Source organism: Doryrhamphus excisus, linkage group LG1, assembly GCF_037039965.1.
Source record: "Doryrhamphus excisus strain RoL-2023G ecotype Guam linkage group LG1, RoL_Dexc_Guam_v1.1, whole genome shotgun sequence".
NCBI classification, from domain to species: Eukaryota; Metazoa; Chordata; class Actinopteri; order Syngnathiformes; family Syngnathidae; genus Doryrhamphus; species Doryrhamphus excisus.
Window position 1 is genome coordinate 2593153 of NC_136357.1, and position 144179 is coordinate 2737331.

At 40.2% G+C, this 144179-nt stretch overlaps 8 protein-coding genes across 9 annotated transcripts in view; 4 read left to right on the forward strand and 4 right to left on the reverse strand.

Moving 5' to 3' along the window:
- The window catches only part of tsg101a (tumor susceptibility 101a), a 5863-nt gene extending 4279 nt beyond the window's left edge, over window positions 1–1584 (reverse strand). The window contains exons 1-2 of the mRNA XM_058075854.2: window positions 1217–1584; window positions 33–120 (exon numbers count right to left, since the gene is read on the reverse strand). Coding sequence (XP_057931837.2) covers window positions 33–120; window positions 1217–1258 — 130 coding nt within the window. The 5' untranslated portion in view covers window positions 1259–1584. The remainder of the gene's footprint in view (window positions 1–32; window positions 121–1216) is intronic.
- A 1592-nt stretch (window positions 1585–3176) lies between these two features.
- Window positions 3177–6230, reverse strand: LOC131131462 (tumor susceptibility gene 101 protein). Its single transcript, XM_058076189.2, has 6 exons — window positions 6189–6230; window positions 6020–6104; window positions 5880–5945; window positions 4268–4431; window positions 4071–4173; window positions 3177–3295 (listed from the first exon to the last, which is right to left on the reverse strand). Exons 1-6 carry the CDS (start codon window positions 6228–6230, stop codon window positions 3177–3179), a joined length of 579 nt encoding a protein of 192 aa, XP_057932172.2.
- Window positions 6231–8361: 2131 nt separating this feature from the next.
- On the reverse strand, window positions 8362–28597 carry LOC131131279 (GTPase HRas). The gene is made up of 6 exons (XM_058075856.2): window positions 28282–28597; window positions 18618–18807; window positions 16062–16240; window positions 14082–14241; window positions 11934–12058; window positions 8362–10320 (listed from the first exon to the last, which is right to left on the reverse strand). The coding sequence occupies exons 2-5, from the start codon at window positions 18726–18728 to the stop codon at window positions 11939–11941; spliced, it is 570 nt and encodes a 189-aa protein (XP_057931839.1). The 5' UTR covers window positions 18729–18807; window positions 28282–28597; the 3' UTR covers window positions 8362–10320; window positions 11934–11938.
- Window positions 28598–29373: 776 nt separating this feature from the next.
- On the forward strand, window positions 29374–36820 carry lrrc56 (leucine rich repeat containing 56). Its single transcript, XM_078793093.1, has 12 exons — window positions 29374–29669; window positions 30895–30982; window positions 31056–31116; window positions 31225–31321; window positions 31437–31634; window positions 33293–33461; window positions 33532–33735; window positions 33877–33944; window positions 34068–34210; window positions 35004–35170; window positions 35280–35539; window positions 36651–36820. The coding sequence occupies exons 1-12, from the start codon at window positions 29511–29513 to the stop codon at window positions 36705–36707; spliced, it is 1671 nt and encodes a 556-aa protein (XP_078649219.1). The 5' UTR covers window positions 29374–29510; the 3' UTR covers window positions 36708–36820.
- A 6133-nt stretch (window positions 36821–42953) lies between these two features.
- Window positions 42954–95124, forward strand: rassf7a (Ras association domain family member 7a). Of its 2 annotated transcripts, XM_058075850.2 has the most exons (7): window positions 42954–43066; window positions 45416–45513; window positions 79539–79743; window positions 82093–83009; window positions 86827–87001; window positions 88193–88300; window positions 90758–95124. In XM_058075850.2, the coding sequence occupies exons 3-7, from the start codon at window positions 79641–79643 to the stop codon at window positions 90787–90789; spliced, it is 1335 nt and encodes a 444-aa protein (XP_057931833.2). In that variant the 5' UTR covers window positions 42954–43066; window positions 45416–45513; window positions 79539–79640; the 3' UTR covers window positions 90790–95124. The 2 variants fall into 2 exon arrangements, with proteins under 2 accessions (XP_057931833.2, XP_057931835.2); XM_058075852.2 differs by lacking the exons at window positions 42954–43066; window positions 45416–45513 and adding an exon at window positions 57842–58254.
- Window positions 95125–98018: 2894 nt separating this feature from the next.
- On the forward strand, window positions 98019–108749 carry phrf1 (PHD and ring finger domains 1). The gene is made up of 19 exons (XM_078793650.1): window positions 98019–98129; window positions 98635–98683; window positions 98780–98917; window positions 99470–99556; window positions 99866–100062; window positions 100540–100623; window positions 100722–100855; window positions 100970–101061; window positions 101205–101371; window positions 101584–101716; window positions 101799–101899; window positions 102079–102251; window positions 102322–102444; window positions 103007–103161; window positions 103327–105028; window positions 105121–106238; window positions 106451–106527; window positions 107397–107615; window positions 107692–108749. The coding sequence occupies exons 3-19, from the start codon at window positions 98836–98838 to the stop codon at window positions 107815–107817; spliced, it is 4770 nt and encodes a 1589-aa protein (XP_078649776.1). The 5' UTR covers window positions 98019–98129; window positions 98635–98683; window positions 98780–98835; the 3' UTR covers window positions 107818–108749.
- Window positions 108750–109180: 431 nt separating this feature from the next.
- Window positions 109181–112768, reverse strand: irf7 (interferon regulatory factor 7). The gene is made up of 10 exons (XM_058075853.2): window positions 112629–112768; window positions 112315–112468; window positions 111560–111725; window positions 111418–111479; window positions 111288–111330; window positions 111116–111196; window positions 110792–110976; window positions 109658–109859; window positions 109469–109584; window positions 109181–109403 (listed from the first exon to the last, which is right to left on the reverse strand). Exons 1-10 carry the CDS (start codon window positions 112634–112636, stop codon window positions 109245–109247), a joined length of 1176 nt encoding a protein of 391 aa, XP_057931836.2. The 5' UTR covers window positions 112637–112768; the 3' UTR covers window positions 109181–109244.
- Window positions 112769–115988: 3220 nt separating this feature from the next.
- LOC131131680 (uncharacterized) lies at window positions 115989–118406 on the forward strand. The gene has a single exon (XM_078793790.1). The coding sequence runs from the start codon at window positions 116639–116641 to the stop codon at window positions 117587–117589; it is 951 nt and encodes a 316-aa protein (XP_078649916.1). The 5' UTR covers window positions 115989–116638; the 3' UTR covers window positions 117590–118406.
- Window positions 118407–144179: the final 25773 nt, after the last annotated feature.

Below are 144179 nucleotides of genomic sequence, written 5' to 3' on the forward strand. Positions count from 1 at the left end.
CAAGATGAATAGTAAGAACACAAGACCCATACCATAACCATCCATAACTGGCTTCAAGTCTTTGTACTGAGAGATGACGTTGGTGATTTCACGAACTGTCAGGTCCCTATACTTGTATTGCTGGAATATGAAAACATAGGAGAACAATGATGGCGAAGTGTGATCATGTTTTGGCAGTAAGAGAGCCTCATCAAACAAGCAAGGAGTGCTTTAACAGTTCAGTCAACTTGTTTTTTAGGGTGCGATCCAACTTGTGCGTTCTGTAAGCCCGACCAAAAATGCCCCAAAAAATAGTTGGTGACTTTTTCTAGGTGCTGCAAGAAAATGCAGTTTCTGACAACTTCACCAAACTAATGAGCAATGTGATTCATGGATAACTTTATTTTTTGGATGATTGATTGGATGACACCTGCTTATTTATATTTTGGTCTTTTGGTGTGGTCAAGAGTTCACACCAGTGTTGCTAACTTGGCGACGCTCCAAACCCTCTAGAAAGCGCCTAGAAACAAATGTAGCTGTTTTTTGCGTCTTCGGTACAGCGTTTTCATGGTTTTCTACAGTTTTTGTGAAGCAGTCACTTACTGCACATTGACAGCAAGCATAGCCGAGCTGAACAATACTTCTAGGGACAGCCAATAGCTACACTTCTTACTAAGGTGTTGGGAACAGTGGTTCACACTTGCCTTACTCAGGACTAGTCTCTCAGACAAGGCCCGGTCTCCTTATTTGGTCCAGTTCTTCTGGTCTTGAACTGTGTTCACTCTTGACCTGACAAACCGTACTAGCAGAGTCAAAGAACTCTTGCCCGTTTGAACTGGACCAAACATGACAAGTGTGAACTCACCATTTTACAGATCCATTTGATTAGTTATATACCAATGTAGGTAGGTAGTACAAAGTTACAGGACATATGGCCTTGACAGTACACGTCCTAATATTCAGCCATGTTTAATAATTTTCAACAATCCCCGTTATACGGTTTAAAATATTACACTTAAGTATCCGCATTTAGTCCGTGTTACCATTACGCCATAACGAGAAAGATCATCTTAAAAGTATTTAGAGGGCGTTTGAAGACGTTTATTTCATTGAGTGTTTCACAACACGAGCGAATTTGACTTAATAAAATACCAGGAAATGTCATGATAGCGTTCGCTAACGTTAGCTAACATGCTACCAAGTCACAGTAGCTAGCAAAAGCCTCAACCGGACTTACCTTCAACATTTTCTTCAGGGCACTTTCGTTGACAACCGCCATTGTTTGTGGTGGTTAATGGAATCCTTTTAAAAAATAAGAGTAACTGTAGTATCTGGCGGAACAGCTAATACAAAGTAAAGCTTGCTAGCAGGAAATCGGCAAATGCTAGACTAATGTTAGCAAAGCCTCGAGCCGCACCAAACAAAACAGTCTGGTTACGCCCAGTTAAACGATATCAATGTATTTTCTCGTTATCTCAAATCAAAACATTAAAAAGAGGGTTTAAGGCGTAAGATGACGAAAGTGTGTCTCAGAACAAACAACAAATGGCCCTGAACACAAACATCAGACCGTCATCAAAAACTATTTCCGGCATTTCACCTGACATTTTCCGGGGTGATAAATGACGTCAGCAAAAAACTTTATTACCACTGCAAACATTTACAGTAAACGTTCTCTGCTCTCTTTGCTGGCGTTCTAATTAGATGTAGATAGTGTGGTGCACGTTTATAGTTATCATAGTTCAAAGTTCATTTCACACAGTATAAGTGTTAATACTTGACGTTCATTGTTCATTGTTCATTGTTTACATTTTGAATTAGTTCAAAGTTCAGTTCAGCTCGTTTTTTTTAGGTTCACTGTTTACAGTTAATGAAATTGCGTAACAATATTGAATGCAAAGTAGTTTTCATAACTGATGCGTTTGTGTGTTTATTTATTCCCACCAATAATTCAAACAAAAGCCACAACATGTGTTTTTTTCATGCAATGAAATGAATTATTTGAGAATTCTATCACATAAAATGGGTTAAATTATTGCATATGCAACAAATGTGTTGACAATGTATGCAGTCATTCATCTGTTTCCTCAAATGGACTTCAATTAAAGGGACTTATTTTGCTTTTTGCACTTTTCTGACCTCTAAATGTTGTTCTCTTGTGTTAAAACGATGCCAAACGGTTACAAAATATGTCAATGCAATGCAAACTTCCAAATATGGGCTGCGTGTACGGAAGTCCTCGGGAGCGCTTGTGAGCGTGACAAATGGGCGTACCTCATGGAGACGCAAAAGTGAAGTAAATTAAACAAATGTGCGGAAAACAGGAAGTCAATGGGAATACTGCAGAAATAGGTGCAGAAGCTGGAAGATCTCGAAAGCTATCTTGGCAGGTCATCAGGATAACAACGACATGTCTATGTGGAAATACATATTTTCTATAATGTACCGTGGGCCTGAAACAGCCCATAGGCCACACATTGGACACCTCTGCAATAAAAGTGTATCATTAAGTGTTTAGTGAAGGGTTTTAAAGCCTTAAAATGGGACTTAATATGCTTTTTGTACTTTTCTGACTTATAAATGGAGTTAAAAAATGTTGTATTATCGTGTTAAACCATGCCAAAGTTTCAGATAATGAAGTCTGCACATTTGGAAGTGAGCCCTGAAAGAAGTTTGGGATGGCTCAAAACGGTCGATTTTAAAAGAAAGTTGCAGAACTGTTCCTTTGTGATGTCACAGAGGGACTAGCTTCCTTATGGGCGGGGCTGGAAATGTCCACCAAAACGTTGCTGAAGCCAAAAGTAGGCTGCTATCGCCGGGAAAGGTGAATTAATGTCCACACGTTGCCCTTATGTCCGGGTTCTGAGCTCCACGGAACCAGTCATGCCTTTGGCAAAGTATGTGCGACAATGAGTGCTCCTCATTCTATGTGGAAATACACTATTTTTTTTGTTCAGATGTCATTGGCTTGGTTTTAGCATTTTTAAAGTACAAAAATCATCAAAGTGCCCCCCCCCATATTCTTATATTTTTCTGTATGCCCCCCCCCACCTGATTGATAGCATTTACTTGCTATATAAGACTCTTCTATGACATTGAAGATTTCATTGCGTCAACGTGACCTTTATAAACTGCTACGACTAACATTACAGGCATTACTAATCAATCACCAATACAACAATCAATATTGAAATCCATTAACAGTTGGTTTCATTTTCTTGCAGGACATGCTGACCGTCTTCTGTGGGTAAAGACAAATACAAGCGTCCATCCGGCTTGGAAAGCACTCGTGTCCGCCTGTGATACTGTAGCCAACCTGAAAGACATATTTAGGACAGGTTATTTACTTAAGTTGCAGGTCAGAGTCCTCATGAGCAGCGTGGACAATCTCGCTCTTGATCAGACCTGACCCAGTTCTAAATCAATCAGAACTGTTTTAGTTTTTTCAATTTCATTCATTCACCTATTCATTGGGATAGGTGCTGGAGCCTATCCCAACTGTCTTCGGGCGAGAGGCGGGGTACACCCTGGACTGGTGGCCAGCCAAAAACACAGGGCACATATAGACAAACAACCATTCACACTCACATTCATACCTATGGACAATTTGGAGTCGCTAATTAACTTAGCATGTTTTTTGGAATGTGGGAGGAAACCGTAGTACCCGAAGAAAACCCACGCATGCAACATGGAAACTCCACACAGAGATGGCCGAGGGCGGAATTGAACCCTGGTCTCCTAGCTGTGATGTCTGCGCGCTAACCACTAGTCCGCAATGCCGCCCACTTTTTCAATTTGTGTGTTTTAATTCGAAGAAAAAAGAAATAATTGTCGCACAACACTGCTATCTAGTGATCACTATAAGGTACTGCATGAGACATCTGTAGCTGTAAAACACCAAAACAATATATTTGTGTAGTGTGTATCAGCGAGGGTACCTCATTTTGCGGCATAATGCACGGCCCCATGTTGAAATCCATCTGAGGGGCCAATACAAAACAAACCGTGCGCCAAAAATGGCCCCCAGGCCGCACTTTTGACACCCCTGTATGTGTTTTTTTTTTTTTTTTTTTTTTATCAACGATACTTACATGAGGCTTGATCGGGCTGTGGAGGAGGTTGCATACAAACCGGAGGGAGGTCTCCAAACATGGCAACCATCACTTGCAGGAGGCTGACCAGGTCACACTCCCCCTGAGATACCAATAAAAGGGTCAGTTGGTCACATGGTGAACATCTCACCTGTGCTGCTGCTGGAGCTGCTGCTGGAGCTGCTGGAGCTGCTCACCTGCTTCCACTCCTGCAGGAAGGGAAGTAGAACTTCTCCATTGGTGGACACGTAGTTTCCTTGCAGGATCATCATGTCACGCATTGGTCTGACATAGCAGATGGGGGCCGACTGAGGGTAGCTTTCCTCAAGCCACACGCATACGGGGATGTTGTAGCGCTCTTCTACCATAGCAGCAGATATTACATTATGACATATTATTCGGGACATATTGAAAATAATAATAATAATATGAGATTTTGAGAATAAAGTTGTACATTCATGTGAATAAACTCACAAATTTATGAGGAAAAAACATGTGCGGTGTGAGAATAAAATTTTGAATTTATGGGGAAAAAGTTGTACATTTATGTAAATTATACAATAAATTTATGAGATAAAAGTCTTTATTCTTGTAAAAAAAATTCCTTGTAAATGTACAACTTTATTTTTATATCGCACATCTTTTTTTCCCCACATAAATATATGACTTTATTCATGCAAATTTATGAATAATGAGGTCGTAAAAATATTAATAATATTAATACTAGAAAAAAAATTCACAGCAATAAAGCAGGAAATATATCAATTTTTTCCTCGTAATTGTATAACTTTATTCTCATACTGCACGCACCATTTTTCTCATAAATTGACAACTTTTTTTCTCACAAATTTCCCATCTATATTCATGCAAATTTAGTGTCGCAAAGTCGTAAATTTACGAGAAAATATTTTTACGTGAATTAAGCAGGAAATTTATCACCTTATAAAATGAAACTTTTTTCTTGTATATTTTTTCTATAATAATGAAGTCTTCAAAACAAATTATGAGAATAAATTAGTAAATTTACAAGACAAAAAGTTGTAATATTATGATAGTAAAGCCGGAAAATTTATGACTTCATAAAATATTTTTTTTCTTGTAAACTTACGACTTTAATTCACATGAATTCATAATAATTGAAGTCATAAAAATAAACAATAATAAAGTCATAATATTATGACAGAGAAAGTCTTAATATTATGAGAATAAAGCCGCAAATTTAAGAGAATAAAGTTGAATTATGAAGTTTCATCAGGTCAAACATTTCTCCTAAATTTATGACTTTATTTATTTATGACTTTTCTTCATAAAATGACAACTTTTTTCTCACAAATTTCCAACTATATTCATGCAAATGTAGTGTCGCAAAGCCGTAAATTTACGAGAAAATATTTTTTACCTGAATTAAGCAGGAAATATCATAATTTACAACATTTTTCCCTGTAAATTTTCATCACAAATTTACAAATATATATGTAACTTTATGAATAATGAAGTCCTGAAAACAAATTCTGAGAATCAATTAGTAAATTTACAAGACAAAAAGCCGGAAAATTTACGAATTCATGAAATAAAACTTTTTTCTTGTAAAACTTTAATTCACATGAATTCATAATAATTGAAGTCGTAAAAATAAACAATAATATTATGACAGAGAAAATCATAATATTATAAGAATAAAGCTGCAAATTTAAGAGAATAAAGTTGTAATATGAAGTTTCATGAGGTCAAACATTTCTACAAAATTTATGACTTCATTTTTGTAATTTTATTTTATTTTTTCTCATAAATTGAATCAAATGTCAGTACCTTTAAAAGTGATGGGAAGAGTCCCTGTCAGACTCATCAACACTTTGGTGGTTCCATCATTGTAAACTGTACAAAACAACCACAACCAATTTATAAACATATAAAAGTACAATCAACAAATGAGTTGAGATATTTCTTACCATATTTATCCACAATTGGAGAAAGGCTTTTGAAGTGAAGCAATGCAACATATATTTCATGAGCTACATGCTTGCGGAGGTACGTCTATACGGAACATAAAAAAAAGATGTACTTTACTGTATTTATTGGTTAAGCAGAAAAGTTAAGAGAATTCAAGATGTTCCTTACCTTTGGCAGCATTTTCTTGAGGGAGTTCTTGCAGTAAGTCATTATTGCTGTGTTTCTACAAATAAAAGTGTGTCATTCCTTGTGTTTATATTCTATCACCAAATAACCTTTGTCTTTCCTCCCTTATGTTTGGAGACAAGCCTACGACTTTATGGCCTCCAAAAGCCAATAAGAGAGCAGTTTCATGCTAGGAATCACTTCACGTGACCAACAGGGCTCAAACAAACATTGTCTGCGACCTATTAAACAAGAGATATATAAGATATGTAAGGGAAATAAAAAATACTTTTATAGAAAACAGCAATAATAAAAAACAAACAAACTATCAAAGGCTAAAATGTCTTGAAATATATATGATCTAAACACTTCATTTCTTGTGACCAAACTTGTAAATTAATTGAAATTCAAACGAAATTTGAATTTTGAGTGTTTCAACAAGAGAGAGAAGTGAGAAAATGTTAATGCCTGTCTGATAAAAGTGTATCATTAAGTGTTTAGTGAAGGATTTTAAAGTCTTAAAATGGGACTTAATATGCTTTTTGTACTTTTCTGACTTATAAATGGAGTTCAAAAATGTTGTATTCTCGTGTTAAACCATGCCAAAGTTTCAGATAATGAGGTCTGCACATTTGGAAGTGAGCCCTGAAAGAAGTTTGGGATGGCTCAAAACGCTCGATTTTAAAAGAAAGTTGCAGAACTGTTCCTTTGTGATGTCACAGAGGGACTAGCTTCCTTATGGGCGGGGCTGGAAATATCCACCAAACTGTTGCTGAAACCAGAAGTAGCCTGCTCTCGCCGGGAAAGGTGGATTAATGTCCACACGTCGCCCTTATGCTCCACGGAACTAGTGGTGCCTCTGACAAAGTGTGTGCGACAATGAGTGCTCCTCATTGGAGGTTGGAGGAGCCTTCTCTCTTCACATTGTGCCTTTTTACTAAATGTGTTTGTTTTCTATAATGTGCCGTGGGCCTGAAACAGCCCATAGGCCACACATTGGACACCTCTGCAATAAAAGCGTATCATTAAGTGTTTAGTGGAGGGTTTTAAAGCCTTAAAATAGGACTTAATATGCTTTTTGTACTTTTCTAACTTATAAATGGAGTTCAAAAATGTTGTATTATCGTGTTAAACCATGCCAAAGTTTCAGATAATGAGGTCTGCACATTTGGAAGTGAGCCCTGAAAAAGTTTGGGATGGCTCAAAATGGTTGATTTTAAAAGAAAGTTGCAGAACTGTTCCTTTGTGATGTCACAGAGGGACTAGCTTCCTTATGGGCGGGGCTGGAAATATACACCAAACTGTTGCTGTAACCAAAAGCAGCCTGCTATCGCCGGGAAAGGTGAATTAATGTCCACATACCGCCCTTTTGTCCGGGTTCTGAGCTCCACAGAACCAGTGGTGCCTCTGACAAAGTGTGTGCGACAATGAGTGCTCCTCATTGGAGGTTGGAGGAGCCTTCTCTCTTCACATTGTGCCTTTTTACTAAATGTGTTTGTTTTCTATAATGTGCCGTGGGCCTGAAACAGCCCATAGGCCACACATTGGACACCTCTGCAATAAAAGCGTATCATTAAGTGTTTAGTGGAGGGTTTTAAAGCCTTAAAATGGAACTTAATATGCTTTTTGTACTTTTCTGACTTATAAATGGAGTTCAAAAATGTTGTATTATCGTGTTAAACCATGCCAAAGTTTCAGATAATGAGGTCTGCACATTTGGAAGTGAGCCCTGAAAAAGTTTGGGATGGCTCAAAACACTTGATTTTAAAAGAAAGTTGCAGAACTGTTCCTTTGTGATGTCACAGAGGGACTAGCTTCCTTATGGGCGTGGCTGGAAAAATCCATCAAACTGTTGCTGGTTCTCGCCAGGAAAGGTGGATTAATGTCCACATGTCGCCCTTATGTCCGGGTTCTGAGCTCCACGGAACCAGTGGTGCTTCTGACAAAGTGTGTGCGACAATGAGTGCTCCTCATTGGAGGTCTCTTAACATTGTGCCTTTTTACTAAATGTGTTTTATTTTAGCTCTACAATGTGCCGTGGGCCTCAAACAGCCCATAGGCCACACATTGGACACCACTGCAATAAGTGGTAATAAATGCTTTCCTGCTCTGTCCTGTAGATGGCAGCAGAAAAAGCAAATGATGGAACCAAAACGTTTCTTTTAAACATCTTTTTATTCCTGCCCTTTTTTTTAAAGACTACATACATCTTAAATAGCTAAAGATGCAACATTTTCACAAATTCCAACCACACTTTCATTCAAGGGAGAAAGGAGCCCTTGGAACCACTGGAACTGGAACAGGAGTCCAAAACCCCCCAAAGGCATGTACAGTCTTTTTGGACATGTATACTTGGGCTTTACTAGCTAAGTATCCATGCGGAAACATTACAAGACATTCAAAGACGATGAAAATGTATGCATAGATTTGTGGAATTGTTATGGAAGTGATATATAACCATCGGGAGCCAATAAGCATCAAATTATTAATAACTACATGTCACAAAGTTTCCATGTTTGAGTGGATAAAGTGGAACCAAGTACTCCAAAAATAAATTGTACATTTCAAAATTTGTTGAAATAATATCCAGAGACATTCACAGTTCACTTCCTTCAGGCAAAGAATGAAAAGTTAATTAAAAATTATTAATGAAATGTACAAATCCATGTGGGTTAGAGCTTTTAATATTCTTAAACCGGTCACCGCTCCAGAGAATTACTCGTACATAGAAGTGAGCGATGAGTGAAATTTAAAAAATAGTCACAAAATGCTGTCTAATTTGAGTATGAGTGACGCAATTGGGCTTTTATTGGTTATTTATGACGTTTAGATGTTGTAGTTTGCCCTTCAAGTTCTGTACAGCGCGTGGCTAAACTCAACATGCTTCCATTTTTGATGTAGTCGCACACATTAAGTAAACAAACGGGTTGCGCTCAATGCGTATATATGGCGCTATACACTGGTCAGAGCACGGGTTTCTAACAGTAGTGGAGAGCACGAGCCAGTCAACATTGAAAAACAAAAGCAATGCAGCCCCCCCGGAACCAGCACCGATCGTACATACATACATACAGTACGAACCCCACACGTACATGTACAGTATACACACTGTTTGACAGTCTGAGGGTAGTAAGGTGTGTGGGATTTTGAGTATTCTGAGGCGTGTTGTGTATGTGTGTGTTTTTTTTTTTTAAAAGACGCCGACACACGACATAACTGTCGCACATTTTGCAAATAAAGGTTAATTCTATGTAAAACCTGTCTGCATACCTGTACAAGCATAACACGTTGTTCCTATTATATAGGCGGACCTCGTGAGCTGGAATCGGTGCACGTGCAAATGCATCGCACCCTCCCTCGCTAAATTAGACACAGGAATCCTACAGCTCTGTACACAAGTCATGATCGTTATTATTATTATTATTATTTTTTTTTTTACATAAAGACAACGCCTAGCAAAGAATGTAAGGCAATTGCATTCAGAACCAAAATGTCAATCTATATTCCGTCATGATCGCATCAGGTTCAGTTACTTTCTAATCATCCACCCACAAAGTATGTTCCAGTTCCAAAGCAAAATACACATACTGCTAAGCTAACAGTTAAAGAATTAGAACAGATTTCTACAAATATCCCAGGTCAGCCTCTACCTTTAAAGGGAGGTAGTTATTTTATTTTTTTTAAGTGGCTTACACGAGTGGCATAAGGAAATAAATGTCCATTGCCAATCCGGGCTGAGTGAGAAAACAGGGCACAATTGGAATGTGCATTTCCAGGTGAGGCGGGAAATAGGTGGGTGGGGGGGGGGTGGTTATTGGGGATCCAATGCAGCCCCCTGTTGAACCAGTGTTGGGACCGAAAACAGTAAGTTAGCAACCCAACAAGACCATGCTGGGGTTCAACTTTTGTCTTTAGTGGTGTTGCTCGTTAGTCGAAGTGGCCCACAAAAAAAAAAAAAAAAAGACGGGGTTAGGCCAAGATGGTTCAGGTAGCCACGCACACGTGACAATCGATATCATCCTTTCCAGAAATAAAACTCTGGTTCAGTCGATTCCTCGTTCTTTTCTTCCTATTTTCAGTCCATGCGGTGACTCTTCTTGTGCTGTAGCATCTCTTTCCAGGCTATGAAGGTAAGCTGGGGGGGGGGGGGCATGACAGGGGTGTCATTGTTTTGTACAGCGGTTTCAGTATTTTGACTTTACTGAGGCCATGTCCACACGGGAATGCTCCTGAGATGTTTTTTGGGCGAGTTGAAAACAATTTGTATCTACACTGTTCTGGTTTAGTGAATAAAATCAACAGTAGCCACGTTTACATGAGGAGTTTTTCTCTTTCCGAATGACCTTTCCGAAAGCAATGGTATACATCAGGGGTCTCAAACACACGGCCTTTCGTGTGCATTAGCGCCATCTGTGGAACAGAATCTAAACCAGGGGTCTCAAACATGCGGCCCGAGGGCCAAATGTGGCCCGCATGACACTAGTTTGAGGCCCCCACCTTGATATGAAAGTTTAATGTTAGTGCGGCCCGCGCAAGTTTGATATGGATGCTGTATGGTATCATGTACCCAGAAAAAATTATCACATATGATTAATGTTCATGTTAAAGGTTAAATAACTGTTAATAGTTATCCTCCCTATCCGTGTGGAAGTGGTAAGTTTTTGGCTATTTTTGGCTATTCCACTGTTCTCAAATATCTTAATTTTTATTTTTCTGCACAAAATAAGATGAAAAATAAATAAACAAATCAAGAATAAAGAAAATCAATCAGTAATAAATAAATATAATAATAATAATAAAACGGCAAATAATAAAAACTTAAGAAACCACATATAGTTGGTGGGTAGACAAATGATTTTTTTCAGATTAAAATGAACAAAGCATTATTAGAGCCCTGTAGACATGACAAAACACGACTATAGTCACATTTATACTCTTTTTATTTACAACATATTGCGCAACTGCAGGGTCTTGAGACACATGCTAACTCGCAAACTAGAGAGCTAGCGACTTAAACAGTAGCCTTCAAGTTATTTCCCTTTTACTTAAATAGCCAAAAACTTACCACTTCCACACGGATAGGGAGGATTAATTATTAACAGTTATTTAACCTTTAACATGAACATTAATCAAACGTAATAATTGTTTCTGGGTACATGATACCATACAGCATCCATATCAAACTTGCGCGGGCCGCACTAACATTAAACTTTCATATCAAGGCGGGGGGCCTCAAACAAGTGTCCTGCGGGCCACATTTGGGCCACGGGCCGCATGTTTGAGACCCCTGGTTTAGATTCTGTTCCACAGATGACGCTAATGCACACGAAAGCTGCTTGCCAACCGCAAATAAACAACAGAAGAAGAAAAACACCACGAAGAAGAACGCAGTCTGACAACTTTCCGATTGAGCGGGTACAAGATACCTCAATCGGATTGGGGAAAGGAATATTCCAACCCTGGGAATCCGATTATATATTCATTCAGATTGGCACTTTTCTTTCAAAATGAGGTGTATACAAAGGTTAGATTCTTTCCGTTTGAGCAAATAACCCGAATGGAATTGGAATATTTGGGTCCATGTATACGTGGCTAGTGTCTGTTCCGTCATGTCACTATTAGGCATATGACACTGGAAATATTCAGATATTATGTTAGCTTGTCCTAAGAGCTCAATTCTGGTGATGAGGACAGGTCGCTGACGTCATCGTAAAAAAAAAAAAACAAAAACAGCGGAAGTAGTCTCACCTTCATCACGATACCACACAGCGACAGCTCATGCAGTCCTGACCGCTCTCATCAGGCGGGTTGAGCTTCCTCAGCTTATGCTGCCGAATTTCCCTGACCAGTGTGTAGAAGGCATCCTCAACTCCCTGGGTAGGTACAAAAACAAAAACAAACACACACACACTTTACATGATTGGTTCATGGATTCATTTACGGTGAAAGTGATCAATACATCTAACAGGCTGAGTACTCATGCAAGGACTACTGTGACATATACATCTGCTAACAATGACCAAATTAACATTTCATATTGCATTTTATTCCTGATGCACAGCATAAAAAGTCAGTAAATGTAGTGTATTCCCTTGTCTGAAAATATATATAGCTTATAGATAATTTTGCCAGGGAACGCTAGCGGATTAGTGTGCTCTAAAAAAAAAAAAAAAAATGGCCGCTCCTGTCGTAATATCCCGTCACAAATGATTCTTGCTTGCATGTCCAGCAGGTTGTCAATAAAACCGAATGAGTCACAGATCACTTTCTGTGAAGGAGGTTGCCGAACACCCGCAAAATGTAAGTGATGACAACTTGCAGGGCCTTTTCATTTGTTACACAATGAGCACGTCCTCTCGGGGGTGGGGACGGGGGAGGAAGCGAAGCCTTCAGAAGAGCTCGCCATGGAGAAGTGTGTCAATGTTACCATGGCAATCATCTCGAATATTGTTTATCCTACTAAGTGGGGGGGAAAAAAGGCCATGGCTTTATTCTTTGCATGCCCTTGCATGAATACGAGTTCTGTAATGTTCTGGAAAAGGCGAGGCTGCTGCGTGTAGCTGTACATAATGCGCTGCTGTGAGTCAGAGGTGCAGGCTGTGCAGCAATCGCTGCTGTTGAGACCTTTCAAATGTGTTTCTATTCTCCGGACCTGGTTTGGAGTCACTGCCTGCGGCGATACAGACCTGGACACATTGCTCGGATTTGAACGGTCTTTCTTAATGTCTTTGTGACACACTTGGTTCTAATATTTTACCGCAGAACAACCGATATACACAACTAATGCTAGCATAAAGACAAGTATCCATTAGATCTGGTTCCCTTGGTAGCCTGGAAAAGTTTTACAGTGGCGACTTGGTTAGCATCATTAATCCGGTCCAACTCAAACCAAAACAGACTCTAACCAAGGCAGGTTTTCCCATAGAAAACCATGCTAATCCAATTACACAATCACCCTCAATTATTTATATAACATTCATTCATTCATTTTCTACTGCTTATCCTCACGAAGGTATATTTTTACAACACAATTATGTTTTACATGCAGAAAATGGGTCAAACCATTCACACTCACATTCATACCGATGGACAATTTGGAGTCGCCAATTAACCTAGCATGTTTTTGGAATGTGGGAAGAAACCGAAGTACCCGGAGAAAAAAACCCACGCATGCACGGGGAGAACATGCAAACTCCACACCGAGGGTGGAATTGAACCCTGGTCTCCTAGCTGTGATGTCTGCGCGCTAACCACTCGACCGCCGTGCCGCCCCGGTGTAATTAATCTATCGGAGAATTCCATTACCAGCTGTGGCGCTATCCAATAAAGATTGACGATATTTGTATAGAATATTAGAAATGTTTTGCACATGGTTGAATATTTACTCCTTTTAAAATAATAATAATGCTGTTTAAATGTGTGTTTATGAAAGCTGAATCCTACTGTGTTCAGTGTTTACATTTCAATAAATATTTGTTTAAATTTGAGACCGATAATATTTGTTATCATTGTAATTTTTTCATATATATATATTGAGGGAGTAAAAGCAGTATTGGCCACAAATATAGGCCCAAGCAAAATCGGCCATCGGCTAAGGGTGATGGAAAAAAATCGGTTTCTGCATCATCCGGAAAAAAACCATATCGGTCGATCCCTACTATCCAATCCATTATATGATGTAACTCATACATCAAAAACTTCCAAGAAAGGTTGGATTACAAAGTTTATAGTACACATTAAGCACTTATTGTGCAGCTCTAATAATGCCTTGCACCCTGCCACTTTCATATTACTGTATTATTATTATTCATAGTAGCAATATGATTGGCTTTTGACAGATTTTCACGAGAACTGGTCAGATGTACTTTCAAAATGTAGTTTTTGTCCACTATGTACCTGTCGTGTCTTGGCCGAAGTTTCGATGTAAGGGATGCCATAGGAGCGGGCGAGTTCCTGGGCTTGCCGTGTATCCACCGTGCGTGCAGGGAGGTCACATTTGTTGCCCACGAGCACCATGGGAACATCATCGGAGTCCTTCACACGTTTAATTTGCTCTCTGCACACAAAACAACACGGATCCATAACTGATCATTAATATTCCTCAGCTGTTTTCCACCCTGCCACAACAATGCGGTGTTTAATCATAGCCTCAATGCCTCATTAACGACAGCGGCTCCGCCACCGGAGAGCCAACCAAGGGAGATCTAGGACCCTGAGGAGGATCCAGTCCCGGCGGTGCAGGGGCGGGAAGGAGGGCGCTGGGTATGAGTGAGAGGGATGGAGATGGACAGGCGGGCGGGAAAGAGCATTACCTCATCGCTACAGCAGCCAGAGGGAACTGACAGAGGTGGGGGTCCGATCAATCTATTAGCTCCTTCCCCCAAAGCCACAGTGCAGCAGAACATGTCCGTGATTAAAGCAAACCCATCCATCACCAACACATCTAATACTGTTTACCAGCCTCTGACTATTACCTTTTTATAAGCCAAACGAGGCAGGTGTTTCACAGGTAATCAATTTCACATGCAATATCATCCTAAACACCCTAATCATAGCAGCAACACTTGATATTGTATTGACATGTTTATGCCAGCAGAGGGTGCATCATGGCGCTTCAGTGATTCAGTAGGCACTGTCATGATGCAATCTGTCTGAGAAATCCGGTTCTGCTCATATGCAAAAACTACATCACTTTCAAGACAGTGCTTCTGTGATGTTTTATATGTATGAAAAAAATAAGCATACTTCATATATGTATGTAATACAGTTTTATTAGTGACTCTTACCTAAATACTTTGTTTCCATGTGGATGCTTCTATCGTCTTTATTCATTGAGTTAAATAAAAATTGACGCAATGCACATAGCACAAACAAGGATACAAAAATGCTACAGCACAGTGGAACGGAGATAGGATGAAAAGTCACAGGAGTGAAATATGCATGAAGGACTTTTCATTTCTTGTGTCGGACTTGCAGGTCCATGATTAAAATTCTAACAAAGGTCTCAACTTTTTTGAGAGTGTTTAAACTATAGAGAAATGTGAGAAAATGTTATTTTTCCTGTCTTAGAAAAGTGAATAAAGTGTATGGTGAGGGGTTATGCATCCTTAAAACATCCAATAATTGAAAAATGTTGGCTACTTTGCGGATTTCACTTATTTCGGGCTATTTTAGGAACCTATCAAGAGCATTTACTATGGCAGTTACTATGGTTACCCATGATGTCATTGTATGGTCATATCATTATATCATTGTATGGTCATTATTAAAAACAAAAAAAATTATGGAAAGCAGGAAGTGAACAAATGTAACAGTTACTTATTGTAAAAGTACCAGATGGAGGGGTAGGATTTAATAAGCTGTGCTTCTTCCTACTCCTTTTGGACATGTGGAACTGTGAACTGATTATGTGATGCACTCAATTGGAATCTGATGCATGTTTTTTTTTTATTTGTTTAAAGTATTAGCTTAGCTATGTACGTTGTACTTTGACAAGCTTAATGGATTCAGTATTTGTGGCTTTGTTCATCTGACATATCTTGGATAAAAAGAAAGTAAGGAACTCCTCCGTCTATTTCTCCTTCCTTGTCCTTGGGAGTGCCATCTCCAGCTCCCCTAATTGAGTCAGGATCGATGTCATTGGCATGGCGCCGTAATCCTCCAGTTGGGGGCTAAGCTTTCTTTAGCCGTGTTAAATGCTACAGCATGACATCACCCAACCACTGCAGAGAGCTGGCACACACATAATGGAAACGCACGCCAGTCTCTCTCTCTCTCTCTCTGGACTCTAACACACTGCATGCATAAACGGGTGCCCACACGCTCATTCAGAAAAAAAAAAATCAGTTATATTATTTTTTTTTAATTTTACCACACCTGTACTGATGAATGTCCTCAAAGGACTTGGTGTTATTAATGGCGAAGACACAGAGGAACCCCTCCCCCGTCCTCATGTACTGGTCCCTCATGGCGCTGTACTCCTCCTGACCGGCAGTGTCCAGGATGTCCAGCAGACAGGTCTCTCCGTCAATCACAACCTGTTTCCTGTACGAGTCCTGCAAATATTACGACATGCGGCAGAGCAAGGATAGCAGGTAAACAAAAAGGCGAAGGCGGTCCTTGCACGCTGCTGATTTAGAAGAAAATACAAGCAAGTACTAGAAAATACAAAATATGCAGTATGTGTGTCAGTGTTCACAGGTTTCTGAAAACAAGCCATTTCACTTATAATATACTGTATGTGTGTGAGAGTCTACATTATATCTTATTTACAGCTTATTTTCCCTTATTATGTCTACTATATTGGCTAATACGAGTATAAAAGGTGACTATAGGGGTGTTATTCCATGTCTAGAGGTCTCTACCAATGTTAAAAAACTGAATTCAGAAGGTAATAACCAAGTTTTCATGCTCCAGCTACATCCTGCTTTGCAGAAACTCACTTATCACGGTTCAGTGTGGAACCAATGTACTACAATGAACAAGGGACTACTGTATAATATGTTGACATTGAAGTCATGCAATTCCATTGCGGGGAAAATACATCTAAGTGCATCATGTCAGCGAGACATTGGGATGTCATGGTGAACCTCAGAAGACCTCAGTTAACTCTGGGTATGTTTAGATTATTGTGTCTTTTTATAGTTTGTGTCTTCATACTAGGGATGTCCCAATGCATATTTTTTTGGCTTCTGATCCGATCCTTTTTATAGCCAGGTCCCTAATCCAATAAAAGACGGGCATGCAAAATACCTTTAGGATAGGACTAATCATTTGACATGGTTACATTTGTGGTGTGATTTAGAATATATTATATTTTTTAACAAACTGTCTTCAATGCAATAGTAATTTATTGATTGTCCCTAGGGTTAGAGCAGCAGGGCTATATGGAATCAGTTACATTTTTTCCTAAATCCATTTTATTTTTTTAACACTTAAAAAAAAAAATCACTATAGATGGTGTGTTTTTGTGTCAGTGAATACAAATCTTTACATTTATTGATACAATCATACACCAATAGACAATTTTGCCCAGTATTTCAGAAGCGAATGTAGCTTTTTTTAACGTTTCGTGGCTAAAAAAACTGTCAGCAAACAATTTATTTCTACTTCCGTGGAGCTTCCAAATATATGTAGAGTAGCTCCAACAGCACATTGGATGAACTCGAGTCAGTAGTTAGCCCTCCGATGTGCAGCCACAAAAACATGGGAGTGCCTTCCCTTTGTTTATTAGAGCACAGGAGCCAGGAATGCAAATACACAAAAAGGACATTGTCTGGTCAGAGGCTGGCGTGGTTCGAAAAAGAGAAAGTGAAGGAAAAAAACAGAAATATACAGACTTAAAAAAAAAAAAAAAAATTAAAGTACTTTTCAATAAGCATGGCTGATACTTTCTAAGTGAACTTATTTCAAGCCTAACTACCAGACTTGCCAATACAATTGTCACAGAATGTGCTAATATGTATTAACTTGCACCGACGCGATGGGTCAAACCATTCACACTCACATTCATGTGAGTTGTGTGTCATTGTGTGTCAAAATACAGTTGATATTATCCAATATGCTCAGTATCATGCTACCTTCCAACACATGGATTCCAATGGGAATAATGTGTAAAACAGGGCTCTCAAACATGCGGCCCGCGGGCCAAATGTGGCCCGCAGGACACTAGTTTGAGGCCCCCGCCTTGATATAAAAGTTTAATGTTAGTGCGGCCCGCGCAAGTTGGATATGTATGGTATCATGTACCCAGAAAAAAATATTAAGTTTGATTAATGTTCATGTTAAAGGTTAAATAACTGTTAATAGTTATCCTCCCGATCCGTGTGGAAGTGGTAAGTTTTTGGCTTTTTAAGTTTAAAGGAAATAACTTGGAGGCTACAGTTTAGGTCGCTAGCTCTCTAGTTTGCGAGTTAGCATGTGTCACAAGACCCTGCAGTTGCGTAATATGTTGTAAATAAAAATGTGACTATAGTCGTATTTTGTCATGTCTGCAGGGCTCTAATAATGCTTTGTTCATTTTAATCTGAAAAAAATAATTTGTCTACCCACCAACTATATGTGTTTTTTTAAGTTTTTATTATTTGCTGTTTTATTATTATTATAAAATTGATTTATTACAGATTGATTGATTTTCTTTAGTTTTGATTTGTTTATTTTTCATCTTATTTTGTGCAGAAAAATAAAAATTAAGATATTTGAGAACAGTGGAATGTTTTATCAGAGCTTTTATTGTAGAAAATCGGAACCAAAGCACTGAAAAAGTTTCTATATTTTTCTGTTTTTAATAAATGCGTTTTTTTTTTGTTTTTTTTTTGGAAAACCTGATGTGGCCCCAGTCTCACCCAGACCCTAGCTCCAGTGGCACCCCAAGTAAATTGAGTTTGAGACCCCTGGTGTAAAACATGAAGAAAGCGGAAGAGAGAGTTGTACCTCTATGGTCGGGTCATATTCATCCACAAAGTGGTTCTGGATGAGTTGGATGGTAAGTGCACTCTTGCCCACGCCTCCAGCTCCCACCACCACCAGCTTATACTCCGTCATCTTTGCCGCTGCGGCTCACGCACACACACACACACGCACGCACACACACACACACACACGCACACACACACGGTTTCTGCTGTAAAGAAAAGGAAGCAGAGGTAGGCTGCCATTTAGTACAATAACAAATCGTCAATTCAACGCACATTACCAACAGGGGACATTCAAAAAGCTTAAACTCGGTATTGTGTTTGTTCTATCATCAGTGATACTGAACAGGCAGATATTACCATTAGTGCTAGGTGATAAGAGAGTGAGAAAAAAGAGATAGGAAGAGAGCACCATGGCAGCTAGGGTTAGGATCCTCACATGGGGAATGTTAAAAATGTGCTGAAGGTACTCAGCGTTCCACAATCTCCTGCTGCACAGAAAAAGGAGCGGGACAATTCATATTTTTGATGGATAGTACATGATCATGTTCCTGATTGTTATGTTCTTTCTTAATGGCAACGTTGTTACGCCAATATATCGTATATCTTTGTTTGGGTCCCACGGAGAAAACATTTCAAATTTGGGTTTTGGGGAACCTTGCTGAGAAGATACGAGCGCCAGTTGCACCAAAAGTCTTAGAACTCTTAGAAACCCCTTTAAAAACACTTTATGTTGTTATATTAAAACTTTGCAATGGATTTTTCCAGGCTGGCGAAAAGCCCTCCCCGCCATATTTTTACATTTTGCACTGTTGCATCATTAAGAGGTTTTAAGTAGAGCTTCAGAATGCAAAAAAAGAAGAAATGAAAGCGAAACAAAGAGTTGCTGAGTTAACAATTGACTGCAATCCTTCATGTGAAATAGGCTCTTCATCAGCTGATCAAAAGTTTAAGTCTTTCAAAGCCACAGTCTTCATTTTCTATCAGGTATTCACAATGTCATGATCTTTTGATGGCAAAGTCAAAGTGAAAGCGATGTTATATTACACTGTGTACATTATTTGTACTTCTAAAATAATCCATAACAATGTACCCGTTACATACTGTACAGTGGCAACATGTGAGTCAGCATACTGAAAACTCACCACAACGTTACTAAGTCCGTGACCAGCAACTGACCCGCAGGCGTGACGGTACATGATGAGTCAGTGGTACGAATACAAACAGCTTCCACGGAGGTTTACCAAGATTGCATCAAATGCAAGTTAGGACTAGCGACACTGAATCCACGGCCGACCGCAGTCTGCTGGAGGCCCCTAGCAACCGCAGGGACTGCCTGCCTGCAGTCGCTGTTTGACATCATACAGATGATGAGTGACAAGGTCATACCATCATGGGAATAATGTCTCACAAAAACATATGAGAGAACTAGAGGTCCAGGGTCCGGAACACTGTGTGTGTGATCTATTTGTGTTGCGGAGGAGGAGTATGGATGACTTATATCGGTATCAGCCGATATTCAAGGCTGCAATATCGGTTTGGAATTGAAAAAGGGGGCCATCTTTGGCGACCGTCATCCGTTACATCAGATTTACTACATGTACTAATTGGGAGCAGCTGTGCTTTCTCACTCAAATCATAGCCTGGGACTGAAGGGCCACAGCTTGCACTGTGGGTTACTTAACTCATACAATCCCAGTCCCGCTCGGTACCGGCCATTTTGAAGGATGCTCAATGATTTTTCAAGGCACACGGAATATTGTGTTCTAAGGCTATAAAAACATGGTACCTATCAAAAGAAAGAGTCCACTCATCTTTCGTCGGAAAAAAAGACTTAGTTTCTACCTTTTTCCATTTAGTAATCAGCAGTAGAATATACTAAGTTTCAGCAAAATATTAGTTCAACATAGACAGCTATTTGTGAAAAGATACATTTCAAGCAAATTTAGCCATTTTGCCTAAATATACAAACAACTATGCCAGAACATAAACAACTCACAAAAATGGTCGTTTTACATAAAAATACCATTATTTACAAATATAACACCATGGACTATTTTAGAGTTTTCACATTTGGAACTGAACTGTGTGCTACACGGCTCCATGCATTTTCACTTCCTGGTTGTTTTTACGGCTTAAAACCTCACCAAACATGATCTCTTCTATTGCACAGTTACGTCATCACCACTTTTTGCCTCTTGTACAAAAAAAATCTGTCTTTGGGATTGGGTGTTTGGATTAAAACAATATACCAATATGTCTTTGGTAGCGAATGAGTTAATGCAGGTACTCGTCAATGCCAATTGACGAGTACCAATCAACCTGAATTAAAATAATACAAGTGAGCGCATGTTTGCCTCACAGTGGTTTGTCTGCAATTCCCTCAGTGCGCCACGTTTCTTATGTTGAGGCAGAGTAAGATTAGCCATGTCTTGCCCGATGACGTTAATGATTGACTGAAAGACAGACTCTATAAAAGAAAGACCGAGGCATCAGGCAGCAGCAATAGATCCTCACATCAGGAAACACGTTGCCGCGGCCTTGCAGGAAGAGGTGGCTCTGAGCAGTGTCAGCCAACGCTGCTGCAAATCATAATGGGAATAGCATTGTTTGAACATGCATGTTGTAAACGGTATTCTTACTAAGTGGGGATGAAAACATAATAAACTTGAATAACAAAAATTGTATGTGCAGACCAATTCTATCATGAGTGCATTTTTTGGAAAGCAGTTCAGGATCACACAAAAGCCTGGATGACTACACAAAACAACTAAAGTAGAGATAAGATGAAACCAGCACGGAAAAGCATCAGAATGAGGGGGGAGTATGGACGTGCTGGAGGCAATGTTATGGCAACGGCAAAGGAATATTTGGCAACCTACGAAAATGGGTCACCAAGGCTTTTGGAAGAAACATAAGGGGGCGTGGACATACAGATTTACATATACAGACTTAGTGGGGGGACCTAGGGAACCTATGGACCTTGCTTGGAAAATAAATCACAATAATGAATAATAATATTTTTTTTTAAATGTCCTCCTTAAACCGTTGGAAACGTTACCCAAAATACTAATAGAGTTATATTATCAATCAAAACAGTGTACAGTAGCTCTTAAAACTGTAAAGGAGCTCTCCCAAGATTATAGCCTGTACAGTACAGTCCTGAACCTGGAAAAAAAACAGCAAAAAACAGAGCCACTGTAACCACAACACACACACACACACACACATTTGACACAGATGGTTATGCATGGCCGCTGCATACCGAATCTAAAGGCACACCTGCCAAAAGGATGTAACTGACAGTTTAAATTGCAAATTCAACAGAGCCATGCCTGCTGCTGGAAGATTGGAGGCCCGGAAACCAGACGGCCTTACTATCTCCTTTCAAACTAGGCCATGTCAGCGACTGATAAATAATCCACACACTAGGAGATGACTAGAAACTTCATCATGCTTTGAGATGCGCTTGCTTTCTTTGAGACACTTGTCAGTAAGGTCTCACGCTGAGCTGTTGTACCAATGGGATAATGACGCCTCCACTGGTGGAAATATCAATCAGCAGTGAATATCAATTATGTCACATATATGGTGGGAAAGCAATAAGTTATTGCATATGTCTAAATTGTTGTTATGCTGCTATTGGTATTCTTTGAAATGGCCTCTGCTCCACCTTCATTGATGATGTGATTTTTTGCAGTGAGACGCCACCTTCTTGTTTTGCCATGAGTTATTTCTTGAATTCAACAGTGTTTCTCACCCCAGTAATCCAAAAAGGAGCAAAAGAAAGTTTTGAGTATCAGCATTTTCACATTTTTGTCTCATCTTGTGACAAAAACAGAAAGATGGTGCCCGTGTTGTATCTCGGTACACTCACATGTAGAATTAGGTCTTCAATAAAAAGTAAAAGTTTATGTTCATTTATCCCTTTCGTTTGTCATTTATATGTATTTACAATTTTTGTATGCATATAAAACTATAAAAAAAAGTCAAAAGCTGACGACATCATGCACGGGCTACATAGCTGACTTGTTTTGTTTTTACTTTGTGATAAAAACATACATTAAGGACACAGTTGGACTCACATAGTGTGTTATTAACACAAGACATGCAGCACATTGTACGGTAACCGGAAAATGTACACAAAATGAGGCAAAATTTGTGAGTAAATACATGTTAACGGACGCAAACGTTCCAAGCAAATCCACTTTATTTATATAGCAAATTTTATAAACAGAGTTTCCAAACTGCTGCACAGACTAGTAAAATAAAAAGTAACAATAAAATTAAAAAAAATAAATAAAAGTACAAATTTCATTTAATCCAAAACTAAAAGCTCAAATAAGAAATAAAATAGTAAAATAGATATTAAAATATTAAACGTTGGTTCCACGGTAATACAAAACAGTGGAACTTATGTTTCAGCTGCTATGATATCCAAAACATAACATTGTAGTCCAAAACATGTTCTTTGACGTACATGCATCGCGAATCGAACCAACATAGTCTGCACACAATGCGACTGAAATTGATTGACAGAATATGCAAATGAGCTAGTAGGACACTAGTTTGAGGCCCCCGCCTTGATATGAAAGTTTAATGTTAGTTTGATATGGATGCTGTATGGTATCATGTACCCAGAAAAAAATTATTACGTTTGATTAATGTTCATGTTAAAGGTTAAATAACTGTTAATAGTTATCCTCCCTATCCGTGTGGAAGTGGTAAGTTTTTGGCTATTTAAGTTTAAAGGAAATAACTTGGAGGCTACCGTTTAGGTCGCTAGCTCTCTAGTTTGCGAGGTAGCATGTGTCTCAAGACCCTGCAGTTGCGCAATATGTTGTAAATAAAAAGAGTATAAATGTGACTATAGTTGTGTTTTGTCATGTCTACAGGGCTCTAATAATGGTTTGTTCATTTTAATCTGAAAAAAATAATTTGTCTACCCACCAACTATATGTGGTTTCTTAAGTTTTTATTATCTGCAGTTTTATTATTATTATATTTATTTATTTATTACTGATTGATTGATTTTATTATTCTTGATTTGTTTATTTTTCATCTTATTTTGTGTAGTGTAGTAAAAAGTAAGATATTTGAGAAGAGAAGAGTTTTATCAGAGCTTTTATTGTAGAAAATCAGAACCAAAGCAAAATTTATTCATTTTTCTGTTTTTAATAAATACGTTTTTGTTGTTTTTTTTTTTTTTTTTGAAAACCTGATGCGGCCCAGCCTCGCCCAGACCCTAGCTCCAGTGGCCCCCAGGTGAATTGATTTTGAGACCCCTGATTTAGAGGGATGGATATAGATGACATGGCAATATATATTAAAGTGATCATCTATTTTAAGATGCCAATTGTTTGGGAAATAGCTTTCAAAGGCTGACCCATACATGCCTTATGTAGGAATATGGTTGCTTCCTGAATTATTTATTTTCAGACTGACTGATGGAAAACATTGCAGTTTTATAACATGTTCGTTGTAAGAAGACACAATCCGTTGGGCTACGACTTGCCTGTTCTCAATTGCAGGCCCGTTACAATTTCATTTATAAAGCATACAAAAAGCAGATACGATGAGGTCCCAAAAAGTATGCTCACAAAATTTGCAAAAGCCTTCCTTCCGCGACCAGCACGTCTGTGTTTGGGGTTATTTATAACTTGCCACCTCCAGTCTGGGAAATTAACAGTTGGTTTTGAAACCCTAGACCCCCTGCCTGAGCCAAGAGGATAATCTTACATGACAGTTTAAGGAGGGCGCTAGTGAAGTGAACTGATGGGAACAGAGTCATAATGTGAGGATCTTGATCTAAAATCTTGGACTCAAGGTCCAGCATCTGTGAAGGAAAACGCAGTACAAGAATGGTCATCTTTCACAGTACGAATTCTGTTCTCTATTTAAGCGCTTAATTGGTTAAAGAATCCATACTCGCAGAGTCACAAGACTACTGCAGAGATAATAGATATTTAATGGAGCGCTGATGGTAAGGAGACCCTCTCTGGGGAGGTATCACAATCAAATACGAGGCTCCACGACAGATAGCCGCACCCTCCTCCTGCAGTCCAATGACATCATCCACCAAAACAGCATCCAAACAAGTGTTGACTGGCAGATGAGCAATCACTTTTCTGATCTCCAAGGCCCGTGAAACAAAGTGTGAATTGTTAACCTGACGTGTTTTTAACCATAAAACATCTCATAGTATCAATGGAAGCTGAGGAAAATAGCAAACGTTGAAGAAAACCCATCAGTGTACCACCTTTCATAGTACTGCCTTTGTGCACACTTAAACAAGCAGCTGACCTTTTCCCTACAGGGTCAGGTCTTTTGGCGGCTGGAGCAGGGAGAGAGACCGTGGAGGCAGCATTAGAGATGAAAAGGCCAGCTGACCTCCACAAAGGACAATTGGTTAGAGGAGCCAAACGACTTATCAGACACAAAATACTCCCACACTCATCGGTCGGTCTGTCTTGGGAACAGGGGAGCCGGTCATTGTTTGTGTTGATCAAGTCTGAGAGAAAAGAGAGCTCACTCTTATGATACGGTTCATTCGCCAAGAAGTTCCATCTCTCCAAGCTCATTTCAATTTATTACATCTATAAGAAGTACAATGAAGGAAAACTGCACTTTTTTTTGCCCATCTTCTACAATCCTTATATGAGATATGAACACATGTCTGTCTCTTTTCTGTGTGTTCTAAATATATAAAAACAGATAAAAAGAGACAGCTCGTTACTGCACATAATGAGACACGCCTATGCTGGCAGGTACATCCATGATAAGATGTCATACTTATAGTATTTTATTTTTTTCCTGGGTTCATTGATTTCACATACAGTAAAGTCTCGTTATATCGATATTCTCGGGAGTCGGAAAAAATACCGATATAACCGGACTATCCATATATCCGATCCTGCGCCGAACTGCATTAAAAGTGGGCGGATCTTTGATATGGCATGTAATTTTCTCCTTGAGTTCATGGATTGCGTATCTAGCATGCTTTTGTACTACAATAAATTTTGTACTACAGTAAATAAAAATAAACTTACGCTGTAGTGATTACCGGTTACCGGGACATAATTCACTCCGGAACTATCGATAGGGAAGGTGTTGCCACCCGGAGGGGTAGGCGCGAGGGACGGGTGTTTTCCGCTGTGTGTGCTGCACTCTGGTGGTGGAAGTGTGAAAAATAGTTGACTGGAAGCAGCCGTTCGCCGTGTTCTTTTTTGGTATTGAAATCCTTAAGCAAAGATTGATTTAAGCTGCTTTTGTATCGATATAAGCAGACCAAATTGGCTGGCGGGAGATGAAAAGGGCATCGTAGTAACCGGATTATCATAATAACCGTGTATCGTACTAACGGAGCTAATTATATCATAAAAGACTAAAAATTTGCCGGGAAATGAAAATAGTATCGTAATAAGTAGTAATTCGTTATAACCGATATCGATATGACGAGACTTTACTGTAGTAACAAAAAAGGAACGCCTACAGCTAGCATTAACGTTTCCAAACTGCAAAATAAAAACAACAGCAGCTCCTTCGGTAGTGACCTGAGGGGTTGTGACGCGCTCCGGGCACTATGTGGTGAAACAAGTTGCTATCTGGCTAGTAGCTAGCCGGTGTGATGTATGTCAGTATGCCAGAGTAGTTCAATTGGCATAATAATAATAATAATAATAACTGTACTTTGGTTAATATGCATGTCACATTAAATACAAATGGGTCGTTGTTGGTGCTTTTTTCAGAAGGCTTCCCAATCTTGTTTTATATATATTTTTAGAATGCACAGACATGTTCACATATCACATGACAAATGGGGATGATGGGCAAAATCCCAAAAAAGGTCACTTCTCCTTTAACAATAAACAAAAAAGGAGCCTATCCCGAGATTTTAATTCACAGCTACATCTTTCCAAATTACATCCCGGGAAGCCAGCCCAGGCCAATGTCGGGAATCTATTTAAAATATTTGTATGTGAAAAGCCTCTCGGATAATTGCCTCAATTCTCAATTCATGCCTTGACTCTTGGATGTCACTGAAGACCTCATGAATGGAATATGATGCCCATTTCTCTTCATTAAAAATGGGCATTTCACTATATTTCCCTTGCCGACTCTGGGAACCGGACTCCAGACTGCAACTATGAGGTTGAATTTTGAAGTTTAAATCTACTTCGTATGCGCGACCGGAAAAAGTATGTATCCCCATATTGAGTTGATAAGGGATGCACTTTGTCCGTTATTAACATGATAACTATTACAGTGATTATTAAAAATAGTCAATCGCTCACCAGATGAGGTGATCACTCACCTTTCAATCACACGGCCGTTCGACTTTTCTGACTTCCACACTTTGCCGGACCGCCGCTAGCTTACTAGTTTTCCGCCTAGCCTCTGGTCATCCAATTCCGAAGGTACCTTTACCACACTGATATCTGTCTTTAAAACATACAAGCAATATATGTTACGTTTTTTTCCGGTGTTTATCTGTTTGCGTTCAAAATAATTACAAAAGTTCTGAATGGATTGGGCTGAAATTTTCAGGAATTGTCGCAAATGGGATATGGAAGAACTGATTAAATTTTAGGGGTGATCTGGACTGCGTTTGGGTAAAACCGATATTGTTGATATTGTCCAACTCTCAATTTCTAATACCGATATGTGTCACATGACATATCTCCTTTGGTGGAATTAACACATATGTGTTGTATACTGCATTTTTTAAATATTGGTTTTCATGATTGACGAAAAAAAATCAGATACCGACAACCAATACTGCATTTTTATGCTGATGTACCGATAATTATTTGACATTCCTATCAAAACAATGTAGAATTATTATTTTGGTGTGAATCACAACATGGGCGAGAACTATGGGACTTGACAGAGGTCTGCGCTCTCCTAGTCTTGTCTTGAAAACACAAGTTGTGAGTCCATAGCAGTTGTTTACACTTTCATGCCTCCGCATTGTCCACTTCCCACATTCGTGAAGCAGTCATGGCATTATTTGCCACGCAACAACAAGCATCACCTCTAGTTCTCACTCATTCAGGACTAAGTACTCTGGCAGGCGAACTAAGACCCATCTCTTCGTCCCTGTTTGATGCAAAGGAAATGAGTAAAGAGCAAAAGGACTGGTTCTGTTTCAACTGGACCAAAAATGACAAGTGTGAACGTACCCTTAATTCCACTTTTCCACAACATTTCAAGGATGCAACAGTGAGACGCCTTCAAACCTGGTAAAGGAATCCAACTTCCGCAGTGATACACATTCAGTTGTCAGGGTGTCTCCCTTCGCTTTGCGTTCACAGCAGCAACCTCGTTAATTGTTATTTATCCGTCAATAGAATCAAAAGATGCATTCAATGAAACTGTGTAACCAAATGACTTCATGTTCTTTTTTTTTTTGAGGGGTGGGGGCAGATGGAGACATCCACTAACCTCCACCCAAAATGAAGAGGGGGCCGTGGTTCAGAATGCTAATTGTTTGAAAATAAAAGCCACATGCATTGTTAGGGAGAATACACATGTATTATTGTACGAGTGGAATTGAACGCGTCCCCACTGCTATAGCTAACATGTCGTAAATGTGTACAGCAAGACACCACACGCGGTACAAAGGCGGACACCTTATTTGACAGCATTTTTCGTACACTGGAATGTGTCTATTGCATACTTACAGCAAACTGGGCTCTAATTAGCGTTGTTTTGTCTGCCAGGAAAGAATGAGAAGGGAAAAGAGATGTTCCGACTCAAGTTGCTTCTCGAATTGAAGAGATCCAAACAGTCTTCGCCTCGCTTCCGGTCGTCTTGAAATAACTGTATCTCTATTATCGGCCACAAACGGTTGACTTTTCCGCTTGCTAAATAGCACCGAGCTGCTCACTGGCACGCATTGCTTGTGCCCGCGTCGAACAATGTGTCTCCAGTGAGAGGATGGGGAGTGACTGCAGCCCACGCCCAGCGCAGTCCGACACAGAACCGCCCCGTTGTGCAAGCCGTGCCCGACAGACAACTGGAACGCGCACCTCAAGGGGGTGCGCGCATACGACCAAGTCGTCTACGTTGCAGACGCGGACAATGCATGATGAGATGCTTCCATTGATGTTTTATTGTAGTCAATAAAGAAAAATACAAACTGGCTTGAGCAATGGTGCAAATCTGGGTATCGATTCAATATCAAACAAATGATGACATTTGTGCAATAATCAGCATCTTTATATGCCACATCTGTGAGTATATTATTTCCCCCAACACAAATTTGTGAACAATTTCAGAGAAATACGCATAGAAATAGTTTTGCGTGTAATGATATGTAAACATAACAATATATGTGACACTATGAACAAGACAACAACAAAAAAAATGCAGATATTTCAGAATAGACACAGAAGTGAACTGTAAAATGTGATAACAATGCTGTCAATATCTCAATGTAGCACAACCTGGATTTACTGATGGATGAACAATGGATGAACAATGTGATTGTGACTGGGCTTCACATTACATGAATACAAAAAGCCATGTATACTGTAAAAGTGGCTGAACGTACTTTGTGCAGCTCAACAAAACCTAAATTCCTAAAAAAAACAAAAAAAAATAAAACACTGCCAAAAACAACATTGAGACATTGAGTCGCCAATAAAGAGACGACTGCTACATTTCTAAATGTGTGAATTCGTAATATATCAACTCGCAGCCGTTTGGTACAAGACAACTACATTTCCCAAAATGCAATTAGACCCCGCCCTTGCTGTATCCAGGAAGTTGATTGCAGTTGTCAAGCAAACATTTGACCGCAGCATGGAACGTTCGTAGTATTGAAAACATGGCTCTTTGCCTTATTTACAAGGCAAAGCAAAAAGTCTCTGGAACGAATCGAAACGCGTTTTTGTAAGGCAGTAATTTCATGGATCGTACATCTGTAAAACGGGATGTTCGGCCCGGTTCTGGTCGGGTGCGGGTAAATGAGATGGATGAATTCGGCCCCATCAACCCAGAGCCTGCCAGTAGCGTCCGGGAAGAGGCTGAACCAACAGTTCAGTTTTGTCTCTCCGAGGAGAAGTTGGTAAGTCGCCAATGCAGCTATTTATATTTGCCTTTAAACGTTTAAGATGGATATTTTATGTGCGCAGCATTTTCTTTTTTTAAAGTTAACTGGTATTGCAATCTCACTGCAATATATACATAGATATATGTATATGTGTTATATGTTATATAAAGCAAAGGGGCCTTATTTTTCGGTTAAAAATTGTCCCTATGAACAAAACTGACGTTTCAGTATTGCAGGCTATTGCTAGGTTTCACGTGACGCCACTTCCGGCTCCAGGAGTCTCGAGCTCGAAAATATGCTGTCGCTAGAAGCTGTAACGTGTCAAAAAAACGTCAAATTGTTTTAAAAAGTCTCAGTCCCATTCATATATTCTTTACTGGGAACATTTGTGTTACATTTTATCTATATGTCGTGGTATATGTTATATAAAGCACAGGGGCCTTATTTTTCGGTTAAAAATTGGCCCTTTGAACAAAGCTGACGTTTCAGTATTGTAGACTGTTGCCAGGTTTTACGTGACGCCACTTCCGGTTCCAGCAGTCTCGAGCTCGAAAAGATGCAGTGGCGAGAAGCAGTAACGTGTCAAAAAAACGTCAAATTGTATAAAAAGTCTCAGTCCCATTCATATATTCTTTGATGGGAACATTTGTGTTACCTTTTTATCTAATTATCGTGGTATATGTTATATAAAATACAGGGGCCTTACTTTTCGGTTAAAAATTGGCCCTATGAACAAAGCTGACGTTTTCAGTATTGTAGGCTATTGCTAGGTTTCGCGTGACGTCACTTCCGGTTCCAGCAGTCTCGAGCTCGCAAAGATGCAGTAGTTAGAAGCAGTAACGTGTCAAAAAAACGTCAAATTGTTTTAAAAAGTTTCAGTTCCATTCATATACTCTTTACTGGGAACATTTGTGTTACCTTTTATCTATATACTAAAACTGAATTAAATATTGTCAGAACTGCAAACATACATCAATCTATTGTCTATGCCGCTTATCCTCACGTCGTCAGGCGGGGTACACCCTGTACTGGTCTCCAGTCAATGGCAGGGCAACGCTATTTGCTTAGTTAAATTCAGGTGGTGACCCTTTTTTGGCCAGGCAGTGCATCTATAGCTGCTACGTATAGTGTATATTTACTGTACACAGATCCGCAGTATGAATCTTGCCACCAAAAGTGTCCGTTTGTATAGCTATTGTAGATGCTGTGCACTGTTTTCATTATTTTCTGCCATTCAAAGGAACTGCTGTGTGGAACAAAAGATCTCACTCAGGTGACCTCGCTGGAAATCTGTGTGAACACTCAAGAAACCAGCCTGTGTAACTTTGGTGAGCTACATAGTACAACACGGTGTACTGTGTAACAACACAGTCAAATAACATATGTGACATTTTTTTTAAGGTATTTCTTTGCCCAGGCTGGTGCTGCTCAACATGAACAATAGTGTGATCATGTCAGTACGGTGAGTAAAAATTTTTTTCTAAATATAGCTGCTCCATTATAGATTAAATAAGACCAACACTAAGAATGCAATGCAACATTAAGATTTTGGAGTTCATTTTGTCTCTAGAGATCTGGGAACCACCCTAACACAACTGCAGGTGCTGTGGATGTCTTGTTGCTGCCTACAAGACCTAGATGGGATTTCATCTCTCGCCTCTCTCAGGGTAGCGTTAATCGATTATGAATTGACTTTTATTGTTTAATTTAAAATGTGTCTTGGAACATCTTTTCCTCGTCGTCTCTTCGATGCATTGTATCATTTTCTTTTTTGCTGTTCAGGAACTGTACTTGGCCTTTAACAAAGTCTCTGACCTGAGTCAGGTTGGCATGCTGGAGAACCTGCAAGTGTTAGATCTAGAAGGAAATGATGTGGATGACCTTGTACAGATTCAATATCTTGGGTTGTGTGGTAAACTACAGACCCTCACACTGGAAGGAAACCCTGTGTGTCTACGTCCAAACCCCATGGCCACACAGGTAGGTACATTTAATTTTATGAGTTTATCTATAATACAATTGGTGTCTTTCTCTTTCCTTCTTTGAGTAAGGTGATGATGCATGAGATGCATGAGAATGAGAGTCGATTTTAACATTAAAGTGGAACTATTATGCCTTTTCCACTTTTCTAACCCATAAATGCAGTTAGAAAGTTGTATTCTCATTTTAATCCATGAGGTTTGCGCATTTAGAAGTGAGCCCTGGAAGAAGTTTGGATGGCTCAAAACGTTCGGTTTCAAAAGGTGTGGTAAAACTGGCCCTTTGTGATGTCACAGAGGAGCTGACTTCCTTATATGGGCATGGCTGTAAGCCAGATAAGCTCTCAGCCCTCCTCTAAGCTCTGCTGCTCTGTTTATGAAACAAGCTCAGGTAGAAGTTATTGTATTTGGTGAGTCCCAGCAAGAGAAGCACAAATCCAAGGACATACAGCTGGAATAGGCGCAGATTCTGCAAAATCTAAAAAGTTTTCTGTGCGGGTTATTGTCTGTTGCTGCTCTTTTGTTGGCCAATTCCGTGGTTCCGTTAAGGAGGAAATCATAAGGCCCTATTATGGTCGCCACAGTACTTTTAGTAACTGTCAATAAGCAGCGATTAAGTTTGAACATCTATGTGTTTTGATCTGACAAATCTTAAGTCATTTTGATCAAAAGTAGAATTACTACAGCTTCTGCTTAGATTAAACACTGCGCCAAAGATGTTCAATGCTGATGGGATAAAACAGCCATGTTGCTTTGCAAGGTTCAAAGTATGCTTACACCAGTTAAAGTGTGATTCTGCCTCATACACTCCCACTTCCGTATCATAATGTACAGTATTATCACTCATAGTAGCGATGCCATAGTTCACAGTCTGATTTACTGGCTGTTCTGTTCTTGCAAGACAGTTTTTCTCACGTTTTAATTTTGTGACACTCCTTACAAAAGGAGTAAAAAGACCAGGAAGGATTTGGAGAAACTGGAAAAGCTTAAAATTAGCGTTGCTTTTAGCTCCCATGGTTCTATAGCAATAATTTATGAGCAGGTGGCAGCCATTTAATTCCAATAACGTTGCCCGAGTCTTGCAAAATTAGCATACTTGGAATATTTAACTAATTTATTATGGATGAAAGTAAAGCAACCAAAACCTCTGACAGTCTGGTACACATGCATTGTTAATTTTAAGTGGTATGCTAAGGGTGTCTCTTTAATATCTTTAATCACCTTTTAGTGTATCGACATAAGAGGCATGGATTCCACTGCTGATTTACAACAGAGTGGGAAGTTTTTGGGGCCACTCTAAGAGTTTATTTATGCTCACCAGCAGAGAATTAATTAGGAAACTGGGGCAATGAAGGGAGAGGCTGAGCTGAATATGCATTAGGCTTGCTCTTTGTAACGACTGAGAGGTTTTGGGGTTTGCCAAACTTTCTTTGCCAGCAAACAAACACACACAGCTGCTCACTTCCTCTCGGCTAAGCATCATTTTCTTCATCTTTTTTTCTTTCACCCTTCCAGTTTTTCTATTTTTCAAGTACTACAATATAAAACAGATAACGTTTTATCCAGCTATTTCATAGTTGTTTTCTCCTGTTCTTCCAGGTCAACCCTTTTTGTCGCATTAATCACTCTTTAATTAATCACTCTTTCTCCTGCTGTCAGACTGACTATAACTATTGGGATTCAGTGAGGGAGTTGGTCCCGCAGCTGCATTACCTTGACAATGCAAGAGTGGAGCACGGAAGGCCAGGCTTTAGCGACACCATGTGGGAAGACTGGTCCATCCTGCGAAACTGCATCAGGGACTATTATCCAGCGGCGACAGAAGAAAGTACGTATATGTTTACGTTGTAGACCCAACTGTATAGCATGGTTTTGCCTCAATACTTTTGTATATGCAGAGGATGCAGAAAACGGTGCCCGTCCATACAGCCGACTCAGTTCTGCCAGGCGCCCTACCTCCAGCATCCGGTCCCTCTCATCAGCAAGCACTACTAGCTCCAGGCCCCTCACAGCAACCTCATCTGGGTCTCCTGTGTCCACACCCGGTTCTGCAGATTCAGACTTTGCTGAAGTGGAAGCAGACAGCAGCGTCCTAACACACGGTGAATATCTTTTTGGTTACCTGTAGTAATATCCGCTTTTCTTTGTCCCATTGTAGTTAATATTGCCTTATTATAACAAATGCTGAGTCATAAAGCAAATAAACAGAAATGTGCATATTTTTATTCTGCCGATCTGAACAGGAGCTGGCAAGATCCTGTTCTGTGGAAACCCTGTCAAGGCTTTACGAGCAAGACGTGAAAAGTTAAGAGTAGGTAACGAAATATGGACATTTTTCATCAAATTAGACACTTTAATGATCTAGTCACATTTCAGTCTAACTGTCTAGTTACAGTCTACGAACACATACTGTATGTACTTGATTTCCTCACAGACAGCACCATGTGTTTCAACTTTTACCCCTCGGAACTTGACCATCCATGTACCTGAACACATGTATGACTCAGAAGACCGTGATGGGAAACAATCTTCTGATGTTTTTGCTGAACTTAGAGCTTGGAGGGACAAACATAGCAGGTACGAGACTTGAAGTTTTTCATGATGAATTAGAAAATGTTGAATATGTTGCCTTGACTTCGGCTGCATTTTCAATTCTTGTGTATTAATAATGTCTGTTTGCACCCCTCATGAACATGGATAATGTACATAAATACTCATATTTATAATCATAGTAAATAGAAGGTAGATGTTTGGGACTTGGTCATTTCAAAAGTAGCTTGGAGGCTGAAAATTAATTAATTAATTAGTTAATTCATAATTAATTCATTCCAATAGGTCAGACGAAATCCAAACGTACGAAAACCAAAGCCAATTTCTTCCAAAAGATTTATTATATGCAACCAATTAATCAGTTTCAGGCATCTTGAAACATGGACACAAAACACATTTGTGGATAATAATTGAAACAGAAATTTACCACTTCCACACAGAGTGGGAGGAGAACTTTTTTTCACTGTCACGTCGGACATGCCATGACTCAGTCCATGCAGTGTGTAACGTAATAAACAACATCATATAACTTGTCAATATTTTTTTAAGAATAATACTCCATAGTCAACCATGAAACGGCCGCCATTTATTCATTATTTTAAAAAAAATGTGCTAGAGTGAGGGAGTGATGTTTGAACTGCATGTAGTTGATAATTGAAATGGATGAATGAACATTTTTAGTATCACATTTACCTTTATGGAACTTCCCCTTAGAACCAGTGCAAAATGTATAATTTATAAATAATGTGTAATTTAAATGCGTCTAGTGTTATATTAACTTCCTTTCCCTGCACACACATGCTAATACTTTGTCTTCCAGGCGTCTGGAAGAAATACAGAATGACAGGTTGCCACAAGTACTGGTCGTTCAGCATGGAAACGAGGACGATGATGACGACAGTGATGATGAAGGCGAAGATTTTGATAGTGTGAGCAGTGATGACACTATAGACACCAGCACTGATTCATCTTTTTCCATTTCTACAGGTAAATGCACTCTAATTGAACATACACTTTAAAGTACATGTAACAACTTTAATAATGTAATACCAAGTGTTTCAAATATCTGTTTTTTTATTTTAAATATATTTTTCAGACCAGCTTAAACCTACACGACATGATGCGGATCAACTTTCCTGGTCCTCTGACATCACACATTGCCCCCGCCCTCCTCCTAAGCTCCTAAATTCCAAACCAGCCACTGGTAATAAGAGGCCCACAGGAATCCGTGCACAGAGGATTCGAATTAACCAGGCCGATTCAGTCCACATTCTTCACCCATCCGGTGAAGGTCACAACATTGTAAAGGTTACAACAACTGCACGCACAGACCTGCCAACCAAGAGCATCCAGCAGGTGACGAGGATGAAAAAGCTTCAACCGCTTTCACCTACACGCATCGCCCACACATGTAAAATCAGTGGCCTGTGAGGATGGATGAAGGATTCATGCATTATTCAGTTGCATTATTCGGTTTAAACTGAGAGTCGTAAGTTTAAAGTTAAGTACTAATACAATGTACAGAATCATACTCAGGTTGTAATGGTATACTTAATGTTGTTGGCAAGACAGACAAATCATTTTGACTAGTCTTAACATGATATTTAAATATCCATGTTGCTTGAAATATTGAATTTTACCTTTGTGTTCTATCTAATCCATTTACTTATGTGAAATATTTCGTTTAAGATGAAGTGCAATGTAAATATAAGCTTGGTTTAGATGTGGTTCATCTTCCATAATGGCGACTCATGCTGTGATATCCTTATTATACCACATGAGGGCACTATGTCTAAACATTGCACAGAAAACAGAGCGCGCCATAATGACATGAAAGCATGATCAGGGTTTAAACTTCAAAGTTGAGACAGAAAATCCAATGTGTTGGTAGGTAAATTATACAACAAACCTCATTCAGGCTATTGTAATGGAGAAAATGTTCTACTATATTTTAAGTCTCACTGTCTGCTTGTTTGAGGTCAGCGTACCCACAGGTCCACCTAGATAAGAAAGATCATGAATCATGTTTGAAAACATGCATATGACATTTTAACTGTTAGTGGTTTGTTCGTCATGCAAGCCTGTGCTTGTGTTATTAGAGAAAATTAGTGTAAGTGCTTGGCTTGTGCGTAGAAGTGACACCAGGAATTCTGGGCCCCTCAAAAAAATGTCATCCAGCACTGTAGGTTTTCCAGTGAGTTTTAGTACTTTAGGCTCCAGGATGAGCTACAATTTCTTGATGTTGTGTTGTCCATAAGGGGTTTTTGACTATCTGTCCCATCACGTACAATAGAGATCCATTGGGAGACCATATACCCAATGACATCTTAATTGCTAGGATATAGGCACCCAAAACTTCACATTAAGAGACCCCAACAAGCTCACTTCAGACTTTTCATGTGATCCCAGTGGCACACAAATAATCTCATGTTGTGTTCAGAGTAAACATGCATTCTTCTCTTGGCAGACAAGGAAAATCCGGCAGGCAACTGTGCTAAGTAAACAGCTGTTGGTGAACTGGTAAGAGCAGAGGAGCAGTGATGATGAGGTTGGTTCTTAGCTCCCCTGAAAGACCTTCCCATTGCCGCCTACTACGGCTTAGATACACAAATTCATTCATTTTCTACCGCTTATCCTCACAAGGGTTGCGGGGAGTGCTGTAGCCTATCCCAGCTGTCTTCGGGAGAGAGGCGGTGTACACTCTGAACTGATCGCCAGCCAATCCCAGGGCACATATAGACAAACAACCATTCACACTCACATTCATACCTATTGACAATTGGGGAGTCGCCAACCTAGCATGTTAACCTAGCATGTTTTTGGAATGTGGGAGGAAACCGGAGTACCCGGAGAAAATCCACGCATGCACGGGTAGAACATGCAAACTCCACACAGAGATGGCCGAGGGTGGGATTGAACTCGGGTCTCCTAGCTGTGAGGTCTGCGTGCTAACCACTCAGTTTGTTCGTGCAGCCCCGAACAAACTGTACTGAGCAACTGTTGCTGGTTAACACTGATACCCTGAAAGTTTACATGGACTTCCTGAAGTGGCAATGTGAGAAATCCACAAGATCTCATGGAAGTTCTTCTACCCGACAGTTCATGACATTTACGATGGCATAATCAAACCGGGTATAACTGAAAAAACAATCAAATGGTCCTTCCACATCCTGTAGAACAAGAGTACATTTTAAGAATGCCCAGTACGTACATAGTGAAAAATTGGAAATGAAGGTCTAGTTGCAAGAGTTAAAACTCAATGGCCGTTTTGAGACACTGTACATTTTATTTCACCTCACTCAGACTCTCATCAGGTGCAACTTATATAGTATCACAAATAAAATACTAAATATTTCAGATGACAGGTCTAGCAGTCCAGGAGTTGTCACTATTTGGTTTTTACTCACTGGACCTTTGACTCCAGGTACAGCAAACCTTTTTTAAAATCAGTTCATTGTTGAAATTCAGGCAACCCACAGAAATCTTGTTCTATCTTTACTCGATCCTTGCTTATACGAAGAAGGAAAATCCAATTTGATCTGCAACAGAAGTGTGAAAACATCTCAGACAGGTCACCTCTGACTTGAGTTAAGTCCACTGTAGTACCAATCCTTCATGTGAAACTACAAGTCTAAGAACGTGTTGTTGCCAGTGTCAGTATCCCTAGCACCAAGGAAGTGTTACAGAATGATAGCGATGATGCTGCTGTGACGGAGGCAGAGGTAACCCAATTTGGTTGGGTTTTCTGAATTGGACTGTTTTGGAAAGTCTATCCTCCACACTAGAGCGGAGTTATCTGAAGACACGTTGAAATAGGTTGTGGGTCAGCTGCCTGAGTGTGTCTCTTGCGCATTTGATTGGGATTATATTCTATTTGGGTTAAATGACTTCCCAATTCACTAGTATGCTTTGGGACCGTGCTGTATATAATTTCATTGATCTGAAGACCCATGGAGATGGCTTGAGTGTCTTGATTAGCATGTTTGTCGATTGGTCGGTGGGCACCATGCTGATGGGAGTTACTGCGCTGTTGTATTATATCAGAGATCAAGGTGATGGGTTGTACAATCGCTTGCCGAGTGTCTCTGTCATGCCTGTGGATTGGACGGATACTTTGCCTATTGGAACAATCCAATCGGGTTATCTGAATGCCCTTGGAGAGTTCTTGATGATTGTGTCTAGCGTCCTTGCGGAGTGGTGGACGTATACTCTGTTGATTGTGTCTGGATTCCGGGTTGGCTTTCTTCTGCTGATGGGGCCTGGACTGAGAGACAAAGGCTTTGGGTTTTGGAATATCTTGGGCAGTATGTCTATCGTCATGGATTAATGAACGGATGCTCTTCTCAAATGAAATACACTCCTTGTTCGTTTTCTGTGTGTGTATCCTTGTCGGGCTGGTGCTTTGCTTATAGAGAGGTAGTTTCGGTTTGGTTTTCTGAAAGTCCAATGAAATGGTTTGAAAGACAACTTGTTGAGCGCCTCTAGCATTCTTGTAGGCCTGTGTGGGGATACTCCGCAGATGGGGCCTAACATCCAGTTTGGTTATTTTCGGTCCAATGGAGGTCGCTTGTGGAAAAGATCGCTGTGTGTGTTTGGGGGGTCTGTGTATTGATGGGCGGATACTTTGTTGATATGTCCTATACCCCCGAGTAGTACTCTTCTGAGTTGCCGCCCTTGGTGGATGCGTGCTCTTTTCTTGGGAGTTATGTGCAATTTGAGCTATATCAGGGGTCAATGAGACGGGTTGCAATGCAGGTTGCCTAGTCGGGTTGTTGTTGTTAGGAGTGCAGTTCAATCGGCAGACACTCTGTCGGGATGGGCGGCAACTGAGTTTGGTTTCCTCAAAACCAACAGAGATGGATTGAAGAAAACCTTGCAAAGTTTTTCGAGTATTCTTAGAGAGTAGTAAGCAGATTTTCTTGTGACTGGGGGTATACTCCAGGGTTGTCTTTTCAACCTTGAAAACAAGAAAATACAATGTCTCATCTTGAATATTCAATTTCAATTCAATCATACACGACTGCTCTGGGCAGTGAAATAAATCTGTCAGCATTTGCATAACAAGAAAAAAATAGTTGTTTGATTTGTAGTAATCCTGTACAGTACTTATACTAGGGGTGTCAAGATTTTTGGTCTGCTTTCATGGATGACTAAGGAACTTAACACATATTCACATTTGAGAGATTTCCATTTTTAAATTAAACGATTAATCAAATACCAAAATAATTGTAGATTAATTAATTAACTGCTGCAGCTCTCAATGACAATCTTTCACAGACCATAAGTTGATAACATTGAAGTTTGGCCAGATGGATGCATATTTCCAATTTATTTTCATACATCCAAATAACCACCTTACAAAATGCTTTTTAAAAAAAATGATCATGAAAAAAATAGTCTAACCTAACCTGTGACATGATTGGCTGTCTCTTCTTTTTGAGGGAAATGTCATTGAGGCAAAGTTCTTCTAGATTCTATATGGAGTATACGGAGTATATGAAGTATATGGATACACACTCAATTGAACACTCGCGGAATTTTTCTAGTATGCCATGATTTGATTGCATCATGGCTGTGATATCATTTGTATTGCAACAACACGAGCTCACATTCTGACATCATCAAAGCCATGTGATGTCAGGTAATCCTTCGAAATAAAACTAGCTGTGCTGTGTTTGGTAAGATGATTGGAAATGTCTTGTCTTTCGGGGTTTTTCAAGCAATTGTTGATATCCGTATGACCTGATCCAAAAACATGAAGTTGGGTTTAAATCCTTGAGAGCCACTTTCCACTCCGTCCACGTTAACATGTCTGGTAAAGGAATGCATGGAGTGCATGAACGCGTGTTGGCTCATCGCCATTCAGCCATGACAAGTTCTTACATAATGTGGGTTGTTTTTCAAATTCAGCTTCTACCAACCATCGCATTTAATTTGCCTAAGGATGGAGTAGTTTTTGTGGCTGGACAGTTCATGGTACTTTCAGGTTTGTGTCTGAAGTATGAAATGGGTAGACAATACAATAACCAACCTAACAACCATTCGGTATTTTCCAGAAATATCCAAAATGCTGTATATGTAGCAGGGGTGTCCAAAGTGCGGATCACTTACAACAAATGCAACAATGACCTGAGTGAAGTTGGCCCTTCACTTCACTCAAAACTCTAATCAAATAGTCTCCGTTTTTTGGTGCTATGTTTCTGCGTTTTTTGTGCATTTCGAATGAAAGTTGAGTTATTAGCGATTTAGGTTTTGGCCTATTACATAATCAGCTTCCCAACATGCTCGGAATTCAACCAAAGTAGTCCTTTTTTAGTGCCTTTTTTAGCACTCTTTTGTGCAGGTAAAATGAACATTTGTGCTATTTGAACATGTTGTGCTTAAGGTCGTTATTCAGTAATTCATAGGAATAAATATTTAACATCCCATCCACCGACATGTCAGGTATTTTACTGTAATATTTTAGTTATATTATCCACTCCTACAAACAAGTGATTGTTCTTGTTCTTGTGCTCATGCATGTACAGTACTGTTATATCTTTTGTGCATACATCTACTTAATTTAGTGTGCGATACCTTAAAAACATGTATATTACATTCTGATGACGCAATCCCGTTCATAACCACACTAAGCTAAAGAGTGTGAATGAAATACTGTACGGTACGCTCATGGTTCATACCATAGACGCCGATGGAATGTTTTATCGCCTTAGGACATGTCCTTGTTTTGACTCGGGATGAGTCACTTTTATTCAGGAACTGTACCTTTGCAATACCTGGAAATACTTTCAGTATGAGTTTAGACAAGTTCTGTAAATGCTGTTTGTACAGTGATGAATACAAAACCACCAATTCTATTCAGGAGGAACATTCCGTTGACAGCAATATGACGGACGGTGCTGAAGTCCTTTTATTTTGACGCTATTGCAAGTGTGAAAACATCTCAGAAAGAAGTAATTTTTTTCAAAAATAGGACAAAAAGGAATGTGTAGGGTTCCACCCTTACTAATCTTAATGTAGATTGTCGGGGAAGAACACATTGTATGAGAAAACATTCTTTTTTTAAACAATATATCACTTTATTTTGTCTGTATGCAGTATAGTCTTGTAACTGAGTTAATGTAGTAAAATGTATTCCACAAACCCTAATAATGTAAATAACAAAAGGCAATAATAACAAGTGGTTAGTAAGGTGGCAGCACAGTCCCAAGATCTGGGTTTGACTCCCCATGTGGGCATCTCCCTGTGTGGGGGTTTTCTTAGGGTTTCCTCCCACATGTTCAAAAACATGCACATTAGATTAATCTAGAGCAGGGGTCAGCAACCTACGGCTCCAGAGCCGCATGTGGCTCTTCAGCCTCTTTGTTGTGGCTCCCTTTGCAATGCTCAAATATTTGTTTTAACACCCAAATGAGGAAAATATGCATCTTTTGAACAAAATTCGACTTTCTGTGAGGCCGTCTATACTAGCAAGAGTACTTGATCAACTCCACTTTTTCTCTACTGTGATATCCCAAAATTCCCTCAATCAAAATCTTGGGAGACTAGCAAATTGCTCTGGATGTGAGCATGTTGCTACACATTTCTTAAGGCGTGCATAGGGAGAACATGCAAACTCCACACAGAGATAGCCGAGGGTGGGATTGAACTCGGGTGTCCTTGCTGTGAGGTCTGCGCGCTACCCACTCGACCGCTATGCAGCCCCTATATTCTGCTGTTAAATTATGTTTCGCGGCTCCATTCTATTTTTCTTCAGTGAGCGAGGGGGTAAAATGGCTCTTTTGATAGTAAAGGTTGCCGACCCCTGATCTAGAGTGTTGTTGTCTGGCGACCAGTCCGAGGTCATCTGGGATCGGCTCCAGCATAGGATTAAGCGGCATAGAGAATTTATGAATGAAGCAAGCAGAATGCTGAGAAACAGTCTAACACAGGGGTCTCAAACATGCGGCCCGCGGGCCGAATGTGGCCCGCAGGACACTAGTTTGAGGCCCCCGCCTTGATATGAAAGTTTAATGTTAGTGCGGCCCGCGCAAGTTTGATATGGATGCTGTATGGTATCATGTACCCAGAAAAAATTATTATGTTTGATTAATGTTCATGTTAAAGGTTAAATAACTGTTAACAGTTATCCTCCCTATCCGTGTGGAAGTGGTAAGTTTTTGACTATTTAAGTTTAAAGGAAATAACTTGAAGGCTACCGTTTAGGTCGCTAGCTCTCTAGTTTGCGAGTTAGCATGTGTCTCAAGACCCTGCAGTTGCTCAATATGTTGTAAATAAAAAGAGTATAAATGTGACTATAGTCGTGTTTTGTCATGTCTACAGGGCTCTAATAATGCTTTGTTCATTTTAATCTGAAAAAAATAATTTGTCTAACCACCAACTATATGTGGTTTCTTAAGTTTTTATTATTTGCCGTTTTATTATTATTCAATCATTCATTCATTTTCTACCGCTTTTCCTCACGAGGGTCGCGGGGGTGCTGGAGCCTGGTCTAACATCATTTATCTTGACTTTATTATGAAGTAAACATAATATGCGTATGCTTGCTCTATTATATATTCTCTAGTTATTTACTCATAAAATGTTATTATTCTTTTATTCTTCACTTTTTCCAGCACACTCCCTATTATAAAGTGGTAATAAATGAACAACTTCAACTTGTAGGACTAAGATTGGCTTCTTCCAACTGTTTCCGGCGTATTGCCGTGAGAAGTTCTAAATTAACTCTAACATCATCACCAGGAAGCTTTTACTTTGAAATATTAACCGGAAGTGTATTTCTCCAGAACGGTTTTGACAACAATGGACCGTCTGTGTGTCAAATGTCGTTTGCTTGCGTCTTAATTGTGTCTCACAAACCTCCACGGCTGCTTGACGTTACATGTAAGTTCTATTTCGTGTTGTTACAAATGTTGTGTTGCGTGAAATACACAAACTTTTTCCCCCCGCGGTGTTGCAACAAGTTGGTGCACCTGCTGACTTCGATAAAAACTTTAAACAAACTCATTTGCCTAAGTCATTTGTTCGGCAAAAATGTATTATACTTTTATTGTGTTGATTTAACATTTGCCTGTTACGGAAGCCGGTGTTTGTTTAACCTTGTTAATGCGCAAACCTAAGTGGCTGGTGTGCTAATTTTCATGACGCTAAAGTAGGTCACCAAAATATTAGAACAGGAACCCAAGATGATGCAGTTCAGAAAACAGGTCTGCAACTACAATTATGATACATTTCTAATATTCATGCCCATGAATTTTAGTGAGTTTCAGTGGTTTATTTTGCTGATGTATTAACACACATGACAATAAACTGATAAATTGATTTCATCCATATTGAAAAGTTGCATTGCTTTAAGTACATCACTGCTACCAACTGCAATTGGACGTGTATTATTATTTGTTTCAGTCTCACATCCACTTGTGTTCCTTGGGCTTATTATATTTGCTTCTGTTATTATTTTTATTATGACTTCCCACATTTCTCATCTGCTCCTGACTCACCCTTCGTGACTTGTTGTCATGGTTTCTTGCCCACGTCAAACACCCATCGCCTGTTGTGAATATGTCCTCAGCAGATGTTTCATTATGCAGGATTTATTCATTGAGGAGGATTTTTCTGTCTTTTTTTGTCAAGTTGACAGACAGTTGTGTTTTTTTCAATTTATTGTGTTACATTTATACACGTAGTGCTTAAGATAGTTGTTGCTTTCTGATCACATTCATACAAAAGATGTGATTGCACCCTTCAGTTGCTGTATGCCTGCTAAAGTTGAAGTGCAATATTGCACTGGCTATGAGGTAATTGCACAATTATATTGCACAGGAAGTACAGTATGTTCTGTCGATGTTCTGATAGGATTTGTTTTTTTTTTACAACCCTGGGAATAAGCCAAGATACGCTAGTCACAGAAGGTGAGTGTGTTAATGTATTAAATTAGCAATGATTATGAGTGATGTTGGTTGTGTGGCAGTATTTTTGGTTAAAGTCCAAAAAAAGATGTTGCAGCTGAGCGCAAACCTTGTCATGCACAAATTTTTCCGTGCTGGCACAGAACTTGGAAGTAGAATACGATTCATTTTCTACCGCTTATCCTCATGAGGGTGGCAGGAGGTGCTGGAGCCTATCCCAGCTGTCTTCGACCGAGAGGCCGCCAATCGCCAGCCAATCACAGGGCACATATAGACAAACAACCATTCACACTCACATTCATACCTATGGACAATTTGGAGTCGCTAATTAACCTAGCATGTTTTTGGAGGAATGTGGGAGGAAACTGGAGTACCCGGAGAACATGCAAACTCCACACAGAGATGGCAGAGTAATTGAACTCGGGTCTTCTAGCTGTGAGGCCTGCATGCTAATCACTCAACCACCGTGCAGCCCCATGTGTTTACATTCATTAATTCATGGTGGCAGGAGGTGCTGGAGCCTATCCCAGCTGTCTTCGAGCGAGAGGCGGGGTACACCCTGGACTGGTCGCCAGCCAATCACAGGGCACATATAGACAAACAACCATTCACACTCACATTCATACCTATGGAAACCGGAGTACCCGGAGAAAACCCAGACATGCACGGGGACAACATGCAAACTCCACATAGAGAAGACCGAGGGTGGAATCAAACTCGGGTCTCCTAGCTGTGAGATCTGCGTGCTAACCACTCGGCCACCATGCAACCCGGTGGGGAGTACTGTCGCTTTAAACGCTTAATTGAGCACCGTTAACTTAGCTATTTTATGCCTAGCTGCCACTACATTGTCAATAAAAGATGCATGAATAAGTAAATTGGTTGTTTGTTTATTGTTTTTTCTCATATTTTATTTTTTTTTTATTTAGGATAGAGCACACACATAGCCAATAGTTTTACTTCTTTTCATTCTGCACTCCATTTCTTTCTAAAACTGCACTATTTGTGTCGCATTGGTAACAATAATCTTTTTTTGGAGTTTTTCCTTGTCTACACTCCCCAGCCACAAACACCACAATGCTTGTCTTTTTTTTCCCCCCTTCTTTCCCAACTCTGCAATTTGGGGAGTGGTGTAGGAGGAGTCATGTGACTTTTTGTCTGAAAACAATCGCCCGTGTTTGCTATTGGATGATTTCTTTCAAAGAGCGTCAGTTGCCAGGGCGACGGGGAATGGCGGCGGTACTTCACTTTGCTCTGCAGCCGCTCCCCCCCCCCCCCCCACCCTCTGCACTTCTGTGAGCATGTCCGTCTGTCTCTTCCGTAGGCGCTGGTGGATCAGGTGGCACACGTCCTCGGTAGTTGTCCGCTTCCGCTTCTCCTTTTTCGCCGGGCAGACACTCACGGAGACAGTCAGGCTGAAAGGTGAGTGAAATAATAACAAGCCACTCATGTTTGGTTTCTTGTGAAGTTCAACTTATTGTCTCCATTAGTTTGAAATGTCAGTCAACTGAAAACAGCTCTGCTTTATTCATGAATTATCATAGTTTTTTATACAATAAAGTTGTACTAAGCATTGGGTTTGTAGAACAACATATATAGGAGAAATATGATCTCAGGGATGAACTAAATTTGAAACACTTCTATGCTAGGACTATGTTAAAAAGCCATAGCATTTCAGTATGTGGAATCAAACTATGGAATGGATTGAGTAAGGAAATCAAACAATGCACAACGATGAGCCAATTCAAGAAACAATACAAGCAGTTGATGTTTGCTAAATACAAGGATGAAGAGTCTTGAACCAGTCATGATGTGCTATATATATCACTATATTGACACTTACTACAGTACCCATTATGTCATTGGATGGTCATATTACATGACAAAAAAATAAAAAAAAAATTTAAAACATTTTTTAAACATTTAAAAAAAAATTTTAACATTTTTTTTATAAAAAAAACAATAAAAAAAACAAACTATATTAGGAAAGCAGGAAGTGAACAAATGTAACAGTTACTGATTATAAAAGTACCAGATGGAGGGGTAGGATTTAATAAGCTTTGCTTCTTCCTACTCCTTTTGGACATGTGGAACTGTGAACTGATTATGTGATGCATTCAATTGTAATCTGATGCATGTTCAAATGAAATAACAATTGGATTAGTTGTGCAACATTCATATTTTGGACTTTTGGATGTGCTAATGAACTTAAGATGTCCTTTTAAAAAATGTAAAATGTGTATGGTAATTATTAAGATAACAATTTTATTCCTAAAGGGTGATAAAATTTGTGTTTGGGACAAATCCATTTGTTCTGCTACGGCACAGCGTTCTAAAACTTAGCTTGACCTAAATCAGGGGTGCCCAAACTTTTTCCTTTAAGGGCTGTAAAGTGAAAAACCAAAGAATATACGCAGGGCCACTGATTTTTGCTGTTTTTTGTTGTTTAATTTTTAAAATGTGCTGCAAGCTTTGGACACTGACCTCATTGAATAACATGATAAAGTACATAAGATACCATTAAGTATTTACAATTGCAGTTATTGCTCCTTATTGGAAGCCCCTCGTGTGTTGTGTTTGGGAATCAAAACACTTGCAGTGGATTTCTTTGGCATGGTAACCATCCTGAAGTGGTACCCTCGACGCTCCCCTTCTTAGGGCTCCACCAACTAGATGGCTGCTTTGGTTTTCGGTTTCTATGGCAATGCTGGATGCACACTCCCTGCCTTTTTCCCTCAGGTGCACTTTTATCTGATGACATGAAGGAGCTTCTGCTCGGTGAACACTTGACCCTTGTATCAGCATCTGTTTGTGAACACGTGACCCTTGCATAAAAAAGCCTGTGTTGAAAGGCACTGATTCTGGTAAGAATAGTGTTTTCATGGGATCTGTTTGCTGGTTCTTGTTGGTCAGAAAGCAGGGTTGTAATCAATATTTCACAGGGCACATATAGACAAACAACCATTCACACTCACATTCATACCTATGGACAATTTGGAGTCGCCAATTAACCTAGCGGGATGGAAACCGGAGTACCCGGAGAAAACCCATGCATGCACAAGGAGAACATGCAAACTCCACACAGAGATGCCCGAGGGTGGAATTGAACCCTGGTTTCCTAGCTGTGAGCTCTGCGCGCTAACCACTCGACCACCGTGCAGCCCACACTTAGACTATAATCACAATAAACAAGAACAAACAAGAAAATGTGACATAAACGGGCTATCAGACACAGCTTCCAATATTTTGAATGGTACAGAAACATGTCAGCAGTGTGGAACTTAATTTTCCTAATTTAATAATCCTTAATTTCCCTGAGGACACATGCCCAGGGGGATCAATAAAGCTCTATCTAATCTAATGTTCTTTGGAGTGAATGAGACAAATAAAATACAAGCCATCTGCAATCTAAATCTATCTTTGGTCAGAATGCTATCCTGGAGATGCAAAGAGAATGTCGCCGCAGAGCTTAAAACGGTGGAGTGCATGGTGTGTTGACACAGTAGCGTCTTAACAATGACACAAAAACTTTACAGACAAACCACAATCACAAGTCGTTGTCACCCAAAGTGATGCCGAAGGTGCCTTTACTAACTTCAGAAGACTACCTACGACTGCGGCGCTAACCTCAAGTAACTACGGCCGGCTCTATTCGCCACCCAGGAGGTTTTTGATCACCTCAGCAACCTCAGCCCCAGAGATAGGAGAACCCACCGTGGAGTCCTCGGGTACTGCTTTGTTACTGGAAGAAATGCCGGTGGGATTCAGGAGGTCTTTGTTTTATTTCCTCCACCGATCCATAACATGTCAAGTTAAGGTCGGCAGCACGCCATCCCCACCATACAGTACATGGTGGTCCAGAAAAGCCATCTGGTAGTCGTTCTCCATGGCCTCCCCAAAACTCCTTCCGTGTTCACAATCCACTTGCCGGTTAGTTGCCTCCAGAATTCCCTTGGCCAAAAATGCCCGATAGGATTCCTTCATCAGGTCGATGGCATCCTTCACTGTCGACTGCTAGTGGGTTCTGGGATTACTGCCACGACAGGCACCGACCACCTTACGTCCACAGCTCGACAATGGCGCCATGGAACATGGTCCACTCGGACTCAGTGTCCACTTTCTCCCTTGGAATCCGGTTGAAGCTCACCTATTCCACCCGGAGGAGGAAGTTGAAGCTCCTTCTGACAGGGGACTCTGCCGGATGTTCTCAGCAGACCCTCACAATGCGTTTGGGTCTGCCAGGTTTGACGGGCATTCTCCCACACCATCGGCGCTCGCTTGCCACCCGGTGATCGGTTGACATCTCCACCCCACTCTTTACCCGAGTGTCCAAAATATGAGGCCGCATATTCGACGGCATGACGACTAAGTCCAGGGCATCCTGGTGCCAAGGGCACATATGGACGCCCTTTTACTTGAACATGGTGTTCGTTATGAACAATCTGTTATGAACACAGAATTCCAAAGACAAAGCACCACTCAGATTCAGATCTTGGGGGATTCAGATCTCAGGTCTCACTCATTACCAATGTGAGTGATGAATCCCAGAGGGAAAACTCTCCAGTACTGCCTCAAGGGACTCCAAAAAGACCCCTTAAACTCACTAATCTGATTGGTGACCAGCGCACAAAATTCTCATGGTGTACAGTCGAGGTACTACACTACAGGTAGTGCTTGTATACAGTATGAATCCTAACCCTACATAATTATATACAGTGTAAGTCACTTTATGTTCATAAAGTCAACAAACACAACCACTGAAATGTGAGTCACCACAGCCGACCATCCAATCCTAACATATCTGCTGATGCATGATATGCATGCATGACATATGACGTATGAGGGATGCACACACCCACGCACATATGGCCCTCGTATGAAGAGCTGATTAGTAATCTAGTATATCTGCCAACACACACACACATCATTAATTCAGTCTCACGCATATTCCCACTCCGGCACGCACTCCAACTCTGATGAAGGTGGTGATGGACTCTTTAAAATTCAACAGGTCTTTAAGCTTGCAGTTGGTGTGAATCTGTTTAGCATAAATTCTCTGCTTGAAAATAGAGCTTCTGTTGTTGGGATGATATGATTCGAGCCATCCAAGTCTATTATGCAGTCTTGTCATCATGTCTGTGTGCATATGTGGGCATACTGTAGGTTTTTCTGTTAGTGTGTGTGTATATAGTAGTGCATAGATTGGAGCTACAAAGGGCTTTCTCACTTAAACAACTTTGATCTGATAAACCACACAGGAAAAGGGATGACGAGGTTGTTGCAGAGAAAGCTTTTAACTGCTGTTGTTCCTGCAGGTGTTTGGTTCGTCCTATTCCCCAGACACTCAGTGGCAACCGTATTGTAAACAATGTACGGAGTAAATGGACAGAAGACTGATATGCTGAACAACCACAAAAGGAAAAAGCAGACTTAGACTAGACAAATTGATGCAAGAACGCAATTTCAAACAAGTGCACTAATGCATGAAAGGGGTGGAGGTAAATGGAGACAGACAGTCAATGAGAACGTCCGGGGGCCTCCGCCTTGCTCTGTGTGGGGCTTAGAAGCTTTTGTCCACCTCTGACCCCTGACCTGTTACCACCTGACAGCTCTGAGGCCTCTAACCCACATTTCCTGTCCATCTAGTGCCTTTCCACTTGCTGTTGTTTGTGTTTAGATCATTAAGTCAGCAGTTCTACCCCCAACATGGACCAGTACCTTGATTATCTTGTCACTGTGATTGCAATCCTACAGTATTAGTAGGGACCCATGATTTACGTGTTTGCAGAATCATGGAATTGGCCAATTAAAATTTAATCTACTGTTAAAAACTATACAAAATCTAGCAAAATGTACATCATGAAATGCCGACATGATGCGGAAAAGGAATCTTTGTGTGGGGAAAACATGTAGAAACAGTTGGATTGAGGATTTTCCAGCAATGTGTACACAGGCTGACATCCTAATTGAAAAGTTAACAAAGCTGCAGTCGTCCTTGGCTACACAGCTGCTTGATCATTGCCCCCCCTCACTGTATTGCAGTTTTTATAAATATTAATAAATGGTCTCTGTTTTGTAGTTGACTGGTGAAATATAGTGAAAAAAATAGTGAAAAAAGTACTCCTCCCATTTGTTGTGGAAGTGGTTTCTGGCTTTCTACTTTGTCCATCTTCCCCCCTTCCGTTTGAAACACTTTTTTAAGTTTAGTCTGAATAAATTGGAGAGGCTAACAAGTTAGCTTGGTAGCTTGCTATGTTAGCTGTGGATGTGTCTTATATATACAATATATGTTGCGGTGTAAACAAAAAAATAATAGTTTACTGGTGACTTATAGGGGTGTTATTTCATGTTTGTAGGGCTCACTAAAAAACTTTAAAGTATTAATCTGATTTTTTTTCACGCTATAACTACAAAAATATATTTTGTTCATTAATATTGAATGCCACTTCAAGGAAATTCATTTATCGTGGTTGGTTCTGGAACCAATTAAACTAAATAAACGAGATATGACTGTACGGCCGTGTCTGAAATGTTGGGCAAAATTGTCCAGTGAATGCATCAATAATTGTAAGGATTTTGCATTTAACAGATATTTTACTGACAAGCCCTAAAAGTACAATATATAATATAATAATAAGAACAAAAGGTAAAAAAATACATAAAAATAACACAATTTCAATTATGAGTTCTATTGCATTGACATATGCATACAAATTTGAATAATGTGATTGCTAAATAGCGTTCTATCTATAGTGATACAAATCCAAGTCAAACTTCAACTCTTTAAGTCAATTTTGTATCCAGCTACTCAAATATGCAGCACCTGCCCGTGTGAAAGGTACACCTGTTTTCAGTTTTTATCTTAGTCCAATGTACCGGGAGGCGTCTCCTTGATCGGTATCAGCATATCACAAGAAAGGGGGTCAGCCGTAACTACTGTAGCAAAAAGGTGACTTTTGAGTTTACTCTTACTTAAAATAAATAGAGCCAAAAACCTCAATTTGCATGTAGATGAGAGGCTAAAACACACAGAAAAATATGAAAAAAATAATTTGTTTTTCACCCTTAAACATTAGTGACAGATACTCAAATATCGATTTTTCCAATATCATCTTTTGATGCTGTAAAATTGATTCTCAAATCAAAATAGATACTTTTAATACTTTGGTCATTTGACATATTTTGCCGATGTCTGATCATACAATTGAGCCATGTGTGAATTTGTGTTTAAATACAGTTTTTGCATATTCAAAAAAAAAAAAAAAAAAGAACAATAAAGGCTGAACATTCCTGGTCTGAGGGCGGAACCCTGTGGGATGCCAAAACTTTTTTTTTTATTACCAACAGATACAAACTGCAGGCAGTCTAGTAATCAGGATGGAAACCATAATCTTTAGATTAGAATTTGACGGTGGTCAATTGTGTCAAATTTAAAATCTAATAGAATTGCATATTTTGTTCAAGCTGTGAGGAGGTTATAACTTTTACGAGTGCTGTGTCTGCGCTCCGGTGCGTCCAAAAACTGATTGAAAGTCCTCAAAAAAATTGAAAGTTGTTTTTGTTATGGTTTGATTACAGCCACTTTGAATGATTGTGGCACATTGCTTGTCAGTAGGGACATTGATTTGTCACTTTACACTATACATACCTTATTTTTTTAATTTCCATTCCATCTTTATGCCCTCTGATTTACCTTGAAATTGTTTTTATGCAAGAGATATTATGCAATACATTTTCTTCCAAGACATGAATCGTATTCTGGGAAGTTTTTGTTTGTTCTCGATGTTGGATGCACTTTATTTACATTTGAGCAGTGTAATTACCCTCCCTGCTGAAAGTCCTAATGATACACAAGGCATAGCTACACAACAGAGGCATTGTCCATGGTCTAACCATAATGAGACAGCCCTGCTATACCGAGGCACATAAACATCACTACCTCGCTTTGCTGGCTTGGGGAAAAAAAAAAAAAATGCCATCAGTTTTCAGAACTTTTTGTTGTTTTCCAAAAACAGGTTTGCTGTTGTCTGATGCCAGTTCATTTACCATCCAGGCTTGTCTAGCTTGTGAAAAGTTGAATACATAGAAAACGTGGGGGTTAGCGTGGGGGTCTCAAATGAGATGATGGGAAGAAGCAAAGCGTAGCTGCAAGTTAATGCTATTCATCCATGGTGCATAAAGGCCAACAAAGACACTATCAGCATGCATTCCCCTCTCCCTGCTACTCTCCTCAGAACCTTTTTAACCCCTGCTACACCAAAACAGTCAGTCACTCTGAAAGAGCCTTCTTCACACTTGAGTTATGGATTGCTCACCACTGCGTAGTATACCCATCATTTGTTATGGGATGAACTGTTTCTTGGACTTCTATTATAGATACATTCTTTTTTTGTAGTGATAAGTAATACAACATCAGGAATTAAAAAAAACTCAATTTGCATGTAGATGAGAGGCTAAAACACACAGAAAAATATGGACAATATAGGCTGAACATTACAGGTCTGAGGACGGAACCTTGTGGGATGCCAAAGCTGATCTTCAGGTGTATAGATTTTTTTATTACCAACAGATACAAACTGTCAGTCACTCTGAAAAAGCCTTCTTCACACTTACTTCTTGCGGAGTTATGGATTGCTCACCACTGCGTAGTATATCATTTGTTATGGGATGGACTGCTTCTATTATATATACATTCTTTTTTTTGTAGCGATAAGTAATACAACATCAGGAATTAGTTATGTTTGTTATTACAAAACAAACATTCGATTATACATATCTAATGTAGAAATAACGGCACATGACTGTTACGTCATTACGTCATCTGTCTTTGTTGTTCACCGACATTTGCTGTAAGGCCAAAAACCTCAATTTGCATGTAAATGAGAGCTAAAACACACAGAAAAATATGGACAATAAAGGCTGAACATTACAGGTATGAGGACGGAACCCTGTGGGATGCCAAAGCTGACCTTCAGGTGTATAGATTTTTTTTTTACCAACAGATACAAACTGTCAGTCATGTAGTATACCCACCATTTGTTATGGGATGAACTGTTTCTTGGGCTTCTATTATAGATGGATTCTTTTTTGTAGTGATAAGTAATACAACATCAGGAATTAGTTATGTTTGTTATTACAAACATTCGATTATACATATCTAATGTAGAAATAACGGCACATGACTGTTACGTCATTACGTCATCTGTCTTTGTTGTTCACCGACATTTGCTGTCAGGCCAAAAACCTCAATTTGCATGTAAATGAGAGGCTAAAACACACAGAAAAATATGGACAATAAAGGCTAACATTACAGGTATGAGGACGGAACCCTGTGGGATGCCAAAGCTGACCTTTAGATTTTTTATTACCAACAGATACAAACTGTCAGTCACGTAGTATACCCATCATTTGTTATGGGATGAACTGTTTCTTGGGCTTCTATTATAGATACTTTTTTGTGGTGATAAGTAATACAACATCAGGAATTAGTTATTATGAAAGCATTGGTTTCGGTCTTTGTTTTCTTTTGCTTCCCTGTTGAATGGAGGAGTGGGAAGGGCTGGATGAGGGGCTGAAAAGAATGTTAGTGAGTCACACAGAAAACGAGGAATGATATGCGGAGTTTGACAGAGGCGTGCGCACTGAAGCAGGCACAGCCGTGGGAGGTGCCCTGAGGAATGCCTGGAAGGTGTCAGCACCCTCTCGGAGGCTTCGGACTGATAATCCTCCACGCCACGTTAGAACACCCTCACCCGACACTCTGATTCCTGCTTCATGAAGCATTACAGGGAATTTTGGGAGTGTCACAAAAGAGCTAATTCTGTGGAGATATGATCATGAACACATACATCATTTTCATAAGGTTAATAGTGCAAAGATCCATATAGTGGGCTTACCATTCCAGTACTTTAAAATGTCACTCCTCTATGGCACCCACAACCTTTTCTCACTTTGGCCTTTCGTATAGCAATACCTCAAGAGACTTTTCCTCTTGACTGTTCTTTAAGTGATATGTCTGACAGCACAACTTCGATGTGCCAAAAGCATTGCTTCATAGACAGAATACTAAAACGGCCCACAGGAGTCAAAGAATGCTCAATACATGCAACTCCTTTGACTGTATATGATAAACTGCACTGGAGATGCAATAACACATTTTACAGCATCTCAATAGGATTCAGGTCAGGACTTTGACTAGGCCGCTCCAAAGTTTTCATTTGGTTTTTCAGAGGTGGACTTCCTGGTGTGTTTTGGATCATTGTCCTGCTGCAGAACCCAAATTTGTTTCAGTTTCAGCTCACATTCTCCTTATTTTTTTTGTAGACAGCAGAATTCATGGTTTAGTTTTATCACAGCAAGTCTTCCACATCCTGAAACAGCAAAACAGCTCCACACCATCACACTACCACCACCATATTTTACTCTTGGTATGATGTTCTTTTTCTGAAATGTTACTTTCACGCCAGATGTAATAGGACACACACCTTTCAAAAAGTTGAAAATTTGGTTCAGTTTATCACAGCAAGTCTTCCACATCCTGAAACAGCAAAACAGCTCCAGACCATCACACTACCACCACCATATTTTACTCTTGGTATGATGTTCTTTTTCTGAAATGTTACTTTCACGCCAGATGTAATAGGACACACACCTTTCAAGAAGTTGAAAATTTGGTTCAGTTTATCACAGCAAGTCTTCCACAACCTGAAACAGCAAAACAGCCCCAGACCATCACACTACCACCACCATATTTTACTGTTGGTATGATGTTCTTTTTCTGAAATGTTACTTTCACGCCAGATGTAATAGGACACACACCTTTCAAAAAGTTGAAAATTTGGTTCAGTTTATCACAGCAAGTCTTCCACATCCTAAAAAAAAAACAGCTCCAGACCATCACACTACCACCACCATATTTTACTCTTGGTGTGATGTTCTTTTTCTGAAATGTTATTTTCACGCCAGATGTAATAGGACACACACCTTTCAAAAAGTTGAACTTTTGTCCCATCAGATTTTTCCCAAAGGTCTTGGGGATCATTTTTTCTTGGGGATGTTTTCTGGCAAAGTTGAGACGACCCTGAATGTTTTTGTTCAGCAATGGTTTTTGTCTTTGAACTTTTTTTGACCATTTTTTTGCCCAGTTTCTTATTGTGGAGTCATGATCCTTAACACTGACCTTACTGCAGTTCTTTGCATGTTATTGTGGGGTCTTTTGTGACCTCTTGGATGAGTCGTTGTTGCACCCTTTGGAGAATTTTGTGCTGCCGGCCACTCCTGGGAAGGTTCACCACTGTTCCATAATGTATGGAATTTGTGGATAATGGCTCTCACTGTAGTTTGCTTGAGTCCCGAAGCTTGAGAAATGGCTTTAGAACCTTTTCCAGGCTTATCTCAACTAATCTCAGTTAAGTTATGTTTTAACTGGGGGGAAGTCACTTTCTCATGCAGGGCTATGGAGGTTTGGATTTTTTTGCATTTTTTTGTTCAGTTTTGTTAAATTAGTTTGATATGTAAACATACATACATAATAATACATATATTGTAGAAAGTTTTTGAACGCATATTTAAAGACTAAGCTTTGTGTTATTATCAGTTGTTGGTGTCAACATTTCAGCTTTTTGTCATTGAGACTTCTGTTCTGTTGGCGTGCGTTGGCACCTCCGGCCAGGCTTTAGGGACCGGGCTCAGGACTGAGTGCGTGCCTGGCGAGTGGTGAGGCGTATGGGCGTGTTCAGTGGTCAAAATGCGTATCTGTTGGTCACTCTCCGGAATTTTTGCGATTGTAGCGGAGAGCTAGGACTGTATGCGATCAAATCAAATTTGCTGATTCACCTCCCCTTCCTGGTGAGTGGCTCTGACCTCATCCGTCAGAGAGCCAGACTGTTGGGCTTTCACGTTCCTGAAAAGAAACACTGTATACAAAGGGTATCCAAAGTGCGGCCCAGGGGCCATTTTCGGACGCATAAGCAGTTCTATGTTTTATGCTTACTGTTATGTGACCTAAAGGTACGTACTGAGTAGAGCTCTAATAATAAGTGATTTTTGAAAAAAAAAATTCCTTTGTTATTCATGAAAGCAGACCTATTTGTGTGTTTTAGGCAAAAAAAACATATCAACACAAATCAGCTTTGGAAACAACTCTTTTCTGATATGTTGTGGACCAAATCACTAACTCTGTTTTTGGTTCATATTGATTTGTAATAACAAATTACTCAACTTAACTGAAACAATAAGCTTCATATTACTGTAATTGACTAGAAAATAATTGTTAGTTGCAGCCCTAGTACCGAACCGTGGGGATGCCATGCTGTTACACCCTTATTATTTATTATATAGTGAAAACATTATTTACAAAGATTTTTTATGTGTCACTGTAGTGTTGTGTTTCACTTGGCTGAGTTCCATGGTCTCTGCGGGAGATTCATCTCCCACTTAGTGATGGTGTCAATGTGGGTGGCAACGGGTGTCTGTTGCTAAATTGGAAACAGACGTTGTAAACCGCGACGATAGCTTTTTTGTATTAAAATGCACCACAGACAAAAGCCCTTTTGTTACGTGGGTATTTTTTGGGTATCAGGTGCGGTATCAGTCACCAGTGTTCGGTTTCAGGTTTGGGCGGTAGTCAGGGAGCAAACACTTTAAAATGGAGAAAGATTCTGAGTGAGATATAACATTTTGTTTATTTGTATGTAGGGCAGGGGTCTCAAAGTCAATTTACTTGGGGGCCACTGGAGCTAGGGTCTGGGTCTGGGAGAGATTGGGCCGCATCAGGTTTTCCAAAAAAAGAACAAAAAAATGCATTTATTAAAAACAGAAAAATGAATAAACTTTGCTTTGGTTTTGGATTTTCTACAAGAAAAGTTCCGATAAAACATTCCACTGTTCTCAAATATCTTACTTTTTATTTTTCTACACAAAATAACATGAAAAATAAATAAACAAATCAAGAATAAAGAAAATTAGAACCCTGTAGACATGACAAAACATGACTATAGTCACATTTATAATGTTTTTATTTACAACATATTGCGCAACTGCAGGGTCTTGAGACACATGCTAACTCGCAAACTAGAGAGCTAGCGACCTAAACGGTAGCCTTCAAGTTATTTCCTTTAAACTTAAATAGCCAAAAAAAAACTTACCACTTCCACACGGATAGGGAGGATAACTATTAACAGTTATTTAACCTTTAACATGAACATTAATCAAACGTAATAATTTTTTTCTGGGTACATGACACCATACAGCATCCGTATCAAACTTTCATAACAAGGCGGGGGCCTCAAACTAGTGTCCTGCGGGCCACATTTGGCCCGCGGGCCGCGTGTTTGAGACCCCTGATGTAGTGTCTTTTAAATGCTTTTGTTGTGCGTATATACGGAGCGGAATGGTCAGATTAGCGTTGCTCAGGCATGACCCCACTAACTCTGCACTTAGTCACCTGTACATACTATGATCTCATTCCAGGAAAAAAAAAAGCAAAAAAAAAAACCATGTGATTAATTTGCATAATCAGGTGCTCACGTCACCGGAGGCAGAATGCGGATGTCTTATGCCTCGGGTGATAGGTTATACAAACACTTTTGGCTACATGCATAATACTGTACATGTATATTGTACTTACATGTACTGTATATAATATTGACTTCATTTTCCTATGTACATTTCGGTACAGAACAAGGTAACAATATGAATAAAGTCTTACCTGTAAAGGGGGGAGGTACTATATCTAACCTGTCAGCACTGACTGAGAGAATGACAGAGGGAGGAGTGACGGCTTGGGTGTGTTCTTCTCTGGGTGAGAAACACAGAGGAGGAGGGGTGTAGACATGCACACAGAGAGAAAGAGAGAGAGAGAGAGAGAGAGAGGGACAGAAAACTCTTCCAGGCTCTCAGATCTTGGTTGTGGTGGAGACACCCAGGAGCAGAACATTCCTGAGGCAGACGGGAGCGAGAATTGACAAGCAGCGACATCCTTCATATCTCTTCGTCACCACATCCGAACGACCGCCTTTGACCTCTTCTTCTTGACCGAGCGTCCTTTCTTTCTGTATTACGCACATGCGTGCAAGCGCCGCCTTGCATACACCGGGAGGACTCTGCTACTGAGTCTGAAGTCAAGGATTTTGTGAGGTCTGGAAGAAAGAGCTCCCCTTCCTGGTGAGTGGCCGGAAAAGCTTTTGTGTGTTTGAATGTCGGCACAGGGAAGTTTCTCTGAAGTCAGCTGTTTAATGTGTTTTAGGAAAGTCATGACAGAAACTCATAAACATATTTTTTTTTTAATATAGATGATTCCACTTTTAGGGAATTAATCTGTGTCCTTTCAAGTATGCCCTTCAAGCAGTCTTCCTGTAGGAAACAACTCAAACCTGTTTGGGTGAAACTTTACTCTTTGTGTCTCTCATGATTTTTACTTCAGTATGTGAATTGGGGTTGAAGTACTACCTGCACAAAGTGTGTGTATTTTTGTTTTTGCAAGGTAGCGTTCCGTGTTAAAACTATGAGACAAGTGCAGGCATACTTCTTGTAGTCGCACACCGACTGCTGCTTTTTATCACTTGGAGGATTAAAGATTAATTCATCGGCGGCTCGGACAGAGTTCAGTGCGGCGTACGCCGGTCTCGCTTAACTGTTAGTGTGCTACACATTTCAAGTAGCAACATCATGCAAATGTAGTGTACTACTGCATTTTTAAACATTGGCTCATTATTATACAGTACCTGATGAGCATCTCATTTAATGTTTTTCAGCACCGTATTAGTTTGATATTTTTTGTCATCCTTTTTGGGATATGGATTGAAACCTGTTCCACCTGTATTTTTTTTTTGATAGCTGTCTTACTGTGGGTGTCACATATCCTGAATACAATATGTAGTATGTATGTTATCTGCATCTGAATGAACCCAATATTAAGCATTTGTGTTGTTACTTAAAATTTTGCCTGTTTTGAGAATTTAGAGTACAGTAAAGTCTTGTTATATCGATATCGGTTAAAACGAATTACTACTTATTACGATACTATTTTCATTTCCCGGCAAATTTCTACTTTTTTATGATATAATTAGCTCCGTTAGTACGATACACGGTTATTATGATAATCCGGTTACTAGGATGCCCTTTTCATCTCCCGCCAGCCAATTTGGTCTGCTTATATCGATACAAAAGCAGCTTAAATCAATCTTTGCTTAAGGATTTCAATACCAAAAAAGAACACGGCGAACGGCTGCTTCCAGTCAACTTTATTTTTCACACTTCCACCACCAGAGTGCAGCACACACAGCGGAAAACACCCGTCCCTCGCGCCTACCCCTCCGGGTGGCAACACCTTCCCTATCGATAGTTCCGGGGTGAATTATGTCCCGGTAACCGGTAATCACTACAGCGTTAGTTTATTTTTATTTACTGTAGTACAAAATTTATTGTAGTACAAAAGCATGCTAGATACGCAATCCATGAACTCAAGGAGAAAATTACATGCCATATCAAAGATCCGCCCACTTTTAATGCAGTTCGGCGCAGTATCGGATATATGGATAGTCCGGTTATATCGGTATTTTTTCCGACTCCCGAGAATATCGATATAATGAGACTTTACTGTATATGGAAATTTACAGTATGGTTTTATTTCATTTGAACATGCAGCAGATCTAATTGATACCCCAAATTCTTCTTTTGAATCGTCCCATGATTGTTTCTGTCTACGCACCTCATCCCTCCCTGCGCAGACAGACACATTCTATAATAGCATATTTACACCCCTACAGGGGTGAAATATTAAGGTTGTCTGCCAGTGTCGGTAAATTACTACAATACAGTACATAAAGTACTGTGCAAAATGTCTTAGGCAACATTACAAGGGGGGCGTGGGGGGCTTTGGATGAGAATCAGCACCCGCAAACACAGAGTCCATGGTTCTTGCTCTAAAAAAGGGTGCCTGCCCGGGACACCTCCCAGACTCCTCCCCGAGGAGGTGCATGTTCAGGGCACATTGGGGCAGGTGGAGGCCTTGGGGAAGACCCAGCCGGGAGTTGAAAGTTGTCGGCGAGGGGGGGTCTGGGCACCCCTGGTGAGGCTTCCCAGAACCGGATGGATGGATGTTGGTTTTGGTATCTTTAAAGGAGCCCCTGATTCCTTCATTTTTACTGTATGTGACAGCCCTGCTTTACCCAATCATTCATGTGAATTTCATTAATAATGGTAATGGTAATGGTAATGGTAATGGTAATGGTAATGGTAATGGTTTTATTTCATTTGAACATGCATCAGATTACAATTGAATGCATCACATAATCAGTTCACAGTTCCACATGTCCAAAAGGAGTAGGAAGAAGCAAAGCTTATTAAATCCTACCCCTCCATCTGGTACTTTTACAACCAGTAACTGTTACATTTGTTCACTTCATGCTTTCCTAATGCAGTTTAAGTTATTAATAAATAAATTATTAATTATTAATTATTAATAAATAATATTTATAATATAATAAATTATTAATAAATCATTGAGACCTCTTAACTAATGAATCCTTGAAAATGAACTAATTTTGGACAATTCTACACTCCGTGGGCACAGTTTGGGGAAGAGCCTTTTTTTGTTCAGCATGACTCAAGGTCCAAAAAAAGATGGTTAAATTTTGCTGTGGAAGAATTCGAAGATCCCTGACCTTAACCCCATTAAACACCTTTTGGAGAAAAACAAACATAGTGTCCTTTTACACACAGTAGAAATCTACCTAAATCTACATGAATACCAGATATTTGTGACTGACCAATCATCTTATCTGGGCCAAAGAATGATTTACACCAATTTTTATGCAAATTAATTTGTAATTGTGAAATATGAAAAAAAAATCTCCTCCCATTCCATGTGGAAGTGGTAATTTTTGGCCTTTTTATTGTTCTAATATTATATTAGGCTGCACGGCGGTCGAGTGGTTAGCGCTCAGACTTAGCGCTCAGACCTCACAGCTGCAGTTTGAACTTCATATCTCCGACTCACCATGCCGGCAAGTCCAAAGGTGGAATATTGGCAGAGGGACTCCATCCCTCAATGTAGTATGTAATTTAGTCTTTAACAGAGGGTGTAAAAGGGGTTAAAGGTCAACAGGGTCATACCATGAACTAAAATTCCCATAGACAAGTCTTGTTGAGAGTGGACCTTGAGTTCCCAACATTTTTATTGTTATTATTTAAATAAATACAAATTATATACAGTATGTTGCCCAACACACAGCAGAATAAGCTTGTGAGTACTTGTTTTCTATCTGCCTCCATGTCTCCACTTCTCTTATTGTCCTTGAATAATCTCGTTTAAGGGGTTGGTAAGAGCCGAGTATCCTCTGAGAGTCACTCTGCGTTTTTTCTATACTCTCTTAATCGTCGTATTCTTTCACATGTGCAAGCTAAAGTGTCGCCTGTCTGTCATTTAGCTCACGTGGAAAAGGAAAGCAAGCCCCGGCCATACACGGCACGATATCATTGGGGAGTCTTGATGGAAATTCACAAAGTAATTCTTCATGCTGTGAAGTGACTTCATTTCTCGGGTCCTTATCAGGCATATTTACCGACTCCCGCAGATGCACTCAGGGCCGGAGGTAATAGGATGATGCTAGGACATGAAATAATATGTTTGCATAGTTTCGGGCTGTGATTATTTTGGGAATGTGGTTCAAACCACTCTCTCTACTTCTGTAGATGTCTTTTCGGAGCCGGTCTAACTCTCACACTCCTCGTTCCACGCGGCCTTCTCCTGCCTGTGCAATGGGATGGAAGGCAATGCTGTGCTCATGTCAGATCCATTAGGGATGAAAGTACACTGCAGTGATAAAAGATTGATCCGGTCCTCCTTGCATTACATTCTCATCTCTCACACCCATCTCTCCGTCCCCCCTTTTACACTTATTTCAATCCAAAGTCAACCCAGTTTTCAATTTTGTATTTTCATCTAAATAAATCATCTTCACTGAGTCGACTTCTCTTTTTCGGAGTTGATGTGAACAGGGAACATGCTTTTTTTGTGTAGCATATCACCTGTTGTACAAACTGTCAATATGCACTGACAATATGGTATTTTCTACCCATTCATTTTGGATTGAGGGAGTTTAATGTTCTAAATCAGGGGTCTCAAACTCAATTTACTTGGGGGCCACTGGAGCTAGGGTCTGGGTGAGACTGGGCGACATCAGGTTTTCCAAAAAAAAAAAAATGCATTTATTAAAAACAGAAAAATATACAAACTTTTTCAGTGCTTTGGTTCCGATTTTTCTACAATAAAAGCTCTGATAAAACATTCCACTGTTCTCAAATATCTTAATTTTTATTTTTCTGCACAAAATAAGATGAAAAATAAACAAATCAAGAATAAAGAAAATCAATCAGTAATAAATAAATAAATATAATAATAATAATAAAACAGCAAATAATAAAAACTTAAGAAACCACATATAGTTGGTGGGTAGACAAATTATTTTTTTCAGATTAAAATGAACAAAGCATTATTAGAGCCTTGTAGACATGACAAAACACAACTATAGTCACATTTATACTCTTTTTATTTACAACATATTGCGCAACTGCAGGGTCTGGAGACACATGCTAACTCGCAAACTAGAGAGCTAGCGACCTAAACAGTAGCCTTCAAGTTATTTCCTTTAAAATTAAAAAGCCAAAAACTTACCACTTCCACACAGATAGGGAGGATAACTATTAACAGTTATTTAGCCTTTAACATGAACATTAATCAAACGTAATAATTTTTTTCTGGGTACATGATACCATACAGCATCCATATCAAACTTTCATATCAAGGCGGGGGCCTCAAACTAGTGTCCTGCGGGCCACATTTGGCCCATGGGCCGCGTGTTTGAGACCCCTGTTCTAAATAAACGGAGCCGTCTCATCTCCCAAGTGTCTCTATGGAACCAGGATGAGTAAAACATACTTGGCTCCCAGAACCAGTAAGAGACTGGCATCTAGCCTGGCAAGCCCCACTTCACCTGTTGTATCCGAGGAGGCAAAGACAAACACAACAGACCTGTGCTTTGTCAGCTGGGAGGCTATAATTACCGCAAGGAAGGAGGGGATTTGGAGAAGGAATTCCACTGTGGTTCTGCTTAAGACATTTTAAGTGCGTTTGCATTGTTGTTATTGTTGGAAACCAGCATATGTTTTGAGAAATCCATCCCTTGGGGAATGTTTGTTGCCATCTGCTTGGTATTCTGCTTGTGCATCTGATGTGGTCATGTGGTGATAAACACACAAAACACGAAGTTAATGGAATAAACATTGCATGCAAAACACAGAGGAGGCGTGGATAATTCAACAAAATTTCAGATTCAGTTGTAAAATTTTAAAATTAATCATTTAATTGTGAAATTATATTGTTTGTTATTTATTTAGATTTGTTATTTATGTTATTTATAATTGTGCCTCAGTTGCTTCAAGCTGTTTTGTATTTGTTGTCAGCTAATAGACATTCGGCAAAGTTTAGCTGCTAACATTAGCTATGATTGGATGTAACAGCATGACTGAAAATTGTTGCGTTTGTGTGTGTGTGTACATACAGTAGAAATCTACATAAATACCAGATATTCGTGACTGACCAATCATCTTATTTGGGCCAAAGAATGATTTACACCAATTTTAATGCAAATTAATTTGTAATTGTGAAATATGAAAAAAAAAATCTCCTCCCATTCCATGTGGAAGTGGTAGGTTTTGGGCTTTTTATTGTTCTAATATTATATAATTATTATATTTATTTATGAACAAAATAGTTTTGTGTTGTTTGTCGACAGTCAAACACTAATTCCTCCTGGAGCCATGATGGAAGGAACTGCACGGCGGGCATTTGGTTAGCGCGCAGAACTCACAGCTAGGAGACCCGAGTTTAATCCCACCCTCGGCCATCTCCGTGCATGTGTGGGTTTTCTCCGGGAAGAATAATTTACACCAATTTTTATGCAAATTAATTTGTAATTGTGAAATGTGGAAAAAAATATTCCTCCCATTCCATGCGGAAGTGGTAATTTTTGGGCTTTTTATTGTTCTAATATTATATTATTATTATATTTATTTCTGAACAAAATAGATTTTTGTGTTGTTTATCGACATTCATTTATTTTCTACCGCTTATCCTCATGAGGGTCGCGGGGGGTGCTGGAGCCTATCCCAGCTGTCTTCGGGCGAGAGGCGGGGTACACCCTGGACTGGTGGCCAGCCAATCACAGGGCACATATAAGCAAACAACCATTCACACTCACATTCATACCTATGGACAATTTGGAGTCGCTAATTAACCTAGCATGTTTTTGGAGAACATGCAAACTTCACACAGAGATGACCGAGGGTGGAATTGAACCCTGGTTTCCGAGTTGTGAGGTCTGCGCGCTAACCACTCGTACACCGTGCAGCCCCTTTGTTTATCGACAGTCAAACACTAATTGCTCCTGGAGCCATGATGGAGGGAAGTCCATCTGAAGGCTCCGTGGTTGGAGTAAACCAGCGAGTCTCAGAATGGCCTTTCAAACGTTTCTCCCCTGAAGGTCATGTTCCCTAGCAAGTCCAGCTTGCCTCAATGGGTCCATGGATGTTTGCTGTGTCACACACACAAACCTACAGTATGTATGTCCCCATATCTCCTGTTGTAGTTCCCCAGCAGGACAGGCCGTTTATAGTCGAAGGGCTAATGCACGTCTATGTCTATTTGCCACGCTGTCCTTGGTGATTGCAGTGCAGTAAACATCTCCGCCACCCCCCCCCCCTGGGGATGGCCACGTAGGAGCTTCTGCGAGCGTGAGCAGCAGGTTGCTCCCTTGCTCAATCAGCCGTGCTGCTTCGAGTCTTTGCACACAGAACTCTCTTGGCAGTAAATAACAGGTTTCCTGAGCCAAGGGCCCCGGACAGGGCGGGGAGAAAATGAGGGGCGTCGAGACGCAAAAGAAGAGAAAGAAAATGTCTGCCTCGGGACTTTGAAATGCTAAATCAAGTGAGTGGGCCGGGCAGGCAGGCAGGCAGGTGCATTTGACAGACCGGTCCGCCACTCGCCATTTTTATTCAACATTCATGTGTTCAAATAGACACGCAGTTACTTATGTACTAATACACACAAATGCAAAGCTTTACTCATTTATGCAGTTTTATGTGAACTGTACAGCTTCTTTTCATCAGTCGCTTAAAGCCAGCTGGGAGATTAATTAATACATTTTGGCACTTTCCTTTACTGATGTTACTCCCTTATATTAATTTGCCAGCAGTGGAAATGTCAGTATCTACGTACGTACAGTATCTTGAAACTGAGGGATGAAAGTCGGTCTTTTTCGAAACTATCTTAGTCCCAGAGGGGCTCCTAAAAAAACTGTCAATGAGGCATAAATACAATATGCACCTTAGCTTTTTTTTCTATTCTTCGTCTTGACATGCTCACTTGCGTGCACACACACACACACACATATACACACATACACACACACATATACACACACACACATACACTCCCTCCACTTGAGAGTAATGACAGGGATTTAGGATTTAAGTTGAGGCCCACCCTGACTCTTGGGAGCTTCACCGCCACACGACCGTTTAATTTGTATGAATTTAAAGGAACATTTATTTTAAAACATGTTGGGTCTGAAGGATACTTCGAAATTAACACTGGCATTCATTGGTTACATTTAAAAATATTTCAAAATATTCATTCATTCATTCATTTTCTACCGCTTTTCCTCACGAGGGTCGCGGGTTGTTTGTTTATATGTACCCTGTGATTGGCTGGCCACGAAGACAGCTGGGATAGGCTCCAGCACTACCTGCGACCCTCATGAGGATAAGCGGTAGAAAATGAATGAATGAATGTTGATAAACATAAATAACATAAATAAATGTAATAATAATATAATATTAGAACAATAAAAAAGTCCAAAAATTACCACTTCCACATGGAATGGGAGGAGATTTTTTTTTCTCCATATTTCACAATTACAAATTAATTAGCATAAAAATTTGTGTAAATTATTCTTTGGCTCAAATAAGATGATTGGTCAGTCACGAATATCTGGTATTTATGTAGATTTCCATCACAGTCTCAGAGACGCAACAAATTTTCAGTCATGCTGTTACATTCATTCATTCATTTTCTAACATTTTTCTCACGAGGGTCGCGGGTATGCTGGAGCCTATCCCAGTTGTCTCTCGGGCGAGAAGCGGGGTACACCCTGGACTGGTGGCCAGCCAATCACAGGGCACATATAGACAAACAACCATTCACACTCACATTCATACCTATGGACAATTTGGAGTCGCTAATTAACCTAGCATGTTTTTGGAATGTGGGAGGAAACCGGAGTACCCGGAGAAAACCCACGCATGCACCGGGGAGAACATGCAAATTCCACACAGAGATGGCCGAGGGTGGAATTGAACCCTGGTTTCCTAGCAGTGAGGTCTGCACGCTAACCACTCGACCGCCATGCATTCATTCATTCATTCATTCATTTTCTACCGCTTTTCCTCACAAGGGTCGCGGGTATGCTGTCTTCGGGCGAGAGGCGGGGTACACCCTGGACTGGTCACCAGCCAATCACAGGGCACATATAGACAAACAACCATTCACACTCACATTCATACCTATGGACAATTTGGAGTCGGCAATTAACCTAGCATGTTTTTGGAATGTGGGCCCTACGAGGAGAACATGCAAACCGAGGGTGGAATTGAACCCTGGTGTCCTAGCTGTGAGGTCTGCGCGCTAACCACTCGACCACCGTGCAGCCATTTCAAAATATTATTACTGATATTACAGATATCAGAGTTTCACTGATGTTTGTTATTATCATAGGCTCCTGCAGAGATAGTTTAGTTTGAGTATTTTATGTCTAAATACAAATATTTTAATTAGATAGAAATTCAGTAAACCGATCCATCTTTATGGACACTTACGCGGTCGCATAATGGATATTTCACGTCCATCAATCCTGTTTATTATGTCATTTTGAGAAATCTAGCCCAGGGATGAAGCGGTTAATGGAGAATGACACTTGAGTCAATGATTTGAAACGATGTGAACGATGTTCACATGACCTGGAGGTCTACTTCTATTTACCTACATCCCTCTCTCCAAGGGCCAGGTATGTTGGCACTCCCAAGGCAAATAGAGGGTGGATGTGAAAGAAGAGATTCGACTTTAACTATGGAATAACAATTTAGACTTTAGAATCTGTGTTGACAGAACAAGTCACAAAACTTGAATCTTGTGAAATCCATCAGTGATCTCATAGAGGTTATTAAATGTCCCTTGTAATGTTGATGACCTCGGGCGGACTGGGAGGGACCTGATGGAATTCTCTTTGCTTTCATCTTAAAAAACATTGATTCAGCAAATGGATACTTTTAGATTTTTGATGAAATTCTATATATTTGCTGTCCAGCAGAATATTAGTACCGCAAAGTTATATGCATCTGTTCTGTCTTGGGGTGATACCTGTCCTACGACTGAACCCGACACCCAATCCGTGATGTTCACTGTGATAGAAAATCGTCACATCGACACTGAAGGTTATACAAAAGTAAGCCATTTTGCCATGACTTGATAAATATGTGTATTTGAATCATATTCTGTCCTTTAAAAAAAGGTTAATTTGGTAATGGTAATGGTTTTATTTCATTTGAACATGCATCAGATTACAATTGAATGCATCACATAATCAGTTCACAGTTCCACATGTCCAAAAGGAGTAGGAAGAAGCAAAGCTTATTAAATCCTACCCCTCCATCTGGTACTTTTACAATCAGTAACTGTTACATTTGTTCACTTCCTGCTTTCAGAATATAATTTATTTTTTTTTATTTTTTTTTATTTTTTTAGTTTTATTTGACAAGATGATATGAGCATCCAATGCCATAATGGGTACCATAGTAAGTGTCAATATAGTGATATATATAGCACATCATGACTGGTTCAAGACTCTTCATCCTTGTATTTAGCAAACATCAACTGCTTGTATTGTTTCTTGAATTGGCTCATCGTTGTGCATTGTTTGATTTCCTTACTCAATCCATTCCATAGTTTGATTCCACATACTGAAATGCTATGGCTAGCATAATGTAGTCCTAGCATAGAAGTGTTTCAAATGTACTTCTGAGATCATATTTCTCCTCTCTTGTAGAGAAGACATTTTTAGATAATTGGTTATTTTTAGCCTTATGCATTATTTTAGCTGTTTGAAGATGAACTATATCAGCAAGTTGAAGTATTTGTCATTTTAGAAATTTTAGATTTTAGTATGTTCTCTGTAGGCGGCATTATGAATTATCCTTACTGACCTTTTTTGCAGTACATTTACATTTAGAGTGAAGATTGCTTTTTTAGTTATTACCCCATATTTCCACACCATAAGTTAAATACGGTAGAACCGTATGGCAGCGTGTTTCAAGAAAATTTGATAAAGTAAAGAAAAAAAAAAAACAGCCGTGAATAATTTATATAAGGAGACGTGGAGGAATGTTTTAAATTACTAATGAGTTTAAGCTTCAAACCTGTGACACTGGACGCTGTGGCATTCGTGACTCTACGTCAGATGCAAGCACGCATACAGGAAGTGAATGCGGCGCTCGTGTACGTGCAAAAAAAAAAAACATCAATGTAAGTTCCTGCTAACTCTACAAAAGTGACTTTTGTCCTAAATCTATGGACGGCAACTGTCTATTCAGCAAAAGGGGCAGTGTCCTTGCTGAGTCAAGTCAGCAGTGTACGATTACACATGGGCGCCCATCAAAAGGTGATGAGAACCTTCTTCTCTGGCTCACCCGACAATATGAAGTCCTGCGCTTGAGGGGCTAAGCCTGTGGGCAGCCAACCCACTCATCCCGAGCGCAACTCTCTGCGGAGCCCAGCGCTGCCTGTGCAATCTGGCGTTATCGTTCTCACCATTTGCTGCTGGCTGTGCGTGTGTGCGTGTGGGTATGCGTCTCCATGAGTCAGCACAAACAAAGTCCCCGTCTCCGATATTGTCTGCTCTGCTTGGTTTCCCAGCTGATGCAAACAAGTTTCTGCCAAGCCAGGTATGAGTAAGTCGGTTCAGATCCAGTTCTTCATTGTCCTTTACCTTGAATTTGCTTCCTGCTTAGGCCAATGTACCATCTTGGTGAATGGTGCTCGATGACTGACAGTCACAGGTGATGGACTCTGAAAAACCGGGTCAATTCTGCTGGCCTTTACCCCACCTCCATCATCAATTACATGCATTGTCTTTCCATGGTCGTATATTATTTTTAACACATGTTGAGGGACGTTACGGTATTTGTAACCTACAGGATTTATAGCGATTTTGTCTCCGGGTACTCCGGTTTCCTCCCACATTCCAAAAACATGCTAGGTTAATTAGCAACTCCAAATTGTCCATAGGTATGAATGTGAGTGTGAATGGTTGTTTGACTATATGTGCTCTGTGATTGGCTGGCGACCAGTCCAGGGTATACCCCGCCTCTAAGCGGTAGAAAATGAATATAATTTGTGTACACAATTTGAGGTAAGAGACTCAAACAGAGGTCGATTCGACAAAGTGTACTTGACAAACCGGCTTCCCCAGAAACAGAAGAAGAAGTCCCACATGATAGCCGCCAATTTGTTTACAAGTCAGCTCAGGGAAGTTCACGCTAGGCCATTTACAGCACGGCACAGGGAGGATAAAAGGAGTGCTTGATTTGCTCACCTTAACCGACCTACAGCACGGTACGAGTAATCTCGTAAAAGCCTCACTGGAGAGTTTTTTTATGTTATTGGATTTATTTGTATAATGTCATATAATTCCTCATATCGGGCCAATAACTGGATAATCTGTCCGGCATCTATCATGCACCATATCTGCAAATTTTCTGGACTATAAGTCGCTCCGGAGTATAAGTCGCATAATGCCAAAAATGCATAACTAGGTAGAAAAAAACATACATAAGTCGCACTGGAGTATAAGTCGCATTTTTTGCAAAAAATAAAAAAAATAAAAAATAAACAAAAAATAAACATGAACAGAAAAGGTGTCCAGTGTTTATGTAACATAAACAGTTTTTTCATGTATAAGTCGCTCTGGAGTATAAGTGGCAGGAACAGCCAACCTATGAAAAAAAGTCCAGAAAATACGGTATTTGCATGTATTTGATAAAAAAATTTTGAGTAACATAACATTTTGAGAATTGGTTGTACATTTGTTGAGTTATATTTGAAAATAAGATAATAGCATTAAAATATATTTAATTCCAAGTATTTTCTCCCAATAGGTACCCTTTATTTTTAAGTCAAAATGTTACAACGAAGCAATTATCCATTTGAGATTGGGTAAACTAATCGTTATTGTGAGAAGGTCGAAGGCTGCAGCGCTGGATGCATGAATGGATGAACGAGATTCCCACTGTCCCGATGCCGGACCTTTATGCAAGTGTGGCGACGAAAGCTTATTAGCGCTGCTTTTCATTCCCTTTCGCTACGTCCATTTCCATACTAAGAACGCTTGGGACTCGAGCACGCTAGGGACATTTTCAAAGCGTGTGTAGGTCATGAGCACTTAGATTTTCTTTCTGAGAAATACTTTTCAAATGAATGTGCTGCGAGAAGAATGCATTATTCATGAGGTGTGTTGTAGCTACACAGGAGCGCAGTTAGTAGTGAGATGATAATAATTGGTCTTTCAGGAGAGCTGCGCCTTGATTGCGAGGAAAGATTGGGTATCATCTTTAAAATATACAACTTTTAGTTGGTGTTTGTGTGCGAATTGCACGCTACGGTAGAATGACAAACAAAAACACTAACGACCCAGTTCTCTTCTCCAAAGCCCTCTTGAAGTTGTGCTAGTACCACTGATGTGTGAAAGTAATACACTCATATGTGAGTTTTTCCACTATTTTATTGCAGTTGTTTACACTTTAAGAGTCAATTATTGTGATACTGAATATTATGGACCCTCAGAGATCCTCCGTACTTGGATGTAGTTTCCTCACGTACCCAATGGACTATACTTCCTACTTCCATTTGTGGTTCTTTGATTGTAGCACTCACTGCAATACAGATCAACTTCATGTATCAACTTTTTATTGAGATTCCTTTTTTTTTTTTTTACAAAATAATATAAACTGTTTCACTCATTTAATGACAATTAGTGTTTGTGCCAAGGAAGAACCCAATGCACATGTGATTGAACAATTATTTTTTTGAGTTTGATCTGTTTTGATTAATCGAGTAATCAATTAGGATGGATGCACCAAAGGAACTACTGATCATCAGTATTTCACCTTTCTCATTACATTATGCCTTTTTTTTTGTTTTCATTTTATTTCTACAATGTGCCAAAGACAGAGTAATAAACACCAGATGGTGGGCCACACTTTTGACCCCCCCTGCCTAAGATGGACCAATGTTTGACCCATGTTTGGTCCGCAACATCCCAGAAACGAGGATAATTTAATTTAATTTAATTTTATTTAATTTTATTTAATTTTATTTTATTTTATTTTATTTTATTTTATTTTATTTTATTTTATTTTATTTTATTTTATTTTATTTTATTTTATTTTATTTTATTTTATTTTATTTTATTTTATTCAATAGCTTTAAATCCTCTCTACTTAATGGTAATGGTAATGGGTTTATTTCATTTGAACATGCATCAGATTAGTAACTGTTACATTTGTTCACTTCCTGCTTTCCTAATATAGTTTAAGTATTTTTTTTAATTTTATTTTTGTGACGTACCGAAGTACGAGGTGATATGAGCAGTTATTAAAAGCAGTTATCAAATACCAAAATAGTTGTCAAATTGGGTAATTGATTAATTGTTGCAGCTTTACTTTTGACCATTCGAAGAAGCACAATGGACCCATTCTTCTTGCCCCAGAATGAAAATGGTATAGTTCCATCTTTGTATTCCAAACATCTTACATCATTCTCCATGATGCAGAAAAGTAGCTCCCGGACTGCTCTACTGTTCGTGCCAGAAGTAGCATGACAATCAGCGGCTTTGCTATCGGCCCATAATTGACAAAATAAGCATCCTAGTGTAAAATGAGTCCATATATTAGAGATTATGAATAGATTCAGAAAGAAGGTTCATTTTACGCAGTACACATGCAGGTCCAAACTTGCAAAAAAAAGTAATTTTATATATACTGAATAAAACACAGCTGGCTCAGGAAAATACAGTGGGGCATATATGGAAGTGAAATTCCGGGAAAAGGTTTGAATATTAAAAGTGGTGAATATATTTCCCTTAGGCTCTGAATAAAATAAAAAAACAGCTTCCTAGCGGTGTACTTAATAATAATAATGATAATAATAAACAGTTTATCGATCCAGATGGTCTCTCCCAGCGCCGCATGGATACCTCGGCAAAAAAAAGCTTTGCTTTAAACTGATGCGCTTTGAAAGCGAGCTTTAATCAGAGAACGTGTTTGTTGATGTGTGAGAGGGAAAATGTGTGACTCATTCCCCCAATGCAATTTCTCAACTAAAATGGTTTTGTGGATGATAATTAATACTGCTCTTGACTACGGGCATGTTATGGACTTAAACTGTTTGTTTTTGGTCTCACGGGGTATTTGAACGCAGCAACTCAGCACTCCCAGCAGGCTGAAACTTTGGATGACTAAGGAGGAGGGGCGGAATAAAGAATGCAAATTGGGCGTCAGGGAGCACAAAAGCAAGCGTTTTATTGGTTTTATCAGTCGGAACATGTGGATGCAGTAGAATGGCGGGAGTAATCGGCAATGCCAACGACAGAGCGATGCTCCGGGCCACAAAAGAGGCGACTGCCTGCTTAGCATGGAACCAGAACGACAATAATGTCCGCAATTCAGATGAGACCAGGTTGCTCGGTGCCAGAGTGTTACAAGGTCTTCGAGTGTTTGTGTGTGCCAGTCCCGAGCACAGCGCTGTTTATTGTTATCAAGCGACAATGTCTAACTTACGACATAGTCTTTAAGCAGCCTGGACCAGAGTGCTTTGCTCTCTGCTCTTACTCATACGGACTTTGACCATTGTCCCATGACAAGTACAGTTTGTTGACACTGGCTGCTTTGTATCGTCTGAATGAATATCCATTGGTGCTTATGCTCAGATGCAGAGTGTGATATTGCACACTGCATTGTTTCTTGGGCTCCTGTTGCTTCAGAGATAGCACTGCGGGCTGGAGCACACCCTTTCATTAAGATAACTATTAATGGTTGGACTGTTTGAGCATGAAATCATGGACATACCCAACCTGCGACCATTGTACCGGCATAAAACACAGCTCTGTGACTGTCACAACAACGGCAAGAATGGGCTTTCTGCATATTTGATGTGTTTACGTTTGCATGCATTTTTCTTCTGCATTGTTCGGCCATGGCATCATTATTTATGTATTTATTTACATAAGGCTAAAAACAATCAATTACCTAAAAATGTCATCTAATACTTCTCTACAAGAGAGAAAAAATATGATGGGTGAAGGAAAATACATTTCTGGGGATCACAATAGATGAAAATATGAGCTGGAAAACTCATATTACAAATATACAACATAAGGTGGCAAGAAATATTTCAATATTGAACAAAGCAAAAAATTTGTTCTCAATCAGAAATCACTCCACACTCTTTATTGCTCTCTGGTTCTACCATATCTTACTTATTGTGTGGAAAATATGGGCTAATAACTATAAAAGCAATCTTTACTCGCTATATGTACTGCAAAAAAGGTCAGTAAGGATAATTCATAATGGCGCCTACACAGAACATACTAACTCCTTATTTCTAAAATCACAAATACTTCAACTTGGTGATATAGTTCATCTTCAAACAGCTAAAATAATGCATAAGGCTAAAAATAACCAATTAGCTAAAAATGTCATCCAATACAAGAGAGGAGAAATATGATCTCAGGGACGAACTAAATATACTTCGGTACGAGGTACATTATTAAAAAAAACAAACAAAAAAAACAACTGTGTTATGGAAAGCAGGAAGTGAACAAATGTAACAGTTACTGATTGTAAAAGTACCACATGGAGGGGTAGGATTTAATAAGCTTTGCTTCTTCCTACTCCTTTTGGACATGTGGAACTGTGAACTGATTATGTGATGCATTTAATTGTAATCTGATGCATGTTCAAATGAAATACAACCATTACCATTACCATTACCATTTATTTATGCATAGCTGAAAAGCGTCAACACGGGACTGTTCTCTGTTTTTCGTGTTGTTTAATACCAACTTTTATATTGGATCTCTTTCAACTGTGAAAGTGTGTCTAATGACAGGTTCCATAAGTGTACGCTTCCAAAGATGTTTGTGCATTCCTTTCTTATAAACAATGTAATTAGCCTGAGTGTAATTTACTGGAAGAATCCATGTGTAGTTGATCCAAAACCTTCTACCATTGTTCCCCACACAAGGTGGTACGCAGATGGGCTGAAACATGCCCTGTGTCTGCAGGACCGTGAGTGACGGTAACCCTACGGCGGAATTCACAGAGGAGCCGTTTGGCTGTTTTTTTTTTGAAGAGACAGAAAAAGAGGCGCAGAGGGGGTGATAAAAGACGCAAAGCAGGTTTGCTCGATGGCTGATGAAAGGGGAGAGAATGTCATGCACTTCGCTGCAATTATTGCTATTTTTTTAACCACTCATTTTTTTCCATGCTGCCCATTTCATTTCCTCGTTGTGTGTCTTCCCTCTCTTGTTCTCTTTCTCCGCCTTTCATCATACAGTAGTTCCAAAGACAGTATCCTCAAGTATTACTCAGATGGAATTTTGATTGCTGGAGGTTGCCGATTACCCCCTAAGGAGCACATTTCATGGCTCGCTCCAAGCCAACGTGGGACACTTGAGAAGGGCTTGGTTTCAAGTGAAACTGGGTGATGTGTTCTTTTGGGTGGGTGGGGCCGGGGGTGTCAAATAGAGGTGGAAGCTTGGAATTGTTAGACTTTCTGGCTGAAGGATGTGATCTCAAGTGTTGGATGAAATGAGCGTGTAGTGACTAAAAACACTTTACTCGGGAAGATCCAGCTCGGGTGAAGACTTCAGCGTATGTGTATGGACTTTTTGGCTCATTGTCGTCATATAGTTTAACAATTATGTGTTATTTTCACACTCCATAAATACAGTTTAATGTGTGTACTGAGTTGGCTTTTCACACGTTTAAGAGTAAACACACTCTTATTTACATTGGGGAACAAAGGAGCCATTATGGGTTTTCAAAGGACGTTGATGTTTTACTCTCTCAATACTGATACGAAACTCCCGCCATTGACGGCGGTTTTGGACTAGACCCGATCAGACCTCTATAGCTGATGGGTCAACTTTGATATGCAAGTTGGTATTTTGGAAGAATGGATTGAGAATGTTTACATTGCAAGGACATCAATATTGTTTTTTTTTTTTCTTCTTTATTTCAAACATGAAACAGCACAACAAACTAACCAAAATCAATATAAATAAAAATGCATAGGTATTTTTTATTTATTTTTATTTATTTTTCATGTTCGAAATGAAGAAGAAGAAGAAAAAAAGAGCTGCTTTAGCCACACATTCACCATACCCTAAAGTAACCAACTTAATTTATACCCCGAGAGGCGGGGTACACCCTGGACTGGTGGCCAGCCAATCACAGGGCACATATAGACAAACAACCATTCACACTCACATTCATACCTATAGACAATTTGGAGTCGCTTATTAACCTGGCATGTTTTTGGAATGTGCGAGGAAACCGGAGTACCCGGAGGGGAATTGAACCCAGGACTCCTAGCTGTGTGATTTGCGCGCTAACTTCACGACCGCCGTGCAGCCTTCAACATGACGCCAGGTTGGATGTTAAGATGAAATGAAGTACTTTGGAAAGAACGGGCGGACCCTAGTCCAACACTTGGCGGACCGGATGTGGCCCCCGGGCCGCAGTTTGCTTACCTCTGCTTTACAGTGAAGAAAAAATATATAGTTGAGTAAAAAAAAAATGTTGTGTTGATATCAGCTTTTGTCAACTTAAAATTGGTGACCCAAAATTCAACAACAACAACAACCGCAGATGTCGACTTAAAAACTAGTTTGTGGTCAGAAGAATGACATGATGTCCATGAGACCAATGTTCACATCGGAGGGTTGCATCTGCTCAATACAGAGAAAGTTCCGAAAACTTCATCACTACTTCTTTGTATTACTTCAGCTGTGTTTACATTTGTCGGACTGACTGTTTAGACTCTGTTCATGTTGACTTGCTCATACTTCTCAACAAGAACCAGCGACTACTTTATTGTATTTTATTTGATTTGTAGGTTTCATGGCTGCACGGTACAGGAGTGGTTAGCGCGCAGGCCTCACAGCTAGGAGACCCGAGTTCAATCCCACCCTCGGCCATCTCTGTGTGGAGTTTGCATGTTCTCCCCGTGCATGCGTGGGTTTCCTCCCACATTCCAAAAACATGCTAGGTTAATTAGCGACTCCAAATTGTCCATAGGTATGAATGTGAGTGTGAATGGTTGTTTGTCTATATATGTGCCCTGTGATTCGATCGATTTTAAGATTCTCTTACTGGTTTTTAAATGTCTTAACGGCCTTGCACCTTCTTATTTATCTGATCTGCTTTTACCATATCAACCCCCGCGGACCCTGCGGTCCTCCGGCACTGGCCTTTTAACAATACCAAAACCTAGAACGAAAACCCACGGTGAGGCAGCATTGAGCCACTATAGCCCCCACATGTGGACCAGCCTGCCGGAGAGCCTCAGGACTGCGGAGACTGTTGACCTTTTTAATCAGGCTTTTAACTAATATTTTTAAACTTTTCTTATGTTTTTATATTTTTAGTCCTATTTTATGCTTTAATTTTTAGCTTTTAACTCCAGTATTTCCTCAGGGGGGTCTTCCACACTGGGGGCTGTGTCTGGTCTGCTGAGGGCGTGCCATGCTTGGGTCCCTTTGACCCGGCCGGCTGGGGGTTCCTCCCTTTAATGTGGGGGTCCGCCCGTATGTCGGAGTCGGGCGGGCCCGGGGGGGTGGTCCCCCGATGGCACGACCTGCGGCTCCTCCCGGTGTGGACGGCCCCCAAAGGTGGCGTATCCTTGATCCTCAGTGCCATGATTGATTGGCTGGCGACCAGTCCAGGGTGTACCCCGCCTCTCGCCCGAAGACACCTGGGATAGGCTCCAGCACCCCTGCGACCATTTCGAGGAAAAAGCGGTAGAAAATGAATGAATGAATGAATGATTTTTATTGGCTGGCGACCCGTCCAGGGTGTACCCCGCCTCTCGCCTGAAGACAACTGGGATAGGCTCCAGCACCCCCGCGACCCTTGTGAGGAAAAAGCGGTAGAAAATGAATGAATGAATGATTTTGATTGGCTGGCCACCAGTCCAGGGTGTACCCCGCCTCTCGCCCGAAGACAGCTGGGATAGGCTCCAGCACCCCCGCAACCACTTCGAGGAAAAAGCGGTAGAAAATGAATGAATGAATGATTTTGCTTGGCTGGCGACCAGTCCAGGGTGTACCCCGCCTCTCGCCCGAAGACAGCTGGGATAGGCTCCAGCACCCCCGCAACCACTTCGAGGAAAAAGCGGTAGAAAATGAATGAATGAATGATTTTGATTGGCTGGCCACCAGTCCAGGGTGTACCCCGCCTCTCGCCCGAAGACAACTGGGATAGGCTCCAGCACCCCCGCGACCCTTGTGAGGAAAAAGCGGTAGAAAATGAATGAATGAATCATTTTGATTGGCTGGCGACCAGTCCAGGGTGTACCCCGCCTCTCGCCCGAAGACAGCTGGGATAGGCTCCAGCACCCCCGCAACCACTTCGAGGAAAAAGCGGTAGAAAATGAATGAATGAATGATTTTGCTTGGCTGGCGACCAGTCCAGGGTGTACCCTGCCTCTCGCCTGAAGACAGCTGGGATAGGCTCCAGCACCCCCTCGCGACCCTCGTGTGGAAAAGCGTAATATTGGTTCCATTTCCACATTAGTTGCCTGTGAGCTCACCCTTAGACGCTAATGCTGGGTTAGGCTGGTTTCTGGTTCTCAGTGTTGTTGTCATCACTTCCTGTTGACAGAAGGAACAGATAGCAACCTGAGACTCACAGGTTTGTTGCTTGTTCGTACACCTTATCACATTTCACTTCACCGGGAGGAACTACGTCCATGATTGTGTTCCCTTTTAAATGTAGTAGTCGTGGTACGTGAAAAACTGATTCACTCTTTCCAGATAGTTGAAGCTCAGTTCAGGTAAGGCGCTTCTTGTAAAGTATCATTCCATTTTTGATGGAGCCAAGATTTTTTTAAATGTTGCTTCCTGTTCATCAGATAAAAAAAAAAAAAACTCCCGATGCCAAAGTAAATGATTATTTGATTACTCACTTTGTGACTCGGGTTTAATTATGTATTGCAACATAGCACATTGTTTGCTTTTTTAGTCAAAATATTGACATCAATGCAGTGCTGTCTATTTTAATAGCGCTCCCATTTCATAGTTCCTAGTCCATAATGCATGCTCCACGTCAGAACATTGCGTCAGTCATTGTATGACGTTGTTACCGCATCAGTGTTTGTTGTATAAACAAGTAGCGGTGGAGCTACGAGGTCACGGAAAGGCGGACCGAGTCGTATTTTCTTAAAGAAAGTCGGAATTCTTCCGGGTGGTTGATGAAGTCAGTGCATTCCTCTGAGGCAGCTCCTTATTGGCAGCCAGCGGAGCACGGCCAGGCACTGAAAGAAGGCCAAGATAAGGTATGGGAATGGGGTGGGGGGGGGTGCCTGGAGTTAAAACACCTCCCATTGAGAACCGGAACGTCAAGACAGAAAGAGAACACCATCTGTCTGAGTGTTGTTTTACCCACCTAGACTACATAGTTTTCTTTTTCAGTGCCAACTTCCGTAGATAATCCTCACACCGCCTGAGGCTCTTTCACTTTTTATGAGCACTGCAGTATTTTATTACCTTGTTTTGAACTTTTGGCTGTAAAAGTACACAGTAACACAGCGAGGACTACACATAATGATATTAATTTAAAGTCAAACCTGCTGTTCGGAGAGAGTGTCTCAGCAAGATGCTGATATGCCGTCTTAAGTCACTTTTGGTCCTGCTGAGTGGGATCAAACTGGGAGTACACACACACACACACACATATACACACTCCACCCTTTTGGGGTTTCTTCCACCCGCACAAACGCCCCTCCACCAGATACATACAAGCTTGAGTTGCTCCACTTTCCCTGTCCGTTCCCCTCGGCAGTAAGCTATCATAACGGCTTTGAAGGAGGGCAGCGGAGCGTTTAATTGGGTTACAGATTGGCATTTATGCTTCAAGGTCCACAAAATCTGCCCACACTGCCACACCTTCTACCGGTTTAGGTTCTTCTCGACCAATTAGTAATCATACGGAGTGGATTTTCAAGATTTTCAACACCTAACTCTAACCTTGTGTCTCTTGTGTCCGTTCTTGAACAGAATCACTGCCATGCAACGCTGAGCTGAAGCAAACCAAACTCAAGTGATCCGTTTGGAAGACGATCTTACCAACCAATCACTTTGCCCCCGCTCGGTCGCAAGATGGAGCTCAAAGTGTGGGTGGATGGAGTGGTGCGGGTGGTGTGTGGCTTATCGGAGGAGACATCCTGCCAGGATGTGGTCATCGCTCTGGCTCAGGCTATTGGTGAGTACTTTTTAATCAACCAATCTTAAGTTTAATTATGTAATGCACAGATTTGACTGTATTGGGGATTATTATTGAGTAAGACCCTCAAACAATGCACAAAGATGAGCGAATTCGAGAAACAAGACAAGCAGTTGATGTTTGCTAAATACAAGGATGAAGAGTCTTGAACCAGTCATGATGTGCTATATATATCACTATATTGACACTTACTATGGTAATGGTAATGGTAATGGTAATGGTTTTGAACATTTGAACATGCATCAGATTACAATTGAATGCATCACATAATCAGTTTGCAGTTCCACATGTCCAAAAGGAGTAGGAAGAAGCAAAGCTTATTAAATCCTACCCCTACATCTGGTACTTTTACAATCAGTAACTATTACATTTGTTCACTTCCTGCTTTCCATAATATAGTTTGAGGTTTTTTTTTGTTTTTTTTGAATTTTTAAATTATTAAATTTTTTGTCCCGTACCGAAATACAAGGTGATATGATCATACAATGACATAATGGGTACCATTGTTTTTTTTTATTTTAATTTTTTTTTAATTAATTAATTTATTTTTTATTTTTGTACTTTTTTGTCCTGTACCAAAGTACGAGGTGATATGACCATACAATGACATAATGTGTACCATTGTTTTTTATTTTTAATTATTTTTTAATTAATTAATTAATTTTTTATTTTTGTACTTTTTGTCCTGTACCAAAGTACGAGGTGATATGACCCATTATGTCATTGTATGGTCATATCACCTCGTACTTCAGTACGTGACAAAAATAAAAATAAAAACAAAAAATAAATAAATAAATAAACTTAAACTATATTAGGAAAGCAGGAAGTGAACAAATGTAACAGTTACTAATCTGATGCATGTTCAAATGAAATAAAACCGGTACCATTATGTAGAGAGGATTTAAAGCTATTAGTGTGGTGTGTTTGAGGACAATGCCGGCACACATTACTATGTCATGTCCTTCTTCATACCCTGCATTGATTACACTGGGTTTCACTATGAGGTCACACTATTTGCATAGCTGGCACAGCTGTCATCTAGACACACACCACGGTTTCAACATTCTAAACAGCACCAAATGACTTCTTCTAAACATTGATGTGAACCAAAGAGTCGGAATGTTCCATCTTAAATTTGCAGCTTTAAGATGAGCGAAGAGCGCCATTGAATTGTCATGAGGTCATTTCGGATTTGAGCCTGCCGATGTATCCTCTGGCTTTATTCGAGCAGCAGCATTGAACAACATAAGACCAGATTTAGCGCTCTCCTCCTTCCATGAGTGAACTGCCTACTGAGCCGTTAGGGAGGGTTTGTCCTAATTTCAAGGTCCTTGTGGAAACTTCAGTTTATTTGAACATCTTTACATGCTGGGAGAGTCTTATTCCTGTTCTTAGTGGCAGATATGTAGAAGTATCAGGACCGTCATAATGCATCTGATGTCATTTGTTCGCTTAATATTCCTCAAATAGAGGGATTTATGCAAGAGAAAATATAATGGTAATGGTTTTATTTCATTTGAACATGCATCAGATTACAATTGAGTGCATCACATAATCAGTTCCCAGTTCCACATGTCCAAAAGGAGTAGGAAGAAGCAAAGCTTATTAAATCCTACCCCTCCATCTGGTACTTTTACAATCAGTAACTGTTGCATTTGTTCACTTCCTGCTTTCATAATATAGTTTAAGGTTAATTTAATTTAATTTAATTTAATTTAATTTAATTTAATTTAATTTAATTTAATTTAATTTAATTTAATTTAATTTAATTTAATTTAATTTAATTTAATTTAATTTAATTTAATTTAATTTAATTTAATTTAATTTAATTTAATTTTTAATTACATTTGTAATTTAATTTAATTTAATTTAATTTAATTTAATTTAAGTTTACTTTAGTTTACTTTAGTTTACTTTAGTTTACTTTAGTTTACTTTAGTTTACTTTAGTTTACTTTAGTCACGTACCAAAGTACGAGGTGATATGAGCATCCAATGACATAGACCAGAAATGTATTTTCATTCACCCTTTCAATGTCTACACGTCTATTTGTATTTGCCAGTGTGTGTCTTTTCTGCTGTTACCAAACCGCATGATTTTAGTTTTACTTAAGTTCAAGGTTCAATATGTAATTTTACATGTAAATGAAGTACAGGGTGCTAATGGTGATTAATCATGATAAATTTATTTAAAATATTAATTAGATTAATCTTTAGATTAATCTAATTAATTAAGCAATTAATCTGTTGATTAAATTAATTAATCTGTTTCAAATTTGTTATTGTTTGACACCCTGAATGTATTCATATTTTTCCTCTCTGTTGCCAGGTCAGACCGGTCGCTATGTTCTAATCCAGCGTCTTCGGGATACGGAGAGACAGTTGCTTGCCACAGAAAGACCCCTCGAGTCTCTGGCCAAGCTCGGCCAGCACGGGAGTGAGGTCCAGTTCTTCTTGCGTCGCACTGGCCCGAGCAGCAGCGATGGACCTGGCTCAAAACAAGACAAACTTAGCCCTCTCCCGCTGCCCAAGTATCCCGAGCAGGACCTTTCCAAACGCAACCAGCCCAAGAAATCGCTCACATTCAACCTGGGGCCGTCCACTTCACCCAGAGCCAAACCTTTTCATCGGTCTCCTCGGGACTCCCCTGAGAAAAGAGCCTCGCCTTCATCTTCTCCCATCCCTACATCCCATCATGCTCCATCTACCTCACCACCAGCAGGCCCATCCAAAGAAGAGGTCTTCAGGAAGGTTCTTCAGCAGCAGGAGAGACTAAGGACCATTGAAGAACAGCTAGAAACTCTAGAAAGGGAGTCTAACACTTGGGAGCATCACTACTCATCTCCATGTCCTTCACCCTTGTCTGACGGCCGCTTCCAAGAAGAGTTGGACACTTTGGAGCAAACAATGCGGAGGAACCAGGCGGAGCTCGCTCATGAGCAGTACTGGGAAGAGGAGCTTCAAGCCGAGACCGAGAGGGAGCGAGGAATGAGAAGAAAGCTGGGTGAGCTCCATGCAAAGCTCGACGACTGCGGACGGCGTCTCCACGAGTTCTCTGTGCGCTCCGCTCAGCTGGAGCAGGAGATCCAGCAGGAACGGCACTTGGAAGCCAAAAGCAACGGGCCCGAGGAGTCGCTTGATGCCGTGAAAGCTGAGCTCCAGACCCAAGAGATGCGCGGGACGGAGTTAGAGGAGCAACTATCTGAGACTGATAAGGCTCTGGGGAAGGCAGAGTCTCTGCTGCAGGTAAGGAGAGAGGTCATAGTTCTGGAAAAGGGGCTGTAGACCCATACGGCTGAAGGAGTTGTCGTTTTTTAGCGTAAAGCAGACCAGACCCTCTTCTACCTTAGACTCTCCTCCCTGTGCACTGCAGCAGACACATCAGCAGAGACATTTAGAAATACAAATTAACCCTTAAATGCACGAGTGACTGGAGATCTTTAGGCCATACTTGGCTTGCGGTCTGGGTCATCAGACATTTCAGACTCAGACTCCAACCCCGTTACTGCCGCTCCATCATCCAGCATCTGTAGGACCATTTCAGCTGTGTATCTAGCAGAGGAAACAAAAAGGTAATGCCCAACAGTACATATAATAATGTTAGCCAGCTAATTAGTAGGCTAATGTGTTGATAATACTAACAGTCATGAAAGACACATACACAATATTATATGAAGATAATACAGCCAAAAGTTGATAAGAATCAAAGGTTCCTGTTGGATTCCATAGAAAATGCATGCAGGTCATTTTTGGCCCACTTATGGAAGGTTGGAGAAGTAACACAAAAAACAAAATTTTTTAAAATGTATACAATTTAAGTTAAAAATGTGAATGGCATAATATCAAAAACATGTTTTTTGAGAAAATACCTGGAATATGAAATAATAAAAAATGTTCATTACGAAGATATTTGAAGAAAACAACCTGACCGGGTCATTTTTGGCCCACTTATGGAAGGTTGGGGTAGTAACACAAAAACAAAAAATTCTTAAAATGTATAAAATTTAAATTAAAAATGTGAATGGCATGATATCAAACATGTTTTTTGAGAAAATACTTGGAATATGAAATGATAAAAAAATTTAATTAAGAAGATATTTCAAGAAAACAACCTGACCGGGTCATTTTTGACCCACTTATGGAAGGTTGGGGTAGTAACACAAAAACAAAAAAAATCTAAAAATGTATAAAATTTAAGTTAAAAATGTGAATGTCATGATATCAAAAACATGTTTTTTGAGGAATACCTGGAATATGAAATGATAAAAAAAAATTAATTATGAAGATATTAAAAAAAACAACCTGACCGGGTCATTTTTGACCCACTTATGGAAGGTTGGGGTAGTAACACAAAAACAAAAACATCTTAAAATGTATAAAATTTAAGTTAAAAATATGAATGGCATAATATCAAAACAAGTTTTTTGAGAAAATACCTGGAATATGAAATGATAAATTTTTTTCATTAAGACGATATTTTAAGAAAACAACCTGACCGGGTCATTTTTGACCCACTTATGGAAGGTTGGGGTAGTAACACAAAACCAAAAAAAATCTTAAAATGTATAAAATTTTTGTTAAAAATGTGAATGTCATGATATCAAAAACATGTTTTTTGAGAAAATACCTGGAATATGAAATTATAAAAAATTGTCATTGAGAAGATATTTCAAGAAAACAACCTGACCGGGTCATTTTTGTCCCAAATATGGAAGGTTGGGGTAGTAACAGAAAAAACAAAATTTCTTAAAATGTATAAAATTTAAGTTAAAAATGTGAATGGCATGATATCAAAAACATGTTTTTTGAGAAAATTCCTGGAATATGAAATAATGAAAAAATTTCATTAAGAAGATATTTCAAAAAAACAACCTGACCGCATCATTTTTGACCCACTTATGCATCTAAGGGTTAAAACAAGAACGTACACATTTGAACTAACATTAGTCAGTTCCAGTGTCAAGTCACAGTGAACCTGAAATGGAAATGGGCATTAGAGGAACATTCAGTCCTGCTGAACTAGTTTGTCAAGTATCATTTTGTATGCAAGCTTGTGGTGATTCTATTACACATGACCTTATCCACAGGAAGTATTCTTGTACTTTTTTTTTAGATTTGACATTAAATCTTGCTTTTATTTAATCGACTCAGCCTCATCTAATTGTAGTTTATTACTTGTTTTAGTCTTGTTGTCGCAGGTGCCGCCTCGTCAATAAAAACCTGACCCACTTTTAATCTTTTCCTTATAATCCACGTGTAACCAGAGACTCCGGTATCCGTGTCACCGAGCTGACGTATCGGAACGTCGTACTTGGAGGAAGTTAAGGCACACGGCAAAGTTTCGGTCCGGTGATTTCATGACAATTTCATGGAACTCCGGTAGGAAGTGGTTGCAAAACTGATTAAAGAATAATTACGAGCTCGTTTGTGTGTGTGAGCGAGTCGTCCCCTCGGAGGACCCTGATTGATGTTCTGGGACTGGCTCTTTGTCATACTCATCAGTGTAATTATACACATCGCCCACACAAAAATAGAAGGCTTATTTTGTGCAACACATACGCCAGAGTATTTCAAGTCTTAGTCATCATACATGTAGCATCCAGTCAGGTCAGGAAATATTCATATTTGGCGTATGAATGCTAATCATAGACAGGAAGTGGAAGTCTGTATCGTCTGATGTGCTGCATATTGTGTGTGTGTTGAGCCCAGCCGTCCTGTCATTAGGTTAATGGAGGCAGACATGCAGGTGTGAACTGCAGCAGGCTGTCTCAGTCCAATCACCCCCCCCCCCCCCCCATACACTCACTAATTAAACACAGTGAATAACAGAATTGATCTCTCAACCGTACATTTACAATAAATGCATCATTTAGCTCATTTAACTGTCTGGCTGGTGTAGCTTCTCATCTTGGTAGAACTTAAGTCAAGATGGTGGTAGCCCCATCTGGAAGACTCTGCAGGCCAAGTAGTTCAACACTTGCACACCATGCTGACCCCTTGTGGTGGAAGATTGCCTTAGCAATACAATTCTCTTAGAGCAGGGGGTCTCAAACTCAATTTACTTGGGGGCAACTTGGGGGCGAGGCTGGGCCGCATCAGGTTTTCCAAAAAAAACAAAAAAAACGCATTTATTAAAAACAGAAAAATGAATAAAATAAAGAATAAAAAAATAAAGAAAGAAAATCAATCAATCAGTAATAAATAAATAAATATAATAATAATAATAAAACGACAAATAATAAAAACTTAAGAAACCACATATAGTTGGCGGGTAGACAAATTATTTTTTTCAGATTAAAATGAACAAAGCATTATTAGAGCCCTGTAGACATGACAAAACACGACTATAGTCACATTTATACTCTTTTTATTTACAACATATTGCGCAACTGCAGGGTCTTGAGACACATGCTAACTCGCAAACTAGAGAGCTAGCCACCTAAACGGTAGCCTTCAAGTTATTTCCTTTAAACTTAAATAGCCCAAAACTTACCACTTCCACACGGGTAGGGAGGATAACTATTAACAGTTATTTAACCTTTAACATGAACATTAATCAAACGTAATAATTTTTTTTCTGGGTACATGATACCATACAGCATCCATAGCCTTCAAGTTATTTCCTTTAAACTTAAATAGCCAAAAACTTACCACTTCCACACGGATAGGGAGGATAACTATTAACAGTTATTTAACCTTTAACATGAACATTAATCAAACGTAATAATTTTTTTTCTGGGTACATGATACCATACAGCATCCGTAGCCTTCAAGTTATTTCATTTAAACTTAAATAGCCAAAAACTTACCACTTCCACACGGATAGGGAGGATAACTATTAACAGTTATTTAACCTTTAACATGAACATTAATCAAACGTAATAATTTTGTCTGGGTACATGATACCATACAGCATCCATATCAAACTTTCATATCAAGGCGGGGGCCTCAAACTAGTGTCCTGCGGGCCACATTTGGCCCGCGGGCCGCGTGTTTAAGACCCCTGTCTTAGAATCTCTTAGTTCTGTGTCGTCCTCTCACGTTTACGCTCCTTCCATCTCAGGCCAAACACGAAGACCTGGAGGAATTGAACAAGGAGCTGCGGCAGTGTAACCTGCAGCACTTTATCCAGCAAGCCGGCGTCCTGCCTGTACACAGTCACTCCCGTACGGACCTCCAAGAGCAACTTGAGCAGCTAGAACTGGCGCATCTTCTGCAGGATGGATACAGGAATGGAAGTAAGGGGGCTGAAATGCAATATTAAACACTCTTTTGCTGGGAACAATGGTTTGTGCAAACTGGTGACCGGTCCAGGGTATACCCTGGGATAGTCAGCTGGAATAGGCTCCAGTATACCAATTCGAAGCTAGTGAGGACAAGAGGTATCGAAAATGAATGAATGAATGTAGCTAAATTGGTACTTTTGGTGCTGAAACTGAACTGAATCGCATACAAATTTTATTTTTACCGCATTTTATGACATGTAAGTTGAACAGAATTGAAATTCTTCAGTCATAATTTAAATGAGGCGGTGGAAAAGTGGTTAGCACGCAGGCCTCACAGCTAGGAGACCCACGTTCAATTCCACGTGTGGGTACTCCGGTTTCCTCCCACATTCCAAAAACATGCTAGGTTAATTGGCGACTCCAAACTTTTTTTTTTATTCAACTATATATTTTTTTTTCACTGTAAAGCAGAGGTAAGCAAACTACGGCCCGGGGGCCACATCCGGCCCGCCAAGTGTTTGACTACGGCCCGCCCGTTCTTTCCAAAGTACTTCATTTCATCTTAACATCCAACCTGGCATCATGTTGAGGGCTGCACGGCGGTCGTGTGGTTAGCGCGCAGACCTGACAGCTACGAGACCTGGGTTCAATTCCACACTCGGCCATCGCTGTGAAGAGTTTGCATGTTCTTGCGGGTTTTCTCCGGGTACTCCGGTTTCCTCCCACATTCCAAAAAAACATGCTAGGTTAATTAGCGACTCCAAATTGTCCATCGGTATGAATGTGAGTGTGAATGGTTGTTTGTCTATATGTGCCCTGTGATTGGCTGGCCACCAGTCTGAAGACAGCTGGGATAGGCTCCAGCACCCCATTGCGACACTCGTGAGGATAAGCGGTAGAAAATGAATGAATGAATGACTAATTGAAGGGCTGCACGGTGGATGAGTGGTTAGCATGCAGGCCTCACAGCTAGGAGACCCACGTTCAATTCCACGAGTAGGTTTTCTCCGGGTACTCCGGTTTCCTCCCACATTCCAAAAAAACATGCTAGGTTAATTAGCGACTCCAAATTGTCCATAGGTATGAATGTGAGTGTGAATGGTTGTTTGCCTATATGTGCCCTGTGATTGGCTGTAAGGACAAGCGGTAGAAAATGAATGAATAAATGACTAATTGAAATGAATGATTTTGTCCGCACGTCAGGTAACGGTCTAACCTCAGACGACTCGCCGCCTCGCCCCACCGCCAAGCAGTTCCTGGGACATCCACGCAACCTCCAGAACCCCCTGGTGTCCAGTCTCAACCCCGAGGGTGTGTATGTGTGAGACCCTGCCGCCTCCCACGTCCATCCTGCTCTGCTCCTCTTCCCCCCCCCTTACCTTTGGTTCCCGGGACTGCCGCCCCCCCCCCCATACTTTTTCTCCATTTTGAGTTTAAAGCTGCTGTTTTTGGTGTTGGGTTGTGGAAACATCTGTAAGGTGGAGGTCCCTGCAACTTGCAACTTCTCCAATGCTGTCTCATGTGTGCTGCCTTTCATAACAAATTCTCCGATTCCTTGTCTCTAATTTTGGGAATTTTGTGTTCACACTTTCTGCTCTGCACCCCTTCTTCCGCTGACCTAACCCATATTTTGTTATTTAATCCTTGGCTCTGTCTTCTTACTTCTTCTGGAATATCTCGTTTATGGCTTGGTGCGTCTGAGTCAAGGGTGTCCAAACTTTTTCCAATCACGTCTGCATTCTAAAACATCAAGATATGAATTTTAATGGAATATTACGTGAATAAAGTTGTAACTTTATAATAATAAAGTCAGAGGGAACATAGAAAGGAAGGTAGGAAACGTTCATCTTGCTTCAGGTAAGCTTTTTATTTAGTGTCGTTGAGCACAAACATGTTAGCATGTCTAAGATAAGATAAGATAAGATATTTCCGTGTTCCTTACATGGCCCCCTCCACATGCCCAAGGCCGGGGGGGTGTATGTGAATTTTGTCCCTGGGCTTGCCTGAAGTAAGAGCTTTCACTCTGATACTTTTTTTAGGACCACTTGGTTTGATTGTTTTTGTTTTGAGTGCCTCATTGCCTCATAGTAAAGAACCCGTACTGTACGTGTACACGGTATGGTCGTATACCATGATCCTGGAGTTTTCTCCGGGTACTCCGGTTTCCTCCCACATTCCAAAAAAACATGCTAGGTTAATTCGTGACTCCAAATTGTCCATAGGTATGAATGTGAGTGTGAATGGTTGTTTGTCTATATGTGCCCTGTGATTGGCCGGCCACCAGTCCCAGGGTGTACCCCGCCTCTTGCATGAAGACAGCTGGGATAGGCTCCAGCAATGATTTACATTTTTGAGTAGCTTCATGCATAATTTTTGTGACTTTACAGATGTAATTTATATAAAGGTTAAACAGTTTTGGTCCCAGTATTGATCCCTGGGGTATGCCGCACAATCTATTTAACTCCATTTTTTTCCTGTTTGCTGTGGAGGAGGGCTGTACGGCGGTCGAGTGACCTCATATAGCTAGGTGACTTGAGTTCAATCCCGGTCTCGGCCATCTCTGTGTGGAGTTTACATGTTCTCCCCGTGCATGCGTGGGTTTTCTCCGGGTATTCCGGGTTTCCTCCCACATTCCAAAAAAACATGCTAGGTTAATTAGCGACTCCAAATTGTCCATAGTAATGAATGTGAGTGTGAATGGTTGTTTGTCTATATGTGCTCTGTGATTGGCCAGCCACCAGTCCAGGGTGTACCCCGCCTCGAGTCTGAAGACAGCTGGGATAGGCTCCAGCACCCCCTGCGACCCTCGTGAGGATAAGCGGTAGAAAATGAATGAATAATTCATTTGGTATAAACAAATAGTAACACTTAGTATTATTTTTTTCTGAAAGAAAAACACAAAAAATGGCCATTCCGTCGACAATAATTTTAGGACGGAGTGAATGGGGCAAAGAGTTCCAGAGGGTGGGGGGGCAGCGTTGGAGAAGGCTATGGGACATTGAGGTACTCAAAACTACAAAATTATATATTTTTTTTACATCTGACATGCCCTAATAATCAGCATTAAACCCCAAAAATCCTTCAAATTTAAAGTTTCACTAACGTATGAGTGATTTTGGAATGGACTGCACCCCCTCCCCCTTTCTAACACCATGTCAATATTATCATTTCCTTGTCTATTATGTGTCACACTGACAGCACTGGTGCATTTTTTTTTTTTACAAATAAATACGCAATGAGGTTTATGTACTATGTTTATACTATTTATGTACAATGGAGTATAAGTACCTCCACAATGCCTTGTACTTTGGTGACTTACCTTCCAAAGACTAAGAGCCTGTCAGAGGGCTTCCTATCTCTTCTTGTGTTTTTTTTTTTTTGGAGGTTGCAGATGTGCCTGTCATCACAATTTAACCTTTGACCTGTCTGAACAGTGTACTGTACATTTAGGATGCAACTTCATAGCAATATTGAAGTGAAGACATTGATCATTCCTGGCGGAGCGTCTAAACTCGCCAAGCCAATATTAATTATTAATTGTGTTTTGTGACATCCTGTCCTGACTTTGTGGGGTTTCCACATACACACACATACACACACAAACACACAAACACACACTTCTCTGCTGGTTGAATGAAAGCGTGACCTTCTGTTCCGTTCTCTTTGCTTCATGATGTAATAATCCTGAGGTTGCTCCTGAAGGGTCTCAAACGTTATTTTTCTAAACAAAGGGATCATCATCCCCACTTGTTTTTTTGTGTCTTGCAGTCCTGACATCCCGAGAGTCGTCATGGCGATAAAACACGGACCACAAGGGGCAGAGCGCAAACTTGTTCACTTGTATTATCACAGCACCTATTTAATCCTTTTGTTACCCTTTAACCCTATTAGTACTCTTATATATATATATATATATACTGTATATACATGAGAAATATATTTACAGAGTTTTTGCTACTGTAAACACGACAAATGGAAAAAGAATTTAGAAAATCGAGACCAGCTATTACAATGTATTTAAATACTGTATAATAAAAAAGTCCATGTGTTTAGAGACTCATTTGTGCTGTTTTTGGATTTCATTATTTGTATTTGTTATGGATGTTTGATATTATATACTGTATTTTCTGGACTATAAGTCGCACAAGGCCAGAAATGCATCATTAGGTAAAAAAAAAAAAAACACACTGGAGTATAAGTCGCATTTTTTCCGGGTAATTTATTTTACAAACTACTTGAGCAAAACAGACATTACGTCCTCTTGGAAGGCAATTTCTAGCAATAATAAAAGAATAGAGTGTCACGTTGCGGCATGGTCAGGATGCAGAGACGAGCACCCAAATGCAGGTAAAAATGTACGAAAATTGATGCATTACGATAAGAAGAAAAACAAGAAACAAGGCAAGAAACCAGTGAAACCAAAAATAAGAGCATGAACAGAAAACTAAATGAACGGGGCTAACTCTTGCATCGTGACATAGACAACAGGCTGAATATGTGTAAGATATGCTAACACAATGGTTATTTAGCTACACAAAAAATAAACACAAACAGAAAAGTTGTCCAGTGTTTATGTAACATAAACACTTTTTTCCATTTATAAGTCGCTCTGGAGTATAAGTCACAGGAACAGCCAACCTATGACAAAAAAAATCACTCCACACTCTTTATTGCTCTCTGGTTCGACCATATCTTACTTATTGTGTGGAAAATATGGGCTAATAACTATAAAAGCAATCTTCACTCGCTAAATGTACTGCAAAAAAAGGCCAGTAAGGATAATTCATAATGCCGCCTACAGAGAACATACTAACTCCTTATTTCTAAAATCACAAATACTTCAACTTAAACTGATATAGTTCATCTTCAAACAGCTAAAATAATGCATAAGGCTAAAAATAAGCAATTAGCTAAAAATGTCATCCAATACTTCTCTACAAGAGAGGAGAAATATGATCTCAGGGAAGGATGCTCATATCACCTCCTACTTTGGTAAGTGAAAAAATTAAATAAAACTAAATTTAAAAAAAATCAAAAAAACCAAAAATAAAACCTTAAACTATATTATGAAAGCAGGAAGTGAACAAATATAATGAAAATATGGTATATATATATTTTTTTGCCAAAAACCGATACAGATCCGATACCGATATGTGTATACATGATATATCTCCTGTGATGGAATGAACACATATGTGTTGTATATCGGGCCAATAATTATCAACATCCCTAGTACTTGTAATACTTTCATTCTCTCTTAAAGTAAAATCTCTAGTATTATCCTCCACCTCCAGCGGTAAATAATCAACACAGCGTTCCAAGAATGACTCTTCCTTGTGAAATCTATTATGAATATATTATACTTTCTGAATTATTCACACTCCCTTCTGCTCCTTGTGGCACAATGGCTCTGATGATGCGTTGTGATGATTATTTTTTTCTCCTTTTGTACGGGAAGCATTTGCAGGTGGCTGATTGAAAAGTGCATCCTTGCATGCAGAGGGAAATGTGGCAAACATCTTGGCCTCACGTCTGCTGCTGCTGCTGTTCCAGCGGAGGGAAGCTAATAGATTGACAAGATGCGACATGAAGGCTGTGCTGCGTCATTGGGCCTTTTAGGACGCGGCTAGAAAGGAGTCTATGAAAAGCAAAAAAAAAAAAAAAAAAAATTTTTGTGCATAAATATTAGTCAACGACAACACAACTGAACACAAAATGCAGTTTTGAAATGAAACTTTTTATTATGAAGGGAACAGAAATCCAAACCTACATGGCCCAGTTTGAAAAAAGTGATTCATTCCATGAACAACTGCAATCAAGCATTTGTGATAACTTGCACTAAATTTCTTACAGCGCTGTGTAGGAATTTTGACCCACTCGTCTTTGCAGAATTGTTGTCATTCAGTCACAGTGGACGGTTTTTAAGCATGAAGTGCCTTTTTAAGGTCAAACCACAGCCTCTCAAGCGGATTCAGGTCAGGACGTTGACTACAGCCACTCCAAAGTCTTCGTTTGTTTTTCTTTAGGCATTCAGAGGCGGACTTGGTGATGTGTTTTGTGTCATCCTTCATGTTTTTTTTTCATGTATTCCAGGTCCTGAAATAGCAAAACAGCCCTAGACCATCATACTACCTCCACCATATTTTACTGTTGATATAATGTTGTTTTTTCCATTACTAATGGAATGTCAGACCACAGAGTATTTCCCCAAAGGTCTCAGTGGTTTTTCTTTAGGCATCCAGAGGCGGACTTGGTGGTGTGTTTTAGGTCATTCTTCATGTTTTTTTTGGTAGACACAGCAAGTATTCCAGGTCCTGAAACAGCAAAACAGCCCCAGACCATCACACTACCTCCACCATATTTTACTGTTGGTATAATGTTGTTTTTTCTCTTACTAATGGAATGTCAGACCACAGAGTATTTTCCCAAAGGTCTCAGTGGTTTTTCTTTAGGCATTCAGAGGCGGACTTGGTGATGTGTTTTGGGTCATCCTTCATGTTTTTTTTGGTAGACACAGCAAGTATTCCAGGTCCTGAAACAGCAAAACAGCCCCAGACCATCACACTACCTCCACCATATTTTACTGTTGGTATAATGTTGTTTTTTCTCTTACTAATGGAATGTCAGATCACAAAGTATTTTCCCAAAGGTCTTAGTGGTTTTTCTTTAGGCATCCAGAGGCGGACTTAGTGGTGTGTTTTAGGTCATTCTTCATGTTTTTTTTGGTAGACACAGCAAGTATTCCAGGTCCTGAAACAGCAAAACAGCCCCAGACCATCACACTACCTCCACCATATTTTACTGTTGATATAATGTTGTTTTTTCTCTTACTAATGGAATGTCAGATCACAGAGTATTTTCCCAAAGGTCTTAGTGGTTGTTCTTTAGGCATTCAGAGGCGGACTTGGTGGTGTGTTTTAGGTCATTCTTCATGTTTTTTTTGGTAGACACAGCAAGTATTCCAGGTCCTGAAACAGCAAAACAGCCCCAGACCATCACACTACCTCCACCATATTTTACTGTTGGTATAATGTTGTTTTTTCTCTTACTAATGGAATGTCAGACCCCAAAGTATTTTCCCAAAGGTCTTAGTGATCATCAAAATGCTTTTTGGCAAAATTTATTAAAGTGTTATTTTTGTTCAGCAGTAGTTTTCATCTGTGGGGTCCATAATGACAACTGCATTTTGTGTTGCCATTGACTAACATTTCAATTTGTTCCATGACAAATGAACATGATCTTGAGCTACTGTGATCCAAACAACACATTGCGCAATTCAGCATGTCTGAAGAGGAGTAGGAAGAAACAGTTTATTACTTTTACACTGAGACACATGCTAACCATTCCCTGATGTTTTTTACCCGTGGTGAGTAAACATGATGGCTATCTCACAGAGCTTTGACCTCTGGATGACCCCTGTGTCCTGACCTCCACATCAACAATCACAGTACAATTTTTAAACATGGTGTTTATATTTAGAACGGGCAAAACCAACACAAGATGGGCGGTTTAGATACAATGATTACTTATGTACAATTGGATTAAACTGACAAGATCTTGAGCTGTCTGACTTGTCTGGGGTTATATAATTTCCAAATCCTTGTGTTGTCTAGACTAATGGTTTGCAACCCCCGGTTCCGAGAAGGCTAAATGGCTCTTTTGATGTTAAAGGTTGCCGACCCCTGGTTTCGACTCATGATTGACTTGCTGCATTTCTAGCGCCCACTTGTGGTAGAGAGTAGTTTTACATTCACTGAAAGTTTGTCCATTTAAATACTTGTATTGTTGATAATTATTAATAAATAAATATAAATAATAATAAATGGTCATATGACCTTGTAATTTGGTACGTGATAAAAAAACAAAACAAATTAAAATGTAAAAAATATAAAAAACGTAAACTATATTAAGAAAGCAGGAAGTGAACAAATGTAACAGTTACTGATTGTAAAAGTACCAAATAATAATAAATGGTCATATGACCTCTTAATTCGGTACGTGATAAAAAACAAAACAAAAACAAATAAAAATTCAAATAAAAATAAAAAAAACGTAAACTATATTAGGAAAGCAGGAAGTTAACAAATGCATGTTCAAATGAAATAAAACCAAACAAAAACAAATAAAAATAAAAATTTAAAAAATTTTAAAAACGTAAACTATATTAAGAAAGCAGGAAGTGAACAAATGTAACAGTTACTGATTGTAAAAGTACCAAATAATAATAAATGGTCATATGACCTCATAATTCGGTACGTGATAAAAAAAACAAAACAAAAACAAATTAAAATTAAAATAAAAAAACGTAAACTATATTAGGAAAGCAGGAAGTGAACAAATGCATGTTCAAATGAAATAAAACCAAACAAAAACAAATAAAAATTAAAAAAATTAAAAAAACGTAAACTAGATTAGGAAAGCAGGAAGTGAACAAATGCATGTTCAAATGAAATAAAACCAAACAAAAACAAATAAAAATTAAAAAAATTTAAAAACGTAAACTATATTAGGAAAGCAGGAAGTGAACAAATGCATGTTCAAATGAAATAAAACCAAACAAAAACAAAAATATAAATTAAAAAAACGTAAACTATATTAGGAAAGCAGGAAGTGAACAAATGCATGTTCAAATGAAATAAAACCATTACCATTACCATGAAAAGGGGGTGGAGGGTGGTTCATTATCTAATCATAATCTCATTAATAATGAATTTGTCTTATTTTATTTATGACAAATGACCCACGTGGCACACTTTGGACACCCATGCTATACATTATATGTTTGTGTGTCCATTCCAAAACAAAAGTGACTACAGTGCTTCATATTAGATCTTTTATTTTGCAAAAAAAAACAAAAACATGATATAGAGGGTATTAATTTTGTTCTTCTACCTCATGCATCTCGACTTCGAAATTTGAGAATTGGTGTATGAATTAGTAGGTCACAGGTCAGATTTAAAGACGCCAGTGCACATGCAGTGGACCCGTAATAAAGTACAGTACAGTAAGTGTGAAATGGGAGGGGTTGGACACCCCTAAGGCCCTCAGCAAGGCCGGGACATGATGATGGACTTCTTGTTGAACGTCTTTTCCAATGAGAGGTCTTCCCAAAACCAGGTTAGCCGCTGTCACACGCACAGTGGAACTGGCATTGGGCACAATGTGCGTTAGTCAGTGGCTTACCTGCTTTTAGATCTTAACCACAGTTCTGGCAACAATAACACAAACACTATCATTAATTACACAAATATTCATATACTGAAACACACTGCAGACCGCATCATGGTAGTCTATTTGGTGTCATCTGCTCATATAATGTAAAATAAAAGTACAATAATAAAATACTGCATCAGTAAGATATATTTTATACTGAATTCACGGAATTGTACACATTTTTAACACCTTCTCAGACCTGCAGGTAGTTTAAAGACAACCACATTTCATTAAAAGTGGAATTTAGTGTATTCATCAATGCCATGTCTTGAATAAAGAAAGGTGCGCTCTACTTACCAGTCCCAAGTTTTTCGTATACAATATCTAAACCCACTAAACGCGGAGTTTCCTCTCTACGAACATATCGCGTCTCTGACACATTGGTTATTTTTTCTCTCATTAAAAAAAAATCACAGCGCATTAAAAAACAAACTTGTGCGCCTTTACAGATTATAGTAAATCCAACACCGCCGAAGTTCACTTGCACTCCCTCTCCACCCAGCCCACTCCCGTGCAACGACAACCTGGCATGGTTATGCAAATACGAAATCAAACTGCCACCTGTTTTAGCCAATGAGCGTGCCTGTAAACCAACAACGCTCCGCCTATTGCACATTATCAGCAAATAGAATCCCATGTAGGGTGGCTCTTATGCAACTAGCAGTCACATTTACGTTTGAGTTCTAGCTGGGGTGCGGCGCGTTCATTTTCGCACGTCTTACATTAGGAATAAACCATTACTATTTTAACCACTTTTCTATTAAGACAATTATTCATCATGAATATTAATTCATACGAGTAACTTTGTATTGGCATGAACGTTGTATTAATTTTTAGCCGTCAATCCTTGCGTAATATCTATATTTGAGCCGCCTTTAATAACTGACACCCCTGCGCTTACAGTGCGAAGTGGTTGAACCCTACTCGCTTGTGTACAACGTTGCCATGAGCAGAGAGAGGCTGTGCACGTACAAGGATGCTGCATGACGATCTCATGGAAGAAGACCCCTTCATTAAATACTGACGTCATTATTGAAGTGGGCTTCAACTGAAAAATGCATTTTAACACAGGCGTGAAATTGCATTAATTTTACTGTAATAATGAAAATATACATTTATCTAAGTTATACATTCTACACACCCACAACATAACGTTATGTTCTTGTTGTCTACATACTGTGTGAGACGTGAACCATTGCTTCTGGACAGATTTTGGTGATAGATACCCGGGGGATTATTGGCATCCAGGATACACATAACCCCATGCCATATATTGTAAATCGGGATTTGGACTGCGTTATGTAACAGTATAGTTGGTCTGACATCTGATCTCCACAAGATGGCGACAGAGATTACACTGTCCTCGTTGCAAATATTGATGTGTTCCATGTCCAATAGAAGGCATCGTAACAATATCAAGAAAATAGTATACTTATTCATGTATTCCCTTTTGTTAGATACAGACAAAAGCAAAAATTACTCTTGGCTTTTATTCAGATCATTTGACTTCCCCCCTCTCAAAAGAAAGATATTTATTTGATAAGTAACATACTGAAACAACTAAATATATGTGTAGAACAAAACATGTTTCTTGTTAAGAAATGCATTTAAATAACCATGTAAAACAGTACATTTTGAAAATGAAATCGAAGAGAATACAATAATGATATTATATGATCATTACTATGTTAAGGACTAATAACATATCACATAAGTGAAGTTTAATTTAATAATATTGCTCACAATTACCGAATTTATTGAACGTGCCTCCACAATTTACTCCTATTATAGCTACTGTCCCTTTAAGCGCCACAGCCGTTCGTGTGAATTCGGCAATTTCCGTCGAGCCAGCCGGCAGTGTCACTCAACAACACCCATGAAGGCACAATTCGCTCTTAGCATGGGTTCCACTTCATTGCCGCACAGGGTAGGTATATAGCCTTTATATGCTCATCTGTGACATTGTCCTGAATGAGCAATGCATCAGCAAGTATTTCCTGTTCTGAACGTAAAGAAAACAACTCCAACCGAGCATTTAGTTGACGGTCAATGCTAAATTTAGCTTAGCTATTCTGAAGGTAGCTAGCTAACAGCGAGGCTCTTTACGACAGCAAGTGGCCGTTTTTAAACAAAAACAACCCTATATTTTAAGTGTTCAAATTCTGTCATTGGAGACGTCTAATGGGAATAAATGTGTGTACAAACTGAATATATTCCATGCAACACGAGTAAAAGCAGTGTTTGATGTTTTCTGTTTTTGTTTACATAGCTCTCGTTTCTTCAATCGGTTGATTCCAGCATGCGTCATTACATAACCTTAATGTTCACTCCTTACTTTGGATCTCATGATGCCATAAAGTTTTATTATGGTCTGATATTGTTCATTGTATTTATATTTAAATGTCTTACTGTCACTTTGTTGTCTGACTCAGGTACAAGTATGGAAATCATCTTCTTCCTAAGATTTCTTTGATCACCTCAGTGAGTAGTTTTACTCAGTGAAGCAACATGTTTTTAGCACTTCTTGTTTTTTGTTTTTTTTTACTGAAATATTGACTTAAAATATCTGATTTTCAGCTATTCGGGAATTTTGAATACAAGTTTTGGGGTAACGTCTCTGTTAATGGCCAGTCATGGATGACGACGACAGCCCGGATGAGCTGATAAATCGCAGGGTCCACAGCAAAAGAGCTGTTGCATCATGGGATATTTCAGGTAGTGTTTATGCTGATTCTGCACAAAAGCACTGAAATACAAAATTTTATGAGTGAGTAAATATGTCCAATAGTACACAATTATCTTTAAGTCATTCAATCACAGACATAACTTAGACAGTTTTGCTTGATCTTTCACACATGGCTATATAAAAATGGAAACTACCAAATGAAAGATTAGGCTTTCATATTTAATCAAAAAAAAGTTTGTTTTAGAACATGGGTTCTAAACTGCCTGCACCGGGGCTCGAACACAAGACCCAAAAACCCGGACTGTCAGCTGTATGTTTACCAACACCTTTTTTGTGTGGTATGCAATGTACAATGTACAATGTACTTTGGGGGTGTTTTATGGTGTTTAAATTGCTCTTAAGACTTATCCATAGGTGAGGAGTTCCATCATCACCTCCTTTAGCCTGCCGTGCAAAAAAGACGGATACATATGTTGCTGGGATTGGGCATTGGGATTTATAAAAACATTAAACTACGTATTTGGCATTGAATGAGTTCATGTTTAATGCATAATATAAATGTATAAACTTGTCCTTTTTAGATGACTCGGATGACTCTGACAGTGATGAGGAAGACGAAGAAGAGGATGGCGATGAAGGCGGAGGAGAAGGAAACGAAGAGGAAGATGGTAATAGTCATGTTAATGTAATTATATAGTGTTTAACCTTGATAGGGTTGCCTATGTGCACTGCCATTGACTATATAAAACGCAGTGCGATCACCTCATTCTTACCTTTCTGAACTTATATTTTATTCTACTTTTTGCTGTAAATGTGTACATGTTGTGTACTGTGTATATATTTCTCATATTTCCATACTTGTCCGCACAGAGAAGGAGGTGCTTTAAATCTGATTGTATGTGTGTATAATACCAATAAAATAGATTCTGATTCATGATCAAATACCCATGTTGTCTGTTTGTCTTCACTTTCCTTAGTTGAGGATGAGGAAGAAGATGCGGAAGCACATGATGGTGTTTTAGGCGAGACATCTGCAGCCATTGCAGCCATGAGCTCCGACGAGGATGCAGATAAATGTCCCATCTGCTTGAACTCCTTCAGCAGTCAACCTGTGGCAACACCAGAGAACTGTCAGCACTATTTCTGTCTCGACTGCATCCTTGCTTGGGCAAAGGTAAAGCATTTCTCTTTGGGCTGATGTGGTATTTATAATTGTGTAGTGTAGAGGTTTTTAAAACGTGCCTGGTCATCTTTTTTGTTGGTGCTAATGACTTGTCATCTCGGGGCGTTTCTGGTGTAACGCTGCTTCAAATGCGCAACAAGTTTGGTTGTTTTAAACTTCTCTGGTTCTGTTCCAGCATGGGAAACTTGTACATTACAAGTGTTGCACTCAGCTGCAATGTCTGTTGCAGACTTTTAATGAAAAATACACATAGTCGACATCACTCCTACTCCATGCATAAGGAGCCTGCTACAGAATACTGCCCTTTTTTTGTGCATGCTTTTCATGACAACTGACTGACTCAAAACCATAACTAGCAGAGAGACAAAAAACACTTAAACGTGGAGTTACACAACTTACTTGTTAGAGAAGCTCCCTGCTGGAAAAAGTATAGCAACTCAATTGTCATGTTTTTCTCCCTCTATTTAGAATGCTAACTCCTGCCCAGTGGACCGTATTGTATTCAGTAGCATATACCTCAGAAAATGTTATGGTGGCAAAGTGCAGAAAATGGTAAGTGCGTTATTATCTTATTATTATGAATGTGAAACAGCAACTTTAGTGTCTGAATGTATCTCTGTATATTTCGGACGACTTGCTGCTCCATACAGATTACCGTACAAAAACCTGTGAAGGGAAACGAGGAGGTAATTGTAGACTTGGACTTGGATCAGACCAATTGCGAGGTGTGTCAAGGCAGCGATCGAGAGGATCGTCTTCTGCTCTGTGATGGCTGCGACGCTGGGTGAGACTAACGGTTCATGTATGGATTATGTTGTGTTCTATTGTTTACAAAATATTTCAGTCGTCTTGCAAAGAAGTTGAATTGTTAGCGAACATTGCTTTCTCTTTTTGACAGATACCACATGGAATGTCTCACACCACCTCTGGACACTGTTCCTGTTGAGGAATGGTTCTGTCCTGAATGTGTTGCCAACAACAATAACTCTGGTAAATTTTGACATTATTTGTTTTTTATTATTTGTGACTAAAACATGCTTGAACATTTTTAGCTTGATGTGTGTCGAGATGCTGTCTTTGCCAGTAATCCCACTTAATATGTGAAATGTGCCTTGGCTTATTATTTGCTGTAGAACAAGCAAATGGGACCCTCAGCCTCCCTTCGACGGCCCATCCAACCACCAGTCAAAACCAGTCCCGAGCTGCCGGTCCTACAAGAGCTATCGCCCGCACTCAGCACAGTGAGCGGGTTCGGGCCAATGTGAATCGACATCGCATTACACAGGCACGCACACCGCAGGTTTGGCATGATGGCGTGGTGCTTCTTTCGATTTGCTTTACTCCATCTGTGAATGTCTAGATCAGTGTGTATTATTTAGTTTATTGGAGTTTTCCCAAAACTAACACAGATTTGTGAATGAAAACAGGCAAAGTAACTACGCATGTGTTTGACCGTAGCCCATAAAATATTACTGAAATAAAGTGATAGTGATTCATATGTTTTCTAACTAGCTTGCTCCCACATACCTGATGGAGTCGACTTGGCTGGATGATACTATTAATGCAGTGGTAGCTGGGCTGAACACAGCTGTATATGTAAGGGACCTCACACCTCGCGCTCCATCCAGACGCAGGCGCAAGACTGGTAATGCAACTATACCGGAGAAAAGTAACATATGCACTTTTATGGTCAAACATATACGAGACTTTTGTGATTTACTCAACAGGAACACGCAAAAAGAAGACGCCATCTGCAAAGGGTAAAAAAGGTCATTCAAAAGTCAGGAGGAGACGAAAAGCGAGGAAGACTAAACCCAAAAAAACTCTGGTAAGACTAACTGTCAATTTTGTAAATAAATGGTCTGTCCCAGTTTTTGAGGTGATGAACAATAATGACAATTTTGTTTGTCTCTCACTGCCATTTCTTCTTTTTACATTTTGAAACGCCTGCTGATTTTCTACTGTGCAACGTCAAAATACAGTTCTGTTTTTATTCTTTACAAATAGGTGGGGAAAAGCCGCATTGCTAATAGTCTCGGGATGTCAAAGGACAAGAACTGTTCACTTCCTACAGTGTGTCGACCTTCAGAGCACACGCTAAGCAGCATGCGAGCTGACATAGGAGCTGCATCCCTTTCCATCCACGGTGATCCTTTTGACTTGGACCCGTTCATAGATTGGTATGATTACCCGTACATTATAATGTGATTAGACACCATTTTAATAATTAATCGATTTAATTTTGAGCAGTGACGAGGATGAACATGAAGAAAGCGTTACATCGCTGTTGCAGGCCAAGAGACGAGGGATCTCTCATTCTGCCTTTCGCTCCCACCAGCCTGTTGCTCGACCTGTTGTTGCAAGCCTTTCAAGGTGAAATGTCATTGTCATGTGCAGGATTTGGGTTTCCGATATGTTTGAATATAATTAACCAGCTTGGGCTCATTAAGCATATGACTGTACAAACCATGAATAGTATGAGTATGCATTAAATGCCTTGAAAGAAAATACTCTAAATAGTAAAATTGTAGAATGAGGCTGCACGGCGGACGAGTTGGTTAGTGCGAAGGCCTCACAGCTAGGAGACTCAAGTTCAATTCCATCCTTGGCCATCTCTGTGTGGAGTTTGCATGTTCTCCCCGTGCATGCGTGGGTTTTCTCCGGGAACTCCGGCTTCCTTCCACATTCCAAAAAAATACATGCTAGGTTAATTGGCGACTCCGTATTGTCCATTTGTCTATATGTGCCCTGTGATTGGCTGGCGACCAGTCCAGTGTGTACACCGCCTCTCGTCGGAAAACAGCTGGGATAGGCTCCAGCACCCCCTGCGACCCTCGTGAGGTTAAGCAGTAGAAAATGAATGAAAATAGTAGAATGACTTATAACAGAGAACACAGTGAAACCAATGCGAGCAAATACTTTTGTATTACCCCAGACTCGGTGTGGACATTCCCCAAACTGGAGGTGTTGTGGAGGCAGCACCAGTGCCTGACCTGTTGGGTAGCATCCTGTCTGGGCAAAGCCTGCTCTTGATGGACAGCTCGGGTGTTGTCATCAATCGTGATGGCTCTCTTAAAGCCACAGAATCAAGTAAGAATTTTTGCAATTTTCTATATTAAAATGCAATCACATGGTGTCACATGATTTTATTTTAGGTGTTTATGATAGAGACAGAAACAGGGTGGTTAGAGAAGACATTTATTGTTGTGAAAGCACTGGATCCACACGTGTTTTGTTCTTCTACTTCTGTTACAGCAAGTTTGTCTGCACTGAAGCCAAGTTTAAGAAGAAGCAGTAGCAGAGAGGAATCCAGTGCTCAGATCCAGTCAGTGACCACACCCAGCCTTGGAGAACCTTTTTCCAATCACCACAACAGTGATCTGCCAGGATCCTCCCATAGCACTTCCACCAGGCCATTCTCCCAGAGTTCTTCTCGGATACCCTCGGCTGTCAACCACATCCAACCCGGTCAACATCATGATTTGCCTCCGAGAGGTCATTTGCGTTTGCAGCAACCTCTTACAAACAGACCTTCTCCATCTTTTGGTGTCAATGGAGCCTCCAGGCACCCTGACCATGCCCCCAAGAACAAAACACCATCTCAAAAATCCCAACCTACAAAAACGCCTGTAAAGCCAATGTGGGTGGACGTGTCCATCCTACCAAAGATACCAAAAATAAAACGAGAAAGCAACGATGTAGCAAAAAATGGTGTAACTGCCACTAATAAAGGCAGCAGTAATTCTCCTACCGGGAATAATACTTCCGGCCTACCCGAGACGGCCTTGATCAGCTTTGCAGGAGACAAGAACAGGAAGGAACAGGTTGTCCCACAGAACAGCAACACGGACCGCCAGCCTCAAAGGCAAAGATCTGGATCTTCACAAACCTTTTCCAACTCATTTTCTTTTTCCTCCTCCGCTGACTCTCAACTGGGGAATTCATCAGTATCCTCATCTTCATCTACCATTAGCTTCCGTATTAACTCCAGTGGTAACTCGTGGCATTCAAGGCGGCTCAACCTCCCATTATCATCTGCAAGTGGAAGCACCACCAAGAATGACGAAAGAGAAAAGACTGAGATGAGAAAAAGAGATAAGCAAATGCTGTTGGCGTCACCTACAGCTGTCAGTAAAAAAGAAGACTTGAATAATATATATGACCCTTTTAATCCCACTAATTCAGACTCTAGCATCTCAGACAATGAAGGTGAGAGCTCTGGCAGCTGCTCCCACCAATCAAATGCAGTTTCCGGTCCAGCGTTCATTCGAGATGTAGCGCAAAGTAAAAAGCTTGTTCGAGTAAAAGTCGAAAAAGAGGAGAATGCGATCTCACAGGAAGAGCCAAGGATTCCTAATTTACAGACTTCACCACAGGTGGCGAGTTCAGGAGTTTTGAAAGTGAAAAAGGAATCCGTGTTGCCCGACACAAAGACCGACAATGGAACAGCACTGAGCAGCATCAAGGTAAAAAGAGAACCAGGGCTTTCTGATTCGGGTGAAGACACAACCAGTGTGAAAGATGGTTTAAGTTGGGAGACACCGGACACCATCTTTTTACCGGTTCCTCACAGCCTGGACCACATAAAGACAGAAGAGGAAAGTGGACAGAAAAACATGGATTTTTCAGGCTGTGGCTCATATTCCATTAAGAGGAAACTAAAGGAGGAAATCAAATGTGAGTCCGGGTCTCCACCAAGAGATTTGAGCCATGAAAAGCACAACTCCAACACGCTTCCATTGAAGCAGCAACCCTGTAGTTCAAGCACTTCAGAGTCAGACAGAGACAAGACGAAAGACCATCATGTGTCTCACCAGGGCGACCAGAGGAAGGAAATGGACGTAGAAAGTTCTTCTAGGCGGTCACGGTCCCAAGAGAAGAGGGCACGCTCTTTATCAGGAAGTTCTCTGTCTAGTTCTCCTGTGAGATCTCAAAAAAAGCAAAAACAGGAATCCAGGTAAAGTGACAATAATAAGCTCCCATCAGAAACATTTTTATTTTCACAGTGACTAATTTTACTTTGATCATTATTTTTTTTTTTTTTTGAAGGTCTGGTTCCAGCTCCAGCGGCAGAGAGCGTTCAAGGAGGCAGCACCCTACAGGAAACAGCAAGGAAAGAACAGATGACAGAAGAAGAGCGCCAAAAGACAGCAGACGTGTTCGGTCTAGATCCAGATCCCAGTCCAGAGGTAGATCAAAGGACCAGAGACGTGGACGCTCGCGCTCTAAATCCCAGTCAACATCACGATCCAGCTCCAGATCCAAGGAGAGAAGGAAAGCGCACACATCGTCTCAACATCGCAAGATGGAGTCTCAATCGAAGGACAAACGAAGACCCAGATCCAGATCAAGTTCAAGAGAGAGAAGGAAAACAGAGCGTTTGTCCAAGAGTTTGCAGAAAACCTCAGGTTCCTCAAAGGACATGAAAAAAGAGAGCAGGGTCTCTCACAGTTCTATAAAAGAGGAAAAGGTTACTGAAGTCAAAAAAGAAGTGTTCGAGTCCACCATTGAAACTCAAGTTAAAAAGAAAAGTGACATGGCAGCTATTAAGAAAGAGATAAAGAAAGAAGTGTGGTCATCCATTGATATGTTTGAACATTCTCCCATCACCAAACACACCAACAATGACGATACACCTCCTTTAATCATCTGTCACGAAGGCGTCGGAAAAGAGCCTGTTGAGTTATGTCAAACTTTAAAGACAGAAGCCCCCATAAAAAAACCTGACGACGTAGAGTTACATAAAACGGTAAAAACAGAAGCAATTTGGGAAACTATCAAAATAAAAGCAGAGCCCATGTCGTTAGAACTTCCTGTCCCCTCACATCACACATCAGGCATCAGGCAGGACCAGGATGCACCGAACCAGTCTCAGTGCAAAGCGGACAAAGCAAACACAGTTGGGTTAAAAGCACCCATCAAGCAGGCCTCTGAATCAGACGAGGATCCCACCGTGTACGTTGATCTTCCCAACCTGGACTGCGTGAAGGTTGAGAAGACTGAAGACTCGGGTTCTAATGTCAAACAGGAGGACGGCAAACAAGAAGGGAAGGTTGAGGCGCAACAGGTGCCGCCTCCATTGGCAGCCAAAGCTAAGATTCAAGGGAAGAGGGTCACCTGGAATATCCAAGAACCTGATGCATCACAACCAGACAAGTCTGCGAGCAGTAGGTGTTTTTTTGTTATCTTGACAGTAAATTTGTGTTAAAATCTGCTAATCCTGTATTTTTTATGAAAGCATTTGACTTGTTAGATACAAGTTTTTGTGGGGATCCCAAACAGCAAAGTCCATTGAAGTACGAAATGTAAATTACTATAATTTGTGCCGACTGTACTTCAAATGCGTCTGCTCTATTTCATTTACTACTACTCCTTTCAGAGCTGGCTCTGTATAAATTAAAGCTGAAGCAGGAAGCAGCTCGGAGACCCCCATCTGCTATACAGACCACCAGTCAGGTAAGGGACCTGTTTGTCTTTAGACACCACTCCAGTGGATTTGAAGTGTAAGCTTTTCCATTTAAGGGGGTTCTCAAAGCAATCAGTGGTTCTCAATTATTGTCTTTCCCTAAATAAATAAAGACACTTTCACACACAGATCTGCTAACCTTTAAGGAATTTTACAATGAGCTTTATCGTGCCCACACCACTATTTGAGAAAATTATACTTCATATTTATGCATTTGTAAGCAACCCCCAAGCACACCATTTAACCATAATTTCCTTTTTAAATGGCAAAAATCTGCCAAAAAAAAAATCATAACTTTCCAAGAGTGCCAGCAGAAACGTGACAATGCTCAAGGCCTTGTAATTCCTGCTTTTCAGGAATGCGCATTAATGTGACTTAAGTCATTCTCCATGTAGGATAATTGAACCATCAGCGGGTGGCAGTGTTGTTACACACCAGCCTTCATGAAACAGCAATGGAATGGCAATGGAAACCTGAAAGTGATGTTGTTTCAGATGAAATGAAACTGATGATCAGTACATACTGAAGACTACCAGGAGAAACGTTTGGATACACTTTCTCATTCAATATCATGAGGAAATGTGTCCAAACGTTTGTCTGGTAGGTTACTACACTATATAACCCCTGGTTAGTACCACCATTTACTTTTTCAATGTAAACTCTCCAGTCTATTATAGTAAATAGTTACTGCAAAGAGTGGTCACCACAAAGCAAACACAAACGATGCATCTTAAGGTACTAATAATATGATATTGTTGATTTAATGTTGCTTACTGCCGAGAAAGTCTACAACCTTGATAAATCTCCAGGTTTAAGCTTGCTTCCCTCCCCCTCCTCCTCACATGATCTACCTTGGCAGTCGCAGGACACAAGTGGACCTGGCTCGGTCGGTGATTCATCCAAGAGAGATGGTGCCGCTTCGCTGTCTGCACACTCAAGCTCTCAGGAGTATTTGAAGAAGCTTCACATGCAGGAGCGAGCGGTCGAAGAGGTGAAACTAGCGATCAAGCCTTTCTACCAGAGGAGAGACATCAACAAGGAGGAATACAAAGACATTCTACGCAAAGCTGTGCAGAAGGTGGGTTCAAATAAGACGAGTTGTACATGTATAACATTGCTAAGACTTGAACTGAAGTGGTTGTATGTTCCGCTAGGTGTGCCACAGCAAGAGCGGGGAGATTAACCCGGTTAAGGTGGGCAATCTGGTCAAAGCGTATGTGGAGAAATACAAACATGCTAGGAAACAAAAGAAAGCTAAGAACACAAAAACGGCTGATTGATGACCCATCAAGACTTTTGCAGTTAGGTTTCTTTTCTTTATCACTAGACAAACATCTTTCTGTATTTTACTGGTATGTAAGTCAGGAAGTAGTATTTTTGTGTTTCACAACTCAATGACAACATAATGAAAACATAATGGTGGTTATTGAGTTATTTTAAGTATCACTGATTATCTGCACTGCGAGGATGCAGTGTAACTTTTTGTCTTATCAGCGGCCAACGTATACTTTTGGGTCACAGACAGATTGAAAGTTGCTACTAAAACAGGTTATGAAAAGTCACTGTTATGCAACATTTTATAGAAAAATCCGTAGAATAAAGAGTTTGACATAGCTTGTAAATAATTTAGGTTTAATTACTTGAATATTTCATTGTCCAAACACTATCTGTGACATAAAGGACTTGAATTTAGTTAACATTGTTTTTTTCTGTCACTACATTGTAACAAGTCACATCCAACACAACACTGGTAAACTGCGGCCGTGAGTTTTCAAATAAATTATTAAGTAATTTTTCTCAACTGCATTTTTCTTTTGATTTGAGCTACTTTTAGTATTTCAAGTAAACCAGATTACACTTTTGGAGCCGATGACTGCCATGTAGACTGTGCATTGACATTTTATATGGAATAGAACATAGCATTTTCCAGCAGAAGTATGTACAGTATGTATTGAATACAGGTTATTTATACGTTTCATTTACATGTTTTTGTTTGCAGAGTGGCCCTCTTCATTTATTCATTTATTTAGTTAAAGTTACTATCATGAACAGATCTTAGTAATGTTAACTTTTCTCTTCCATTTTATTGAGTACTTATACACACTGCTACCATAGACGTAGTCCTATTCTAAAATGTGGTAATGTCTTATACTGATTTTTTTTTTTTTTTTTTGCTTTGGCCAAAGTGAATCAGATGTTACAAAGACCAAGGTTATAATAGCAACATTTTTCCCCCATTTTCAGCTTTTCCCTGTAAGGGGGCGCCACAGAGTCAATTGCATGACTGGTTTTGGCTTGGTTTTTACACTGGATGTGTTTATGACAAAAACCTGGCCAGGAATCGAACCTAATCCGAGTCAGTCTATGAATAACTTTACTGTGAAGATAAGAGACTGTTGGGACTAAATGTGTACAAAATTCATGGAACCAATACGAGATGGGCGGCATTAAGTATTGGGGTTGAATCTTAGGGTACCTTATGATACAATATGATATACAAAACATGGCTCACCATAATAATGAAATATCTATGAAATAAGCTGGGATAGGCTCTAAAGTAAATAAAGTACATTTAAATTATTATTGTGTGCAGCATTTATGGTTATAGAGTGAATAAAGTCATCCAAAATACAAGTAGGTTTACTCACTTTATTTTTATTTGCAAATGACAAATATCCCAACAGTTTAGCTTAAACTTAGCTTAACTTCAGCTGAACGCAGTTGTTGGCGGGCTGTAGTTAGACGCTATGAAATCAAGGAGGGAGAAGCTGTTAGAGAATTGAAGGCTGACATTGGCGCTGTTCAGGGACGATGCGCCTTCTGTCTGGGCCATCTCATGATGGTTTTGGAGGATCAGTGGGACTACCTGCCGAGAGAGATGTTTTGTTACGGCGATTTGAAAAAGACACGATATGTGATATCACAACTCACCTGGACAACAATAAGCTTCTTCTCCAATGGTTTTCCATCAGGGAACGTCTCCCCAAAACACATGGTGATAGTATAGTTAGGAGAACTTCCCTTTTTCTCACGATACTGTTTCAATTCTGAAAAAATAAACATAAAATTAATTTAATAGTGTCATATAATGTATAAAAAAATGGTGAAAATCACACCCACCGTGAAAAAACTTTGGAAAACTGATGAGCTCCACCATGGTGTTTTGGGGTAATTTTCTGGGCTTTGCTAGAGCCATGTTGGAGTTATCAGTGCTGGCAAATACCCGACAAGTGTCCTGCCTGGTTGCATAAATACCAGACTCTAGCACCATAAGGAGGAGACCCCTCTGGATGCTGTTAAGGATGCTGTTGGTGTACTGAATCTAGCGGAAGACACCAGAAAAAGTAAATAACTAAAGAAGGGTTAGGGCTTGGAAGAGTTAGGGTTAGTGTTGGTGGAAGACTAGATCAAAGACTAGACCGAGACTAGACCAAAAGTGATTTAGGATTTAGCACTCATACACCACCTCAGTGGAACATTTGGTTTTCATTTGGCTTTCATTGGCTTAAACTTGCATTGAGATCACTTGCGATGCAGGGAAGCTAGAAACACTCCCAGGGACCAGGGAGTAATGTCGGCTCCCAGCATGCCTTGCAGTACAATAATTTACACTGGTTAATGTATCGCAACGTATCAGTTACCAGGTACTTTGTAAATATACCCCTCAGCGTAAAGCCTGTGAGCAGTATCCGGGTGATATATATACACTACCGCTCAAAAGTTTGGGGTCACTTGGAATATTTTTTGGGCCAGTCTGAGATATGTTTTTTTCTTGGCAATCCTGCCATGAAGTCTGAAGTCCTGAAGTCGCCGCTTCACTGTTGATACTGACACTGGTGTTTGACGGCTACTATTTAGTGCGACCTGTGAGGCGTCTTTGTCTTAAACTACACAGATATTTGTCTTCTTGCACAGTGGTGCAGCGTTTTTCTGTCCTTGTTAGACACAGTTTGTGCTGCTCTCTGAAGGGAGTAGTTAACAGCATGGTAAGAGATTTTAGTTTTAATTTAGATTTTTAGATGGGTTTTCTAATCATCTAATAGCCTTATAAAATGATTAACTTGTTGATAGTAGGCCTCTACAAAAATGTAGATTGTTCCTTGAAAATCATCTGATTAATTATAATTGTTTGTAAAATGCATGAAAATGTGTTTACCTTTGGAAAACAAAGAAAGTTTTGAGCGGTAGTGTATATATTTTTATTATAAGTGTTTTTTGGCATGGCTTTATTTTATTTCCACTTTGTGGCATTACCTGTTTGTGGTCTTTGAGGCCCTCAGTGGTGGGAAAACGGAGTGGAAAGTAGTCGACGGGTGCCTGGTGGAGGTGGTGGAGTTGGAGACTAGCTGTGTTCACACGGATTTTTAGCATTTGTTTGTTTCTGTAGTGGATGGACACCTCTAGATCGATACTCAGAAACTGATGCCGATCTGGAAATACTGGAAAAGCAACCAAACAAACATGAAATATGGCATGCTTAGAAACATGATGATGTACTGAAGAAACTGTATACTGAATGGGCTTGGCTAGAACTCTCTTCAATGACAAAATCTTCACAAAAAGGAAGGAAATGCTCACTTGGTAAAATATGTGTGGGTTGCTCGGCTATTGCAGCAACGGAAACGATTCCCTGCTCAGTTGGATGTTGTTGGACATATTCTGTTGGCACACATCAGAGACATGAATGCAGTTAAGAACAACTTAAGTTGTTGTTATATTTTATACTTGTCCATATGCGATTATGCAGTACCTGTACCAAGCTCTACAACCATAGAATTATTGGTAAATTCTTGCTGTTTGAAGAGAGAAACACAGAATCCATCATTAGCACAGACGTCTATTTTAATATAACCAACGTGAAAGCAGTTTTATTGTAAAACCTCTGGGGGGGCCCTGTAGAGGTCCTCCATTTGGTCATGAGTTGGTATACTTTCTTGGTTTGCTGCAAATTAAAATAAACAAACGTGAATGTCAAATATTTGCATCGACGACAGACTATGATATAAATAGAAAGTACATTACCCTTAGTGTTAATAATCTCATAGATTTTATGTGGATTATCAGACTTGGAGTTATCTTGAATCAGTTTGAAACACTCAAGGTTGTGGAGGTTACAGCGGAAGTTGGTTTTCCATCTGGCCTTGTCATTCGGGAAGTCCTTGATTTTACCACTGACCACTGCCCATTCCTGTCAATCATAACCATTAAGACGTCAGGTTGAAATGCATCTGCAAAAATATTACATTCTTCTAAAATATGCTACTGGGATTCTTTGGTATGGTTTAAAAATGTTTCCTCAGAATTGGTAGGGATGGGTATTAGTATTTTTAAACAAAAACTGCATGCAAAACAAGAAGTAGTAACCCGCAAGGCATGCTGGGAAGTTACCCAGCATGCCTTGCGGGTATTACACATTAGCATAAAACAGTATGTGAGAGTAAGAGTGTAAATATGGCTCACTCCTGATCATTAAACCACAATAATTTGGTATAATTTTAACTTTTGACTGACTTTTAAAGTAGAGCCTCAAAATGCGAGAAACATGACAAATAATTTTTGAGTAGGCAAACAACCAATAATGTGAAATAGGCTGCTCATCAGTTGATCAAACGTTTAAGACCACAGCCTTTAAAAGACAAAATCATGGCAAAAAATGTGGATTCAATGTTATTTTCTGTTCACAAAATCTCATGTCAATATCTGAGCTAATAAGCTAACAGCTCTTCCTGGTCGGTACCACGTGCGTTGACAAGGTCAGTAGAGGAAGTGAGACCTACACGAAATAGTTTAGTGTCGGCAGCGCTGCAGTCCTTTCTCGAGTTGTGCTTCCAGGGAATTCGAAGCATGTTTCGAGCAACGAAGTACAATCCCTCGTACTGGCCCATGTTTACTTGATGGATGAGCCAGTTGGCAAACTGCGGCTTGGGAGGACTACATGGGACCAAACATGACGGCTTAATCAGTACACTTTAATCTTGGACTGAACAGTCAATAGACTTGAAGAGACTTGCACACATACAGGAAACATGAACAGGAACTAGCAATAAAAACACCCTCAACCACAAAAGCGACCAAGAAAAATTCTCCTTACCGTTGCATTTCTTAAAAGATGGACACTTTCAGGCGGCGTTTATCTGGTTCGTTCTGACAACGTGGTGTGATTTTATAGACGAGACACGGCAGTGGGAGGACACCACTTCCTGTGGTATTCCCTGCGTAAGAGGGCGTGTTTGCTGTGTCATGGCTGGATTTAAACCACCAATGAGGCCCCTCCAGGTGTACAAATTGGCGGCATCAGAGGGTGTTTTCCAGTGGCGGGAAGAATGAATGGGGAATTTCAGTATCGGTGGATAATCAAAGTCCAGACAAAACCTGTTTTCTTGCATCATATGTTGGAATCGATTGTAAAAGGACTATTTTTATACCATAGTTTCAGGTGTCAAAAGGGAGACATCAGGACTGATGGCTGGATAAACAAGTCAATGCACTGTATGGTACAGTAGTGATGAAATCATAATGCATTTCATGCAAATACAATGAAACCAAAAAGCTGAAATGTTGATACTAATAACTCTATTTAGTACACCTCTGCTATTAGTGATGGCTCCTTCCTAGGCCAATTCCGAAAGGCGAAAGTAATGCATGCTGGGTAACTTCCAGCATCTTCCAGCACTGTTTTCTTAAGTGAGTTTGGTTATCAAGGCTATATACTCACTCTTAAATTATACTTTTAATGAGCTATTTTTGCCACGGTTATTATATTTAATAAAAACAAATGTACCTTTAGTTGTACCAGGCATTAAGGCTGGTCAAATATTCTTTTTCCATGACTTGCAGCTGTTCATCCGCTGATCCAAAGGTTAAGACAACAGCCTATTTTGGTACGACGTACATTATTAAAAAAATAAAAACATGCATCAGATTAGTAACTGTTACATTTGTTCACTTCCTGCTTTCCTAATATAGTTCAAGTTTATTTAGTGATTTATTTATTTATTTTTGTCACATACCGAAGTACGAGTTAATATGACCATACAATGACATAATGGGTCATATCACAAAAAAGTACAAAAATAAAAAAATATTAATTAATTAAAAAATAATAAAATTAAAAAAACAATGCTACCCATTATGTCATTGTATGGTCATATCACTTTGTACTTGGTATGGGACAAAAAATTACAAAATTTTAAAATAAAAAAAAAAACAAAAAAAACCAAAACTGTATTATGGAAAGCAGGAAGTGAACAAATGTAACAGTTACTGATTGTAAAAGTACCAGATGGAGGGGTAGGATTTAATAAGCTTTGCTTCTTCCTACTCCTTTTGGACATTTGGAACTGTGAACTGATTATGTGATGCATTCAATTGTAATCTGATGCATGTTCAAATGAAATCAAACCATTACCATTACCATTACCGTTGCCTTTCAAAGTCAAAATATTGGCAAAAATTGGGTTTCTGTGTTATTTTTCTGTCAAATATTCACACTCATAATCTCTTGATGCACAAAGCAAATAATATAAGCAAGAACTCGGAGCTTGCAGCCCTCGTATGGATACCATAAAATTAGCAATACCCAATGCCGCACCATGCTGCCCATGATGTCTGACCTTTAACGCTCACCAAAATAACATCTAGTGAAACTAGTTCAATGCTTGTGATGAATAAGGGGACTCAATAAGGGGACTTTTGGCATCAGTGCAGGTGTGTTGTGTCTACTCTAGTGTATATATGTAAGTGTGTATTAATAACTGACAGTGTGAGAGACCACAGTGCTTGCACAAAAGCACTACATCACACAATTTAGCTTCTATTGACGTTTATAGCGCTAGTAGCGTAGGCGATCTATATATCCATTTTCTATCCTCAATCATCCAGCTATTCATTTTTTATGCCGCTTATCCCGACTAGAGTGGCGGGGGTTATGCTGGAGCCTATCCCAGCTGATACCCTGGACTGATTGCCAGTATTTTTGTGTTTAAATGTGCATGCCAGTTCATCCAACAAACCATAGCACAGGTTCTTCTCTCTCTCTCTCACATGCAGAGGAGATGTCAGTAATACAGAAGTGAAGCAGCATTGATTGGAACACTTCCCTATTCCTGCCTATTAGAACCTTATATAGATGCTCCTTGTTGAGCTAGCAGTCATTTGTTTGAAGTATCCCAACACTAACATCACAAATGGTCACTTTTAAATGTGAAGTTTAAATGTTAAGTTTGACTCACAGCCAGGTGGCTTTGGGTTTGAATCTCGCCTGAGACTTCTCTGTGTTAAATTTGCATGTTCTCACTGTTCTCGTATGGGTTTTCTATCTCCTCTTGTTCTCCCCTTGCACAGGGCACATATAGGGCACATATAGACAAACAACCATTCACACTCACATTCATACCTATGGACAATTTGGAGTCGCCAATTAACCTAGCATGTTTTTGGAATGTGGGAGGAAAACCCACGCATGCACGGGAAGACCGTGCAAACTCCACACAGAGATGGCCGAGGGTGGAATTGAACTCGGGTCTCCTAGCTGTGTGGCCTGCGTGCTAACCACTCGACCACCATGCAGCCCCTAGGCTTAAATCACGTGTTTAAAATTTACATTTTACACTGATTAGACTGTCATGTTTGTAATCACATTGACCACCACAAACAAGAGTTTAACAAGGACAGATGATATTTATTTCAGTGGTTTATCCTTTGGCGCCCCCTGCAGGTGATACATGGTAGCGGTGCAAAAATTGACCTTTTGGACTTTGGGTGACAGAATGCACAAAAATTCAGCAGTTTTATGCTCCACAATCTGACAAGTGAATGTTAAAAAATGGTGGTGCATCCCAATAAAATATAATTAAAAAATGCCCTGAACTTTTTTGACAATTTTTCCAAATTTTTTGAGATACCAAATTGTTTAAAAAAATAGAAATACATTCCTAAAATATTTCACTCTGTTTCGATTTAGACTACTAAAATAAATTATATCCTAGGCGGCACGGCGGTTGAGTGGTTAGCGCGCAGACCTCACAGCTAGGAGACCAGGGGTTCAACTCCCTGTGCATGCCTGGGGGTTTTCCGGGTACTCCGGTTTCCTCCCACATTCCAAAAACATGCTAGGTTAATTAGCGACTCCAAATTGTCCATAGGTATGAATGTGAGTGTGAATGGTTGTTTGTCTATTATATGTGCCTTGTGATTGGCTGGCCACCAGTCCAGGGTGTACCCCGCCTCTCGCCTGAAGACAGCTGGGATAGGCTCCAGCACCCCTGTGACCCTCGTGAGGAAAAGTGGTAGAAAATGAATGAATGAATGTTTTCTTTTCTATCCCCTCCTGCTCCGATCCATCTTCTATGCTGCTTATTCCTCCAAATTGTCCATAGTCAATTTGGAAAATTTTCCAAATTCATAGTCTTATGTTATACGTAATATATATAATAATAAATAGAATTCAGCTATAAACCTTTGAGCTACATTCAAGTAGTTTTTGTGCAGTCATGACTTCTTTTCACCGCCAGAGGGCGCCAACGTCTTATGTTCTGTATCCTTATGTGCAGTACTGTTTATTTTGGGCACCATCGGATTCCACGTATTGTGTTTCTCCCCCTTAAAAAAAAAGAAGTTTGTAAAAGCACATAATAAAATAAATACGCCAACGGATCTTCCTTACTTGCTTGCTGATCTTAAAACCCACGCAAACCCACTGTCCACTTGAGACGGTGCTGAAAAATGTTTCCGCGCAGCTGCAGGTAGATTCGGGATGTGAACTATGTTTTGCATTCCAAGTGGAATAAAGTGCCCACGAAGCTGCATGTCATTAATGCGCGTCCTCTCTCCGCACGCCGGCCAATTACTGCGCACAGAGACACGCTTAGCTTGTATTGGGGTGCAGCCTGGTTACAGCACACAGGGTCTTGGTATTTGTGGTTGCAAAGAACTGCAGGAGAAAGAAGACTTATAATTTGAAGACTTGCCAGGGGTACATTGTCAAAAATTCAAAAGGCATTTCAAAGAGTCCAACCATGCACTTTTTTTTTTCTTTTTCCACCCAGTCTTTTCTATTTCTCCTCCTCTCTTGCTTTCTTCTCGCATGGTTTGAATGGACCAATGGGCCTTCAAGTTGGGAGACATTGGCATGCAAATGAGACCAACGCGTGCTCGGCGCGCACTGAAAGCTCAGATTGTTTATTGAGCTCCCCGGAGCCACGCGCCTGGCCCGCGGAGGAATCACACAGCGGGGGCGGGGCATTGCCACGGAGCGTGCGTGGGAGGGGGGTGCGCGTCGGGGCGCGTGTTGAAAAAGAGGAGTACTGCCAACGTTTGGCTCACATCGCCAGTCAAGAGAGACCACGTTGGACACACGGGCCTTCCCCCCCTCCCCCGTGTACCCCTTCCCACGCCAAGCATCACTTGCATCCATCACAGGAGTTGTCACTGGACATGGCGACCATCACCACGACGCACACCGCTTTTACTTTTGCGCTCACCGAGAGACGCGCAGGCTTGAGCGCGCAGGAGTGCACGCTCCCGGCCGGAAACGCTAACAGCGGGGCAGCATCAGCAGCATCAGCGGCGGTAGCGGTCCATCAGAACCGGAACAAAGTGCTGAAAAGACAGCGATCCAACTCCCCGGAGCTGCTGCGCTGCAAGCGGCGCCTCAGCTTCACCGGCCTGGGCTACTCCATCCCTCAGCAGCAGCCGGTGGCTGTTGCGCGGCGGAACGAACGCGAGAGGAACCGAGTCAAGCAAGTCAACATGGGCTTCCAGACTTTGCGCCAGCATGTTCCTAACGGGGCAGCCAACAAGAAGATGAGCAAGGTGGAGACGCTGCGCTCGGCGGTGGAGTACATAAGAGCTTTGCAGCAGCTTTTAGACGAGCACGACGCCGTGTCGGCTGCGTTCCAGTGCGGCTTGCCGTCACCCACTCTTTCCAACACCTACTCAGCCGACCCGGAGTCGCCTCACTCCGCGTACTCGTCGGATGAAGGCGGTTACGAGCCCCTGAGCTCAGAGGAGCAGGAGTTGTTGGACTTCACCACCTGGTTCGACCGCTACTGAGGCGGTAGCGGAACCACACCGCCGTGCGTAAAAAGCCACAGACTGAGACTGGACACTCCCTCCGTCAACCTGACTGCCTCTGCGAGGGAGGCAGCCGAGCAATAATGACAGCGGGAGGAGAAGCCGGATGGTATGGACCTCCAACTCCACCTCCACCTCCACCTCCACCTCCTGCTGCATACAAAGTGAAGGAGGTGAACTGTTATGTTGACGCTGAAGTCAAAACTGCTGAATAAGTGCAATTAATGGGTGACACAGCGTCCTGGAAGATGATGCGTCAGCAAACTGTTCTTCACATCATGATGTATACATTTCTTATACTGTCATTTACTGTCATATGAAGACATATTTTTCTACACTCATATCTGTTATGAATGAAGTTTTCTAAGTGTGTGTCACCTGACAGCAATATCATGGCTACTACCTGGGACAGATTGTAGTTTATCCTCTAGAACCGGCGTGTCCGAGGTTTTTCCTTCCGAACCAAGGCCACATAGTGAAAAATCCGAAGATGCATGCATTGAAAAAAATCTAACAATATATTTATAGAAATTTTTTTTTTTGTCAAAATTTTTAATTTTTTTTTTTTAGGAATTGTATGTCTAGAATGAGCTGCAAGCCACACTTTTGGACACCCCCCCCCCCACTATAGGAGATCTTTATTGATGCACTTGTTCTCCGCTTCCGGTAGCCTCAAATGTAAATATTTGATTTTAACAGATATATTTTGTGTAAAACCATTTTTTTTGTAATAAATAAATAATCTATTTATATGAAATGATTGTGTTGGTTTGGTTCCATCTGTGTGCACAACCTATGGAGCATTCTATACCCTAACCCCCCCACCCCCCCCTTTTCCGCCCCTTTTCTGTGACCTTTAATTGGGCCCTCAATAAGAATAAGAGACATGCACCTTCCACCACTCTTTGTCCGCATTCAGGGTGGGGAGATTAATATTACGTTTCATGCTTTGCATTGTTTCACGAGTGCACGATTTCGCCTGGAGGGAGAGTGTTTTTCAGGGTGGTGGGGGCGGCGGAGGGGGAGCAATTCACTCTTCTCAAAAGCCTATTTGAAATACGGCCCCGGGAAAGTCAGCAAGACAATGAGTCGGGGTCAAAATTCGTATTGGGTTGGCTGAGATCAATCTAAATAAAACCTGGCCTTGTAGACTACTTGTATCTCCAACTGTGTTTTTCATGCAAGGCTCAATCACAAGCACGTCTCCTGCGAAACACGAAGCGCTGCACCCCACCGCGGGCGCCATTGTGCTTCCTGTGCGCCTCATTATTTAAATTGAGGAAGGCCTTTATTGAAAATGATTCAACACAATTACTACCATTAAGGTCTGATGTCGGAAAAAGCTACACGAGTTCAGTCGCTTATCTATCTACACTTCTGATCCAGATTTTGAGTTAAAAATGGCAACAAGTTACATTTTGTAATGGTTGATCTTATTATGATAAACCATTACATTGAAATAGTTCATCTTTACATCAATAATGGATGTGAGTTGAGTGACTGGTCTTAGCACGAGTGCTCCTGGTACAGGGGAGCTGTGGTTCAAAGAGAGAAACAGTGATTCTCAAGGAGAGCATTCAATCGCACTCTGAAGTGGACATTTATTGTCTGTCATTGTGATTTGGCTTGTTTAGCACTAGCTTATATGCTCCCATTGTAAGTGAGAAGCCAAGGTGAAGAGTAGTGGGAATTCATTGAAATGAAAACACCTCAAAATGAGTATATAGTATTATAGTATGCAATACAATAGTGGATGCTAAAATGGGAGCGGTGTATTTGCTTTTGTGGAATACCGTATACAGTAAATCTTTGGCATTCAGTGATTTCGTTTGCTTATGTGCTTATTAAAAGGTAATCAAACCAAACCCCTCCGTCACTCCCGGTTATCCAAAAATAACACAAATAACAAGTGGAATACACAATGTAATAAACACTATTAATTATACATGCAAAACAATACTATTTCATAGTCATATGCAACCCACAAAGCATGCAGGGTAACTTCTTATTGTTTTGTTTTGATAGTATTATTGGTCTAAATGCCCTTACATACTTAACCGATTTGCTCTGTGTAAACTACACCTTCCCTGTTATGTAGTTTCTTTCATTCATTCATTCATTTTATACCGCTTATCCTCACAAGGGTCGCGGGGGTGCTGGAGCCTATCCCAGCTGTCTTCAGGCGAGAGGCGGGGTACACCCTGGACTGGTCGCCAGCCAATCACAGGGCACATATAGACAAACAACCATTCACACTCACATTCATACCTATGGACAATTTGGAGTAATAAGCGGCATAGAGGATGGATCGGAGCAGGAGGGGATAGAAAATAATAAAAAATAAAACATTCATTCATTCATTAATTTTCTACCGCTTATCATCAAGAGGTTTGCGGTGGGGTGCTGGAGCCTATCCCAGCTGTCTTCGGGCGAGAGGCGGGGTACACCCTGGACTGGTCGCCAGCCAATCACAGGACACATATAGACAAACCATGCACACTCACAATCATACCTATGGACAATTTGGAGTGATAAGCGGCATCGAAGAAGGATCGGAGCAGGAGGGGATAGAAAAGAATAAAAAAGAAAACTCATTCATTCATTCATTTTCTACTGCTTATCTTCACGATCGGTCGCAGGGGGTGCTGGAGCCCATCCCAGCTGTCACATATAGACAAACAACCATTCACACTCACATTCATACCTATGGACAATTTGGAGTAATAGGCGGCATAGAAGATGGATCAGAGCAGGAGGGGATAGAAAAAAAAAGAAAACATTCATTCATTCATTCATTAATTTTCTACCGCTTATCCTCACGAGGGTCATGGTGGGGGTGCTGGAGCCTATCCCAGCTGTCTTCAGCTGAGACGTGTGGTACACCCTGGACTGGTCGCCAGCCAATCACAGGACACATATAGACAAACCATTCACACTCACATTCATACCTATGGACAATTTGGAGTAATAAGCGGCATGGAAGATGGATCGGAGCAGGAGGGGATAGAAAAGAAAAAAAAAGAAAACAGTGCAGGGATAATACAAAGTGAGACAACAACAGCAATAACAACAATTTCAATGACATGGAAGTTTTTTCAAACCTATGTGTCCCGATTTGGGAGTTAGCCTCTGTGACAGCTTCTTTAGTTCCTTCTATGCCTTAGTTCCTGACCATGCCCTTATTTTGAAACCACTTCCTTTGTTGTTTCTTTCCTTTCTCTCATTGCTTTACTCTTTCCACGCACCTGTCTGTAATTTTCTGTTCTCTACTTAGTTCAGGTGTGTGCTCCTTCCTTTGTGGGTTCATTGTCTACCATTTGTTTGGTTTGGCCAGTTACCGTTTTTCTGCTGCTGTAATGGCAAATCGTGACACAATAATTTGTAATTATTATTTTATGAGTAACTTTTATGTTGATTATCAGGGATAAATTAAATAATTTAAGTTGACATTACCAAAAATATGGTTCCTCACATACCTGTTAACCTCCATTGAAAACTACCGTATTTTGCCCTTATTTTCCGGGTATTTAAACAGTGTAGAAAAAAATGTCCCTTCTGTTTCCTGTTGGAGCAACTCTTCCAAACTTTGGACAACATTGTTGCATGTCATCCTGAAGGCAGTGAAGTCAAGATTATTGTGGAAATTCCAGAAAAAAAGCTCTTCTTTACAAATGCAAATGACAAAAATAAAGACAAAAATAAGACAAAAATAAAAAAATACTAAAAAAATTAATTAAATAAAAATTATTTTTAGAATGGGCAAAACCAACACAAGATGGGAAGTTTAGATACAATGATTACTTATGAACAATTGATACTGAGAAGATCTTGAGCTGTCTGACTTGCCTGGGGTTATATAATTTCCAAATCCTGTTGTCTAGACTTATGGTTTGCAACCTCTGGTTCCGAGGAGGCAAATTGGCTCTTTTGATGTTAAAGGTTGCCGACCCCTGGTTTCGACTCAAGATTGACCTGCTGCATTTCTAACGCCCACTTGTGGTAGAGAGTAGTTTTACATTCACTCAAAGTTTGTCCATTTAAATACTTGTATTGTTGATAATTATTAATAAATAAATATAAATAATAATAAATGGTCATATGACCTCGTACTTCGGGACGTGATGAAAAAACAAAACAAAAAAAAATTAAAATTAAAATGTAAAAAATAAAAAAAACAAACTATATTAAGAAAGCAGGAAGTGAACAAATGTAACAGTTACTGATTGTAAAAGTACCAAATAATAATAAATGGTCATATGACCTTGTAATTCGGTACGTGATAAAAAAAACAAAACAAAAACAAATAAAAATAAAAATTAAAAAAATTAAAAAAACATAAACTATATTAGGAAAGCAGGAAGTGAACAAATGCATGTTCAAATGAAATAAAACCATTACCATTACCATAAAAAGGGGATGGGGGTTCATTATCTAATCATAATCTCATTAATAATGAAATTATCTTAATGCTGATAATTATTAATAAATAAATATAAATAATAATAAACGGTCATATCACCTCGTACTTATGTGATACAAAGACAAAACAAAAAAAAACAAAAAAAAATGTAACTATATTCGGAAAGCAGGAAGTGAACAAATGTAACAGTTACTGATTGTAAAAGTACCAGATGGAGGGGTAGGATTTAACAAGCTTTGCTTCTTCCTACTCCTTTTGGACATGTGGAACTGGGAACTGATTATGTGATGCATTCAATTGTAATCTGATGCATGTTCAAATGAAATAAAACCATTACCATTACCAAATACTGCCAGATATCATTCCTAACCCGATATAAAGCACACACACACGCTCGCACGTGCACGCGCACACACTGCCTGCAGGTGCTAGCCACGTGGCCGCACTTGGGAGGGAGGTGACAAAAGCTCTGGTGTGTCTATAGACTAGTGGCGCAGTCAGGATCAAACAAGTGATAAATGACTGGAAGAATATAATGTGTCGTATAACCTCCTACGTCACCAAGCCTCCCAAAGACAAATCAAATTGGGGCGTGCGACACCCCGCAGCCCCATTATGACACGCTTGATGGTGCCTCTGATGTCCTTGAGTGTCAACCAGAGGCCAGCTCACGCAATGAATGAGAGCATTTGTCCGCTGACGGATTGATTGATATGCAATTTTCCCCTCAGCTGTAGCAGGACAAGATGGATTTATTCATGCTGTTTTGTCCTCTTGGGTCATTTTCATGTTGCAAATACAAGAGCCGTGTTAATATTAATTCATCATTTGATAATCCATCATGTATGCACGCGAGTGTGACAAGCGTCCTGTGCGTCAGTTATTCCTGCGCATGCGCGAGTGTAAAATTGTTGCTGAATAAGTGATGTCAACTGAAAACGCATTTATCAGCGTTTTTGTGTCGCGCAATGTCAACACAACATAGCATTAAATAAAAAAAAAACACAAAAAAACTTAAATTGTATTATGGAAAGCAGGAAGTGAACAAATGTAACAGTTACTGATTGTAAAAGTACCAGATGGAGGGGTAGGATTTAATAAGCTTTGCTTCTTCCTACTCCTTTCGGACATGTGGAACTGTGAACTGATTATGTGATGCATTCAATTGTAATCTGATGAAATAAAACCATTAGCATTACCATTACCATTACCATTACCATTACCATTACCATTACCATTACCATTACCATTACCATTACCATTACCATTACCATTACCATTAGATATTTACACCATATCAATCTAACAGTTTTATTTTAACATAGCTTCTGGCCCCACTCGACTTTGCAGAATTGTTGTCATTCAGTCACATTGCAGGGTTTTCCAGCATCAAGCGCCTTTTCCAGCATCTCAATAGGATTCAGATGAGGACTGTGACTTGGCCACTCCGAAGTCTTTATTTTGGTTTTTTTTTTTTTCCAGGATTTGGATGGCTCCGCCCACTTTGAGTGTTTCTGATAACGGTGATGTTTTGAAAAGCATCCACTTTGTCCCAAAGCGTTGTTATCATGTCAACATAAGGCCAAACCCGCGCTGTTTTTATCCGTTGTCAGTTGAAAACTAACACTGAAAAAAAACACATCATACAGCAGACCGACACAGTGATGGATGAGACGTGAAATGATGTTTATAGGATTTACGGATATGCAATAATTATATAAAAAAAAGTAGGCGAATGCCTACATTTTTGTTTTATTGATATGAATACCTTTAACACTAATTATTGGAACTACTGTAGTTATGAAGGTGAGTGTGAAAGGTTGTTTGTCAATATCTGCCCTGTGATTGAGGCCACCAGTCCGGGGTGTACCCCTCGCCCAGTGTCAGCTAGGGTAGGCTCCGGCACACCTCCGTGTTTGGTATGGCAATGGCTTATATTACCTCATTATAACACGAGACGAGACAAGACAAGGCTTTATTAGTTGCACAAGGAGAAATTCCAGGTTTATAGGCGCAGCTTTATTGCACAGTTTATTGCACAGTTACTGTGCAGGATTTTTGTGATTGGGATTTTAGTGATTAAGGCCACCAGTCCGGGGTGTACCCCCCGCCCAGTGTCAGCTAGGGTAGGCTCCAGCACACCCTCGTATAACGAGTCGAGACGAGACAAGACAAGGCTTTATTAGTTGCACAAGGAGAAATTCCAGGTTTATAACCACAGCTTTATTGCACAGTTTATTGCACGGTTTACTGCACAGTTATTGTGCAGGATTTTAGTGATTGTGATTTTAGTGATTGAGTCCACCAGTCTGGGGTGTTCCCCCCTGCCCCCCCGCCCAGTGTCAGCTGGGATAAGCTCCAGCACACCCTCGTGTTTGGCATGGCAATGGCTTATATTACCTCTATATAAGATGAGATAAGACAAGATTTAGCTTAATTAGTCCCACAAGGAGAAATTCCAGATTTATAGCCACAGCTCTATTGCAATGTTATTGCACAGTTTACTGCACAGTTTATTGCACAGTTATTGTGCAGGATTTTTGTGATTGTGATTTTAGTGATTGAGTCCACCAGTCCGGGGTGTACCTCCCGCCCAGTGTCAGCTGGGATAGGCTCCAGCCCACCTCCGTATTTAGTATGGCAATGGCTTATATTACCTAATTATGAGATAAGATGAGATAAGACAAGATTTGCTTTAATTAATCTCACAAGGAGAAGTTCCATAATTTCTACCACTTTTGTGGAAGTTTATAACCACAGCTTTATTGCACAGTTTATTGCACTGTTTACTGCACAGTTTATTGCACGGTTATTGTGCAGGTTTTTCCGAAGCAGTTTATATTATGGAGTGTGATTATATAGTATATTATATAGTATATAAAATTTACTTTCAAAAGTAACTATTTAATTTTCTTTTCAGAAAATGATGTCAAACATTTGTGCTCCATAACATACTTGAATAAAACATCGTTTCTCATTCTCAAATTACTATAATATTTAATAATATTGTTTACCAATTAAAAAAAACAAACAAGCTTTGGGCCCAAAAGGACCCCACGTGATATTTTGGACACACCTGCTGTAGGTCCCGTACTGCAGGAACCACACACAAGCAAAAGCCTTCAATAGATAGACTCCTGTGTTGACAGCCACCAAGTCACTTGTACTTTCTGCTGTAAAAAGTCAGTCTTCTGTATTGGAGACAGAATGAAAGAACCGTGGACGTGAATCCCTGACACCTCTGCATGTGTGTGGAACTAAGCTCCTGCTTGAGGGGAGGGATGGAGTTGGAGGTGCGGTTGTGTAGTAGTGTGGAGATGGTGGAAGGGGGGGGGGGGGGGGGGGGGGGGGGGGGCTATGATTTGCATGGCCTATTGTGCTGCACAAGTTTGGGTGCTTTTTTTCTGTCCCGGGCTCTTTTGGCCATTTACTTCCACTCTGGCTGGCTGTGGTGGGCTGTGAATAGTCTCTGCTCGGAGGAGACACAAAGGCGCTTTTGTGCCGCGGGCGCACCATATTCATCATGTAATGCCTGTAAGACAAATCTGATTGGACGTCTGTGTCACTTTGATGTGGGTCCAGAGTGCGAGTGGCCCTGAGATTGCTAACTTCACTCTCTATTGCCTATTCTGCAGCATTGATACGGGGGGTGGAGGCGAAGTGGGTGTACAACGAGGTGGCTTGGGGGAGCGAGCAGGCAGGGGGTATCGTAGCCATTATTTGCACCAGCAAATTCATAATAAATTTACCCATTCTACAAAACCGGGTCGAGATGATTGACACTACTTTGTGCCAGGCTCAACAAAAGCGCTGATTTGAGCAGAATACCAAATGAATGGGGCGAGCGTGGACTCAATTCAAACTATTTTAATCTCACCCCGTCCTCACTCATTTCTTCGCTACCCATTTCCCTCACACTTACCCCTGTTTTTTTTTTTTTTTTTTTTAGCTCCAAGTCTCTTGGCTCCTTTGTCAGGTGCTTTCTCATTTTACAGAGCGATTCTACTCTAACGGATGTGCTAATTGTGCTGGGTTAAACTGGATGCTGGTGGACTCCTGTGATACAGAGCTTATTGAGGCCTAATGACTGGAATGATGGTTTAGACGTGCGGCACGGAGGGGACTTTCTTTAGGGTCCTGTTGCTTCATTGGGAAAGTAGAGCAGAACTAAGATGTCCAACATGGTGATAATGTAAACTTGGACCTGCAATGGAGAGAATGTACGTACATACCCTGTGACTGACTGGAAGGAAGCCAGTCCAGGGTGTAGTGCATTGCCAGTTAACTAGGGTTAACCAGGGTTAACTAGGTTTAACTAGGGTAAATATTCCAGCTATTTGACTGAAAATTGAGAATTAATTATGAGATATTATGACTTATCCAGGCTGCATGGCAGTCCAGTGGTTAGCACGCATGCCTCACAGCTAGGAGACCCGAGTTCAATCCCACCCTCGGAGCATAACGAGATAGATGTCCAAAATTCACTGATAATATAAACTTGGACCTACAATGGAGAGAATGTACGTACATACCCTGTGACTGACGGGAAGGAAGCCAGTCCAGGTTGTAGTGCATTGCCAGTTAACTAGGGTTAATTAGGGTTAACTAGGGTAAACATTGGTGTGTTCTAAAACTTTTGACCAATGCATAATAGCTATGTTTTCAAGCTATTTATTGACTGAAAATTGAGAATTAATTATGAGATATTATGACTTATCCTGGCTGCACGGTGGCCAGGTGGTTAGCACACAGGCCTCACAGCTAACAGTTGAACAGCTTTGTACTGGAGAAAGTTATTTATTGATACAAAAATGTTAAAAAAAGGCCAGAGAAGGCGGACTGTTGTAAAATGTCGACCCTTAGTGTATATACATTCAATTCTTGAAAAATGTAAGCAAAAAAAGATTAGCTTTTTTATGCTTACCTAATCTCTCCTCAGGTCTGTTTGTGTTGTGTGCCGTATGACATGATCAGTTAAGTCATTTGAAAAAAAAAAAAAAAAAAAGGTAACTCCCGAAACGGTCAAATCATGTGCGGGCTTGCCCTTTCTAGGTTCAGTTTAAAATCGGTTCACTCGTTTTCTTCTGGTGCCATCAGGTGTTTCCTTTCACTCAGCAAAACATTACAACGTCTTAAAGACGGGCTGGTGTGCAAATGTAATGTCTGTCTACACGTTTTGTTTTTGTTTTTTTTTTTACACACACAAGCCCCTAACAAAACACATAATACACACACACACACACAAGTATCGTCACAGGTCTTGTCTCGGCATGCAGGTCCCTGCAGAACCTTGTCAGTGAAAGCCCACAACACACACGGTCCTCATCATGGTTGTCTATTGTTCACATAAGTCAGGGGTGTCCAAACTTTTGCCACCGAGGGCCACATGCTGAAAAATGAAAGGATGCAAGTGTGACTTTGAACATGTATTTTTGCTCTATTTTTACACTTTTACTGAGTTTGGTTTATTTTCATTGCACTTTGGAGGGGTTTATGCAGCTTTCAGACCGGCATCAGGAGGTGAAACTTACCAGCACAAGAGTGCAGAGGTGCGGAAGTGGAGATGCGTGCTGTGGATACTTCAATCTAGAAACATTTCCTGACTTTCACCTTTAATGCACTTGCCTACTCGCTTTAAGTTGTATGAGGTATGTTAAATTGCGGTCAGACAAATCTTGGCGAAAGCTGCCCATACTAACCATTCTTGGGTCTCGAAATGGTTGCTGAAAGACAAAAAAAGCCACGAGCCACAAGCTTGCAAGGTTTATAGTGAGCGTTAAGCACGTAATGCACCGTGTGGAGTAAACCTTCTCAAGAGAACGTTCATGCAAACATAGTAAAGTCGCAATTTGTGCATCTGAGTTGGTGGGAAAGTGATTTATTTGAAGTAGATTTATACTAACTAAAGTTTGGGTTTCATTTTATGCAGGTTTTATGTAGAAACAATAACATATTTTAATTGGGGCTGCCAAAATTAATGAGTTCATCCAGATTAATTAATTTGCATGATTAATTAGATTCAAGTTTTAACTCCATCGGCACACACAGTGAGTTCAAATCCCACAATTCCACTCACTGGAACCAGCATGGTCAGGAAAGGTTGACTTGGAAAGGTTCAGTAAACCCGAGAGAAATGGACCAATTGAGTTTTTGGTTCAATGAAGTTAGTAGTAGTAGTAGTAGGGGTGTGATTAATCTGAATTAATCCACAGTTGTGATGTGATTAACCTGATTAAAAATGTCTGACAGCTCAAATTTTATGAATAAAAGTTCCAATAATGCCTTGCATACGTCCATATTCATAGTAGTGATACCATAGTTTACAATTTGATTTTTTTGACAATTTTTGACAATCCTGTCATGTTTTAATCTTGCTAATCTACTTGGTAATGTTTTTTTGTCCGGGCATTGAGATTTCAGACTTTGTTTGGCGTTCCTTGAATGCACCATAATGATGTGCAGTTACTGACTGGAACATAAGAGCATGACTACGATCCCATCTGTTCATTGTCAGTATGTATTTTATACTTTAAAATGCGTTCAGTAAGTGTCCGAGGCATTTAGCTTGTTAGCGTCCGTAACTAGTCAGCAATTAAAGAGAGAAGGTTAGGTTTCTGGAGCTGAATCTAATAATTCCAACAGTCATTTTTATTGTAAATGCAACATGGGAAAAGAACATCAGCATCGAGGTGATGAGGGTTTGGAGGGGTGGCCGTGAGCCAAAAATAGACTCAAGGATTGTCGCCATTGGCTGGTAGCCAGGGACGTCACAACAAACGATGTGAAGTTTTCACTTGGATGCATGAATTTTATACAAATACAAATAAATGATTTTTCCACCTAATTCATTTCACTGGTCACTGACACACACACACACACACACACACTAAGGTCCACCCCCATTATCAGCAGAGGTGCCCTGGCTTATAAAATCCTGCCCCCTCCCTAAAACAAGGTAAAGGGGGGATTAGCGAGCACCATTTAGGGCCTCCTTTCAGACCCCCCATTTCATTTCATTAGCTTGTGACCTCTCCAGTTAATTATTTTGATCTGGCCACAGGCCTGGCCTGCTTTTAATGATGCTGACTTCCTCACCGCCCCCATCAGAAGCACAATACTTAACACACCCATTGAGGGCGAGGAATAGCGGGAGTAAAAAAAAAAGGGATGAGGAGAGAACAGAGAAAGATTGAGAGTGGCATTTACCAGTCACCAGCGCAGGCTGTATGGAAAAGGAGGAGAGTGATGGCAGGGTGGCGAAAAGCCTTCAGACTTTTTGTCAGGTTATACTATTGTCTCCCATTGATGGAGTGACTCTCGTTTTTGAAAGGGTGAAATTGCTGCAAGGCTTTAAGCTGATTCCAATAAAAGAAGAAAAGGAAGTGAAATTCTACCAATAAGAGAGCTGGAGGAAAATATTCATTCATTCATTTTCTACAGCTTATCCTCACAATGGTGGCGGGGGGTGCTGGAGCCTATCCCAGCCAATCACAGGGCACATATAGACAAACAACCATTCATACTCACATTCATACCTATGGACAATTTGGAGTCGCTAATTAACCTAGCATGTTTTTGGAATGGGGGGGGGGCAGGGAGAACATGCAAACTCCACACAGAGATGGCCGAGGGTGGGATTGAACTCGGTGTCCTAGCTGTGAGGTCTGCGCGCTAACCACTAGACTGCCGTGCAGCCTGGATAAGTCATAATATCTCATAATTAATTCTCAATTTTCAGTCAAATAGCTAGAATGTTTGTTTACCCTAGTTAAACCTAGTTAACCCTAGTTAACCCTAGTTAACTGGCCATGCACTACACCCTGGACTGGTCACCAGCCAATCACAGGGCACATATAGACAAACAACCATTCACACTCACATTCATACCGGAGTACACGGAGAAAACCCACGCATGCACGGGGAGAACATACAAACTCCACACAGAGATGGCCGAGGGTGGAATTGAACCCGGGTCTCCTAGCTGTGAGGTCTGTGCTCTAACCACTGGACCGCCGTGCAGCCTGGATAAGTCATAATATCTCATAATTAATTCTCAATTTTCAGTCAGATAGCTGGAATGTTTACCCTAGTTAAAAACCTAGTTAACCCTAGTTAACCCTAGTTAACTGTCAATGCACTACACCCTGGATTGGCTTCCTTCCCGTCAGTCACAGGGTATGTACGTACATTCTCTTCATTGCAGGTCCAAGTTTATATTATCAGCGAATGTTGGACATCTATCTTAGTTCTGCTCCGAGGGTGGGATTGAACTCGGGTCTCCTAGCAGTGAGGTCTGCGTGCTAACCACCCGACCGCCGTGCAGCCTGGATAAGTCATAGTATCTCATAATTAATTCTAAATTTTCAGTCAAATAGCTGGAATATTTACCGTAGTTAAACCTAGTTCAACCTAGTTAACCCTAGTTAACTTTAGTTAACTGGTGATGCACTACATCGTGGACTGGCTTCCTTCCAGTCAGTCACAGTGTATGTACATACATTCTCTCCATTGCATAATGAATTCAAAATTTTCAGTCAAGTAGCTGGGATATTTACCTTAGTTAAACCGAGTTAAACCTAGTTAATCCTAGTTAACCCTAGTTAACTGGTGATGCACTACACCCTAGACTGGCTTCCTTCCAGTCAGTCACAGGGTATGTACGTACATTCTCTCCATTGCAGGTCCAAGTTTATATTATCAGAGAATGTTGGACATCTATCTTAGCTCTGCTCCAAGGGTGGGATTGAACTCGGGTCTCCTAGCTGTGAGGTCTGCGCGTTAACCACTTGTCCACCGTGCAGCCCTGGAGGAAAATACATAAATGACAAAACTTTTTCGTTCATCTTATTGAATGAGTAACTCCTGTTTACTCATGGCCTTAGAGCGCCATATTGACAGCCATCAATCATATCTAAGAAACACAACAACACCATTATTATTATTATTATTGTTTTTTTCATCCTTTTTAAACCCCAGTATTTATTTTTCACTGCTTCAGGCCAGTTTACTCTGTCTGGCTGTGCATGTAAAAAGTGTCCCCTCTTTGTTATGAACCCCCCGGGCCCATCGCCAAGCCCCCCCCCCCCCCTTTAATACGAGACCCTCACACACGCTCCTCTCTCAACCGCTCTCTCCCATCTCCCCCGGTGCTGCCCTCAAATTGCGAAATGACAAAAAACGGAGCATAGAAGCGCAGAGACAAGCATCACTTTAAAAAGCAGGTGTCCACAACTTTTCAGCGCTCGTCGATTTCAAATGGAGACCCTTTGACCTCTGCGCTTTTCTAGCTGGTGGCTGAGGTAGCCAGTCAGAGGCCTAATCAGTCTCGTCTAACAATGCTGGGAGGTTGAGAGCTGTCACTCCCTCTTTCAGACTGGGCCTTCAATGAAGCCATGGCAGGGGAACCTCTGATTGATTAGTGCCTTTTTATTGAAGTGTGTGTGTGTGTGTGTGTGTGTGTGTGCATATAGGGGCCCAGCCAGGAAGCTTTATTTAAATCCAGCCAGAGAGAGCACTATAATTATGACTTTTTCCTTTCTCCTGGTCGGTTCAAGCTGACAGAGAGGGTTCTTATGGCTCACTTCACCCTCTCAGCCTCCAAAAGAGAGATTATTACTGGCCCTGAGAGTTCAGGCCAATCGGGCTCATCAGCATGGCTTTGTAGAACCGAGCGAAGGACTGACCATATCCAGGGCTAAAAAGGCTGCAGGACAGACATGAAGACGAGACTGCGTAATCCCATTTCGGATGTATTCATCAAGCAATTTATTCCGTGTATATCGACTTGTTAGAGGTCTGCTGGAGTGCAATCACGGGTTCCCGAACACAGAAGCTTGAACCAGGTCGCATGTATTTATAAGTTACTGCTGATCTTGTGTGGTCTTCTTGATAAAACTCTCACTTTTTTTTTTTTTTTTTATCTCCATGGACTCTATCAGCGTGTGTCCACATCCACTCTGCTGTAACCCCACCGAGGTTGTCTGACCTCCAGCGGTGCTTCTGCCTGAGCTGTTTGCTCTCTGTGTGTTTTCACCTGCTTTCTAGGTGGTCCCACTTATAATTTGTGTACTTTTCTCAATTTTCTTTGGAGAACCGGATTTATGACATCAGTCTCAGATAGCGAGCAAACTCATGGTGGTGTGGTCGGTGAAAGAAAATTAGGAAAATGAGGATAAGTAGCCTCAATTGAAGAATAAACCTTCTCAAGAGAACGTTCATGCAAACATAGTAAAAGTCGCAATTTGTGCCTCTGATTTGGAGGGAAAGTGATTTATTTGAAGTGGATTTATACTAACTAATGATTCCCTCATAAATCCGGTGTTTGGGTTTCATTTTATTCAGGTTTTATGTAGAAACAATAACATTTTAATTGGGGCTGCCAAAATTAATGAGTTCATCCAGATTAATTCATTTGCATGATTAATTAGATTTAAGTTTTAACTCCATCCCACAATTCCACTCACTAGAACCAGCATGATCAGGAAAGGTTGACTTGGAAAAGTTCAGTAAAGCCGAGAGAAATGGACTAACATAAGTGTGATTAATCTGAATTAATCCACAGCTGCGATGTGATTAACCCGATTAAAAATGTCTGACAGCTCAAATTTTATGAACAAAAGTATCATTCGATACCTCTTAATTAATTAATTAATCAATCTGATGCACTGCATGTGGTATAGCTGGAGCCTATCCCAGCTGACTTGGTTGAAAGGTGTGGACTCAACTTTTTTCACATTTATACCATCAGCCCAGCGGGAAATTAACATACATAATTTCTGAATAAATTGACAAAAATCTGGAGAAAATAAAATATCTTCCAGAAAAATGTGAAGCTGCTTTTGCTAATGGGACAGGGTGGATCGACAGCATGGAGCCTTTCCCGAAGACAGTTGAGAAAGTTGGGAAAGGCTCCAGCACCCCCGCAACCTTTGTGAGGATAAGTGGTAGAAAAGGAATGAATGAATATTACCCATTGTTTTTGCAAAATTTTGCACGTAACAAATTTGACCATTTGCGCTGTGCTGTGTCATTTTGCACAGTGTCCAAACAAACAAAGTGCGATACACGTTGGTGACTCGGTGTCCCTGAATGAATGTGAGTGTGAATGGTTGTTTGTCTATATGTGCCCTGTGATTGGCTGGCGACCAGTCCAGGGTATACCCTGCCTCTCGCCTGAAGACAGCTGGGAAAGGCTCCAGCACCCTCGCAACCCTCATGAGGATAAGTGGTAGAAAAGGAATGAATGAATATTTCCCATTGTTTTTGCAAAATTTTGCACGTAACAAATTTGACCATTTGCGCTGTGCTGTGTCATTTTGCACAGTGTCCAAACAAACAAAGTGCGATACACGTTGGTGACTCGGTATCCCTGAATGAATGTGAGTGTGAATGGTTGTTTGTCTATATGTGCCCTGTGATTGGCTGGCGACCAGTCCAGGGTATACCCTGCCTCTCACCTGAAGACAGCTGGGATAGGCTCCAGCACCCTCGCAACCCTCATGAAGATAAGTGGTAGAAAATAAATGAATGAATATTTCCCATTGTTTTTGCAAAATTTTGCACGTAACAAATTTGACCATTTGCTCTGTGCTGTATCATTTTGCACAGTGTCCAAACAAACAAAGGGCGATACACGTTGGTGACTCGGTATCCCTGAATGAATGTGAGTGTGAATGGTTGTTTGTCTATATGTGCCCTGTGATTGGCTGGCCACCAGTCCAGGGTATACCCTGCCTCTCACATGAAGACAGCTGGGATAGGCTCCAGCACCCTCGCAACCCTCATGAAGATAAGTGGTAGAAAATAAATGAATGAATATTTCCCATTGTTTTTGCAAAATTTTGCACGTAACAAATTTGACCATTTGCTCTGTGCTGTATCATTTTGCACAGTGTCCAAACAAACAAAGGGCGATACATGTTGGTGACTCGGTATCCCTGAATGAATGTGAGTGTGAATGGTTGTTTGTCTATATGTGCCCTGTGATTGGCTGGCAACCAGTCCAGAGTGTACCCCGCCCAAAGACAGCTGGGATAGGCTCCAGCACCCCCGTGACCCTCATGAGGATAAGCGGTAGAAAATGAATGAATATTTCCCAATATTTTTGTAAAATTTTGCACGTAACAAATTTGACCATTTGCTCTGTGCTGTGTCATTTTGCACAGTGTCCAAACAAACTATAGAGAATATTCGTACAAAACATAAGGATAGCCTTACTGGAAGTAATGGCAGGGTTTTCCACCACCAAAGGTCTTGTGGGTTGTGTGACATTTGGTTAGCACACAGTATCACAATGGTTTCAATGCGTTCATCTTTAACAACATGCACATACAGTGTTTGCATTGGCTCCACCTAAACGCAGCGCTTTCATCTGGACTCACCTTATTCCTGCGTGAATGGCAGCAAAGCAAAAGCTGACGTAGCGATAGAGTCAATATTTAGACTCTCTTCACGTTCTCCCTACTTGTGCTTTTGCCGCCGGCACTCCAAACTTTGTCCCAAAGCATCATTATATGTGAACATGGCACAAAGATCCTGTCATACGACTCCTGGGATTAACAGGAGCAAAGGAGCGTAATCCCAACACTTTGAAGTGTGTCACTATCACACATCACACAAGGCACCAAAGAGAACTATCATTGTTGATGATCTAAAGGAGCCGCTGGGGCGCTTTCAGCTTTTAACGTCGGTTCATTCTCTTTTCTGAGGAATACCTGAGCCCCTTTTACATACAATAAAAGAAGCCAAAGAAAGCCTTGTGAGTCAAGTTCATCCATTTTTTTAAGAACCACATCATAACAAAGCATGTCTCTCGTTAAAAAAAAGCGGCGGCGTCTGGTTTCAAGTCATTTTAATGGCGTGTGGCTGCACGTCGGATGTGTTCGCTATTAGATAACCGTTTCTTCACGGCTCAACCAGGTTCATGGCCTTCACACGTATACGCCATCCAGTGGTAAACACACATACACACACATACACACACCTAACCTGCTTAAGCATTAACCATACTGACCACACATAACTAAACAAATACTCACATATCCTCTCTATCTGTCCGCCACACGCTCACACCTGTGTTTAGCATGTCTTTTAGTTACTGGGGTAGAATTCCCACATGAGTCCATTTATCAGAGCTGAGGGTCGAGCGCGTAGATATTGGTGATAAAGATTGAAAGTCAACATCACGGCAGGTGTCATGCGTTTTTTTTTTGTTTTTTTTTACGACACACAAGAAAATCCCTTCTTGGTCTTTTATGAGCAATAAAAGGGTGAAATCCTACTTTTCTGCTTCATTGCTCCCTCTCTAGGCCAGAGTCCAACCCAGACTACAGACCAGACAACCTTGACTTGACCACAGTATGTATGTATGTACACTACCGCTCAAAAGTTTGGGATCACGTGCAAATTTCCAATTTTTTTTTTCCATTTAGCCATTTCACAAACAATTATAATTAATCAGATGATTTTCAAACAATCTACATTTTTGCATAGAGACCTACCATCAACAACTGTCAGTCCTCAGCATCAATCTCCTGGTATGGCTGCTAATCCAAGTTCATCATTTTATAAGGCTAATAGATTATTAGAAAAGCCATCTAAAAATCTAAACCAAAACTAAAATCTCTTACCATGCTGTTAACTACTCCCTTCAGAGAGCAGCACAAACTGGTTCTAACAAGGACAGAAAAACACTGCACAACTGTGCAAGAAGACAAATATCTGAGAGTGTGTAGTTGTAATGGTAATGGTTTTATTTCATTTGAACATGCATCAGATTACAATTGAATGCATCACATAATCAGTTCACAGTTCCACATGTCCAAAAGGAGTAGGAAGAAGCTTTTACAATCAGTAACTGTTACATTTGTTCACTTCCTGCTTTCCATAATACAGTTTAAGGTTTTTTTTTTTTTTTTTTTTAAATAATGTACCTCGTACCGAAGTAGGAGGTGATATGAGCATCCAATGCCATAATGGGTACCATAGTAAGTGTCAATATAGTGATATATATATAGCACATCATGACTGGTTCAAGACTCTTCATCCTTGTATTTAGCAAACATCAACTGCTTGTATTGTTTCTTGAATTGGCTCATCGTTGTGCATTGTTTGAGGTCCTTACTCAATCCATTCCATAGTTTGATTCCACATACTGAAATGCTATGGCTTTTTAACGTAGTCCTAGCATAGAAGTGTTTCAAATGTACTTCTTCCCTTAGATCATATTTCTCCTCTCTTGTAGAGAAGTATTGGATGACATTTTTAGCTAATTGGTTATTTTTAGGTGGGGAAATAAAGTTTAAAAAGGTCATCAAATTCTACTGGACACTACATTATCATCAACCTGCATTATTGTGATCGGTGGAAAGAATTAAAATCTCACATTTATAGAATTTTTGTTGGTTGGTTACTGGAGATCATCTCTTTGCAGACACAGGATTGTTGTCATTTGCTTGCTCATCTAATGGAGGTGTGTGGGGGGTGGGAGGGTCGTGTCTAAATTGACTTAGCACAGGAAAAAAAACTAGACCTACAGCAGCAGTTGCATGTCAGACCCCCCAGTTATTTACCGAGCCACCTACTGGAAGCATCCACTCTGTCAGTCTCTGACAGGGACGAAGCCACAGGTCACAGAAATTAACTGAGTTAGCCTTTCACAAGCTTGTCTGAGCACAGAATAGCAGGCGACAAGAATCCGCTCCATTGGTCCACTGATCAATCAAAGTCGATTTTTTTTTTTTTTTTTGTTCGGGATCAGAGAACTGACTCTGATTGTCCTCGTAATGATCAATTCCTGTGATAGTTTCATCACAATAGGCGACAGAAGAAGGCCAGTTGGTTTTCCTGCAGGGATTCTTTACAGTATTGGACCAATGCAGATGGATGGACAGCGTGGCCTGGGAGCTATTGTTGCATGATGGGGAGGTTGTCCTGCATCTGCCGCCCGCTGGGACCGGTTACTGCGCTAATTGTCCGAAACCCTGAATGTATTCACTACGCAGGAGCCGAGTCATTTCTAATTTAACCAAAAAAAAAGAAAGGAAGTGAAATTCTCGAAGACATCAATTCGTTAACCCCTTGACCTAATTCCTGTAATCGTCGCTGGAGTCACACACACGTGTTTCTTTCTTGGTTTGTTTGCAAAGAGAGACGACTCTTTAATGGCTCCCTCCAAGATATGAGAAGGAAAGAAGTGCAAACAGAAATAAACCAGCGACGGACTGGTGGTCTGGTGTGCTGCCAAAGTTTGCTCAACATTAAACCAATAAGATAATGCAGGCACTGCGTAGTCTAGACTCGCACCAGCCAATCAGAGGGTTTGGTTTGGGCTTTCTCTCCTTTGCTCTTTCTTAGTCTTAACCGCTCGTATCAGGGATTTTCAGTTAGATAGTGGGGTCAAAGTGTCTGTGTATACGTGTGCTAAGCTAGAGATAGTGTTTACTGCCTTGCTAATTGGCAAGTGTGCCGCCTTCTGAACTTTGCTCCGGAGATTTGTACCCTCACAAGCACAGGTGAGATGCAGCTTGACATCCATGCTAAACCATCATTGGTTAGCAGTGACATTGATTGAATGATCCAACATTGGATCATATAGCCATCCATTCATTTTCTATGCCACTTATCCTCACTCAGGTCACAGTTATGCTGGAGCCTATCCCCAGCTGAATTTTTTGGTACACCTTGCTGATTATCGGTACCGATAATTATCGGACATCCCTAATACACATATATACTTTTCATAAAAATAATAGCCGGCTGCACGGCGGTCGAGTGGTTAGCGCGCAGACCTCACAGCTAGGAGACCCGAGTTCAATCCCACCCTCTGCCATTTCTGTGTGGGGTTTGCATGTTCTCCCCGTGCATGCGTGGGTTTTCTCCGGGTACTCCGGTTTCTTCCCACATTCCAAAAACATGCTAGGTTAATTAGCGACTCCAAATTGTCCATAGGTATGAATGTGAGTGTGAATGGTTGTTTGTCTATATGTGCCCAGTGATTGGCTGGCCACCAGTCCAGGGTGTACCCCGCCTCTCGCCAGATGACCTCTCGACCTTAGTGAGGATAAGCGGTAGAAAATGAATGAATTAATAAAAATAATAGCCATATCCATAACCATGTCCATATTTTAAACCCGTTTTTGGGGATATACATGCAGAAAGGTTTTTAGGTATTTTATTGTTTCAGCCTCTAACTGCATTTTTTTTTAAATATCTGTGAACAGGGACAGTTTTGACATCGATATTCAAAAACATAAAAAGAACAACAATCCCCAATTAAAGGGGTACTGCACTTTTATTGGAATATTGCCCATCTTTCACAGACCTTATGTTAAACATGAACACATATTTCATCCCCTTTTCTGTGCATTCTGGCGCCAGAAAACGAGATAATAAGACATAGCTACGGACGTCTTTTGATACTTAAGACCTTACAAAAAAACTAAAAAAAAAACATTTACATAACTGACTTGTATACCAGGCTACAGCTATATTGTCATTGTAACAGCCAACATATAAAACTATATTTATCTGGCCGAGTCAGCGTTATTTTAATTAAATGTCTTGTATCTTGTGCTGGAAGATACAGCCATCCCAATGAGAACGGACATTGAAAGTGTTGTCGCTGTTGTTGACGGAACTAGCATAAAAATGTGAAATCGATGCACTTAGGAAATAAGTTTCGGTGTTTTAAATCATCATCAAGATACTGCAATTATTACGTTATCATCAGTGTACGTGTTAATGCATGATCACCGCATATATACAAACCATGTTTTTTTTTAGAGGGCTTCATAGTCAAAATAGGTGTGCATTGTTAGCTTGCTTATATTAACTTGTTTTGTTATAATGTTATAATGCACAGAAAAGGGAAATAAATGTGTTCATGTTTCACATCAGGATTGTGAATAAAGGGCAACAACGTATGACGAGCCTCAGCGGACCTTCTGCGTGCTCCATTTGGCCTTCTTCATGGTATTTACATGCTCTGAGGACGCTTCTGTTCATCTGAGCAACCGACCTCTTGCAAATGTGTGACCTGAGTGAAAATCAAAAGGATCCCACTTTGGAGTTTTGGAGCAGAATTTATGTCTGGGGGGGGGCGAAAAGGAGTTTTTTTTAAAAGCAGTGGGCCTTCACAAACGTGAAACCTCAGGCACAGGACATGTTAGACAAGAATAAGACAAGGGGACTCCAAATCAGTTGCAGCGTACGCATGTTCTTTGCATCAATATTTATTGTGTCTTGATTGTTTTAGTGAATATGTTTGCATGCATAATAACAGGAGACACTTGATCAATCTTTGCACTATGCTTGTTTGTCACACGGATAAATATACACACAATGAAAAGATGTATGCGTAACTTGCACAAGTGCACCCACAGAAGCCATCTTGGGAGTGTCTGTTGCCATGCTGGCAGATACACCTTCCCAATTTTTGATTTGGAACATGCATCCCAGATTTGTTTACTCCTTGCGTCATTCAATTAGCCTCCCGAGTGTTTACTTAACATTTCATACTCATGATGTCCAATTTTTTGTTTGGTTTCCTCCACACATCTGTAAATTAATGCCCCAGCTGAGCATGTTGCATACGCTGTAGAATTCATTAAGACAGCTTGTCCCTTGCAAGTGTTTGCTTGTCACACAGCGATAGCATTCCCAAAATGAGAGAGAGTGTGTGAGACGCTTACGGAGAAAGGCACCATCTGTTCCATGTGACAGTAATGAAGTGAGGGGCATTGTAGAATAAAGGCTAGCGCCCATTCATCACAGCTGTAGGCGGGCCTAAGCATATTCTCTCTGTCTTATAGGAATACCTACACATACACAAAACACATAAAAAAAAACAGCAGGTCAGATAAGCAGGGCAAACACTAGGAGTGTCCTCCATCTAATCCATCTAACCATACCAGTGTGCAAATTAACATCAAGTGTTCATGCGGGACATTTTTCAAACTTTCCCATGTTTCCTGTGTATGTACTTTCCCGGGAGCGGCAACCATACACTTGCAGCAGTTAACTGTCACTGCGTGTGTATATGAGGGTTCGAGATAAGCACACTTGGAAACATGCTTCTGTCGGTACAAATCATGTGCTTTGATGGAGTAACAGTAAACCAAAACATTGACACGTAAGGGTTGTCAGGATTACTAGAACCGCAGCCTAGTCCGTCCTTTACATTTTCACGTTTTGCGTTGTTTAGATAGGAGACATTTACCTATACGTCACAATTTTGATTCACCGATATCAGCCGATATTGGCATGTTGGACATGCCTATATTAGCTGATATCTTTGCATGTCCGACATGCCGATATCAGCCGGTATCGGCATGTCCAACATGCAGATATAAGCCAATATCGGCATGTTGGACATGCCAATATCAGCCAATATCAGCATTTCTTAAAGCCAATATAGGCATATTGGACATGCCGATTATCAGCCAATATCGGCATGTTGGACATGCCAATATCAGCCAATATCGGCATTTCTTAAAGCCAATATCGGCATGTTGGACATGCCGATTTCAGCTAATATAGGCATATTGGACATGCCGATTTCAGCCAATATCGGCATGTTCGACATGCCGATATCAGCTAATATAGGCATATTGGACATGCCGATTTCAGCTGATATCGGCATGTTGGACATGCCGATATCAGCTAATATAGGCATATTGGACATGCCAATATCAGCCGATATCGGCATGTCGGACATGCCGATATCAGCTAATATAGGCATGTCAGACATGCCGATATCAGCCAATATCGGCATGTCGGACATGCCGATATCAGCCAATATCGGCATGTTGGACATGCCGCTATCAGCCAATATCGGCATGTCAGCCGGTATCGGCATGTCCAACATGCAGATATAAGCCAATATCGGCATGTTGGACATGCCAATATCAGCCAATATCAGCATTTCTTAAAGCCAATATAGGCATATTGGACATGCCGATTATCAGCCAATATCGGCATGTTGGACATGCCAATATCAGCCAATATCGGCATTTCTTAAAGCCAATATCGGCATGTTGGACATGCCGATTTCAGCCGATATCGGCATGTCCAACATGCCGATATCAGCTAATATAGGCATATTGGACATGCCGATTATCAGTCGATATCGGCATGTTGGACATGCCATATCTCCTGTGGTGGATTGAACATCTCTGAATGAAAAACCAAATGAAGACTTTGGGACAGTCCTGGTCCAAGTCCTGACCTGAATCTTCTTAAGATGCTGTGATATGACCTTAAAAAGGCTTAAAAAGTTGAGTGGTTAGCGCGCAGGCCTCACAGCTAGGAGACCAGGGTTCAATTCCACTCTCTCCTCGTGTATGCGTGGGTTTTCTCCGGGTACTCCGGTTTCCTCCCACATTCCAAAAACATGCTAGGTTAAGTGGCGACTGTCCATAGGTATGAATGTGAGTGTGAATGGTTGTTTGTCTATATGTGCCCTGTGATTGGCTGGCCACCAGTCCACGGTGTACCCCGCCTCTCGCCCAAAGACAGCTGGGATAGGCTCCAGCACCCTCCGCGACCCTCATGAGGAAAAATAAATGAAAATGAATGACAACAATTTCTTTCAAGAGACTCATTGCAAGTTATCACAAACGCTTGATTGCAGTTGTTGCCACTAAGGGTGACCCAACCACTTTGTTCAATTGTACATACTGTATGTGTTGTATACAGCATTTTTTAAATATCATTTTTCATGATCACCGATGTCGAGTTTAATGCTGATATCCTGCCGATCATTTTCGGTAATGCCTAGGAGTAAGCAATTTCTTAAAAACAAACAATAAACTCAAAAAAGCTGATCATCAGTTGATTATACATTTAAGACCGCAGCCTTTGAAAGCCAAAATCTTAACAAAATACAAATTCAATGTCATTACCTTTTCAATTGAGAACCATTGCCTTACAGTATGTGCATGCACAAATAAACATAAAGTAAACAAACTCGGTCGGGTCTGTCATGAGCTATCAGGTGTTCACACATGTGGAGGAGACGTGTCCAGACTTGGCCCTCTCCCCTGCAGGTTACCTGTCAATCCCGACATGCTGCAGCTCCCAGGCGCTGGATTCAACACCGCACAGAAGACATTGTGCTCACATATGAAAATAAACTATATTATTTTTAGTATTGAAATTTCAACTAGTCATGATTATCACAATGTGTGAAATATGCCCACTTTTACTGAACAAAAAATAATCATACATATGTATACATATTTGTATGTATTAACAGCTCCAAATGAAGTGAAACTCGAACTCAAGCTACAATATACCATGACGAGTTGCATTCAAAGACACCACCATAATTTAAATTGGCTTCACCTGTATCTTATTTATGAACAGCATCAAATTAAAAAGCACAAAATGAATACAGACCGACCATCCACCAGTATGAGCCTGGATTTTGTTTTTCAGACAGGACAGGTTGTATACCACAAATATGGTTTCAAATGTTACGTTTATGCGTTCCTACAGTTTTTGTATGTTTAATGCAAGCAGCGTTTTCTCCCACTTTGTTTGACACTCCATGAATGCACCTGATACTATGTAGGAACACATAAATGTAACATTTGAAACCATATACTACTTTACATCCCTACTTAGTATAGATAAAAATTACATCTGAGATTAAGTGCAATTAATTATGAGTTAACAATGGACAAAATGTGATTAATCATGCATTAAACATGCAAAAACTGGGGGATTTATGTATTATTTTTTTAATAAAGTATTTCCAAAATGTATGTCTCTTTACATAAAAGTTGATGTACTAGTACTCGTAGTTGCCTAAGAAAGAGATTTACATCCCTACTTAATATAGATAAAAATAACATTTGCGATTAAGTGCAATTAATTATGAGTTAACTATGGACAAAATGTGATTAATCATGCAAAAACTGGGGGATTTATGTATTATTTTTTTTATTAAGTATTTCCAAAATGTATGTCCCTTTACATAAAATTTGATGTACTAGTACTCGTAGTTGCCTATAAAAGAGATTTACATCCCTACTTAAGATAGATAAAAATAACATTTGAGATTAAGTGCAATTAATTATGAGTTAACTAGGGACAAAATGTGATTAATCATGCATTAAACATGCAAAAAGTGGGGGATTTATGTATTATTTTTTTAATAAAGTATTTCCAAAATGTATGTCACTTTACATAAAATTTGATGTACTAGTTCTTGTTGTTGCGTATGAAAGAGATTTACATCCCTACTTAGTATAGATAAAAATAACATCTGAGATTAAGTGCAATTAATTATGAGTTAACTATGGACAAAATGTGATTAATCATGCAAAAACTGGGGGATTTATGTATTATTTTTTTAATTAAGTATTTCCAAAATGTATGTCACTTTACATAAAATTTGATGTACTAGTACTCGTAGTTGCCTATAAAAGAGATTTACATCCCTACTTAATATAGATAAAAATCACATTTGAGATTAAGTGCAATTAATTATGAGTTAACTAGGGACAAAATTTGATTAATCATGATTAAATATTTTTTCTTTTTTTTTAACAGCCTCAACCACTGTTGATTGTTTTCCTTCTCCAAAACTGTCAACAGCCCCTACATAGATTATACAAGAAGAATCAATGTGAAATAATGCTGCCCGAGTGCCTGAGTGCCTGAGCACGGTGCAGCCGCAGCGCCAGCGACAGCCAGCAGTCATTTCTTGTGCTTGACAGAGCTGTCAGAATTCATTGGCCTGGCCGCCGCCTGTCAGCATCGCAGGGCGTGCGTTCTTCCATACAAGAATTGGAGGACACAACCTGGGAGGTGTCTTTGTCCATAAGGACGGACACATCCACACAAAAGGCAGTACCGCAGACTTGTAAAAATACAGAAAGTGACATTGTGAACCAGGGAAGAGGGGGGGGGGGGACACGGTCTGATGGCCCCTGCGAGCCACCCGTCCTGTTACTCACGCTCATGTGCCTCCCTGTTGCCCACCAGGACAAGACCTGCTCCTCAGAGCTCAGTGTATCTTGTTACAACTTGGGAGAATGTAACCACACTGGTCTTTGGTCCTTATATGGATTAGACACTGATTCTAAAATGATGTTAATCTTTACTTCTGCTTACACTCGCATTCTTAAAGATTCAAGTCTATCC

What these genes read in the sequence shown, in the direction of transcription:
- lrrc56 (XM_078793093.1), top strand. Translation starts at nt 29,511, where the DNA reads ATGGATCGTACATCTGTAAAACGGGATGTTCGGCCCGGTTCTGGTCGG. An exon ending in AGTGTGATCATGTCAGTACG is followed by an intron (nt 31,117 to 31,224) that starts GTGAGTAAAAAT and finishes TTTTGTCTCTAG; the next exon opens with AGATCTGGGAACCACCCTAA. An exon ending in CATCTCTCGCCTCTCTCAGG is followed by an intron (nt 31,322 to 31,436) that starts GTAGCGTTAATC and finishes TTTGCTGTTCAG; the next exon opens with GAACTGTACTTGGCCTTTAA.
- LOC131131680 (XM_078793790.1), top strand. Translation starts at nt 116,639, where the DNA reads ATGGGCCTTCAAGTTGGGAGACATTGGCATGCAAATGAGACCAACGCG.
- rassf7a (XM_058075850.2), top strand. Translation starts at nt 79,641, where the DNA reads ATGGAGCTCAAAGTGTGGGTGGATGGAGTGGTGCGGGTGGTGTGTGGC. An exon ending in AGGCAGAGTCTCTGCTGCAG is followed by an intron (nt 83,010 to 86,826) that starts GTAAGGAGAGAG and finishes CTTCCATCTCAG; the next exon opens with GCCAAACACGAAGACCTGGA. An exon ending in GGATGGATACAGGAATGGAA is followed by an intron (nt 87,002 to 88,192) that starts GTAAGGGGGCTG and finishes TCCGCACGTCAG; the next exon opens with GTAACGGTCTAACCTCAGAC.
- LOC131131279 (XM_058075856.2), bottom strand. Translation starts at nt 18,728, where the DNA reads ATGACGGAGTATAAGCTGGTGGTGGTGGGAGCTGGAGGCGTGGGCAAG. An exon ending in GAGGACATTCATCAGTACAG is followed by an intron (nt 14,242 to 16,061) that starts GTGTGGTAAAAT and finishes TTTTGTGTGCAG; the next exon opens with AGAGCAAATTAAACGTGTGA. An exon ending in CTTCGGCCAAGACACGACAG is followed by an intron (nt 12,059 to 14,081) that starts GTACATAGTGGA and finishes GTACCTACCCAG; the next exon opens with GGAGTTGAGGATGCCTTCTA.
- irf7 (XM_058075853.2), bottom strand. An exon ending in ACCCACACATATTTTACCAA is followed by an intron (nt 110,977 to 111,115) that starts GTGAGCATTTCC and finishes TTGCTTTTCCAG; the next exon opens with TATTTCCAGATCGGCATCAG. An exon ending in AGAAGCTTATTGTTGTCCAG is followed by an intron (nt 109,404 to 109,468) that starts GTGAGTTGTGAT and finishes CTCTCTCGGCAG; the next exon opens with GTAGTCCCACTGATCCTCCA.
- phrf1 (XM_078793650.1), top strand. Translation starts at nt 98,836, where the DNA reads ATGGATGACGACGACAGCCCGGATGAGCTGATAAATCGCAGGGTCCAC. An exon ending in AGGAAACGAAGAGGAAGATG is followed by an intron (nt 99,557 to 99,865) that starts GTAATAGTCATG and finishes CACTTTCCTTAG; the next exon opens with TTGAGGATGAGGAAGAAGAT. An exon ending in CACAGGCACGCACACCGCAG is followed by an intron (nt 101,372 to 101,583) that starts GTTTGGCATGAT and finishes TTTTCTAACTAG; the next exon opens with CTTGCTCCCACATACCTGAT.
- LOC131131462 (XM_058076189.2), bottom strand. Translation starts at nt 6,230, where the DNA reads ATGACTTACTGCAAGAACTCCCTCAAGAAAATGCTGCCAAAG. An exon ending in TCCTGCAGGAGTGGAAGCAG is followed by an intron (nt 4,174 to 4,267) that starts GTGAGCAGCTCC and finishes TTGGTATCTCAG; the next exon opens with GGGGAGTGTGACCTGGTCAG. An exon ending in ACAGCCCGATCAAGCCTCAT is followed by an intron (nt 3,296 to 4,070) that starts GTAAGTATCGTT and finishes TATGTCTTTCAG; the next exon opens with GTTGGCTACAGTATCACAGG.